Below are 126,903 nucleotides of genomic sequence, written 5' to 3'. Positions count from 1 at the left end.
CCTGCTTAAAAACATCTATTATAGTCTGTCCACTATAAGAATTGCTTTTTGACAGCTCGACGGGTGATACCAGAAGTGATGTTCACAAGATTATCGATTGTGATGCCATTTCAATTATAAATTCAAAATATTATCAAAAATCGAATCAGGTACGTAAATAATAATTACAACGTAAACGTACTAATAAGATATGTAATAATAAGACCACATATCTATGCATTGTATGTTAAAACTAAACTAAACTAATATTTTATTATTTATTGGTTTCTATCTTACAATTTGGTTGTCTTTACGTTTAAATTATATAACATAATAGAAGAGTTTTTCTGTATCGGATATATTTTACAGAGTATATCTATCGATTATTTTAATCTATCGACCCATCATTGAATAATTCTGTGTAGGCATCACTAAGTGGGCGGGACCTGTCCATGAAGTACGATAATTATTTGTATGACATTTTAACATAGACAATACAATCCTACATAGGCGTGAAGCTGTCAAAAAGCAAATAATATAATGGACAGAGTATAAAGTGAATTAATCGATACGGATTTGAAACATTTGTCAATCGAATTTATTAATTTATGATAATTTTTATTCACAAGTAATCAATGCATTCGATTCTAGATGTCATATTTCGATTTTTAGAGTAACGTCTCTAGTATTTAAAAAGAAAAAAGGTTTATTGACACAAAATTGTAGTGACGTCAGTTCTTCAATTCAGAAATTGTTTATTATGTTTAAAATGGTTTATCAGTAAAATGAAATCTTAAAATTACTTGTATCGGTCATTGTTATTATAAATATGTAGTTGTAATTGAAAAAAGTCAAGCAAATGTGCAGTTCTAACAAAACGAAATATCATGTTATTCTATGTCGTCGTTACTAGGTTACGTTCTTGAATTTTGTTGAACTGTCAAATGTTGCCTATTAAAATGGCTCTACTATAAAAAATACGCTAGTGCAACCTATATCGCAATCACTGTAAAAGTCACCGTTACTGTTACTGTTAAATTTGACATTAATCTTAACTGCTATAACTAAAATACAGCAATCGTACCTGCGTCTATCGTAATCATCGTAATCGTATCTGCAATATCAATTCGACTACTGAACAAAATAAAGTAAACAAGAATTTCCTTATTGATGATAAAGATTTAGAACTAGGTATGGAATAGAATTGAAAATTTAAAAAAAAGGTTTGGAAATAATGGAAAAACGATCTTAGAGATACTTAGTTATAATATTTTTATTGATAAAAATATTTTTTACAAGTTTTTAAAAGAAACATAATGTAAAGTACAAAACTAAAGATACTGTATAGTGAACTCATTTATTTAAGAATTTTTTAAAAAAGACAATGATCGCGAGCGGTTGTTTGCATACACCGCTAACCGCCTGCACCGTTCGCTAGATTTAGGGTATGTTCAAAATTTCGCGGACACGACGTCACGATGATGAATGATCGTGTACAAGTACACGGCAAACTAGCTGTATTTTGATTGGACAGTGTGGGACATTCGATTTACTGAATATCATTGATAATAATTACATAGCTTTATGCTGGTAAAAGTGGTATATAAGAAACAAACTATGCTACCGATCAGTGATCGTAGATCCATATAACATCGTTTATCAGAGTCATTATTTACTAGAGGTCGTGGTACATGTTTACGTTTTCTCTCTTTAAAAACCATCCTCGTTCTTCAAGGAATATTATAAAAATAATTAACGAAATTGATTTAGCCGTTCTCCAGTTTTACGCTTACCAGCACATTTGCTGATTCATTTTTATTATTTAGATTTCAGATTACTTATAAAACATAGCTTGTTATATGTCGATGCAATTGTGTCTCATATCTGAATCACGATAAACGTAGTTCCAATCGAAAAACGATTTCAATTGCAGTAGTAAACCTGTGTACAGTGTGCTTTGAGTTTTTCGCTTTATGTGACGCCCAACTAGTTATATAGGGCCAGAAAAAAAAATACTAAGCTAATTTGTAAAGGTTTTTGGTGAAATACTTTAAATACTATAATATTTTGTCCTAGCCAGAGTCAGTGAGTTGACTAAATATGATTTAGGGGCAATTTTTCAATCTTGGTTTAAAACTTATCCTTCCAATAAAGTATGTCCACGAGCAAACGATAAAATCTCACTCGTAAAATTTCAAGTCGGGCAAATACGATACATATTTGAAATGTTTGTGTGATATTATGTTAATCGACGAATAAGTTTTATTATTCACGGATTGAATAATCGGCCCACTATTGAATAAAAATATATTTCTTAAATTAGCCACAAGAGGGCGTTTCAGTTCAATCTTTGCCACATAAATTCACAACGGCGGATAAATAAAACACCACATTCTTTCAAATATTTTATTCATATATTTACATTAAGTATTGAGTAGTAGTAGTAGTATTTTATTCATATATTTAATTGCAATTTAAATAGTCAATAATTTAGTTACATACAAATTATCGAGCAGTATACAGTATACATGGAGATTCGCTATTCCGCAAACGATTTCTATTCTATGGGTTAAAGCACAAACTTGATCGTGATTAATATCTCTATATATTAGTTAAGCACGCTAACTTGATAGCATAGAATACCTTCAAAACCGCCTCGTTACTTTTACTTATAATTCATTCAAAAGTATAGAAAAAGCTAAAAAAAAAATCAAATTGACACATGTCACATCTGACAGATAATTTTTTTTAATGAAATCATGAAAATCGTTAGAAATTCATCAAAATTTATACTGTAAAAGTAACGACGCATTTACACGTTTCGTACGAATAAATAAAAACATTACAATATTGTCCATACATATTATAAACATTTTATGTCATCTTAGTGCAAACTTTGAAAATACCAATTTAAAAAATGTCCAAAAACCGTCGCCGATCTATGAACAACCTTATTTACGAATATGAAACTTTTAACAATTGTTACTTCAACAAGTTTTAACTTTTATAAATTACAACCGTAATTTTTTAATTTTTGTGCAGAAAAAATTTTTAACGTGTGAAAAAGATTTGCTTCACTTCAACTAAAGGTTTATTCGCGTTTATTTAATTTTCGATTTAATATTATGCTTTTAAACGGGAATGTATATATTTGTGTGAATATCATATTTGCTTTCATTTCATGCAGACTACACAATACATAGGACATAAATTCAGTTCTTTTCAATACAATTTTAATCATATAAAACTAATTTCACTAATTATTCATACAATTTAATCATAATCATTACACGACAGATCTTTGGATACAATAATGTTTTCAATTAACGAGTAAAAATTATTACAAAAAACGTAAAAAAAATCAAGCTTCTCTAGCGCCATCTTGTTTTCCGTGCGAGCACAAAATGGCTCGTAAATAAAAAAAAATATTAGACTAAAAATCTCATTCACTAAACTTACCTAACTTAAACGAAATAAGGACAAAAATACAATAAAATGTTATTCTCAACGCGCTTACATTACAAAAATAAACAAAAGGACTAGATTGTTAAAAAATAATTATTAAACATTACCGCTTATAGTAATAATTATTACACAAATCACATACATTAATGAGATATTTCCTTTGTGAAATCAAAATTTACTAAGATAAAATTATAATTATAAATTTAAATAAAAATACACAAAACGTGTAATATATGCATTTAGTACATAATAATTTTAAACATCTACTATTTTTATTATAAGAAGAATCATATAAATAAATTAATCATTATTCTCATTTCGTCCGAATTAAAAGCATACGTACACAAAAAAAGAAAACGAAGTTTTAATTTTATCATTTTATAAAAGACAATTATTTTATTTCCTTATACATTGAATATGAGAAAACCTTTCATTTGTACTTAAAAGCATATAATTATATATATTTTTACAAAATTCCATTGCATTCACACTATTACAATAAAAAAAATTAAAAAGCGTCCATTCAAACTAACCTTTGTAATAAATATAAAAACGTACTGTGGCAGTGACTTTTAAACATTATTATTATTTAAAAAGGGTAAAATACCCCATTTTACGTAATGTGTAGTTATTTTTATGGATTCATTATTATTTTATTTGGTTACATACAAAACAACGGATTATATTATTACGTAGTAGGTACGTCTTATTCAAAAGTTAGGTATATTTAAATATACATTAGTTAACATGTATTAATTTGGTAATTTCATAATGGAACAATGTTTTAAAACAAATTTGCTGGTAACTTTTGTAAAAAAATATTAAACTTCTTTGTATTCAGAACACTTAAAAAAATATAAAAATCATTTTTCAAAATGGCGTCATTTACATATTTTGGCGCGAATTTAAACATAATTGTCTATTGATAACGTAATTTATTTCGGTAAAAAAAGCAATGATAAGTATCAAAATATTTATTATTAAGTACAGCAAATTTGTTTTAAAAACGTTCTTTTTAGTTTTTAAATATGTATATCTCAATGCGAGACATTTCTTAACATAGTCAAGCGAATAATACTTAATACAAATTTGTAAGTATACTAGCGATTTATTAATTGAATATATTTTTATACAATTTACTTTATTGTGCTGTAATCTATACATGGTGCAGAAAATTTTATGAAAAAATATTACTGACGTTAAAATTAAAAAAGGAAATCGCTTTCAATCCACCAAAAACACTACAATTGACACCATTTCATACAAATAATCAAATATTATATCCTTAACTTTCACCATCAAAAAAATTACAGCACAATCCAGTTGTTTCAATGGACAAACAGACAAACTTTACAATATATCGATTATACATAGAGAATATACGAGTCTAATTGACCTACAAGCCACATTCGATCATATTTTATTCTAGAAAATTCTATTAAATATTATTATCATGTCATTGGAAGGTTTTCGCGGATGGGTTTTTTGGTAATATTTTATATATTTTCAATCGAAAGCAGAATTTTATTCTTGACAACTATTTATCGTATAAAAAAGTATTTAATTTTAAAAAATACATTATTATTTTTGCACAAATAGCTTAGCAGTTCAAGTTTAAAAGTATCCCCTTAATAGCGCGCATTAAGTTTGAAATAAATAATAGTTTTTTACTATAAATTATTTAAATTTATTACACAAAAAGCTAATAAATATAGACTAAAATACCAATAATTTAACAAAACATCACAAAAAACCCATCCATACTGTTTTCTACAATATAACTCTGTGAAACAAACATCATTTAGTATACTTAGGAACCAAATATATTGCATAGATAAATTAATATAATACCATTTAAAATTAAATTTTATAAAAACAATCATACACAATGTATAAATTTCATATTTAAATTTTACTGCCAATTTTAAGTTTAGATAATCATTATTTTATTTTCGTAAATTTTATAAAAAAAAACCTTATTATAATAAAAAATACATCTAATAAATGCATATTTATACCGGGGATGAAAAAGTTACCTAGTTTTCAATTTAATTAATAATTTTGAAATGCGAAAACTTCATCCATTCCCGTTCAGCCAAATACGAGTAACACACATACATGTTTAAACTCATTTTTAATTTCAATTTAAAATTAATAGAAACTAATTTTTATTTAGATAAAGATTATCTAAACTTTAAATACTTTGCAGTGTACATTTTGATAGACACGTAAAACCACACAAATAAATAAAAACTATTTAATATACAAATTTTATTAAAACATCATAATTCATCAATTCAATGTCCTTCAAAATCTAAACGTACCTACCGTAAGATGTCTTTATATCTTGAAATAGTATCGTAATTATTTCATTAACTTTTTATTTTATCGATAGATTTTTTTAACGAACATGTCTCGGTCTGTATGCAATTTATATTTAAAAAGAAAAAACATCATGTGCACCAATTAAACAAAAATCATTATTCAAACATGAATTTCCTTCAAAATTAACAGAAATAATCAATTTCATTCCATAAAAAGACACCTTACAGTACGCGATCACAAATTCAAGTCTCAACTGGCGCACAATACAACGCATTACGGCCAAAATAGCACGTGACACGACACTCGTACGTGTCATGCCAACATACGTGCCGCTAGAGCGTGACACGTCACATATTACACGCAACTTGCACGTAACACGACACGGCACACTTTACACGCAACTTGCAAGTAACACGACACGGCACACTTTACACGCAACTTGCACGTAACACGACACTCGTACGTGTCATGTCATCATACGTGCCACGTCACACGTTACACGAAACTTGCATGTGGCACGACACTCTTACGTGTCATGTTAACTTGACGCCGTCGTGTGACACGTTCCAACTCCTCTGACGTTCGGCCGTGTCACGACACGCGTCACGTGACGCGTCAGCAGAAACACGCGTACAGCTTCGACAGGTCGACGCTCCAGTACGCGTCTAGCTGACCCCTGTGCGTGCGAGTCATTGGTCAATTTACAAATTTACAAAAATAAATCATTAAATTAAATAATAGCTATAGATGTGTAAATGTAGTGAGTTATAGATAACTGTAGTGTAGTATACTATGTGTTGTAGTTTAAAATTGTGTAGTATATTCTAGTATAGTGCATCTAGTGCAAGTGTAAGTACAGACTAGTCTCATCTATACTAATATTATAAAGAGGAAAGGTTTGTAATTATGTATGTATGTATGAATGCGGAATCTATTCCTTGAAGTACGAGGATGGTTCTTATGAAAAAAACCGTAAACGTAAAAAAATTTAGTGTAGTGCAGTACAGTGAATTCTAGTGCATTGCAGTGCTAGTGTACTGTACTCTAGTGTACTGTACTCTAGTGTACTGTACTCTAGTGTACTGTACTCTAGTGTACTGTACTCTACTGTACTGTACTCTAGTGTACTGTACTCTAGTGTATTATGCTCTAGTGTAGTGTACTCTAGTGTTACATAGTGTAGTGTACTCTAGTGTAACATAGTGTAGTGTACTCTAGTGTAACGCAGCGCATACATACGATCATGTGTCGTGCGCGCGCGTGGGCGAGGCGGCGGCGCTGCTGTCGGAGTGCGCGCCCTCCACGCCCTCCGTGCCCACCTGGAATATGCCCTTTAATTTACAGGAAAAAACGCTGTGAAAACTGTATTTTTTTGTTTATTTTTTCTTGTGGTCAGTTTTTGTTTTATTCAAAGTCAAAGTAGGAAAAATTATTATTCACTAAGGGCTGATTTTTCAATCCTTGGTTAAAACTTATTCGTCGAATAATGCATAAAACTACCATTTTAAAAACGTATTCTAATTGCCCGTATTTGACAGTTTACGTGACACTTCAATATTATCGTGTAATACTTTATTGGGCGGATAAGTTTTATCCAAGCATTGAAAAATCGACCCTAATAGGAAAAAACATTATGAAAACGGTTTTTTATATTTTTTTTTTTTGCAATTCTTTTTGGACGGTTTATGTAGGTTATAACCGTAAGTATAGTTTTGAATTGGTAGAGATATTTTTATGGGTGGGCAAAAAAGGGGAAATCAAAAAAATCTACTGTCTTTGTATTGGATCTAGATATTTATTTCCGCCGTTACTCTACAGAATAGCTTATAGCGCTCACTAAACAAAACCTATGAATGTTAAATAGCTTGAATTTAACTACTAATTTTAACTATATTCCACACATGAAATAGCCATAATTCAACAGTATCCATTTCAAATAAATTTATTATGTGATATTTTAAACAACAGTTTTTATACGTAGTCATTCTAAATATTATAAAACACGTGTTTCGTCTCTTCCCTCCCATATAATTTTACCTAAGTTAGAAAGGGACAAACTAAAATAAGTTTTAGTGTATGAAAGCGATATTCAAACAATAATTTTATATAAATATTTACTTAAACACTCTATGAAGAATACGTCTGCCATTCGTATGAATGGTCAACTCCAGATTTCGCACAGTTCCCTTATAAGGTCGGCGGCAGGGCTTCAAACGGTACAAAAATATACTTATTATCTACATACATACGAAATAATTAATTATTTTAATAATATATAGTCTGGTAGGTAGCGTAAAATAGAAGAATATAATAGAAAAACAATTATACCCAAAAAATATAGAAAATTGGTAAAATTAATATGAAAACGTATTTCACAATTTATTGTTTTTCTAACGTATCTTTGTACATTTCTTTAAGGTGATTGCAACGATCTGTTCCCAGCCAATATCCCGCTAGATGGCGCTGAATTCTACATTTCTAGTTTATTTGAGTTTTTGCGTAATTGGAATAGTCATCAAACCTAGGAATAGTCATGGCGGTTACTGAATATTATATTTTATTGAAATATGTTATATCATTGCCTTAAAATCCACCCAATTCGGTAAAATTATGCGTTTTAACATCTGTCATTGCATACAGGGTCGTTTACACACACAGACGTATACAAAAATGATAAAGATTTAACTCTAGATGGCGTGAATGTAAAGCGCGTCACACACGGTGAAGATACTACCTATAATATTTTATCTAATCTAGTAATATTTTATATTACAGTATCTTAAGGTATCCGGTATCAGCGTTCTGACCATCATTTTTCTTTTTTCGCTGTAGAACCGCCATCCTGTTACAAATGACCCACAAAGGAGAATGACCACGGGTGGTATCGGTAAAATTTTAGTTGTGCCACGTATTCGTTATATTGTTAATTCCTATTTGTATTTATAATGATCATATGTATCAATATTAAGTCTTAATTAAACCGGATAAATTGAAATAATAGTAAAAGTAAAAGTTTTTCTTTTGAAACATGTATGAACTTTCGCATTAGTAGGAAGTAGGATTGTTATAAAAATAAAAGTTATATTTGTTGGCGTAAACTATTTTATTGTAATTTTGGGAAATAAATAATGTCAAAATTGATTACCTACAATAAAACGCAGTTTTATTTTATTACCTACATTACACTATTGTTTTTTTTTAATCAAAACATGTATTTGAAGTAGCAAATATGATATTATGCTGATCCAAGCATTTTCACTCAAAACTAATATCAGTAATGATTTGTAAAAGTAAATTATTTCAAAATACATTTCATAACCAACAAGTAAGAATAATTATTCATACAACAACAAATCAAAAACACTATTTACTATGGAAAAAAAACCAGGAAGGTGAAAAACATATTTACGATTTCGATGCACTCGACTTTTAGTAAAATAATAGGTAAAAATATTATTATGGTTTTGATCACAGACATATCTGTGGTTTTGATTTTAGCTACTAGTATCAGAAAGCTGCGTGTTCAATGCACGTCGGGGTCCCACAACTGTGGAGGAAGGAAGGTAGAATACCTCCATCGAATAAGTGAAGTTTCTCGACATACTCGATTTGCCGGCCGGCCTCAATGAAGATTGTCCGAAAGTTGTATATGTGCTCTGTAACGAAAAAATTTCGCTAGCGCGATTCAGAGTGAGGTGTCGTACAATATACCTAATTAAGTTTTTCATCTTTTTATTTTACTGCAAATACAAAATAAAAATTAAACAATGGTAATGTAAATTCTAAACAAACTACTACCAAAATACAATTAGAACAAAAATCATTTGACTTGTTTATTTCACCCAGAGGCCAGAGGCGGCTCGTGACAAAATTGTATACCTAGGTGTTCACTTGAAATAAAACAACGAAAATACAATAGCGTTCGGGATGATTTATTACAAAAAAATGAGCACCACATTTTATAAATGTCTATAACACTAAAAATTACAAAGTACAGGCTATTTCAAAACGAATTCAATGACTAGGTATCAATAATTAGTAAATCACCGAATTTGCATTCGCGAGCGTAGGTATCCATAGTGTTTGTCACTGACGGTCACTGACCTCTATAACTTATAGTTATAGAGGTCAGTGGTGTTTGTTGTGTAAACATGTATGTATTTGAGTAGTTAGTAGCATATTATATTCTGAATTTCTGATCCATGCCTATTCACTCAAAACTAATAACACTAATGATTTGTAACAGTAAATTATTTCAATAGGTAGGTATTTGAACATTTCCCAACAAGACGTAAGAATAATTATTCGTAGGTATACAAGATACAATAACAAATCTAATACACTATTTATTATTTTATTATTTACTAGCGGTCCGCCCCGGCTTCGCCCGTGGTACATGTTTACGTTTTCTCTCCATAAGAAGTAATAGCTAGAGAGCTAGCGCAAAGCTACCTGTATGTATTTGACCAGACCTGGATTTTTGTGTGTTGATTCCCCTATACCTACTATACATGAGATGAGGAGTCACTAAGCCCAGAGTGGTGGACGGGGCGCGCGCTTAGGTAAGACAGGTGGAAATTTTTGGCGAACTTTGAAACCATTTGACCACGTCTGCCATTTTGATATTTGAAAATAGATTATTATTACTATCGGAAAATAACAATGGCAGACCATTATCACGCGGATAACATTCTGGCAGACACTTATGAAAGTGCTGAAAAAAATACAATTTTGAAAGTATTTGACCAGATCTGCCATTATATATACATATATTTTATTTATTAGGGTCTTAAAAACTTATTTTCGAAACGGCAGACATTTTCATTGCGTACAGACTTCAGCAGACAACAAAACTTTACAGACTTCAGCAGTCAACAAGACTTAGCTTCTACATGGTCAGATGTATATATGTATTACGTTCCCTGACCTTACATCAATGATTTACTTTATTAATGTTTTTATGGTCATTTACATTTAATTTTGAAAACTATGGAATAAAATTTATAAATTTGATGATACAAAACTAAATATACATTTGTAAAGAATCTCAAATATAAAGTTGTGTTGCAAATAACAAATCATCATTTAAATATTTAGTTTATTTCTTTATTTAAGAAACAATTAACAATTACAAAACAACATAAAAAAACACGCATGCATTTATTGAAATGTTCATTCATCATCACTATCGTATGGCGTTGTGTGACTCGTCTTCATAATCCATTGAATCGGATTCTGTAAAAGTAAAACGTAAATTATATAATAAAAGAAATGAGTCATTATAAACTTACCTAGTAAGGCAATGCCTTTGATGTCGCACGATGCCGCCGCGCCGCCAGTGTAGGTACTTCTGCTGCTACATGAAGATATGCTAGGGTTGCAACAAATGGGAAATAAAACAATTGTAATTATTACTATTATGATGTAATCATTTATTCATATTATGTACATTCAAAACAATTGCTATTATTAAATCTGATGTAATTATTTTTTCATAAATATATAATTATTATTAATTATATAATATATTGCACTGTGAAATATTTACGTATCACTTTATTTTTGATGTTCTTAATTGTCTTTTATAAAATTTAAGTGACGCATTCGCATTGGGATCAACAATCCGATAAGAAAAGAATGGAGACAACATATACATAGCTTTGATTTCAATTCTACAGATACAAAATATACAATCTATCTAAAATGATACAACGGATGTTTCCTGCGTTTTCTCGTCAAAATACCGAAACAACGTAATTATTGTATAGTAGTTGGGCGTGAAAGTAAAAAAACAAATGAAAAGTGTTTTCCATATGATTATTTATTAAATTTACGCGATTAAGAATAATTTCAACGATACTATTTAGTAACCGAGAATTCAGAGGATTAAAGAAAATACCTGCCTGATCATTTTATCAAACTCTAAAAGAATTATGGTTATTTCGCATCACTCGGTTTATTAGTTTGGTAATAATTATTAAAGGTAGTTACAACCCTAGCCATTGAGTCGAACGGTAGGCAACACAATATCGACTTTGTGCGGGTACATATGGTACATTTCTTCTTGCTGTGAAGCGTAATTATTATTATTAAGATTTTTTAGGCTATTTTGAATCAGCTGTTCTAATTTAATTCTAGAAATTTATTAAAACGTGATTTTTTTAAAAGTATATTATGAGTTTATAAATACCTCAACCAATAGTTATTGTGTCCTATCCTCATTTCTTTATATCTTGGTAGTTAACTAAAGTGTTAAATTTACATAACCTCAACAACAACATTTACACTGCCACTGCACTAAAACTAAACTAACTAGCTCTCTAGCTATAAGAACCATCCTCGTACTTCAAGGGATATAATAAAAAAAGAATTATCGAAATCGGTTCAGCCGTTCTCGAGTTATGCGCTTACCAACACATTTTGCGATTCATTTTTATATATAAGAAGACTAGCGGTCCGCCCCGGCTTCGCCCGTGGTACATGTTTACGTTTTCTCTACATAAGAACCATCCTCGTACTTCAAGGAATATAATAAAAAAAGAATTATCGAAATCGGTTCAGCCGTTCTCGAGTTATGCGCTTACCAACACATTTTGCGATTCATTTATATATATATATACTAGCGGTCCGCCCCGGCTTCGCCCGTGGTACATAATATTTACGTTTTCTCTACATAAAAACCATCCTCGTACTTCAAGGAATATAATAAAAAAAGAATGATCGAAATCGGTTCAGCCGTTCTCGAGTTATGCGCTTACCAACACATTTTGCGATTCATTTTTATATATAAAGAAGACTAGCGGTCCGCCCCGGCTTCGCCCGTGGTACATAATATTTACGTTTTCTCTACATAAAAACCATCCTCGTACTTCAAGGAATATAATAAAAAAAGAATGATCGAAATCGGTTCAGCCGTTCTCGAGTTATGCGCTTACCAACACATTTTGCGATTCATTTTTATATATAAGATAAGATTATGTGAAAATAACCAGGAAGGTGAAAAACATATTTACGAAAACATAGTAACATAATATGGCTGTCGCTACAATAATTATATTTCAATTTTATCTTTTTATACCTAGTAGAACTGGCCGACGAATAAAAAAAATCGTATTAGAATAAATACAATAAATTACGGAACAAAAAAAGGATTGTAACTGAATTAGGTATGTTTGTTTCTGGGCGCACCGTTTTCGACGACGCGACGCGCGACGTAAGCGTATAGGTATAGGTACCTACTTTGCTAAAACAAACTAATAAAATTGTGTGTCTGTCTGAAAATTCGGAAAAGCATATTTTGCAAGTTTGTAATTACTTTGGTAGTTTACCGATTTATAATAATTGTAATTGTAATTTTATAATATATAATTTGCAATGTGGTGAAATTTCATAAAAATCACGGGCCAATTTTTTGTTTTGAATCCCACCGAAAATATAATTGCGTTATTAGAATAATTAATTACTATACCTACCCACGATCAATTATTACAATATAGTCTCAAATGCATACTAGAGAAATATTGCAATTTGATTCAATTAAAATGCATAGCATACAAAAATAAATTCACAACACAAGAAATTCCGCGCGCAAATCATAGCGCGTGTCAATGAAATCAAGAATGTTTTATATCAAGCCGACGCGGACGACGACGCGACGCCGAACAAAAGTACCTACGACGGACGACCACGCTTCGAGTTGCCAAACAACATGAGTAATAAATTGTTTACAAAAAAAACAAGTTTTCCATTTTTCTGTATGAGTAGACAGAACTTCAAAACGCCACCTGCTACGGTTTATATTATGAACGATTGTTATAAAAATAAAAGTTATATTTGTTGGTGTAAACTATTTTATTGATCAATAATTTTGGAATTTAAAATTGTCAACATTGATTACAATAAAACGCAGTTTTATTTTATTACACTATTGTTTTTTTTATCAAAACATGTATTTGAAGTACCATATAATATTATGCTGATCCAAGCATTTTCACTCAAAACTTATATCACTAATGATTTGTAAAAGTAAATTATTTCAATATACATTTCATAACCAACATGTAAGAATAATTATTATTATTCCTACCTACAACAACAAACCTAAAACACTATTTACTATGGGAAAATAACCAGGAAGGTGAAAAACATATTATTATTTACGATTTCGACGCACTCGACTTTTAGTAAAATATAGTAGGGAAACATAATATTATGGTTTTGATTTTTGCTACTAGTATAAGAAAACTGCGTGTTCAAACTACTTGTTTGTCTGTCTGAAAATTCGGAAGTACTTTGGTAGTTTACCGATTTATAATAATATTGTATACCTATATCGTTGTTTAAAAAATATTCAAACACAATAAAATATGATATATGTACTGATTTATCACTGGTTTCAGTGATGAACTGATGAGTCAATTATAGCCACTATACTTTCGTCATACGTGTGTATGATTGATGTGATTTGCAACGTGGTGATATTTCAGAAAAATCACGGGTCAAATTGTCCCACCGAAAATATAACTGCGTTATAAGAATAACTATACCTACGATAAATTATACATAATACAATATAGTCTCAAATGCATACTAGTGAAATATTTTATTTGAATCAATAAAATAAAAAAATAAATAAAAAATAATAATAATACAAAAATAAATTCACAACACAAGAAAATCCGCGCGCAAATCATAGCGCGTGACAATGAAATCAAGAACTTTCGAGCCGACGCGGACGACGAAGGAGCCTAACAAAAGTACCTACAATCATAGGCGGCTCGTGACAAAATTGTATGGCCGTGTTCACTTGAAATAAAACAACGAAAATAGGTACCTACAATAGCGTTAGCAGTACAAAAAAAATGAGCACCACATTATAAATGTCTATTTATACACTAAAAATTATAGAGTATTTCAAAACGAATTCAATTATTATTTAGCAATAATTAGAAAATCCCCGAATTTGCATTAGTGATCGTATTCATAGTGTTTGTCTACACTAATATTATAAAGAGGAAAACTTTGTTTGTTTGTTTGATTGTAAATTGTAATGAATAGGCTCATAAACTACTGGACATTTTACCAATGTTTGCAAGTTTGTGATTACTTTGATAGTTTACCGATTTATAATAATTGTATACTTATATCATTGTTTAAAAATATTCAAACACAATATGATATAGGTACTGATTTATCACTGGTTTCAGTGATGAACTGATGAGTCAATGTTAGCCACAATACTAATCACTTTCGTCATACATGTGTATGAACTATGATTGATGTGATTTGCAATGTGGTGAAATTTCATAAAAATCACGGGCCAATTTTTTGTTTTGAATCCCACCGAAAATACATATATTACTAATTGCGTTATTAGAATAATTAATTACTATACCCACGATCAATTATTACAATTTACAATATAGTCTCAAATGCATACTAGAGAAACATTGCAATTTGAATCAATTAAAATGCATAGCATACAAAAATAAATTCACAACACAAGAAATTCCGCGCGCAAATCATAGCGCGTGTCAATGAAATCAAGAATGTAATTTTATATCAAGCCGACGAGCGACGACGCCGAACTAAAGTACCTACAGTACCATTTACCTTCAGTGTACAATACAGTTTACAGACCTACGACGGACGAACAATAATGAGTAATAAATAAAAAAAACATAGTTTCTAAGGTCATTAGTTTTATTTTATTTTATTGTTATTTTCTTTGAACGATTGGAAATGAAATTACTCAATTTTTACACAGAACTTTGATTTATTAGAATTATGCTCATTATGCATAAGATAACGAACGCGAATGCACGACATCTAGCGCGTCAATGTCTAAACATCGCCTTTCGTTTAGACATTGACGCGCTAGATCTGTAATAAGTATATAGTCTATGCGCTAGATGTCGTGCTTTATGTCGTGTTTCGCTTGGCAAAAGTCACGCACACTACTGTAGAAGTGTCAAATTTTTCCGGTATTTTACTGTTGTTTTTCTAAGTAAATATTGTAAATTATTGATTAAAAAGGTCGAACGCGCACACATTTCATTATAGAGAAGTGATAAAATGATTAGTTTTAAAGAAATAGTGTCTGTGTTAAGTGTTTAGAGGTAATCAAAAATGTATGGAGGGACGGTCGGAACATCAACCTTAAATCAAATTATCAAATTCTCTAAAATACAACGTCATATTCTATATACATAAAAAAATAATATATAAAAGTAAAAAATCCCTACCGTAAGCTCAAAAAATATTCATCTTATTAACTGTCGATAAGATAAAGTAGACCTGTGGAATATATACATAAAATGTTATGATATTTACACTGAAAATACATATTTATTAAATAAATAGCATATATACATAATTTAAACATTTATAAAAGGAAAGCGTGAGGTAGTTTTATAAGCCATGCGCTATACAATGTACAGAAATAACTATATTAGCATAAACACATATTACGTACATTTAAAATAATATTTTTAAAGCGATAAATTCAAAAATAAATGACTAAATATATAAGTAGTATAACTTACATTCATATAACCAGCGTGTTTGTGCTTAGATATACATTTTATTTATTAATGTTACCATTATAATTAATTAATTTACCAAAATACATAATATATTCTATGTCAATAAATATTCTCAACGAAAACCTGGCCTTATAGTACTTATATTTTCTTTTATCTATCTACTAGCTTTCCGCCCGCGGCTTCGTCCGCTTTGTCAAAAACCTAATAAATTATATACTAAAACCAAGGTTTTAAGATAATAAAGATCCAAGAATCATTCTATCTATTAAAATAAACTGCATCAAAATCCGTTATGCAATTTTAAAGATATGCATACATACATAAAGACGAAGCGACTTTGCTTTATACTGTGTAGTGATAATAGCATATATATATATATATAATAGAAAAAAACAAATAAACTATAATACATAATATTACCTTGAGAACATCGTGCAGTGAACTCATACTGCCCAAACTGAGAGGCGTTATAGATCTCTCTAATAACGAACCGCTACCGGCCGACCCTCCCCCCACCGATCTGTGAATAAAACATTAATTTGCATATTTTTATAGGAAATAAATATTTATTTACGTACGAATACTTGGTATATATTAGCAAAAGAGAAAGCATACACTAGTAATAATATACACAATTATTTATCAGAAACACAAAAGAAGGGATAATATAACCTAGTGTCAAAATTTGGTTTTAATTAACTACCTTTGTAATAATATTTAAAATCTCTTTACTTGAGATAAAAAAGTACTTATCGAATAATGTAGGTTAAAGAAGTAATTTTCTAGTGGTGAAATGATTTTAGAAATCGTTCCAGTATAAAAATATTGCAATCATACATACAAAAACACAAATATTTCCCCTTTAATATTAGTAAAATAGTGCTATAGTCGAGCCAATTGAATAGGCTGCATTTGACGTCTATCAATTTTATCTTCATAGGGTTACCTGCTTAAAAAAATCGATTAAAGTGAATTAATCGATACGGACTTAAAACATTTGTCAATAGAACTTGAAACACAATATGTCAATAATTTATGGTGATTTTTATTCCCAAGTAATCAATGTATTCGATTCTAGATGTCAGATTTCGATTTTTAGAGTAACGTCTCTGGTATTTAAAAAGAAAAAAGGTTTATTGACACAAAATTGTTGCGACGTCAGTTCTTTAAATCAAAAATTGTTTATTATGTTTAGAATGGTTTATCCGTAAAATCGAATCCTAAAATTACTTGTATCGGTCATTATTATTATAAATATGTAATCGTCATTGAAAAAAGTTAGTTGAATTTTCTATTAAAATGGCTCTACTATAATAATAAACATATAATTATATATTACCTGTCCATAGGCCTGTGCGATAGCGGCGGGGAAGGTGGAGCTTCTGTGGGTGGCTCGCGAGATCTGCCTGATCGCCATGAACCTGCCAAATTCAAATCAAATCAAATCCATTCAAATCAATATTCACAAAAAAATATTGCCCAATTATGGTACAGTGGATGTTGATACAAAGAGTCGTTCTCTTATTCATGATAAACATGTTTTAAACAACAATATTCAAACTCAAACAAACTAAAACATTTATTTATTCATTTAGATAGGAATGTTGTTACAATTTTATGATGAATATAACTACATATTTATAGAATTTCATATAAAAATACCAATTAAATGGTCGCTTGGTATTTTCAACATTAAATGCCAAAGAATCAGTTTTCCTTCATTATTTATTAAAAAAAGTGTAATATACATGTTTTTTTTAGCCTAGTTTAATAATTTCAATTTATTATTACCGTTATAAGATCCGGTGGGGTGCGACACGGTGAGCGGCGACGTTCGCTTGCTGCTATCTCTACTGCTGTACATCTATAATATTATAATATAATTTAATGAGTAAACATATATTAATAGTGAGATTATACAAGCGAGCCGAGCGTTTGTTAACGGCGAAATAATACAATTTGCCTGTGACAGATATACCAGATGTTAGTGTAGACATAGTAGTTCTCGAAACCAGTCCTTTAGTTTCAGAATTTACTTTCTATAAGTGAAATCAAATCACTGGTGTGTAACGATGTTTTTTTTTATGTCAGAGTAAGCAAAGGGGCGGGTGGGCACCACCGCCCATCTTTGCCGGTCTTTTATAGACAAAAAAGCTGTTAGTTAAAAAAAAATATATGTTAACGGAAATGTATGTAATCCGTCATTGTATAAAATTCCTAGGAAATGTATGTAATTCCTAAAATCGCACGGCAATGTGTGAAATAAATTATTTTATACACATTTCCTAGGAAATCTATACATTTCCTAAATAGCAATCGGAAATGTAAAATATCTAAGATATTCGAAGGTACGCGGGACGAGGGGTATGTATGTCGCAGTCGGATTGTATAATCCGCCGTATTACAAACTGCCGGCATTTTGTAATATGCCGAAAATTCGTAATCAGAAATTTTTGGTTTGGATAAGGGGGTGGGTTAGGTTAGGTTCGTGTTTTTTAAAAATACACAGAAATAGGAGCCCCACGAAGTGGGGATCCGTCGGCTCGCGACCGTCTTTTTGTAGAATTTTGGAAAAAGACTAATCTCGGCATCTATGCCGGATGGTCTATGGTATCGGAATTGTACACATTTCCTAGGATTTGTATTTTGTATACAATTCCTTGATTTCACACATTTCCGGTAACATATATAATTATTACTATCCCACCTGATGGGCATCATGGTCGGTATCGTCGGCAGTCTCCACAGTGGTGGGCAGGTCGAGCAGCCGCTGCGAGCGGATCCCGTCGCCCGGCCCCATGTGCGTGTGTGTATGTACCTGATGGGCATCATGGTCGGTATCGTCGGCAGTCTCCACAGTGGTGGGCAGGTCGAGCAGCCGCTGCGAGCGGATCCCGTCGCCCGGCCCCATGTGCGTGTGTGTATGTACCTGATGGGCATCATGGTCGGTATCGTCGGCAGTCTCCACAGTGGTGGGCAGGTCGAGCAGCCGCTGCGAGCGGATCCCGTCGCCCGGCCCCATGTGCGTGTGTGTATGTACCTGATGGGCATCATGGTCGGTATCGTCGGCAGTCTCCACAGTGGTGGGCAGGTCGAGCAGCCGCTGCGAGCGGATCCCGTCGCCCGGCCCCATGTGCGTGTGTGTATGTACCTGATGGGCATCATGGTCGGTATCGTCGGCAGTCTCCACAGTGGTGGGCAGGTCGAGCAGCCGCTGCGAGCGGATCCCGTCGCCCGGCCCCATGTGCGTGTGTGTATGTACCTGATGGGCATCATGGTCGGTATCGTCGGCAGTCTCCACAGTGGTGGGCAGGTCGAGCAGCCGCTGCGAGCGGATCCCGTCGCCCGGCCCCATGTGCGTGTGTGTATGTACCTGATGGGCATCATGGTCGGTATCGTCGGCAGTCTCCACAGTGGTGGGCAGGTCGAGCAGCCGCTGCGAGCGGATCCCGTCGCCCGGCCCCATGTGCGTGTGTGTATGTACCTGATGGGCATCATGGTCGGTATCGTCGGCAGTCTCCACAGTGGTGGGCAGGTCGAGCAGCCGCTGCGAGCGGATCCCGTCGCCCGGCCCCATGTGCGTGTGTGTATGTACCTGATGGGCATCATGGTCGGTATCGTCGGCAGTCTCCACAGTGGTGGGCAGGTCGAGCAGCCGCTGCGAGCGGATCCCGTCGCCCGGCCCCATGTGCGTGTGTGTATGTACCTGATGGGCATCATGGTCGGTATCGTCGGCAGTCTCCACAGTGGTGGGCAGGTCGAGCAGCCGCTGCGAGCGGATCCCGTCGCCCGGCCCCATGTGCGTGTGTGTATGTACCTGATGGGCATCATGGTCGGTATCGTCGGCAGTCTCCACAGTGGTGGGCAGGTCGAGCAGCCGCTGCGAGCGGATCCCGTCGCCCGGCCCCATGTGCGTGTGTGTATGTACCTGATGGGCATCATGGTCGGTATCGTCGGCAGTCTCCACAGTGGTGGGCAGGTCGAGCAGCCGCTGCGAGCGGATCCCGTCGCCCGGCCCCATGTGCGTGTGTGTATGTACCTGATGGGCATCATGGTCGGTATCGTCGGCAGTCTCCACAGTGGTGGGCAGGTCGAGCAGCCGCTGCGAGCGGATCCCGTCGCCCGGCCCCATGTGCGTGTGTGTATGTACCTGATGGGCATCATGGTCGGTATCGTCGGCAGTCTCCACAGTGGTGGGCAGGTCGAGCAGCCGCTGCGAGCGGATCCCGTCGCCCGGCCCCATGTGCGACACGTGCGCGAAGTTCGTCGGCGCTGATATTAGGCGGGAACGACGCTCCGATCTGATGGTAAGGGATTGGTCACATAGTAAGCTATCGTGAGCTATACGATAATATATATTTAATCTTAATATATATAAATCTCGTGTCACAATGTTTGGCTTTGGCCTCAATGGACTCACTTAACCACTGAACCGATTATAATAAAAATTCGCACACCATGTGCAATTCAATCCAACTTGAGAGATAAGATAGTTTAAACATGTTGGTACCACGGGCGAAGCCGGGGCGGACCGCTAGTTTATTATATAAATTAATACAGTTAGATTTAAACTTAATGGCGGTTCGGAAGTTAGCTGCGCAGGTATCCGACCCTTAACGTACCGATAATATCTAAAATTGTTATCTGCGCATCAGATTGTTCGATGTTCCGAGCCGCCATTAAGCTTAAATCGTACTGTACCGTCATAACGGGCAACAATTGTGGCTTTGTCAGATAGTGCGCTATGTAATTTAAATATAATACTGTATTGCAATACCTGCATAAGGTTTCTAATGTGTAAAATATATTAGTATGCAATAAATTATTTGAATTTGAATTTACGTTGACCTATGCGCTAACGGACGGCATAATAAGACATCAATATGTAAAGTGCGATCAAACAGAGCACCGGCGCTAAAAACAGGACAGAGCGTGTATCGATGCAAAGCCTGTCGCATAAAAATTGTAAAAGATAAACATTATGTTCTATCAATCGTAAATAGGGTGTCCTACCTTCGGTATATTATCCTCAATGGAAGAAATAGCTTTGCATAAAAGACGAAATAGTACACAAAATCTACTCACAATCTATTATGAGCCTCGATAGCTTGTTGCGACTGTTCTCTAACAGAAAACCGTCGCTTGTTCGTTCCGTACGTCGCTGTTTCCACGTTCAACGGGCCCTCTGAAATTATCCAACAGTTAATTTAAAAACATGTTATGCGTATTAATTTTTTCTTGACACCAATGTTTATATTTGTTGTAAAAATTCGTTAATAATCGCAGTATATACGTGTTTAATTTTCTAGCTAAACAAAATAGAATCACGGGTTACCCAGGGTAGGAATCACGGGTTACCCAGGGTAGAATTGTTTCTTAGACATAAGTAAATTTTGGCAAATTTTAAAATGCAATTCTAATTCTTTTAGAAAATTAATGAATATTTTCCTTGGGCAAAATTTTATCTCCATTATTTTAAGTACTTCTCCTTCAAAAAAAATGTCCAGCCAGTACATTTAAACACTCATTTCCATAGGGTGTCCCCCAAGGCACCACACTGGGTCCGTCACTATTCCCAACATACAAAAGTGACTCACGTGTCAACAAGGGCCTCAGATACACCAAGTAGGGCGAAGCCTCGTTGGAAAAGGGAAAAGCGGCGCCTCCGCCCCCGCCCACCGCACACACCCACCCGCCCTCGTCCAGGGGACGGGCGTTCGCTGAAAACGATAATAATATTACAAAATAAATATAGAAATTAAATAATTTTTGATATATTGAAAAAATTGGTTGTCTGTAAAGTCGGTTTACTGACGATAGTTGAACGTGACAACGTCCGATTGTGCTTCTTTGTCGCTCGTTCCGCGCTCTCGCTTGCACTTCAAGCCTTACATGGAACGCCTCAGAGCGAGGTAACGCCACATGAGCATGGACTAATAGAATCTAAAGAGGACTGATGATTGTCATACTAGAGATCGTACCCCGTAATTTCAGCTTATTGCTAGATGGCGCTCTCATTTGAGCTTATTATTTAATTTGCAGTTTTAAAAGCGCCACCTAGTGACCAATTTTAGAACTAAGGAAACAGCAAACTATCGATTTTCAATTATTACATCTAGAGGGCGTTGTTTTAAAAACTCCGGTGTTTTTGAATTATTATTTTAGTTTTTAGGGAGCATCTAAGGAAGTGAGTACCTCTATTACGATTTCGACACCCACTACAAACATTCGACATAGTGATCACAGTAGTGTATATAATATAATTATATTATATATATTCTTTATTTTCTGTTAAAAAAATGTCTATATCTTTTTTCTTCTTAAGTATTCCCTTGTAAACAGTATTATTTATATGACCATAAAATACGGGAAAAGAAAAAAAAAAATGTGGATGTACAGCGATGATGTTAGTACTTTTAGAAACGATTAAAGTTTTTATGTAAATAAGCCGCAGTTCACGACAATAAAAATAAAACAATAGTTTTATTCAACGCTTCAAAAAAAATACTTTATCGAGTTTATACTAACGATGAACGTTAAGTTTTACATTTATTACATAGGTAATATTTTAATTTACAAGACAAATGTGAAAAGTAAATCGTAATAAACATTATAATTCAAAATAAATAACGTCGAACAATGCGTCGAACACATTCATTCAACTATGACATATGACGCAGGACGCTTGCAAGAGAGATAGATATATGTGTCAAAACAGAAACTTTTACTTTTATTTCTATTTATTCGGTATAATTACGACTTAATAGTGATAAATATGATCATTATAAATACAAATAGGAATTAACAATCACGAACACGTGACACAACTAGTATTTAACCGATTCCATACGTGGTCATACATGTTTCAAAAGAATAACTTTTACTATTATTTCAATTTATCCGGTATAATTAAGACTTAATATTGATACATATGATCATTATAAATACAAATAGGAATTAACAATATCACGAATACGTGGCACAACTAAAATTTTACCGATACCACCCGTGGTCATTCTCCTTTATGCTCTAATTGTTCGAGTATTTCTTTGATAAATACGGTTCATAGCAACGCGGTGGTGGAGCATCATAGAGTAACTTCGATAGGATTGTGGAGCATCTTAAGGAAGAGAGTACCTTTAATAAGATTTCGACACCCACTACAAACATTCGACATAGTGATCAGAGTAGTGTATATCTTTCTTTATAATATAAAAATGAATCCCAAAATGTGTTGGTAAGCGCATAACTTGAGAACGGATTAACCGATTTCGTTAATTCTTTTTTTATAATATTCCTTGAAGTTCGAGGATGGTTCTTATGTAGAGAAAACGTAAATATGTACCACGGGCGAAGCCGGGGCGGACTGCTAGTCTTATATATAAAAATGAATCGCAAAATGTGTTGGTAAGCGCATAACTCAAGAACGGCTGAACCGATTTCGATAATTCTTTTTTTATTATATTCCTTGAAGTACGAGGATGGTTTTTATGTAGAGAAAACGTAAATATCTACCACGGGCGAAGCCGGGGCGGACCGCTAGTAATATATATTATTTAAATTCTTTATTTTCTGTTAAAAAAATGTCTATATCTTTTTTCTTCTTAATTATTCCCTTGTAAAAAGTATTATTTATAAGACCATAAAATACGGGAAAAGAAAAAAAAAATGTACGGCAATGATTTGAACCAGCATCTATCGGTTTTTAAGTACGAGACTCATCAATACAGCTACGGGCACCTATACATCTTACGTTGAAATTTATGTTCTGATTGTTCGAGTAATTCTTTGACAAAAACAGTTCATAGCAACGTGGTCCATGGTCTTAGATCATTAAGTAATGGATGGAGTACGCTGGCAAATGTTCTAACTAAACTTTCTGCTGATTTTGGTGCGGGGAAGGTAACTCACACTATTGAAACACAATCACACATTCACAAAAATAATTTGTGTCACGAAAGTCGTAAAAATTTATGACCTTTTAAGCGACGAGTTTTTAAATTCAACTCTATCCCTAAGTTCATAAAGATTAAATTTGTATTTCATTCCAAGTTGTCCCGTGGGGAGTGCGGTTCAATATCGCGTTCTAAATTCAACTTTATAACTTAGATCATAAAGATTAAATTTGTATTTCTTTAATGCCTCAGCCCCCGGAATCACAGACACAATAGAAAATCTATTGTGTCGTGGGCCGTGGTCCGATCGGGCCGCTCGGTGGTCAAGGGGCTAAAAGATAGACTCGTAAGGAATGCGGTTCATTATCGCGTTTTAAATTCAACTTTATCTCTTAGTTCATAAAGATTAAATTTGTATATTTTCTTTCCATGATGACGCATCAAATACATCGACGATTATTAGAAATTGCATTTAATTAGAAATGTACGTTAAAAAAATATATACACAAATGAAAGGTTATTCCATCTTTTTTAATATTCGACATGTTTGAATTGCTTCTGCAAGGCTTGACAGTGCAATCGGCATTTTTAGCGGAGCACTCGCAGACGTCCTTTCGATGTTTTAGCCTAGGAAAACGCAGAGTGTTTGTAATCGATTACGCAAGTAGTTTTTATGAAAGCATAAGATTTTTCGATTCGAATAATCTTATACCTCGACAAAAGGGGAAACACCTGCGAGTGTTATCGATTACTTAATGATCTAAGTCCATGGTGGTCACGAAGTCACTCTCGAACAGCGATGAACGAAGTGACAAAAATAGGCGGTCCATCCTAAGGAGCGCTGGTGCAGTGAACTCCCATAAATAATTATAATAAAGTTGTGCTCATTCATTTAACAATTAATATATCTTTAATTTTAAATTAAATTTATCGTATACCTAAACTCCAATACGAATATCAAATGCCTAAATACGGAATCCAATAAGAGGTTAAGAGAAATTTTCAGTCCTTCGCGAAACAAAAGATCACGTAAACATAGGGCAATCCATTTAATAGATCATCTTCATACTTGATAGTATTATTTTTTTTATATTTTTATTGAAATTGATTCCAGAAGATAACTTTAAAAATTCATTTTGTTACTTTTATTAGTAGGTACGATCCTTATAAGTATTTTAGTGTATTCAACCAACTTAAAAAAGTGTGACTATTTTACAACAATTTGAATATGAATTGTATACAATATCGAAGCTTTTTAAGAAATGTATAAAATACTTTTTTTAAGAATTATTATCATACATAATATTATGATACCGGCAATATATTATTAAACCCGGCATTTTATGCAATTCTTAGTAAATGTATGTTATTCCGAGAAACAGTCGGAAAGAAATAAATTAAATTAATTAAATAAAAATAAAAAAAATAAAAAAAATTCAAGGTAATTTTTAAAACATAATTTTATATCTTCTTCTTATATATAAAAATGAATCGCAAAATGTGTTGGTAAGCGCATAACTCGAGAACGGCTGAACCGATTTCGATAATTCTTTTTTTATTATAACGTAAAAATTATTTTATTATAACGTTTTATTATAACGTAAAAATTGTTTTATTATAACGTAAACATGTACCACGGGCGAAGCCGGGGCGGACCGCTAGTTACAAATAATTGGAATATAAAACTTATACAGTTTACTCTTATAAAGTATCAAATATTTCAAATCACGAAAACGACAGTGCACGCACAATAATCTTTTTTTAATTCGTTTTGTTTTTGGGACGAGGAGCGATACACCCGTCCTTCCAAGAGCGCTTCAGCGCGGTCTGACGACCCGCGACTCGCGAGAGCAAAATGTATGAAGAAATCGACAAGTATTTTTAATTTAGCTAATAATTGAAATAAAATTTTGATTTAGATACAAAAAAATTATCAGAATCTATAAAGGACTATATATCCCTCAATCATTTATAGGAAGATAGATTAGGCTTTTAATTTTCTTAAAATTGTACCGTTTTAGACCCCATTTTTTTGCATTTTATGCGATCATTGTGCTGGGAAAATCGTATTTCAGCGACAATTTTGTATGACGTCGTACAATTTTTATAAGATGATCGTAGAACTGAATATATTATTATCTTTAACTAGCGGTCCGCCCCGGCTTCGCCCGTGGTACATATTTACGTTTTCTCTACATAAAAACCATGCTCGTACTTCAAGGAATATAATAAAAAAAGAATTATCGAAATCGGTTCAGCCGTTCTCGAGTTATGCGCTTACCAACACATTTTGCGATTCATTTTTATATATGTACTAGCGGTCCGCCCCGGCTTCGCCCGTGGTACATGTTTACGTTTTCTCTACATAAGAACCATCCTCGTACTTCAAGGAATATAATAAAAAAAGAATTATCGAAATCGGTTCAGCCGTTCTCGAGTTATGCGCTTACCAACACATTTTGCGATTCATTTTTATATATATGTATAAAGAAAATTTAAGATATTACTTTGTTCTCATGCTTTGAGTTAAAATTGTACCGTAAAATAGCGTTTTTTGTTAAAAATCTGTAATAGCACCCTTATTGTGGTGCTTTTTTTTTGTAATGAATTTACTACGCTACTGTATTTTCTTTGTTTTAGACTTTAGTTCAATACTTAATTAAACACCCATACAATTTTGTCACGAGTCGCCTCTGGTCAAACTAACCGTTATTAGTGTTACGTTTACTCAAAATACAAAAATGAAGAAAGTATTATTTTACGCTTATTAAATCTTTAAAACTAAAACAAAATGATGTGGAGGTAGGGAGGTGGATTTCCTCAATCGAAAAAGGGAGAGACTAGTCTACTCGACCGGCCGGCCGTAAAGGCCCCGATTATTGATGGCGGAAAGTTGTATATATGCTCTGTAGCGAAAACATTTCGCTTGCGCGATTCAGAGCAAAAAATAACATTTAAATAAAAATATTTTTTTGCGTATTATATTTTACGTATTATATTTTACGTTATAGTTTACGTTTTTTGCGTATTATATTTTACGTCAAGATACTATTTGGCACATTGATTTTTTTTGTAGCGACATCTCTTAGCTTCATTAAACCGACTTAATGCTCTAAGGCGACATCTAGTTCTTAAACGTATAAAAAAGCTTATAAAAATGCCAAATGCTACTGTGAGTGACATCTATCGACAAAATTGGGAACTGAGAAACGAGTTACGTTTTTTACTATGGCGATTGTAAGTCTTCTTGAGTAATTAGTCTATGACATGAGTCATGTTTTTTCGTGCGTGTAGCCGGCTCTATCGAATTATAGGACGTTGTCACGTCAAAAATAAATATAGAAATCAAAATAATTTTTGATTGATTGCAAAAATGGTAAAAATAAACTGTTTTATGTCGTTATTGGAGAATTAAGTCGGCTGCTAAATAATTAAATTGACAACAGAAAACGGAAAACAAGAATGTTTAAAATTTGGTGTGAGCTTGAAAAAAACATACAAAATTCAGTTCGTAAAACAAGTAAAATAGTAATCGAGATTTGTAATATGCAGAAATTGTTATGTACCGTAATTGGACTATTTACCAAAAGACACAAATAAACATGTTTTTTAGGCAATTCCTAGTCTAAATAATTATAAAAGATATAATTATATATTTTATTATATTAAAAAAAACTTACGTATATTAATAGTCTGCACCCATTCCCCAGTTTCGATGTCGTACACGTCTATATGTGACGCGGTAAATATCAACAGGTGAGTGTCGTTCACCGCTGAAAGATTTAAAGTTAATAATAATGAATTTGTGATTTGTAATTCTTGCGTTCTATCGGAAATTTTTCTATAATTTTTTTTTGTGTTAATGTGTTAATTTTATTTATTTTTAAATTAAACAAATAATTGTAGTAGATAACAATGATAAAATTGTATGTTTCGATAGCATCGTCTTTGTAACCGTGTTCCAGAAGCATGGTCTGTGTGACCGTGTTCCAGAAACATGTACCTACTATTCTTTTTCTTTGTGTATGTGTGTGTGTGTGTGTTAAATAAAGGATTGTATTGTATCTATACTAATATTATAAAGCTGAAGAGTTTGTTTGAACGCGCTAATCTCAGGAACTACTGGTCCGATTTGAAAAATTCTTTCAGTGTTAGATAGCCTATTTATTGGGGCTATAGGCTATATTATATCTTTACGCTAAGACCAACAGGAGCGGAGTCACGCGGGTGAAATCGAGGGGAGTAGCTAGTGGGTGTGTGCGTGCTGGGTGTGTGTGTGCGGGCCGCGGGGTGTGTGCGGAGTGTATGTGTGCGGGGTGTATGTGTGCGGGGTGTGTGTGCGGGGTGTGTGTGCGGGGTGTGTGTGCGGGGTGTGTGTGTACTGGGTGTGTGTGTGTGCGGGGTGTGTGTGCGGGGTGTGTGTGTGTGTGTGTGTGTGTGGGCACGCACCGTGGTGCAGCGGGTGCGCCGTGTACATGAGCTCCGCGTCGCGCGCCCGCAGGCCGGCGCGGTCCACGTACAGCGCGAGCGCCGCGAACACGAGCAGCCAGTCCGCGCCCGCGGGCCGCGCGCACAGCGGCCGCGCGCCCGAGTGCGACAGGAACACGCTCACCTGGTTCTCGGGGTGCACCAGCGCTGCGCACAACAACAACACGTCAATGTACACAAACAAACAAAACAATATGCGTACTGCACGCACGCAAGCACGTACGTATACACGTACGTGCGTGCGTGCGTATATAACTGCTAAGTGCGCATTACAAGTGAATTACATGTTATTTTTTTTTATGTTATATTTCGCAGTTATATTTTCTTTTATGGCGCATCTACATATATAACCGGCAGCCGCCGGTAAACCGGCGGCTGCCACTTCGTATCGAAGCCGCAAGCAAACTGCCGCCAGCAACCAAAAGCCGCACGTGCCGCAGATAAAAGATGCAAATGCCGGCGGCAGAGCCGCCGGCCATGCCACCGGCCGTGCCGCCGGGCATATGTAGATGCACCATAAACAAGCAGCACGCATGTGTGCATAAAAACATACGTGTGCATAACTCGATGCCCATCACAGATAATGCGGCGAATCAAAACGTGTGCACGGCATATGCACGTCACACTGCCTCTACTTTCTCACGACTTACGTATATGTGCGTGTATGTGTATGTATGTGTATATGTATACGTGCACGTACACGTGTATATGCACGTATTTACGTACGTCTGTGTTTCAATGACTTTTTCTAAAGTTACACAAGTTATCCTAAGTTACCAGTATAGGATTATTTAATAGTACAAAAGTTGACATCAACTTCCTTAGTTTGTTTGCATATAAAAACGTTTTGCATAAAAATTATACTGATAAGAATAATGTTTTCTGATTAGAATTTACACTACGATTATCTTGCTATGCATGCTAATTATGTCACATACTCAAAATATATTATAAATATAAGATGTACATCTGTTGGCAAATCAAATAAATTAAATAAATAAATAAAGTGTGTGTGTACTCACAAACAGCCGGTCTATCCAAGTCAGCACGCAGTGTGTGTGCAACCAGCCCCCCACGATAACCGAGTATAAGTCTTCCGCGGCACAGTTGCACACTTAGTACGGGCGCGGCGGCTCGTAGTTCGGCCACGCGGTACCGTCGCGCAGCGGTGCGTGTAATCTCATATACAAGCACCACCCATGAGTTCTGTATAATACAGGTTGACACGTGTTAGGAAATAACATAACGTACAGTTATTATTGCACACAAGTACAATACAGTTTAATAAAAAATAAAGTATAAGTAAGATGACACGCTAACCGCATATTCCGACGACACAAACAAAAGTTACAACAAAAATGAATGCCAAAAGTCTTGCAATTTATTAAAGTTCGTCAAGAGATATGTACGAATATTTGTAAATAAATCCACACACTGCTGAACCAATTTTATTGAAACATGTCACAATAACAAGTCTTAACCTTCTACTCATAAAACATATGCCAACAGTTTCATTTTACAACAATTTAGCAATTTTTTTTACATTAATCTTTCACAATTAGCTATGTATCCGTCTACCCACCTGCCGTTTACACACGACCGCGAACCCGTAAGCAGACCCGCTCAGTTCCCCCACCGCTACATCGACGGCTCCTTTCGCTTCTGCGAGTTTCACACTTTCCGCTTCAGGACATTCCAACGCTCGTATCGGTACGAGCCGCACGTGTCTCCCGCGACCTGCTATCACCACTGTGGAAAATAACAAAAAAAAAACATTATAAATTATGTTTCTATCGTGAGTGATATGCGCATTATTTCGTACCGTGACCGCGGCAGATCGGTAGTATTGCACGCCTCATAAGCGAAGCGTTGAGGTGGGTACTACTGTCACTTCGCGCAAAACATCTGATTTTTCAAACTTAAAATGTCTTTATGTATCATACATTGCACTTGTAAGATAATACATACACACACATATTAAGAAAAAACACTATTTTTAACGTTCATGATATTTTTGATGTCATTTTTGTTATTTAAACTAGTTAAAAAACAGTTTAAAAAAGTTCTGTCTTGGACGTCCGTGTGTCTGTATGTGCGGATCCTTTTTCTTGTTAACACGATAGCGACCGAAATACTTTACTAATCGAGTCTTTTTTTTTCTCTTACGCTTGAGTATGCTCAGGAATAGAACCCTTTCATTTTTCAGGGTCTGATTCGATGTGGTTTAATTGTTATTAAATAAACAAAAATAATAATTAATAAATATTTATTAAAAAAAAATTATGAGGCGTGCACTTTTGGATTTTCCAAATTATTTTTCAACTTGTATTGTGTGCAAGTATCTATTCCAGAAGCATGTTCGTTAGAGTAACCGGGTTTTAGAAGCAATTTTAATCTGTGTGATTGTATTCAATAAAAACAATATGTGACCGTGTTCCAGATTCACGACCTATGTAACCATGTTTCAGATTCACGACCAATGTGACCACGTTCCATAATCACGACATTATGTGTGACCACGTTCCATAATCACGATATTATGTGTGACCACGTTCCATAATGTGTGACCATGTTCCATAACCACGACATTATGTGTAACCACGTTCCATAATCACGACATTATGTGTGACCACGTTCCATAATCACGACATTATGTGTGACCACGTTCCATAATCACGATATTATGTGTGACCACGTTCCATAATGTGTGACCATGTTCCATAACCACGACATTATGTGTAACCACGTTCCATAATCACGATATTATGTGTGACCACGTTCCATAACCACGACATAATGTGTGACCACGTTCCATAATCACGACATTATGTGTGACCACGTTCCATAACCACGACATTATGTGTGACCACGTTTCATAATCACGACATTGTGTGACCACGTTCCATAATCACGATATAATGTGCGACCAAGTTCCATAACCACGACATTATGTGTGACCACGTTCCATAATCACGACATTATGTGTGACCACGTTCCATAATCACGATATAATGTGCGACCACGTTCTATAAATGCAATCCATGTGACCGCTGCAGGTCGAGCAGCGTGCTCGCTTTTGCACTTGCACGTTGCACTTGCTCACCGAGCAGGTGCTCGCTGGGCACGTAGAGCGCGCGCGCGACGGGCGCGTGGCTGCGGCGCGGCAGCAGCTCGCGGCGCTCCAGGTCGAGCAGCGCGAGCCCGAAGTCCCCGCCCAGGCACAGCCGGCCGCGCTCCACCACGCACGCGCACTGCACGCCGCGCACGCCGGCCCACGAGGACGCGTCCAGAAGTGCCGCCGCGCTGTACACCTGCAAAAAGCAGCACGACCCACATTAAACACAATTATGGCAATGGCAGAACACGACCAGCAGGCAAAAGAAAACGCACACACGTCAGATACAACAACAGTGCGACCGCGATGTAAACTTGAGCATGAGCAACACATCCCAAAAACAATTCGATGTGTCAATGACCATATGAAACTTTCATTTTTTCCATCCAAATTAAATATTCGTAAAATTAAAATAAAATCAATTAAAAACTGTATGCTTCCCCACTAATTGAAAGCAAATTTAACTTAAACTAAATCTAAATCACTAAAAATACATAACTTACACATTTATCCGGCAAGTTGTTCCTTTTCAATATCCTATGCAGTTCACTTAACGCGACCACCCACTTCGTCTTTTCCGACTCCGATTCCGCCAACATGAGTGTATGGTAACGTTTGCCGCCTTCTAATTGCGACGTTGATATCTGTAAAAATCACTTGTTTTACAATAATGAAGATTAGAAATAGCAACGGGCCTAGTATAGATCCTTGTGGCACCCCAATCATTATCCCATCCGAAAATATCTATGACACATAACTAAATGTCTGTAAATGCCTAAGAAATGTTAAATTAACAGTATAAAGCTATGTTTAAATTTATTTTAATGATAATTAAGATTTTATAATACCTTTACAAGATGAACATCTTTTCAAACGCTTACCTTATGACAATACTTTAAATAAAATTTTTTTATCAAAATACTTGGAAACTTTATTTAGTAAAACAAATACTTCTCTTCTACTACAATTAAGAAAACTATTGCCTTAAAACATTGTCAAAGTATATTTTTACCACCAAAAACGATTTAACTACGTATCAATAAAGATACAAACTAACCCTAAATATACACGGTATGTCGCGTTTGCTCGCGTGTATCACGTCAGAGTCCTTCACCGACGTGACACTGAACTCCGGGTCGCGCATGTCCAGCACTTGACTGACGCACACTGATGGTAACGCGTTTCTGAAAGTTAAAAAAAAAATATTTTTTTTTTTAGAAATAGAAAAACATTCGACCACGAGGTGGAATTCGAAACCGCTAAAATAATCGAAATTGTAAAAAATGCTATGATGAAACCTGAAAATTATAAATTCACATCAGAAAAAAAAACTTTATTCTTATAATGTAAAGGCCTTACCTGTGTGTACCTTGTGTAACACAAATATGACTAATTATGTAATTGTAGGTACTTCTAGAAAAATAACTATATGATTTGAAATAAAACTTACCTATCTTGCGATATGTCGTAAAGGAACAGTTTGAAATCACAGACGACAACAAATTGCCGCATCCATCCCTTTTTGACACCGCCTGGTTTTGGCACCTATAAAAATATTATTGAATTTTATTAAAATTGCAATATTAAAGTTTTACTTTGATAATTGTTTTAAGAAAGGGAGCAATATAAAGGCCAATATTACAGGGTAGCTTTTCAATAATAAATATTTGTTACGTATGTAAGCGTAATAGTCAGCGCCTGCTTACACTTTGAACGTTGTTGAAACAAAATACTTGATGTATTTTGATAAATAATAAAACAATTTATTTTAACTTTACCTTATCGTGCCTTTTCGATGTCAATTTGTGAATCATGTGTCTGATTGTCTGATATGGCTGTTATGTACCACCAGCAATGTAGTACACACTAGCCAGAGTCGGAAATAAAATACACAAAAACGCTCTGACCGTATATTTGCGGAGGATGCGGAACTACAGTACCATTTTGCTTATATCTAATTACAAAAGAATAACATAAGCGCGATTTAAAAACACGGCTTCTACAACTAGCGTCATCTATTATCGAATGATGGAACTAAACAATACTAAAACTTATACTATTAAACCAACGGTTTAGACATACCGCCCGCCAAGGACGAATAGTCCTTCACAATATATAAAAAAAATACAACTTTGCAAAAAGATACAGCAATACATAGAAGCAAATACATTTCTTTAAACTAATACTTATTCTTTACTTACGTCTAACATAATACATATATATTTTCTTTTTTACATTTATGTTTCTCTAACGGGCAACACACATAGTTTCGAAGTCGGTCTTTGTATGTGAGAACCCCTATATCTCAACGTGACAACACGTGTCACCTTATCCTTACCCGGAGGTAAGTCCACCACCACTCCGTACATCCATTTCGCAGGAGGCAAATTGTCTTCCCTAAGACCACGTCTCCTACCCTGATGCCGGGGACCTTACCTTCGGAAAAAATTGGGTAAGACACTCCTGGGACCAATGCTTCCAAAAATGCTGGATCATCCTTTGTGTTAACCGCCAAAGACTTAGAAGCACCTACAAAATTGGTGCCGTTGTCACTCCACAACTGAATACAACGGCCTCGTCTAGCAACAAAACGTTTGAAAGCTGCCAAAAAACCTTCTGAAGTAAGATCGGAAACTGCTTCTATATGAACGGCTCTTGTGGCCATGCGAACAAAGAGACAAATATATCCTTTATAGGATTTATGGCCACGACCCTTATAATTCCTAATTCATCTATTAATGGATTTAAATTGTCAATTTTACTCTTTTTAATGATGTTTTTATGCTTCAGATTCTTCATTTCTTCAGGGTACCAAGTAAGCTGATGCTGACGGATACAACACATGGTGGCATCTCGGAGCTCTTCAGCTGAAAGGTAAGGTAGAAATTTCGTACGAGTTTCAACGGGATCCTTCAATTTCAGGTATCTTCTGCAGTATGCGACTACTCTCACCAGCTTCGTAAAAGATGAAAATTCTAAAAATATATCTATATCTTCACAGTTCTCCTTAGTTGCAGCATGTACTTTAATCTTTCTTTCTTCCAGGTCAGTTTTAGTGCATATGGAAAGCGGTTTACCATACTGAATATCAATCTTACTTAACCAATCCGGACCATACTTCCACAAATTATTCTCAACTAGCTCAGAAGGTAGTATTCCACGAGACGCGCAGTCAGCGGGATTTTCTTTGGACTGTATATACGACCACTTACAAGGTTCTAAATGCTTTAGAATTTCAGAAGTCCGGTTGGCTATGAATGTTTTCCACCGACTGGGATGGTCACTAAGCCACGCTAGGACGATGGTGGAATCCGTCCAAGCATGCAACTGTGAAATTGGTATGTTCAAAACTTCAGCTACTTCAACTAACAATTTAGTTACCAACACCACACCGCAGAGTTCCAGTCGAGGTATGGAGATTTGCTTGATCGGGGCAACTTTAGTTTTTGCAGCTACCAGGTGAGTTTTAATTTGTTTATCTTCAGAAACGCAACAAATATAAACCACAGCAGCATAGGCGGCATGTGAAGCGTCACTAAACCCATGTAACTCCACAACTGTATCTTTGCTTCGTGTTTGCACCCATCGCGGTATTTGGAAATTTGTTAGCTGAAATAATTCCTCACGGTAAGTTATCCATTCACTAATAAGTTCAGACGGTAATCTATCATCCCATCCAAATCCAGTCATCCATAATTTTTGTATAAATATTTTTGCAGTGATGATGCATGGAGCGATCCAACCAAGCGGATCGTACAGTCGACAAATTTCTGCTATAATTTCTCTTTTGGTTGCAGGAAGCGACGCTGATAAAAACTGAACTCTATAACTAAAGTCATCGGTACGGCGGTTCCAAAAGAGACCTACTACTTTAGTCACGTCATCCTCCTTAAGTTCCCTGTCCTGTTCTATATTTCCTTCAAAACCTTCCATCACCTCCATGCTATTACTACTCCATTTCTGTAGCCTAAAACCTCCTTTACTTAACAATTCAGTCATTTCTTCATACAATCGTAATGCTTCTTTTTCAGAATCACACCCGGTTAACAGATCATCCATGTAAAAGTCCGTTTTTAGTCTTGCAGCAGCTAGTGGATAGCTCCCACCCTCATCGACTGCAAGCTGTTGGAGAGCTTTGACCGCTAAATAAGGTGCACTGGAAGTGCCAAAGGTAACGGTAAGTAGACGATAATCTTGGATTTCGTTATTGTCGTCTCTCCACACGATTCGGTGATAATCTGTATGTTCGCTTTTCAGCTTTACTTGCCTATACATCTTTATGATGTCGGCTATTAGGCATATCGGGTGGAGACGCCATCTCATGATTATATGACGTAATTCTGGTTGTAGTCTTGGGCCAACCATCAGGGTATCATTTAACGACATACCATTAGCACTTCTATCTGACGCATTGAATACTACTCGCGTCTTAGTAGTGCCTTTGTCTGGTCTGACTACTGCATGATGCGGTAACCATACCGAACGTCTCCGCGTCTCTTCCGAGTCTTCCTGTACTTTTTCCATATGACCCAGCAATAAATATTCCTTCAACACTTGCGAATAATTATTCTTGAGTTCGGTGTTCTTAAATCTTTTCTCTAAACTCAGCCTTTGCAACGCTACACTTCGTGTATCTCCAAATTCATGCTTTACTTCGGGGCGGAAAGGTAAGTTAACAATATATCTTCCCTCCTTGTCTCTCTTAGTTGTCCTCTCAAAAATATCTTCACACGCCTTTTCTTCGATTGTCATTATTTTATTGCTTGCCAAACATGGCTCTGATTCTATTTCCCAAAACTTTTTTAGTAATTCATCTTCATTGCATCCAGCGTGCATGATGACGATCACTCTCGGTTGTTGGTGCGTTCCCGAATCTAACATTTCTGATTGAATGTGCCCAGATAATATCCACCCTAAATGCGTTTTCTGTGCTAACGGACATCCAGGGGGACCCTTTATCATGCCGTCCTCCAGTACCTGGGCATACACCTCCGCACCAAGCAACAAATCAATTTTGTTTGGGACTTCATATTTTGGATCAGCCAATTGCAAGTGTGAAAGCTCTGGCCACAACCGCAGATTGACTCTCCTTGGTGGAAGAAAAGATGTAAACTTACCGAGAACGTGCGCTTTAACGACCATGGTAAGCTTGGGATTATAAATTGATCTGATTTTTACTTCTACCATAAATCTTGACGCTAAAGAATCTTCCTGACCTCCAACTCCAGAAATACAAACCTTATTTGGAATTTTCTTTAGCCCAAGCGCCTGGACCGTGGATTCTGTGATGAGAGAAACCATTGAGCCTTGATCCAATAAACATCGCAAATTAAAATTAGCCTTACCTGTATTTGACTCCGCTTCCACAACTGCAGTAGCTAAAAGAACTTGACTACGGACATTCGAGAAACACGTAACAACATCGCGTTCAGATGTGGTGGCTGAAGAGGCAACCACATTCTTTTGATGGGACTCAACATTTTTAGATTCTTCGGGATGAAGCAATGGATGATGTTTACGCTTACAAACCTTGCATCTGGTGGATTGGCGACAGGAAAATACGGAGTGGCTGCTACTAAAACAATTCAAACATAAGCGACTATTTTGTACAAATTTATGTCTCACATCATAGTCCGACTTCGCAAACTCCTTACAATTATATAATTTATGAATTGCCTCCTTACAATACGGACACTTCGCTACATAAGACTGACCAGACTCAATACTATCCGTCAAAGTATAATTGTTTACAGGTAATTTTATGACAGATTTTTCTTGATACTCTCTTGACTCACTTGACTTACTTGACTTTACCACGGACCGGCTATTTCCATTTAATTCAATCAAAGCATCTTTCAATTCAGTTTTGTAATCTATATATAGTTCTTCGGTCTCAATATATATAGAATTTTTAATATAACTAGAAGAGTCTAACTCCCTCTTAGAAATCTCGCTGATTATTTGGCGATGAGTATCGCGAAATGATTGCCACTGATTTTCTAAATATTCTAAACGAGTTTCAACATACGAAACAGTAATTCTTTCCTTAGGGAATTTTTTAAAATTTACTTTATTTTTAGAGATAAGCTCTTTACTATTTTCTTGAATTCTATTAAATACTTCCATTATAATATTTTAGAGACTTCACAACAATAAGAATATACTTTATACTCTAAAACTTAAGTAAATAAATTTAACTTAATGTTTAAATTGCATAAAACAAAGCTAACTCAAATGTGTAAACTGTCTCCCCAACTCTAAAATATTACAAGTGGTAAATACTTATACAAGTGTCTATTCAATACAACGAACAAAAACTAAGTCAATATAAACATTGAAAATATTCTAAGTCCATAAATCTTCGTTAAAAAACTAAGTCAATGTAAATATTGAAAATATTCTAAGTTCATGTAAACAATGCAAATTTCTCTAAGTGTTTAAAGTAACTTCAGTTCAATTTGGGCATGGATTCCCCGTTGCTTCACTTTATTTTCTTGGACTTAATGTCCAATATTGATTAATTAAACTTCAAAGTACTCACTGTTTCACTTCACTCACTACTTGGTAGTCCTTCTCCCTTGCACCTGTACTCCGTAGTCGGTTGACGTCACGGATGTTCTCCCTCTCGCTCGCTCCACTGGCCGCTGACGTCCCGGATGTTCTCCCTCTCGCTCGCTCCGCTCGCCGCTGACGTCACGGTTCTTCTCCCTCTCGCTCGCTCCGCTGGCCGCTGACGTCACGGTTGTCGCCCTCTCGCTCACTCCGCAGGCCGCTGACGTCACGGATGTCGCCCTCTCGCTCACTCCGCAGGCCGCTGACGTCACGGTTCTTCTCCCTCTCGCTCGCTCCGCTGGCCGCTGACGTCACGGTTGTCGCCCTCTCGCTCACTCCGCAGGCCGCTGACGTCACGGATCTTCTCCCTCTCGCTCGCTCCGCTGGCCGCTGACGTCACGGTTGTCGCCCTCTCGCTCACTCCGCAGGCCGCTGACGTCACGGATCTTCTCCCTCTCGCTCGCTCCGCTGGCCGCTGACGTCACGGTTGTCGCCTTCTCGCTCACTCCGCAGGCCGCTGACGTCACGGATCTTCTCCCTCTCGCTCGCTCCGCTGGCCGCTGACGTCACGGTTGTCTCCCTCTCGCTCGCTCCGCAGGCCGCTGACGTCACGGATCTTCTCCCTCTCGCTCGCTCCGCTGGCCGCTGACGTCCCGGTTGTCTCCCTCTCGCTCGCTCCGCTGGCCGATGACGTCACGGTTGTCTCCCTCTCGCTCGCTCCGCAGGCCGCTGACGTCACGGTTCTTCTCCCTCTCGCTCGCTCCGCTGGCCGATGACGTCACGGTTGTTGTACCTCTCGCTCGCTCCGCAGGCCGCTGACGTCACGGTTCTTCTCCCTCTCGCTCGCTCCGCTGGCCGATGACGTCCCGGTTGCTTCTCTCTCGCTCCCTCCGATGGCTGCTGGCGTCCCGGCTGCTCTTCCTCTCGCTCCCTCCAATGGCCGCTGACGTCACCACCTGGTCTCCAATATTCGGCTCGCAGGACCAAATGTTATGTACCACCAGCAATGTAGTACACACTAGCCAGAGTCGGAAATAAAATACACAAAAACGCTCTGACCGTATATTTGCGGAGGATGCGGAACTACAGTACCATTTTGCTTATATCTAATTACAAAAGAATAACATAAGCGCGATTTAAAAACACGGCTTCTACAACTAGCGTCATCTATTATCGAATGATGGAACTAAACAATACTAAAACTTATACTATTAAACCAACGGTTTAGACAATGGCACTTTAACGTGTCTGATTGTTAGATTTGGAGCTTTACTTTAACGTGTCTAATTGTATATGGTAGTATATTAAGATTTGTAGTAGTGATGTGTTGTGATGATGTGATATAGTGGTGATCATTCTTTGTTGTTATACGTATAGTATAACGCATACTGAACTGAAATGTCACTTGAATGCGGTGCTCTGCCACGTCCCACCGGTTTAACGCACGCGGCAACCTAAATACTATTACTACTGGTACCTTGACGTATCCCTCGTACGCGATGTCCTGCCGTATCACGCTGGTCACGCCAGTTAAACGCACGCGGCAACCTAAACACTATTACTACTGGCACCTTGACGTATCCCTCGTACGCGATGTCCTGCCGTATCACGCTGGTCACGCCAGTTAAACGCACGCGGCAACCTAAACACTATTACTAGTGGTACCTTGACGTAGCCCTCGTAGGCGGTGCCCTGGCCGCGCGCCGGGTCGATGCCGAGCGGGCGGCGGCAGCGCTCGGCGGGCAGCGGGCAGCGCGGCGCCACGCGCGCGCAGCACGCCGTGTGCACGGCCACGCCGCAGCGCTCGCACACCACGCACTACTGGTACCTTGACGTAGCCCTCGTAGGCGGTGCCCTGGCCGCGCGCCGGGTCGATGCCGAGCGGGCGGCGGCAGCGCTCGGCGGGCAGCGGGCAGCGCGGCGCCACGCGCGCGCAGCACGCCGTGTGCACGGCCACGCCGCAGCGCTCGCACACCACGCACTACTGGTACCTTGACGTAGCCCTCGTAGGCGGTGCCCTGGCCGCGCGCCGGGTCGATGCCGAGCGGGCGGCGGCAGCGCTCGGCGGGCAGCGGGCAGCGCGGCGCCACGCGCGCGCAGCACGCCGTGTGCACGGCCACGCCGCAGCGCTCGCACACCACGCACTACTGGTACCTTGACGTAGCCCTCGTAGGCGGTGCCCTGGCCGCGCGCCGGGTCGATGCCGAGCGGGCGGCGGCAGCGCTCGGCGGGCAGCGGGCAGCGCGGCGCCACGCGCGCGCAGCACGCCGTGTGCACGGCCACGCCGCAGCGCTCGCACACCACGCACTACTGGTACCTTGACGTAGCCCTCGTAGGCGGTGCCCTGGCCGCGCGCCGGGTCGATGCCGAGCGGGCGGCGGCAGCGCTCGGCGGGCAGCGGGCAGCGCGGCGCCACGCGCGCGCAGCACGCCGTGTGCACGGCCACGCCGCAGCGCTCGCACACCACGCCCTGACGCGTCACGCCGATCTGACGCACACCGAAACACACGTACATTATAGTTATTACGAGTTCAAAGATATCACGCCGATCTGACGCACACCGGTTTACACGTCAATTATAGTTATTGACATAAAAGTTAAAACCATAAAGTACGAGTTCAAAGATAAGATATCACGCCGATCTGACGCACACCGATTTTGTCATGTTACAAATCGTAAATAAAGCGTGAGCGACCCGAACACAAATGTCAGAAGTGGAAAATCTTTAAAAAGAATTAAAGATACCAAAATCGTCGCCTCACTACATGATGTGACGGTATTGCCGTTTCCAAAGAAATTTCACTTCAATTTGTTGACTTAAAAATGCAGTTACGTAATATAGTATAATAGGTTTTTGGACATTGTATGATATAGTTTCACTGTAACCTGTCGGATTGTATGATATTGTTTCACTTTAACCTGTCGGAATGTATAATATAGTTTCCCTTTAACCTGTCTGATTATATGATATTGTTTAACTTTAACGTGTCTAATTATACACAACTAGTTTTTAATCAGTACAAAAACTTTAAGGACATATTAGCGAATACATTATTATCATATGTATGATGTAAGAATTACATAATATCGATAAATAGCAAAGATATAACCATTTGTTTATTTAAGAAAGTCTCACTAAAATCATAGACACATTGCATTGCAGTTCATTGACTTATTCGTTGATAGTATTACCTAACCTTGGACAATAAAATGAAACAAGACATGTAGGTAGTTACTAACTTTATTTAGTTTAATTCCTAAATTCAAATCTCCCCTTCATAGGTACTTCATCCAGGCTTAGGACCGGCATAATTACTTTTTACAATAAATTAAATAGGTACGTAGGTATGTAATTACAAAACAAACAATATCAAAATAAAATAAGCTATTCTGTATTGAAAGAAAAAACGATTTTGGCGTATTTAAGAAGTTAGAATCAGCTCTATTTACAATACCTAATCTGTATTGAAAGAAAAAACGATTTTGGCGTATTTAAGAAGTTAGAATCAGCTGTTTTTACAATACCTAATCTGTAATGAAAGAAAAAACGATTTTGGCGTATTTAAGAAGTTAGAATCAGCTGGTATTTACAATAATCTTAACTAACCTTACAAGTATTTCAATTGTCCTTCAAAATGTCCACCACCATTGTCAATACACAGACGTGAACGTTTTATTAAATTGTTTTTTAACGAGAGAAGTACCTACGTTTTTTTGTCTTTTCACTTCATCCAATATGCGCTGTTTTAATTGTTCGACACTAACCGGCTCACTTTTGTTCACTTAATTTCACTCCACAAAAAGAGGTCCAAGGGTGTGAGATCAGGTGAGCGAGGAGCCCAAGCTGCAGGCCCGCCTCGACCGATCCACTGACTTCCAAACTCCGCTGTGAGAAATTCATGAACCGCAGCGTTATTCGACATTCGTACTACGTCGAGGATCCTCTTCAAAATACGCTAGTACATTACACGAAAACATTTTGTGACAACGCCTGCTGGTAAGCATTTACCACGGTTCGTACATTTGGCGATCGAGCGGGAACTCGGGTACTTCTTATCTGTACATACGTACTGCTGCACTCGCATTTTCTTCACTCAAAAAGAACGCACGAAGCATAAGTACATAATCCCGTGATGTGAATTGATATGACATCGTACCGGGAAGAACGTAAACAAACGCGACGAAAAAAAACAAGTTTTCACTTCCGCTAACAATTTGGCACTGTTTGTCGCGTCGGGGCGGGGGGCCGTTGGGGTGCGACGCGGGCGCAGGCCGCAGAGGGAAAGGGGGTGGCGGGGTGAGGAATGGGCGAATGGCGAGCTTGGACGCGAGTTTGCCGGAATTTATCAATGGATCTGTGCGGCGGACCTACTCGAAATCGTACGCTAGAAAATTACAACACAATACTTAGTGTGGGTCATTGATTAAATTTAGGTTTAACAATTTTTACATATTTATGTGGACAATTTTGGGACATTTCTGTTTGTTAGTGTTTTTAATTATTTCTTACACAAGTATGATTGGTTAAAGATACTTAACACCCTGTAAAATTTTTTGTACTGATTAAAAACTAGTGGTGTATATTTGATATTGTTTCACTTTAACGTGTCTGATTGTATGATAGTTTCACTTTAACATGACTGATTATATGATATAACTTCACTTTAACATATCTAATTGTATGATATAGTTTATCTTACATTAATTACGTTGATATAAAGATCTACTATCTAAGCGAAATTTAGTATGTAGACATATTATATTATTTATACCTTTACTAATCTATACTTATAATAAATCTGTAGAGAGGCCAATTCTGTACATGAAATATATTTAAAAAAAAACTATGAAGGGGTGATAAGGGATCGCTACTGATGCCAAAAATGCAATCAGTAAAATTTTTGTCTGTCTGTCTGTCTGTCTGTCTGTCTGTCTGTATATTCGTTATAGAAACAAAAACTACACGACGGATTTTAACCAAATTTGGCACAATTATTCTTCATACTCCTGGGCAGGTTATAGTAAAAGAATCATGTAAATCGGTGTAGAAACACCAAAGTTATACATGAAATACGCTATAAGTCATCGCGCGTGAATACAGAATCATGCAGCCATAAGGATTATTTTTGTGTATCAGTTGCCGCGTTCGACGCGCTTCGCGGCGGGAGCTATAAAAAGGCGGCGGGTCTGCACCCGTTTCGCGTTGTCATGGCATCACGTGTGAACGGCTGAACCGATTTCGATAATTCTTTTCTATTATATTCCTTGAAGTACGAGGATGGTTTATGTAGAGAAAACGTAAATATGTACCACGGGCGAAGCCGGGGCGGACCGCTAGTCTCTAATAAATTTAATATTTGAAACACTCACCATAAGAGAAGTGCAGTGGTTACACTTTGTTGGACTGCTGAATGTTCTGACTAAAAATTGGTGCAGCTTTTGCTTGCCCGCCACAGGCGGCGCGGTGGACGTGTCCTGTAGGGAATACTGCTAGAGGTTAGTGGCTATCTGATCGATATGGGTTTAGGATTTTAGAGGGTATATGAATAAGTTGTAATCTAAGCGATTTAGGTTTAGAAAACTGCTGGCGGTTAGTGGAAATCTTATCGATTCTGGAGATTATATTGTTGCGGTTGTTCGGAAAAATTTTCTGCTACGGTTTTTTTGGAAATCTGTTCATTTTTGGTAAAGGATTAAAGATATTAATGGATTCTTGAATGATAAAGAGAAGTTGTTTGAGACGAGCAAAATTTGTTTGTCATGCTAGCTATGCATGAAATGATTTTTAGTAAAGATTTTTTATATGTATAAACAATATAGTATTCTTTACACTGTCTACTTGAAATTATGTTGCAGACCTGTAATTTGTATGTTAAGATACTGTGCTTCGAATAGATCAAATTTTTCATAATTCCTTAAAAATGTGTCAATGTAAGCACAGTTGCAAAATAAGGATGTAATATGGCACATAACCTAAATATTACTGGTTAATTTAAATTAGGAATAAAATTATAGTTGAGCCAATTTATTAGGCAACATTTGACGTCTATCAATTTTATCTTCATAGGGTGGTAACCTGCTTAAAAACATCGATTAAAGCGAATTAATCGATACGGACTTCAAACATTTGTCAATCGAACTTGAAACACATGTCAATAATTAATGATGCTTTTTATTCCCAAGTAATCTATGCATTCGATTCTAGATGTCAGATTTCGATTTTTAGAGTAACGTCTCTGGTATTTAAAAAGAAAAAAGGTTTATTGACACAAAATTGTAGCGACGTCAGTTCTTTAAATAAGAAAATGTTTATTATGTTTAGAATGGTTTATCAGTAAAATCAAATCCTAAAATTAGTTGCATCGGTCATTATTATTATAAATATGTAATCGTAATTGAAAAAAGTTAAGCAAATGTGCAGTTACAACAAAACGAAATATCATGTTATTCTATGTCGTCGTTACTAGGTTACGTTGTTGAATTTTGTTGAACTGTCAAATGTTGCCTATTAAAATGGCTCTACTATAGGATAAGGCTACTTTTAATAACATATACATACATAAATATCAAATACACCAATAATACTTACAGTGGACATTTCGCTCGGTGAACTTTTGCACGAAATGGGCGATGCTGCGCGTTGTTCCATCTCATCTTGCGATTCGGCTGAACCGCTTAGCGCTGTTGATTGTTGCGAGCCGTACATTCTCTGTGTTGTGAATATTTTATCATTTAATTTTACTATTTTTTTAAGTGAAAACTTCTTTAGCCGCGTTGGGTATAAAATCTTAAACTCGCGTCAGGACACGTGGCCTGATCGAAAAAGCGTAAGACGGATTTTTTTTTAGCCCTTATATTCCATGCGTAAGACGGATACCATTCCAAAATATCAAACATGCTGAACGTTAATAATCAAGTTTTCACTTCTGCCGGCACTCCCAGAGTGCAACCCGTCTTTTTTTGTTTTTGTATAGTTAACTATTTTATATATATCAAATAAGGGATCGATTGATTTTGGTCGAGCATAGTTAATGTATAATGTCTCAATTTTGACAGTTTAGTTTAATGATATACATAATATTAAATTTTTGTATAGAGAATATTTGTTAGCTCATGAAATTTGGTATGATATCTGAAATAAACGTTAACATAATTCAAATTTGGTCGTTCTAGAATTCAAAAAATCCTAGTGAAAATGTAAAAATGGAGAAGACAAAGCACGCTTCACATTTTTCATGTTCATTGATACACACACATCTTCAAAATTTCACAAGTTGTTAATTTTTCATTATCTTAGTTTAAACGGTCACATTTTTTATTTTAACCACGATCAAAATCTAAAATCAGTAATATAACAACAAAAAATAGGATGAACATTAGTACTGATTAGACAATACTTATGAAAACTTTTAATGGATTGAAAATAAACATTACTTCTAACTCTTTAGAGTCGAATTTAGTTTGACCATGAACATAGCACAAAAATACATGTTATTCACTATTTAAAAAGCGCAGAAACATGCAATTAAACATAAAATATAAATAAATAAAAAACAAACAAACCTTCGAGTTACAACAATGCTGCACATTTCTATAACGATACTGCGGCGACATCTGTGCGTAAAAGCGGTAAAACAAAATTATAGCAAAATAATAAGCGGTTAATTTAATAAAATTACTTATTAGTCACAAAAGTATGTGTGTCGAGCACACGTGTCAGAAGTGAAATTTCTTTGGCAAGATTCAAACATACCAAAATCGTCGCCTTACTCCATGACGAGACCTTAAAATTTAACTCACAACGCGCCTTAAGAAGTTTCACTTCGATAACATGATTATGAGCACAATTAATATGTGATTTAGTTTATTATAGCCTGAACCTTAAGTGATGGTGGACAATTGATTAATATTAATGAATATAAAAAGTATAGGTTCCGACTTTCTTGACTTTTCTATACGGGCTTGATTCATATTAGTCAATATGAAAAATGTACTGGTTCCAATGCTCGTCATTTCTGTATGGACTTCATTATTAAAATAAAAAAAAATGCTTAACACATAAGTATCTGTGTTAACTAGTGTTATATTTTTTATTCACTTTTTTAACACGCTATCATTAGCTTCACCTGTATGTTTGTGTGTAACCAACTCCTTAAGACTCGGTTTTGACTCACTAAAATCATTATAAAACATCAGGTCACAAAAATTCGTAATTTATCTCAGAACATCTTCACTTCTATTCTTAATTCTATACTTCTAATAAAACAAAAAAAATCTATATGTGAGTTCACTACTCTAAAACTACCAAACTTATATACACGTTCTAATATATTTAAATATATACGTAATGACAAACAAACATACCTTCTGCTCGCTGTTAATCGTACTGACATTATCGTAATGCCTCTCAGCCGGCGCGTCTTTCAGAAACTGTTCTAAGTAGCTCATTTGTGACGGTGGTCGGTCCAAAACTGAAACACATAATATGAACTTATAACATTACATTGCTAAGCAAAAATGAACTTTATAAGTATAAACATTAAGGGTGAAAACACATAAACCAATCCCAACCGGTAACCATATTTAAAAACTATACTAATTGATTGTGTACAGTCGAGTGCTAAAGTGTTTTACTACAAATAATATATACATATTTACTACTATATACTGTGCGATAAAGCCCTAACATACACAAAAAATAGTCCATTAATTAATAGGATATTATATTATGTGTTAAAAATATTTTTAGGAGAAACACACTTAAGTACCCGACTATACATGACATGTTTTAGTGAACAATTTGGGGCATGACATGCAAGTTGGACGATTACAATAGACGCTGTACAAACTACTATCCCTTGTATACGAATCAATATTTACATACAATACCTTTCGAGTTAAATTTTGAAAAAACAAGCAGTTCTAGAAATTTCTACAAATGTGTTTGTGGAAGTTTCTAGACGTTTATATTGTTATTAACATATCAAATACTACATAGTATGAATAAACAGTGTATAAAAAATATTTGTTACTTAAATCCAATCCACCCAATATAGATATATTTTTACAAATCAAAATATAATTTAGTAATATTAAATAATGACTCGCATCCCAGGAATGTTTACAAAAAGAACGAGGGTAGTTTACAATAAAACAGATTAGTCAATACCTATGTGCGTATACAAACAAGTGTTAAAGAAAATAAAACCATGTCGCTTAATGCGTTATGTGGTGTTATGAATGGACAACTTTATATTTGTAATCTGTGGTGTAATTCCGTTATTTGTGGTACGGATATAGTCTGTGGTCTGTCACATCCATGCCACCGCAGGAAGCTCAAGCAAAAGCGAAGCATTTCATGTTTGGGGGTATATAATCGTTTCCACTATACAATTTAAAATGGCCGAAAAGTTAGGTGTCATTGTTTTGGAGTCAATTTTACGTTGAATCTTTTACGTATAATTTTTGTTAAATCCAATGCAGATTTTCAATTTATTACATTATACCTATACATAGCTATTTAGATGATGAATTAATCTTCTTATATTAAAATATTAACTAGTTCATTTATTATTTTCCTTTAAATCTTTAACACTCACTATACTCAGTAGTGACTCTCTATATACTAGAATTACTAACAATCCTCAAAAAATGAAAGTATACGGACACCACACAAAAATCCCATCCCAAAACGGACCTCCAAAACAATGACGACACATACAAACATAATTTTATTCTTTACACTTGCTCGTACTTACAATGGAACGATAGGAAATATGACAACTATGTTATTATCTAAGAACGCAGCACAAAGACATGAATCCATTAAATAAAAAACCTTTTAAATACGAACAATATCTGTTGTGAAACATACAAAAAATATAATCTTATATAGGATACCTTAAGTACACTTTTTACTATGTTATTTAGTACTCAATAAGATAGAATATTTTTTTATCTAATTACTTAATAATAATATTAAAATAACCAACAGATATTGTACAGAGGACAAAACAAAATAAACAATCACAATTTCTAATCTAAAGGACATTATAAGTTATTTAGCCAAAAGCACGAACCATTCTCTTCTTTGCCGCTCCAATATGTCGATTTCGTTGATCCCTGCCTGGCTGCTTGCGAAATTACAACTTTATTTTAAAGGCAATAAAGTTCAAATTTCAATATCGTATCCATTTATAGTAAAGTCAACCAAAACTAACTTTAATATCAAGGGAATAAAGTCGACATTCCCATGTCAGTTACTTGATAGAACTTTAGGGTAAACTTAATAAAAAACAAAATAACAGGACAGTACAACAGGTTTAATATCATATAGGTTATGTACATATTGCACATTTGTACACCTTGTTTATACAAAATCGCCAACGTCACACATATGACGGTACCAAAGCTTACGAGTAATAACAAAAAAAAAATTAAATGCGTAAATAATGCTCTTAAAATAACAGACTAACCAAAGATTAGAGACGTTAACAGTCGACTTACTGAAGCTGGCAATTATTTGCATGTACAACGATTATTTAGAAATATAAACTTTATGCATATATAATTTAAGTACAAAATTCCTTGAATTCGAACTTAAAAGACGTTCATATAATATGTTTAGGCACCAGTTTCTCCGTAGATTATGATAACCGAGCAATTGCCAACTTTAGTATCCGACTTATATCGTAAAATAAAGTATTAAATAATAAAAAAATGCCTTTAAACAGTAACAGCACAAGTTAGTGTCATCTTAGTAATAATTAGTTTAAAATTATTAATTTAATTGTTAAAATGCTATAAAATTTATGCACTGGTAAATAAAAAAGATGACACCAACTAAAGAAATAAATAATATACAAGAACTGAGATTCTAAAATTGATCTAAAAAAGTATCTAAACTATGGCAATTCTGCACTGTGTTGTCATGTTGCATAAAATAAAGTTCTTGTTTTAAACACAACCTTAAAATCTATACAGTAGGGTCTATTTTTATTTAATAATTAATGAAATGGATGAATAAAAACAGATTTATTTTCGGTGGGTGGATTTCAAAATTCGTAAATCGTGGAAAAACTACACTAAAATACTGGCAACCTTTATAAAAACCTACGCACGTGTTGTGTTTAAATTAAGAACATTTAAAAATAATTGACACGAATAAATAAATAGTAAAATAAACAAAAAAATGACTAGTTCGAGTGGTAAAGGTTATTTAAATAAGATCTTTGGTAATAGCGTTCTTTGGGACTAGATTAAAATATGAAGACTAGATATTGAGTCGTGTTTTTGTGAAAACGGCCATTTCTTACGAAATAAAATAATTTTATTCAGCCGTATGTTAATCATTTGAGCATAATACAATTTGATTCAAAATAAAACATCAATATGATTAAAATATAAATATCAGTGATTGCTAAAATTCGAACTTTAAAATCATGGACGTATAAAAAAAGACGGACGCCGTATTACGAACAAACAACGTGAAGCCACCATAGTAAGCTAGCGATCGTGTAAAGACAATAAACACGCACACACTCTCACCATAGTAAGCTAGTCGGCCGCCATTACGTCGTGAACTACCGACTGATTAACTGCGTCACTGTTTCACAAAAAATATTTAAAATGCCGTCTTGCGTGGTTAAATGGTGTCGCAACAATACAATTTTAAATAACAAAACACAAGGGATTACATTCCACAGGGAAGCAAGTTATTTCTTTTATGTTTTAATGACAAAATTATTACGGCAAAATTTATAGAAAAAAATACAGCCGCCATTGTCATCAGGACAGCTGTTGCCATGGCAACATGGCATACACACATGGATCTTTCGCCGCCATTACTAGGCTTCACTCAATGTTTAGGCGATATACCGTCCGTCTTTTTTTATACGTCCATGTTTAAAATATACACCGATTCGAATTGCACACTTCATGTATTAGCCGTAAATCTGATGATAGACTAAAATAGCAACACCCCATATACAAGACGTCACGCCAAAAAACAAGTACGGTAGAGGTATGTTCGATCTGTACCACGCGCGAACTGTCATCACGAACAACACAATGCAGATAAAAAAAAACACAATTAAATAGCACGGGTTGAAAACAAAAAAAGTAAAATACAAGAATTAAAATTAAGAAAAAACCACGCGTCCAACGCGTTAAATGCAATACAAAATGCGTTTTGGCCCCAATAACAATTTGAATTTTTTAAATCACAAACGACGTTCGTATTTCGAAAATCACAGTTCCAATTTGGAATTCACAGACAACGCGTCGCATGTACCATAGAGTCCATAAAGGCAGAGACAAGTTTATTTTCGTTTTTTTCGTCGCGGACGACGTTTGACTTTGTGGATCCCAACATTCCATTTTGACATTAGGTGGGATGGTTTCCCGGTTAGTTTCACGTTTCGTGTGTGTATTGGGTGAGATTGTGCGGTAACATGTAACGAGAACAAAAAGAAAAGGTGCACTAAATAAACGTCTTATCTATACACACTGTGCTGTAAAATAAATACTTATAATAATAGAACACATAAAACTAAAAAATATACCCATTACAATATACCAAAAATAGACAAAAAAATTGTGCATTGTATAGCTAGGCATAATAATCAAATAGGACAGAAATAAAATAAAATTGTTTCTTAAATACGTTTATTAATCGAAGCTTCATTTGAAATTAACTGATTTTCAACTCTAACTACTATGCAATAAGGAGCATTTCAAAATATGTTATTTAAAAACTATAGAATCATAAAATTAAAAATAAAATTAATTCAAATGTCTATTTCTATATCGAGATCTCTTAATACGTAATTTATCCGGTAGTGATATAGGAAAACATGTCGGTGTCCCACCTGAAAGTAACTCTATTAAAAAACCCATTCTACCCCAAGAAATAAAAAAGCTACTTATAAAATAAAGACCAACTAAGCTAGTACTAAAAAATACCTAGAAAAAATGTGAAAAATATACTAGAACCAAAAATATAAAGCAAGTAGGAGTCTAAAACTAGACACCTAGAGTAAACTGTCTGTATGTGAATTATGTTTTTTTTGAGAAGAATGTTCTGAAGTATATGAAGTATATTATGTAGCATGTATGAAGTATACGTACTTCATAATAGGTACTTTTTTATATTATATGTATTGTGTGTACCTAGCATTAAGATCGTAATGTAATGTTCGTAGCACTGCAGTCACGAATACAAGCTATAATCAAACGGTTGTGTTTCATTTAACTACAAGCATCTACCGTTCAGTTTAAAAAGTAAACTAATCAAAATTCTTATAGCAAGAATGAATCCGTGTATTTGAGCTTCGAGCACTGTCATAATGTGTTTTCTGTTACGCATTTGTTGGTTAAAATCGAACCTTTAAAAAATAGTTCATAGACATAGCATATGATTAGGATTGGACCTAAGACCCTACCTTGAAGTACCCCATACTAATAATGAGTTTTATATCTATAAATGTCACTATTTCAGTATGCGTATTAGTTCCCTGTGAGAAAATACTAATTTATAAAATTCACTCGAGATAATTTTAGACCAATTGATAATATTTTTTTAACTAATTAAAATTTACACTCGATGAAAAGCTTATAACAAATCACTTATTATGCTTTCAATGCAAAGCTAATAACTAAAGCAATTTTGATGAAATTTGGAAAAGAGTTCGAGAAGACAAAAATGTATTTTTGTCACATAAAATAAATTTCACACTGTTGTACAGTGTTTATTTAATGTTTCATACTTGTTTACAACATGTTAATATACATTTTATCCTTCAGTAGGTCTCATTGTTATTAATAATATGTAAAAAAAAAACTTTTCTGAGAACAAAGAAGAAAGAAGGCTACTCTAACAAAAATTCGCACGAAATAAAAATGTCTATCCGCGTACGTGTATACGTTTGTGTGCTATATTTTCAATGTGTAGATGTAGATATGACTTTCTACGCGATTGTGCGTATATGTTGGTATGAAATTTCGTGTTTTTTCTGTGTGTATGTCTGTGTGTCCGCGTATATATACTCACAGGAGTTGTGGCCGTGCTGCGGCTGGTCGAGCTTGGCCTGCATGTCGCGGATGTGCTGCTCTTTGCGTTTCATGTCGTGCGCTAACGTGTCTAGGCGTTGTCGAGTTTCTAGTAGCTCCCTGAAAAATAAATAAAAATGTGTAATTTTTGTTAGGAATTGTGGAAAAATACATTTAATAGTAACTCCCTGGAAATTTAGATGCTTTTGGTTAGGAAAAGTGCAGAAATAGATATTATTATACATGTTTGCTTTTGCTATGTTCGAAGGAGAAGACATTTCATTACTACTTTTTTTTATCTCATCGTAGCTATATATTTGGATGTATATTATACGTATTTAACACAAGCATACGTTTACACACGTATGAGAACACGTGCAAGTACGTAAACATGTGCGTGCACGTAACAAACTCATGTGTGTTTGTATATATATATATATATGTATGAGTATGTGTGTGCATGCATTTATGTCTGAACATGCTTAGCTGTCGAATACTATAAAAAGCCACTTTCCTTTGACTCGTGGTGCATTCGTACGAATCGTGCCTAGGGGCTCAGACGTTGTTTATACGACGTTTGACCCAACTACCCTCACTTTATTACTAGTCGTTGACTTGCTGCATTTTGTTATCAACTACCTACATCAATTAGGTAGCTGTGTAGAATCACAGTACATTCTTATTACATTCAAACTAATATTTAACTCGGTCTCGCGTGTAATTTCTTATAATATCAATATTTAATAACTCTAACATGTATATATGTACACGCTCACCTCTGACTGGCCAACAGTTCCGCCCGAGTACGACTCAACTCTTCGCCGACCGCCTGTTTCGCCTGTATCTCCGAGTGCAGCGACGACTGCAGCGTCAGTATCTCCATCTTGTCGACCTTCTGCGAGCGGCGGTTGCGCCAGCCGCCGGGCCCCGGGGGGCCTTGGCCGGGCCCCAGGGGCCCTCCACCGGGCCCTAGGGCCGGGGGCCCCACGCCGGGCCCTGCGCCTGGTGATGCCGGCGCGGAAGTACGGGACGCGGTTGCTATGACAACGAATAATAACCATAACAATACAAACACTTTTTCGCAGACACAAATGTAATACATATGTATAAGTTTTTAAAGAAATCACTACATAGTATAAAACAAAGTCGCTTTCTCTGTCCCTATGTCCCTTTGTATGCTTAAATCTTTAAAACTACGCAACGGATTTTGATGCGGTTTTTTTTAATAGATAACGTGATTCAAGAGGAAGATTTTAGTATATAATTTATTAGGTTTTAGACAAAGCGGGCGAAGCCGCGGGCGGAAAGCTTGTTATATTTATAAAAAGCATTTAAATGGGATAAAACTAAAATATCAATATCAATGTAGTACATTTTCACAGACTACACCAAAACCATGTCAAGTTTATATGTGGCAGCAAACTACAGTAATATAACAAACGTGACAGTTCATAAAGTGAATGATGTGTCCGTCAAATGTGCACATTGTTAGATCATACAAAATTTTCTTCGGCAAAATATAGAAACACAAAAGGTTAGAATAACCTAGATATTAAAACAAATGGACATGAATATAATAATAAAAGATATTGTAAAGTATCATACAGAAATAATTGATACGTATACAACTTGCATAGAACACCATTTAACAAATTGTTTAACAGTTGCTATCTTAAATTAAACCTTGTTTCATTGACATAAGGTTTATAATCGTTTGAAAATGAATCGTGTCTTTACGCAGTAAATGATTTAGATGCTGTAAAAATAAAATTATTACAAAATCTCACCGTGTTTCAAATAATCCAATTCCTCTGTCATCTTAGTGGCCAACGCTTGCAAGTATCCCCGAGCCTCTTTCTCGTCCGCCACCCATCTTATTATGTCTGCGATCTGTTACAAATATAAATACTTTAACCGACTGCACAAAAAAGAGAATATTTTTTTCTGTATAATATAATATTATTAGAAACAAATCCCCAACTGGCAACCCGAACCGAGGGGGTGGTTATAAAAATGAGTTGAACAGCGGATTTGACACTTTGCATTTGGCTCGGACGTAACGGTCGTTTTGGTTGTGTTTAGTCGTGTTAATTATTTTTTTTTAGTCAATAATATTTTATTGTTGAAGGTAGACATATAAAATCATTTTGTAAGGAATAAAACCTTTCTAGGTTGAATTTAAAATCCCTAAGAATATATATTTTTGTACACTTCGAAGTGTATGTTTTTTTTTTATTGACGATGTATTAATAAACTTATATATATGTATGTGATGTAATATAAACTTTCAAGTAGTTAAAATTGTAAGAAAATTTTAAAATTTGATTTGGCTAATTCAAAATTTTACATTTCATATTTTGAAGTAAAACTTCTTTAGCGGCGTTGGGTATAAAATCTTACCCCTCGTTTTCACCAAAGTATAATACATGTATTTTACAAATTTGATGCAATATTTTCGTTTCTCATAGACATGTGTAAAACATGTTGTATACAAAATTTGATGCATGTAGGATAACTTATATGAAACTTGTTGGTTGAAAACTTCTAGTTGCCTACATGTTTATGATCTCTTGTTTTTGTTGTAGCAATACTTGTAGAATTTGAGACAAATTCAGTCGTACCTACTTTTATAATTTCTATTAATAAAAAAAAACTTTGTAAGATGTATGTATGTTGAAAACTTTATCCAACAAACATGGATAAAGTTTAAAACTTGTTTGTTACTAGTATTATACAGAAATTGCAATAAAATAAACAATACTTATCTAAACCACGACTGTATTTTGTAGGTGAGAACGCTATCAATGGATCAGACAAGTTCCACACATGTCACCACGGACATGTATCAAGATAGACTAAGCGAGTGTATGTACTTCCCGTGTCCAAACTACGTTATTGAAACTTACTTGACGCTGGCCTACACTCAGTCCGCGCTTGCAGTTCGCCAAGGAAAGACGTGAAGCTGAATAAAGTAAAATGCCGAATTGCGCCGTTATAAACTGTAGAAACTCCACAGCTGTGAGTGGCCAAGTTAGCAGAGATGTTTCCTTCCACCGGTAAGTAATTTTCTAATCAGAATATGCACTATTTATTTTAAAATCAAATAAAGAATATTTGTGGAAAACGATCGTGACAAACACGGATACCAAATCATACGAAATGATTCGGAATACATTGCGGCTTTTACTTGGCACGGTAAAGATCGCGTCGTATGATAACAAGCAATGAATAGCGTCTTCTCATTTTTCTGTTCTCATTTTTCTGTCCAATTTTGTGGTTAGTGATGTTCATTTGATGCAACAGTTCTCGATTCTAATCGATTTTATAATCGAACAGAAAAATGATAATTTGTAGGAGCAATTTTTCAGAAAAAAAGGCATAGATTTTTTTTGTCATTTAATACGACTTGACCTAGAACTTTTAAGTATTTTAATACAAAGGTACTAAAAATAAATATTACGACATGGACGCCATTAGTTAAAGTGTCATCTTGGGAGTTTTTTAAGAAAACTCCTTATTGCTTAGACTATGTTTGTTTTTTCAGTTTTCCAAGTAACCCGAACATAAAAGGAAAATGGATCGATGCAACGGGACATAAAGATTGATTGATTGACAGTTTCATTACTTTCTTTCGATGGCCTCTCTAGTACGTAGTACATGGTAACTCAATGGGCATATGTAAGAAAAAGCTAAAACACATTAGTTTACTTGTTAGAATATTAAAAGGTTTATAACTTTATTTTATCATCCCTCTGTCTATGGTAATTATCATTTTTCTGTCTTGAATCGATTTAGTAATCGATTACGATTCATTTATTTGACTACCTCTTAGACATAGATCTAGTTTGATCTGATTTCTTTCGATTTACTTCGATGGGATAGGACGATACTAGAATCGCCGCGCGAGTGGCGGCCTAATCGATTTAGCGTAAAATGAAATTAACATCACTAAAAAGCGCTCGTGACGTCATAACGCGTCAAGGTCAGTACAAAAAATATGACACGCTTGGTTTTCATACAGATCGCGGTACTTGCGTTGTCTACTTAAATATACATGTCTGTGCATGTCACAGACTTCAAATGTGTTTTATACTTGTAAACGCAAATGTGTTTTATACTTGTATAAATACTTGTTGGCTACAAAGTGTGAACGAAAGAATGTTGAGACAGTCTCAATACATGTATAAAACAAATAATTATGTTTTGAAAAGTATTCTACAAGTTATGTATCAAACTAGTATTTAACTTGTTTCTTGGTGAAAACGGGGGGTTAAACTCGCGTCAGGACACGTGACCTGATCGAAAAAGCGTAAGACGGATACCATTCCAAAATATCAAACATGCTCAACGTTAATAATCTAGTTTTCACTTCTGCCGGCACTCCCCCAGTGCAACCCGTCTTTTTGCACGCCTCATAAGCGAAGCGTTGAGGTGGGTACTACTGTCACTTCGCGCAAAACATCTGATTTTTCCAACTTAAAATGTCTTTATGTATCATAGATTGCACTTGTAAGATAATACATACACACACATATTAAGAAAAAACACTATTTTTAACATTCATGATATTTTTGATGTCATTTTTGTTATTTAAACTAGTTAAAAAACAGTTTAAAAAAGTTCTGTCTTGGACGTCCGTGTGTCTGTATGTGCGGAGGATTTTCTTGTTAACACGATAGCGACCGAAATACTTTACTAATCGAGTCTTTTTTTTTTCTCTTACGCTTGAGTATGCTCAGGAATTCATTTTTCAGGGTCTGATTCGATGTGGTTTAATTGTTATTAAATAAACAAAAAAAATAATAATTAATAAATAATTATTAAAAAAAAATTATGAGGCGTGCACTTTTGGATTTTCCAAATTATTTTAATCTATTTCCTATTGCTAACAAGAGAAAGAGTAGATAAGAGAACTCACCTGCGTCTCCCAGTGCTGCATCGTGTCTCTCTTCGCGCGCAACTCTTCTAACTCCATCTCTAGCTGTCTCCTCTCGGCTTGCCAACGGCGGCCATTTTCCGCCATCTTTGTATAGAAAATCATAATTAATTTGATTTTGTAGTTTAAAAATTTTCTTATAATTTATGACTGAATCTCTCATGAATTTTTTTAACATACAAAACTACGATTTTTTAGCTACCTATTTAGCCTAAGCTCTGAATGTAATTATTATTTAATTTTCTGACTTATAGTTTCGTTTTAAAAGACAAAAATAACCATTGAAATTATCAAAAACATTCTGATATAACTTTAAAGTTGAAATATTACAAAAATAAAAATTGACTTAAAATAATAAAAAACTCACAGCATCCAAATCCTTAGCGAGCTTTCTATTTTCATTGATGAGCATTTGTTTATCTTCGCTATCTGTAAGCTGTTCTAACCGTCGATTCTCCAATTTTTCCTTTGACGTTTGTAACTGTGAAGTAATTTATTTTGGTGTTAGGAATATACATTAAAATATAGAAAACCATTTTGTTTAAAACAGTTAATAACTGAAATCGGAAACCTCATTTTTTTCTCTATCTGCTTCGTGTGAAATATCCCAAAAACATACTATGTTGAAACGTTAAAATTTGCATGTGAATATTTTGAAACAATCTACAATTTCGATAGACAGCTAAAAATAATAAGATTTATTTAAAGAATATTTTTATTTCAACGATCGATTCTTTAAAAATGATATTTAAAAAATGTTATAAAACTAAAATACTTCTTCTTCATTAAAATTTGCACGTTCAATAATCTAAAATATAATTTCCAACAAAATGCGGGTAGTCACACATTACCTCTCTATTGAGCATGGACCGCAGAGCGTCAGTCTCGTGCAGTTGCTCGCGCAGAGCGGACACCTCGCTCGAATAACGCGCTTGTTGTTGAGCTAACGATTCCGCGTATTGAGCCTAAATGAATAAAATGGACGTTTAATTTTAAAAAATCACTAAATTTTCACCCGACTGACGTAATCCTGTCTTCGCGCAAACTGTTAAACGTGAGGTTTAATGGTCGTTAAGATTTTTTAATTTAACTAATTTTATATGGCGCAAATTACTTAACTTTCTCTTGACAAAAATGATAACAATAAAAGAGTTGTTGAAATCGGTCCAGCCGCTCACTTGATGCCGTGCCCAAGAGAAATAGGGATTCATTTTTATATTATTTGAAAATAGGTATTTTGTAACAAAAAAAATGTGTGCGTGTACTAGTGTAGGTACACACGTAAGAAGTGAAACTTCTTTATGACCTTATTTTTCAAAAAATAATTTACTATATGCAACTTTACAGAAATACGTCGAATCACGCGTGGTAGGGATAAGAAAAAGATGGCGCGTAACGGAAAAATGTCACGCGTAACGAAAAAATGTTACACTAAATTTTTCTCCAACTCCGATAAAGAAGTTTCTAAAAATCTAAGCCACATTCAAATGATCAGTAGTGAAAATCGGTTCAAATTGATAACATTTCCTGCACCTTACCATAACATAATTAACTATACACATAATATCACACGGGTTTACCTCAAGCGCTTCGATATCAGCTTGCAATTTGGCCACATCTGCTACAGCGCTGGGCGGTTCGACGCGTTGTAAACGGAGCGATTCTTCGCGTAACTTTCTTTCCTGTAAATAATTATATTTTTATGTTTATTTTATTATGTTAGGAGTTTTTTGTTTAATTGTGTAAAAAGTGACATTTAGTGGGCATGCATTTTTTAAGATATGGACAAAATTATGTATGTACTAAGATATAGTCCATAAAACTATTTTATCATACAAGTTTGTAGGTAAATAATTGGAAAATCTCTGAGCTATTTTTAATAATCAGGTAACATTTTTTTCTCTCAAAACAAGTTGTATCGTACTTTAGAAAACCCACGGTACAAAAAATATAATAAAAACATCCCTACTATAAATTCCCCTCATATTATAAATTCGATAGTAACTTTAACTGTCTCTTTTTCTGCCTTAACTACTGAACCGAAATGAAATTTGGTACAAAGATAGTTTGAGACATGAAAAAGAAAATAAACTTACCTTAGTAGCCTCCGCGACAGCAGTTTCAAGTCTCGCCTCCATCTCCCTCCGTCCCTTATCGGCTCTCCTTATGTCTTGTCGTAACGCGTCTATCTTTTGCATTGCCACTTCTAACTCTTCCTCTTTGTCACGAACCTGTTTAAAATAAATACATGTGTAAAATTCTGTCGAAATGTATGAATAGACAAAATTTTAATATTTATATATTGCATAAAATCCAAAAATAAATACTGATAATAGTAATAATTAGTCTGAATTTTATTCGATTTGTATATCATATACGTAAATACGCAGTCTCTTTACAAATCATAACAACATAGTTGTATGCAGTTAATGTGTGTTTGTTTGTTTGTCTCGCGTTCTCATCGCAACGAAACAATTTTATGGTAAGACTTTTATATTTGGAAATAGTCATTTTTTTCGCAGTGAAATATCGATTTTGCAATATTAAATATTTGATCAATTTCCTTACATATCTATTTTGTTAATTTTCTTTGACCACACGAGCAAAGCCACGGGAAACAGATAGTTTAATATAAATTTAAAACCCCCATTTGTTAACCACACGCACCTGTCGGCTAAGCTTGTGTTTCTGCTGTCGCAATTCGGCCAATTTGTCGGCAACTTCACTGTATTCGGTCATAGCTAGCTTGCGTTGTGTGACCGCGTCCGCTAGTTCCTTATCCTAAAAAAATACAAAAAAAAACATTATTTACATATCTTAATATATATATATATAAATCTCGTGTCACAATGTTTGTCCTCAATGGACTCCTAAACCACTTAACCGATTATAATAAAATTCGCACACGATGTGCAGTTCGATCCAACTTGTGAGATAGGATAGTTTAAACATGTAGGTACCACGGGCGAAGCCGGGGCGGACCGCTAGTATTTTATAAGTATTTAACCATGATAATATAAGGAACACAAAATGAATTAACATTTATTTCAAGATAATAATAATGTAGGGTACAAATCAACATACAATCGGTTTTTATTTTTACAAAGTCTTTGACTTTATTTATTATCTGTGTGTACATACAAAACGATGCTAATTAAATAAAACGATTACAATTTTACTTTTAAAATTAATTAGTAAATAAAACTTTCTTTATCCAGCATCTAATAAAAGTTCCATACGAATTGAGAAGCATTTAGTCCTTGCGAATAATTTAAACATCTATTGTAAAAATTCACTTCAAAAAAACTAACAACTATTAATTAACTAACTTAATAAAAGGGTCTTGCTCTCCATTTTGTCTGGAAGAGATTGCTTTAAGCAATAAGGTCGCCAATTGTGCACTTACCATATTCATGTTCTCCATGTTAAATTATATATATTTTTTATTACTGGTATTGTAGAATAAAGAGTAAAAATAAATAAATAAACAAACAAACAGACCTGCAATCGCAACTTCTCAACGGAATCCATTTTATCCTTCAAAAGTTCCTCTTTCTCAGCTGTGAGCGTCTCTATAACTAATTCCAATTCACGAAGTTTCGACACTAACTCTTGTGGCGATAGTGATGATGCATCCTGAAATAAATAATAATTATTATAAATCTATAATTATAGTATAAAACAAAGTCGATGTCGCTTTCCGTCCGTCTATGTATGATTAAATCTTTAAATTACGCAACGGATTTTGAGGCGGTTTTTTTTAATAAATAAAGTGATTCAAGAGGAATGCTTATGTTTACGTATAACTTGAAAAGCTGTAGACAAAGGGAGTGAAACTGTACGCGTATAAGCTAAAAAGTTATTATTATAACTCAAGAGATCATAACTGAACGGATTTTAACAAATATTGCTTCGTTGGATTTATCTCCGACTGGTAAGTTATTTAATCTTTCTTATATATAAAAATGAATCGCAAAATGTGTTGGTAAGCGCATAACTCGAGAGGATGGTTCTTATGTAGAGAAAACGTAAACATGTACCACAGGCGAAGCCGGGGCGGACCGCTAGTTAATAATAGAATTAATACAAAGACTATGAAACATACGCGGATAATACTTTTATATTGAAAAGACGACCAATGCCTATTTTACCTCCGTCTCCTTACCTTGAGAACGACTTTACTGATTTCACGTATCTTTTTCAAAACTTTCAATTCTTCATAGATGATTTTTTACCAAATGAAAATCTTAGTAAATACAATATCACATACCTGTGCGGTATTATTGGACGTGATTTGCTCGAACCGTTTCGCCTGCGTCTCCAATTCGGAATTCCTCTTTTTAACTGTTTGTAATTCTTCCCTTAATTGTGTCATATCTTCTGCAAAAAGTAAATATGTATATATTTTAACACCAAGAATATCTGTAAAAATACTATGAATTATGTATCGAAATATATTGAAATACCATTTATTTATTTTCTTTATTGGAAAACATACAGAGACAAAGACAGAGATATATAAAACAAAAAAAAAATCTTATTAACTAAAGATACATGAAAATGCCTCCATAATATAGTGTTTTCACTGGGAACATATGTTATTATTTTTGCCAAAACTCAGCAGTAAGAGAGACAAGAAAAAATAATCGATAAGTAATATTTATCATGCGTACATAAAGGCGGAGGTAAACAAGTATTTGCAGAATCTTTACACATTAACATTCTTACATGTTCAATAGCAATTTTTTCACATTCATTTTGTAAGACGAAGAGGAACAAGAAAACATATCAAGATCATTCATATAGGTATTATAAAAACTGGACATTCTGTGAAGAGGCACACGAAGACCCGTATTGGTTCTGGCGGTCGGTATATGAAATAAGTCTTTTGAGCGTGTTGATCTGGATGGGATGCGATAATTTATTAAGCTAAGAAGTTCTGAACTGGCTATTTCTCCTACGCAGATTTTTCTTATTGAGATATTATTACTACGTACGTGTACGTGTGTACTACGTACGTGTACGTGTACTACGTACGTATACGTGTGTACTACGTACGTGTACGTGTACTACGTACGTGTACGTGTATACTACGTACGTGTACGTGTGTACTAAGTACGTGTACGTGTGTACTAAGTACGTGTACGTGTACGTGTGTACTACGTACGTGTTCGTGTACAACGTACGTGTACGTGTGTACTACGTACGTGTACGTGTACTACGTACGTGTACGTGTGTACTACGTAGTGTACGTGTACAACGTACGTGTACGTGAGTACTACGTACGTGTACGTGTGTACTACGTACGTGTACGTGTGTACTACGTACGTGTACGTGTTCTACGTACGTGTACGTGTGTACTACGTACGTGTACGTGTGTACTCCGTACGTGTACTACGTACGTGTACGTAGTACGTGTACGTGTGTACTACGTACGTGTACGTGTGTACTCCGTACGTGTACTACGTACGTGTACGTGTACTACGTACGTGTACGTGTGTACTACGTACGTGTACTACGTACGTGTACTACGTACGTGTATGTGTGTACTACGTACGTGTACGTGTACTGCGTACGTGTGTAGAACGTACGTGTACGTGTACTACGTACGTGTACGTGTGTACAACGTACGTGTACATGTACTACGTGCGTGTACGTGTACTACGTACGTGTACGTGTGTACTACGTACGTGTACGTGTACTACGTACGTGTAGGTGTGTACAACGTACGTGTACGTGTGTACTACGTACGTGTACGTGTACGTGTATACAACGTACGTGTACGTGTGTATTACGTACGTGTACGTGGGTACTACGTACGTGTACGTGTACTACGTACGTGTACGTGTGTACAACGTACGTGTACGTGTGTACTACGTACGTGTACGTGTACAACGTTCGTGTACGTGTGTACTACGTACGTGTACGTGTACTACGTACGTGTACGTGTACGTGTGTACAACGTACGAGTACGTGTACTACGTACGTGTACGTGTACTACGTACGTGTACGTGTACTACGTACGTGTACGTGTGTACTACGTACGTGTACGTGTACTACGTACGTGTACGTGTGTACTACGTACGTGTACGTGTACGTGTACTACGTACGTGTACTACGTACGTGTACGTGTACTACGTACGTGTACGTGTGTACTACGTACGTGTACGTGTATACTACGTACGTGTACGTGTTCGTCGAATATCGTTTTAAAAATGTGTTCAATTTCCCGTCTATTCCAACTTTAAAAGTGACATTTTTACATTTGTTCATATTTTATATTATTGTGTAATATTGGAAGTTCTAACTAAATATTGTAAAATCTTCCCTGAATGAATGAATAAATGAATCAAATGAATGAATAAATATCCTTAGTCCTTACCTCCTTCCCCTAATCCAGCCCGTAACTCAGCTATAGTATGAGCGAGTAAAGCATTCTCTCGCTCTAGAGCTTTTAAAGCTGCTCTCTCACCCGCGTTTGATGGTGCCTGAAATTAATCACAAAATAGTGTAAAATCATTATAGTTTCTACATTTGTATTTGGAATTATATTATTTATGTCCCTGTAGGTATAGATTAAAATATGTGTAGTATTTATTACATAATATACTTGCTACATTTACCATTATTTCGTAATAAATAAACAAATTCAAAATAATTTTTCGATAGATTTGAAATTCAAATCATACTTCTAACATATAATAGGCTGACTAAAAAAAAATTTAGCAAATTTAGCTAGCTCATTTTGCAATATTTTTGATCACTTCATTTACTTTATACAGGTGTCCCACTGTTGGTATACTAAGCTCAAAGGAGGTTATAGTTTTGCATACGCTGAGTATGTAAAAAATACTTATAAAATTCCAGACACATTTTTTTTTCAAATAGATGAATTCTTAAAACTCTATGTGTAGACCCATAACAAGCAACCCGCCCAACTTTGCCACCAGCACGTGAGCTATCGTTTAAGATTATGTTTTCATAGACAAAATGCTCACATTAGAGAAGCGGTATATACCGGCTGCGCGAAGCTAGAGAAGAAACTTACACAACCTTTATACCATATTACTCTATCACTATTTATTTCATACCAAAACTTAAAACTATATTAACTTTTAAATGTATTTCTTAATTCTTTCTATATATTTACCTGACTCGGTGCATTCTTAGCCGGACTCAACGGTGTAGGTGCACCTAAATCGCTCAATCTCGAGCCCGCCGTGAATGTAAACCCTATGAACGGTAAGTGCAGTCCGGAGAAAGCTGACGAGGCAGATGGTGGGGGTACTGCTTCGGATAACCTGTGAAATAAATATGAAATATAAATAAATAATAAGAATAATATACTATAAGAAATTATATACTATAGTTTGAACGTAATAAGAATGTACTGCGATTCTACACAGCCACCTAATTGATGTAGGTAGTTGATAACAAAACGCAGCAAGTCAACGACTATTAGCAAAGTGAGGGTAGTTGAGTCGAACGTCGTATAAACTATAAACAGCGTCCGAGCCCCTAGGCACGATTCGTACGATTGCGCCACGAGTCAAAAGAACGCGGCAATTTATAGTATTCGACAGGTAAACATGTTCGAACAGGAAACAGTGACAACTATATTGACAACTACTCATCCACAAAAATATTATATCAAAAGTTACGTCTTACAATACAGTATCTCGTGATTAAATGTTGCTTTGGAATGTACGGGTTAAGTTAAACGTCACCATTCAACAGAGGCCAGGCAACATATTAACTGGCTGATTTATTTAGTCAGCATTGCAGATGGCAACATTTAAATATGAATACATAATAGATTTAAATTGATTTGTCAATTTTGTATTTTCACTAAAGAAAGTAATTAGATAACTTTTGGTACATTGCAATTAAATGAAACACAAATTTAATTTTCGTTCAGGTAACATTTTTCATGATTCAGCATAAAGAAGAATTTAATTTTCCAGTATTTCCCAACAACAGAAAAAAAATCTGAATATTTGGTAACTTTTTTTATCGACAACTAGCTGTGCCGCGCGGTTTCACCCGCGTGGCTCCGCGCCTGTTAGTCTTAGCGTGATAATATATATCCTATAATACTCGTGGATAATGTAGCTTTCGAATGGTGAAAGAATTTTTTAAATCGGTCCAGTAGTTTATGAGCCTATTCATTACAAACAAACAAAGTTTTCCTCTTTATAATATTAGTGCAGACTAAACCGTTTTTGATGCGATTTCCACTCACCGTATATCAGTATCATCCACATCAAAATTGGAAGTGTCTGTTGGACTCGCCACATCGGGAACGAACGGCGCACTCGCCTCTCTGATCGCGTCCCACTCTACACCACTGAACCATGGGTGTGTCTGGAAATTGAAGTTGGAGTTTTCGAGTTATTAGAAAAAATGAATTGATTTTATATGAGAAAATAATAAATTTTCAGTAAGGGCCGATTTTCCAATGCTTGGATAAAACTTATTCGTCGAATAATGTATAAAACTACCATTTCAAAAACGTATTCTAATTGCCTGTATTTGACAGTTTACGTGACATTTTAGAGCTAGCGCGCACGAGCAACTTTGTCTCCGCAACTATTTTGTCTCTCCCATCAATTGTATGGGGAGTTGCGTCGCTACGTGCGCGCACTTTCATACTAGCCCATGGGTGGAGAGACAAAATAGTTGCGGAGACAAAGTTGCTCGTGCGCACTAGCTCTTAATATTATCGTGTAATATTTTATTGGACGGATAAGTTTTATCCAAGCATTGAAAAATCAGCCCTAAATTTTGTAAGACAAGAAAATACACAGAATTTCATTACTATCCTTTCCAAACCGTAGTAAATACGTATTATAAATTATAATATATTTACCGATTCAAAACCGCATCTATAAAAAGTATAGTTGAATAAATAAATGTTATCAATTTGAAATAAAGGCAAAGTTAGTTCCAATTTTATCTTTCAAATATTTAGGAAAAAATGGTTGCCTGTAAAGTCGGTTTTACGGGCGAAGATTTTACGTGACAACGTCTTTTTCTCGATCATAGTTGAGTGGGAGAGAGACGCAAGGCATTCGGCGGGCCTCTCTCTCGTTCGGTGACTCATCGTAACGTTACCGAGCGTTACACTTTTTCATAAGTGACTCCCAGTCGCAACCTAATTTAAGACGTTGTCACGTCAAAAATATATACAATTCTAAATAAACACTATTTAGAAAGAAAGATCTTTTTTTTTTTTCAAGAAGCATATTATTACCTTAAAATCTTGAATCCCGTTCTTGCCTAATCTCGTCTCGGACGCACAAATCAGTCTACGGATCAAATCCTTTGCTTCCTCCGATACCTATTGATGGAAAAACAATCTTATTAATTATTATACATTCATATAATTTTGAGTTTGAATGTTAGTGTAAATGTTAATGTTAGTGTTAATGTTAGTGTCTTGCTGAGCGTTTCCACTAAATATTCCGCGGAAGATGCCTTGTAATTTTTAATTTTAGTGTTAATGTGTACAGTTCAAATCGATGTGAAGTGTGAACGCAAGTTTTAGTGTAAATGTTGATGACAGTTCTAGATAGTGAGTGTCAATGAAGCGTGAGTGCATAAAGTGTGTGTGTTAGTGTTAATTTTATTTATTTATTTTATTTATTTGATACTTTATTGTACATATACACCAAGCATGGAAAAACAAAATACAATAATTAAAAAAAAAAGACACATAAAGACACATACATACAAAAAGGCGGCCTTATTGCTTAAAAGCAATCTCTTCCAGGCTTAATTCCACCGTTAATGTTGGTGGGATTCAAGTTTATGCCAGTGTAAGTGTAAATGCGATTGTTATTGTGTCAGTTATAGTGTTAGTGTTATTGTTGGTAGCACTTCAAGTTAATGTCTAAGTGTGTTAAGTTCACATCACACTTACTTGTGCCGCGTGTTCATCTGGCGGCGGGCAGTGGAAACAACGAGCGTGGTTCATTATCTTTCCATATGTTTCCACCAAAGATTCCGCGTAAAATGGCGTCTCGCCGAATAGCATTTCGTACATGCACACACCTTTAAAAATAATATTAACTGAATTAAAAGCACAAATTAATTTAATATGCAAGTTATCTATAAATAGCTTCAAATAATATAAACCTATTATTTTAACAAGTGGAAATCGAAATAATGTCGATTGAATTATAACTATGTATAAACAATTTAATATTGACTTGAACGCAAGTAATTTCCTAGCTATAGCCCATGACTAACGTATTAAAGAGATACTACTAAAGTAATACGTCTTTTCACATCATAATAAACTTCCCTAAATAAATAAATAATAGTTAAAAACAATTCAAATATTTTATATCAAACTTCTCGTTCATCAAAAAAATAATTATAAATGTCTTTAAATATTTATCGAAGTCAATTTAGATAAAATCATGGATCTATAAAAAATATATATACTAAAAATAGCTTACCAAGTGACCACCAATCGCACTCCGGGCCGTATCGACCTTGGCCATCCTCCATCGCCTTAAAATTTCAATAAAAATATTTTTACATTTGTATAAAAACCAAAAGGTGAGTTTATTTATTAAAAAAAAAGACGTGTGGCACTCGGGGACTGCCGCGGTAAAGCTATTGCATGCTATGCCTTCAAGCCACACCTCCGCGCCCGTCCCCGTGGGGGGCGTGAGGATTTTTCGTTACGGAATTTCTCGATTCGGTCCCCGCGCTCAAGGCCCGCGATAGAAGCTATGCAATAGCTTAACAACAATAGTTTTTCAATCTTTAGAGTATTTGACAGAATAACACAAATGTAATAAAGAATAGATTTCAAACGAAAATATATTCACTACATTATCATAAAATGAATAATTTCAATATAGTCTGGTAAAAGAACGTGCCTTCTGTTTCTTGGTTTAATTGCGACTAACTTATCAACATTATGATTATAATATAAACAATCAACGTTGACATACGATTGATAATAATATTTACAAAATTCTCATATTATTGAAGCAAGCCATAGCGTAGTTTTAAAATATTTAAATTGCTCGGTATCAGCTCTATCATAAATATACTGATGTATTGTCATCAATCATATATTTTACTAGCTACTCCCCGCGGTTTCACCCGCGTGGCTCTACTCCTGTTGGTCGTAGCGTGATGATATATTAGCCTATAGCCTTCCTCGATAAATGGGCTATCAAACACCGAAAGAATTTTTCAAATCGGACCAGTAGTTCCTGAGATTAGCGCGTCCAAACAAACAAACAGCTCTCAGCAACTCTTCAGCTTTATAATATTAGTATAGATTATAGTATAGATTGTATTATATTATACTACTAGCGGTCCGCCCCGGCTTCGCCCGTGGTACATATTTACGTTTTCTCTACATAAGAACCATCCTCGTACTTCAAGGAATATAATAGAAAAGAATTATCAAAATCGGTTCAGCCGTTCACACGTGATGCCGTGACAACGCGAAACGGGTGCGGACCCGCCGCCTTTTTATAGCTACCGCCGCGCAGCGCGTCGAACGCGGCAAGATACACAAAAATAATCCTTATGGCATGATTCTGTAATTCACGCGCGATGACTTATAGCGTATTTTATGTATAACTTTGGTGTTTCTACACCGATTTACATGATTCTTTTACTATAACCTGCCCAGGAGTATGAAGAATAATTGTGCCAAATTTGGTTAAAATCCGTCGTGTAGTTTTTGTTTCTATAACGAATATACAGACAGACAGACAGACAGACAGACAGACAGACAAAAATTTTACTGATTGCATTTTTGGCATCAGTAGCGATCCCTTATCACCCCTTCATAGTTTTTTTTTAAATATATTTCATGTACAGAATTGGCCTCTCTACAGATTTATTATAAGTATAGATGATTTAAATACAAAAGTTAATTTTAAAACAAAAACAAAATAATACGAAAGTATTTATTTTATTAAAAAATGTACATACCCTCAATATTTCTGGCGAAATATAATCCGGTGTGCCCACAGCTACATTACTTTGTACCTAGAAACATATACAAATATAAATAAATAAATTTAATTGAAACATTAATAATGTTAACAAAAGGATAAAAACAAGTCACACATTAAAATGAAAACAATTAAAAGTCAACTATATTTATTATATAGTTAAAAAAAACTAATAAAATACACTTTAACACGAATTAAATGAAGTTATTGTGCTATCACCGATTTTTAATTTTCAAAATTTGGTCTTAAGAAGTTGGTTACATACAAATATGCAGGTACATACTACATACTAACAAAATCAATTTAAAATGGAATATAACGTTCTAAATTCAAATTCTCTCACCTTCCCATCATCGCCCAATCGCAGGCAAGAACCGAAATCGGCCAATCGTATGTGCCCGCTCGCGTCCAATAGCACGTTGTCGGGTTTTATGTCTCTGAAATATTGTAAATACAAATAAATAAACAACAAATTTTTTAATTCCTTTCTTATTATATTTTTCGCAATTGGGTATTTTTTTAATGACATATTTGGGTTTGGTATCGATCCAGTAACATCCCCTGCTATTTATTTTTTCAATATTTTCAATGTACAGAATTGACCCTTCTACAGCGTCACTATCTGTCTCGCTCACACTTTATGGAATGTCTCTCTCCATCTTATTTAAACCACGCGGTCATTAGGAACCTTTTAGGTACACTAGAATCGTATTTTGTTATTTCAAAGAAATTGTTAAAATCAGACTTTAACAAAAAAAAATTATGGCCGATCTAAGATATAATGGAGTAAGTGTTATACCACATTAGAATCATTATTAAATGCGCTAACTTTTAAAGCTAAACTGGAGTAGTACATTTTTTTTTCAGGACGATCGGTTGAAGTAGTGCGAAAAACTAATTTTGAAAACTTGGTACGGTATAATATGACATTTTTGATTGATTGATTGATTGATTGATTGATTGATTGATTGATTGATTGATGGATTGACTGACTCACCGGTGCACATATCTCAGCTCGTGCACGCTCTGCACGGCTAGAACCATCTCTGTGATGTAGAAACGCGCCATGTCTTCCGGAAGACGATCTTCGAACTTCGACAGAAGGGTTAATAGATCGCCTCCACAGTAGTAGTCCATTACCAGGTACTGGAAAAATTACTTATTTATTAGTTAAATGAATATACATTTACACACGCACACACACACACACACACACACATAAGACTTTTTTTGTGAGTATAAAAAAATCGAAGCGGAGAAAAGTCAAACAAATGATTAAAATTTATTTTATTAATTTACCATCCTTTCTTGATGTTTGTTAACTCATCAGAAATGGTTTCACCTATTTCCATGAAACTTATTGTCTCTTTTCGATAGATCTCAAAAAATATTTTTAACATGTTTGTGTAAACGTGATTTTTACACCCCTATAATATGATAATATTGGTGTCCTGGCATAACAAAGTTTTCCGGATCAATTAGCACTCAATATCTTCTATATATAAAAAAATGAAACCCGTTTCGCGTTGTCACGGCATCACGCGTGAACGGGTGGACGGATTTCGATAATTCTTTTTTTATTATATTCCTTGAAGTACTAGGATGGTTCTTATGTAGATAAAACGTAAATATGTACCACGGGCGATGCCGGGGCGGACCGCTAGTAGTAGATAATAATCAAACTTTCTTTTTATTCAAATAAACCTACTCTACAGGGTGACTGGTAAGACGTCAGACGCATTTTGACAGGAGCTTCTACTCATGAAACTGAACAACTTTTGTTCTACAACTTTGCTGAATTTGGACTTTGTATGGAAATCGGTCAGCTGATTAGCGAAGTTTCCTTACAAAGTCCAATTTTTTTTTACGAATTCAGCAAAGGTGTAGAACAAAAGTTGTTCAGTTTCATGTGTAGAAGCTCCTGTCTAAATTCGTCTGACGTCTTACCTTTCACCTGGTATAGGTAGTACTCACTAAATTATGGTCATCCTGGAAAGCATAATGCAAATTGGTTATCCACCGTCGATCGCCAAACACGAGCACATCTCTCTCCTCTTGAAAACACGCTGTATCAGCACGCTGTTGGGGAAAAAACATAAAAAAAATTATCAATTTTCACTTAGGGACTGCGTCAAAGCTTAGGCGGCCGTACACGGACCGCTTCAAGCAGTTGAGACCGACGGCTTGAAGCCGCGACCGAGCGGTGAACTATGGACATTCATTCACTGCCGCACACGGACTGCTCGAGCAGTCGCGACCGCTTCAAGCAGTCAACTGCGCGGTTTGCAGCGACAGCTCGAGCAGTCAACGACCGACTGCTCGAGCAGTCCTTTTACGTCGCTCAGCCGTTAACTGCTCGAGTTGCCCGGCCGCTCTTACTGATAATATTCCAGATAATTGACACTTTATTCATACAATATTTGTCTTTTTAATGGGCAGATAAGAAATATCTTCAAATAAGTTCTCTACTTTCTTAAACAGTAAGTCTAATCAACTCTATTGCATATTTTATTATTTACTTTATTTATTAGAATAATTGCTTGCATTATGATTATTTTTCCTTCATTACGATTTTCAAAATTTTAATTCTAAATTCTATCGCAAATCTATTGTATTTGATATGAAAATAATAAAAATCTCCATACCTTCAACATCTCCCACTTATTCAATATCTTCATAGCATACACTCGCTCGCTGGTCGCCGCGCTAGGCGCTGTGCCGTTGCCTTCACCATTCTGAAATTATACAATATACATATATTTTAAAAAAAATGTATGCGTGTACTAGAGTACACACGTAAGAAGTGAAACTTCTTTATGACCTTAGAATTCTCACGAGTATGGCGTAACGCAAAAATGTCACGCGTACGGCGTAACGCAAAAATGTCACGCGTACGGCGTAACGCAAAAATGTTAGGTACACTAAATTTTTGTCCAACCCCGATAAAGAAGTTTCACTTCAAAAATATACAAAATATATTTAAAAACACATACATTATAGTCTTACAGTGTCATTCTGAAAATAAATCATATAGTTCTGAAATTAGACAATATAGTTTAAAAACACATAAGTTATAGTCTAAGAGTCGAAAATTTTATTTACAAGTAAATTTATTTATGAATTTTATTAATTAACCTACTACCACAGTATTACAATATTATTTCCTACAGTAAGGAATCGCCTTTGATGTCGCGCGCCAGACGAAAATACGCTAGGGTTGCAACAAATGGGAAATAAAACAATTGTGATTATTAATATTATGATGAAATCTTTATTCATATGTACATTCAAAATAATTGCGATTATTAAATCTGATGTAATTATTTGTTCATAAATATATAATTACCGATATTGCACTGCTAAATATTATTTACGTGGACACTTTATTTTTGGATGTTCTTAATTGTATATTATAACATTTAACTAAGTAATGCATTCGCATTGGGATGTACAATCTGATTAGAAAATAATGAGGACAACATATACATAGCTTTGATTTTAATTCAACAGATACAATTAATACAATCTTTCTGAAATATTGTTTCCTTCTGGGATTTCAATGTAGATTTACATCCGTAAACCGAACAGTTTGTGCGCGCCATAATAGAATATATGTAAGTACCTATGTATAATAAAATTATTACACAAAAAATACGACTGCGTCATCCTTTCGCGCTAGGTAAAGCAAACTAAGCGTGTTTGCTTTACGCGGCCCGCGTCGCCCGACCCCCGCCAGTTCCCCTCCGTTTCTCTGCACAAGTACATTCGTCGCACTACTGTAGGAAATAATGGTAATACTGTGCTACTACTATAACATATTAACAATCAAGTAGAATAAATTTATAATTTAAAGGGAAAATATTATTTCTTTTAGTTAAGTAATTCTACAACCAAGAAACATAAGATACTGGCTCATTGATATATTTTTTTATAAATATCATAGAGTAACACAAACTATATTACATATTTTCAATTTTCATCAAAACGAATGAGAACATTTACAATTTACATATATGTTTCTATATACCATGAAAACAATAGTTACCTGTATAAAAGAAGCTCTAACAACACACACTTCGCCGAACGCCCCGCGCCCGATCACTTTGACTAGTTCGAAGTCGTCCCGCGACAGTCGGAGCCTTTTCAACGCGGTGGCCACTGGTTTCACTGGAATTTTATACAAATAAATTATCACTTACGTATTTATCATAATAAACAGCATATTATTAAGGAAATCAATATCTATAGCATAATGGAAAACAGAAACTAGCAAAATATTGCATATAACACAAATATCATATTTTGTAAAAAAACCACGTAAAAATATTTTTTACGAAACCTAAATCTGAAAATCTATAATTTCCATTAAGTGTCAGTATACAGGGTGTCAAGCGACCCACATATTTTAATGTTCACGGTTGTATCACATGCACATTTGCACGTGTTGTATCAGTATACAACACGAGCAACACGTCGAGCAGCGTCACCACGCTGAGCGTGTTGGTGTTCAGTGTTTGTGTATGTGTGTACTGTACACTGACCGTAACTAATGAAGTCTGCCACCGCCTTTTCACGCCGCAAGCTACTGTTACAACACTCGTCGTACAACACGAGCAACACGTCGAGCAGCGTCTCCACGCTGAGCGTGTTGGCTCGAGGGCCCTGCAGCCGCCGCGAGACGAACATCGTCTCGATTTGTTTGAGACGCTTTATGCCGAGCGCTGAAATGAAACAAACAATAAATAATAATGTTAATTATTATAAACACTATCTTGTTATGTACTGTATATACACGCCTTAACCATTAGAGGATGCATGGGGCCACCCAAGAAGGACTTGCACCTGTTAGCAATTGCGACATCGCGCACACCTGCGATTCCTGAGAGTGTTGCGGCAATCATCGCCACCGCGACGCTGTAGTTGCTCCGCCGTGGACGACGAGCACTCTTTGTTCCAACATCGAACGGGAGGGACATAGTTTAAGTTAGGAATAATTTATCATGTAATTTTTTTTACAATAAATTATTAATAAGTAAATTTCGGTTTTTTTTGCGCCTTCGCGGGCCGGTCGATATAATTGGCGCAGTCGGTAGGATAATCCTCGAGAGCCGTCTCTCGGAACGCGAAACTACAAGCATCGAGTACCGCTATTCCATCGGAGGGACGACGACGGGGATCCAGAACCTACACCATTGGCCGCCGCAACGCGAAGGGTATCCAAACATTGATACTGCAGGAAAGGCCGAAATGAAAATCCTGTAAGTACACTAATTCTCTTAGTGTCTTGCCACTCCTAGATTGTAAGTTTTCCTAGATTACCCATTCACGGGAACCGAGGAACTGTAGTGCGTAGGCTTGAAATATATTAATTCATCGAGAATTAATTGTAGAATTTTACAAAATCAATTTGTAAAATTCAAATATATAGATATTAGGTTGATAAAAGATTAATAAATTTAAATATCAATTAATCACGAATTGATTAATTTTCGAATTTTACTAATTAATTCATTTTATAATTCAAATATATTAGGTAAAGATTATTAATTTTTTTATATTAGTTTAACGAAGTAAATAAATTTAATTAAATTTAATACATTTTATATAGGTAATACAGATATTTAAAATGTCAGATTTGGATAAAATTTTTAATGCGCTTAGACTTTTGCCAGAATTCGATGGTAATGTTAACGTTTTAACAAGATTTATACATTTAAGTGACCAATTAGCTGAGGAATTTATAGATAAAGATCCCGGAAATACTTTAAAAACTGCCGCGTTATGTAATGGTATTTTAAATAAAGTTACTGGGCCCGCAGCCCGAGTTATTAATGCAAATGGTATACCTACTACTTGGCACGGTATTAGAAGCGTATTAGTTAATAACTTTTCTGACCATAGAGATGAGACCGCCCTTTATAACGATTTAGCCTTATTAACGCAAGGTCGTAGCTCTCCTCAAGAGTTCTATGAAAGATGTCAGCATCTTTTTAGTACCATAATGACGTATATAGCATTACATGAAACAGTCGTTACTACTCGTGAGGCAAAAAGGGACCTGTATCAAAAATTAACACTACAGGCTTTCCTACGTGGTTTAAGAGATCCGTTAGGCTCACGCATACGTTGCATGCGCCCCGCAACCATTGAAAAGGCATTAGAATACGTTAATGAAGAACAAAGCACTTTATACCTTCAACAACGTAATGAAACTTTTGATAGGAAACCCCACGTACCTTTTAGAATGCCGTACTCGCATGAACCGTTTTATAGACATAATGATTTTAGTGAACCTATATCTTCTAAACTACAGCCTATACATTCGTTTAGACCGCAATTTAAGCCACCAAATTTTAATCGAAATTTTAATCATACGCAAGGACCAGCACGTCCAACTCGTACTATGCAAATTTTCCGCGCTGCACCCCCTAACTATAACCCGCAGAGCAATACGTTCAGATTACAGCCTAAACATCCCGCGCAACCGAAACCGCATCCTATGAGTGGCGTTAGCCATTACGTGACAAAGACTTTACCACCGACACCTTTTGCACGCGCTCATGATTGGTCAAAATTTGGTAATCCACCCCCGAGTAATTATTTTAAGACTAGGGAGATGAATCATAATGAATATCTAGATGAAGATTATTATTGTACCGATTTATATCCTTATGAAGATGACTATTATAATAATGAATATTACTGTACGGAATATGAACCTTATGTACATTACGAACAGACAGACGCACCTGAAAATTCTGATGAAACGTGTGACGTACGTTCAGAACACGATCAGGATTTTCCGAATCCACCAAAATTAGAAAAACCAAAATAGAATTAAATCTACACACGCAACGTCAACTTCCTTATATTCAAATTCGTAATCCTCCACTTAAATTGTTAATTGATACTGGAGCTAACCAATCTTTTCTTAGCCCCGATGCAGTACAGAGATATTTTCCTGACGTTACTCTTAATTATGATCCCTTTGAAGTAAGTAATGTTCATGCTGTAACACGTAATAAGTATTCTATAACATTACCTAGTTTTCCTGAATTTAATGACCCTGACGATATCACATTTTTCGTTTATAAATTTCACAATTATTTCGACGGCTTAATAGGTTCAGATTTGTTAGATAAATGGGAAGCATCAATAAATTATAAAACTAAAACTTTAAATACTTGCAATGCTACGAATCGGTTATTAGTATATGACTCACGGAACGCTAATCTTTATGAGGACGTCATACCCGCAGGAAGTAGTAAATTAGTTAGATTACCCGTAGATGTTGAGAATGGAGACGCTATTATACCGGAACAAATTATATGTAATTGTCATATTTCTGAATGTTTAACGAAGGCGAGGAGCAATCGCGCTATCGTGGAAATTTCTAATCCAACCCGTAATGATGTAATTTTTTCAATGGATCGACCAGTATGTGCCGAGGTTTATAATAACGAGTACACGCGCACCAAACGTTCGTCCGACCGTGTGAAACAGGTATTATCTCGGTTGCGTACTGATCACTTAAATAATGAGGAACGTTTAAATTTAGAGTCATTATGTTCAGAATATGCGGATGTATTTTATATAGAAGGCGAAAACTTAACATTTACGAATAAAATTAAGCATTCTATTAGAACTAAGGATGAAATACCGGTTTATACGAAAAGTTATCGCTATCCATTTATTCATAGGCAGGAAGTACAGAATCAGATAAGTAAGATGTTAGAACAGGGTATTATTAGACCATCAGATTCAGCATGGAGCTCTCCTATTTGGGTGGTACCTAAAAAGGCAGATGCATCCGGCAAAGTTAAATGGCGTTTAGTTGTTGATTTTAGAAAGTTAAATGAGAAAACTTTGGATGACAAATATCCGATTCCTAATATCACAGATGTCTTACATAAATTGGGTAACTGTCAATACTTCACAACGCTAGATTTAGCAAGTGGGTTTTATCAAGTGGAAATGAACCCGGCTGATATTCCAAAAACTGCTTTTAGTGTAGAACATGGTCATTTTGAATTCTTAAGAATGCCCATGGGTCTAAAGAATAGTCCATCTACTTTTCAAAGAGTAATGGATAATGTACTGAGAGATTTGCAAAATTCTATTTGTCTAGTTTACCTAGATGATATAATAGTGTTTAGCACTTCTTTACAGGAGCATATCGTTAATCTTAGAAAAGTGTTTCAGAGATTGCGTGAATCCAACTTTAAAATACAGATGGATAAATCGGAATTTCTTAAACTCGAAACCGCGTATCTAGGTCACATTATTAGCAAAGATGGGATAAAGCCTAACCCAGATAAGATATCTGCCATCCAAAAGTATCTTCTTCCGAAAACTCCAACCGACATTAAACGATTTCTAGGTCTATTAGGTTATTATAGGAAATTCATACCAGATTTCGCTAAAATCACGAAACCCATGACACAATGCTTAAAAAAAGGTTCAAAGATAACATTTTCCAAAGATTACATTGAATGTTTCAATAGGTGTAAAACATTATTAATGAATGATCCAATTCTTCAGTATCCTGATTTCAATAAAGAATTTATTCTTACAACTGACGCGTCGAATTTAGCTATCGGTGCTGTACTCTCTCAAGGCCCCGTTGGTTCCGATAAACCAATTGCGTACGCTTCACGTACACTTAATAGTAGCGAAATTAATTATAGTACGATTGAAAAGGAGCTACTAGCAATTGTCTGGGCAACGAAATATTTCCGCCCTTATCTTTTTGGTCGAAAGTTTAAAATTATGACTGATCATAGGCCCCTTCAATGGGTCATGAATTTAAAGGAACCTAATTCCCGTCTCACACGTTGGAGGCTCAAACTTAGCGAATACGATTACACTGTAATTTATAAGCAGGGAAAGCAAAATTGTAACGCCGATGCTTTATCGCGTATTCAAATTAACAATGAGGAAACAGATTCTTTAGCGGTTAATCCAACAGAAACAACACCTTCATTAATAAGAAGAAGTTCAGATACAATTACTGTTAATTCAAATTCAAGTACGATTACTGCACATTCGAAATCAGGTACTCTTACAGCAAGTTCCGACACCGTCACAGTTCATACTGACGCGGAGAACCCAATTTTAGATGTACCTATAACAGATCACCCGTTGAATAAATTTAAGAGACAGATAGTTATTACTTTAATAGATAGAGTACCGAGTAAGCCTATAATTTCAAAACCTTTTGAAAATCATACTAAGATAGATATTAATGTTAACAAAGCGAATATTGATAGTGAAATAGTTTCACTTATTAAAAAATATGTAGATCCTAAGATAAAAACTGCAATTCTAGTTCATCCCCCTGATGCTATGTGTGCTATAGTTCCAATAATACAGGCTAATTTTAAAAGTTCATGTATGGATTTAGTTCTTACAAAATTAGAATTGCAAAATGTCAAAGATTACTTTAAGCAACAGGAAATAATACGAAATTATCATGAAGGCAAAACTAACCATCGCGGAATTAACGAAACTCATTTATCTTTATCTAGGAAATACTTTTGGCCTAAAATGAAGGAAGCTGTAACTAAATATATTAATGAGTGTAGCATATGTGGTCAAGGAAAATATGATAGAATTCCAGTAAATCCAAAATTTCGAATCGTAGTTCCTCCTACAAAGCCTTTTGAAATAGTACATCTCGATTTACTTAGTATTGATTCTCAGAAATATCTCACTATAATAGATGCATTCTCTAAGTATGCTCAAGCATATTGTTTAAAAGACGCAACCGCGATAAGCGTAGTTCAGGCTCTTTTGACGTTTAGTACACATCATGGCTTACCTATGACTGTCGTAACGGATCGAGGTCCTGAATTCACGAACCAAATATTCAGTGAATTTGTAAGACTTCATAGAATAAATCACCATAAGTTATTAGCTCATGCACCTAACGAAAATGGTATGGTAGAACGGCTTCACTCAACTTTATTAGAACATATACGTTTACTAAAACTTGAACGACGTGGTGAATTAATCATTAACTTAATGCCGTACGCTGTTCTTGCCTATAATAGTTCGATCCACAGTTTCACGAAGTGCAGGCCTCTTGACATTATAACCGGTCATTTAGATCCCCGCGATCCTGTAGATATAGATCTATCAGAAAATGTCTTACAGCAATATATGCAAGAACATCGCGATAGTATGCACAAAGTATACAAAATTATTAATGAATCGTCTTTGGAACGCCGTACTCAAATTACAGAAAACATTAATAGGAACCGCGAACCCGAAATACAGTATTATCCAGATCAACAAATTTTTGTAAGAAATCCTAGGGCTAGACGGCAAAAGACCGCACCGCGTTTTACGCACGATACCGTACTAGCTGATTTACCTATTCATATCTATACTAAGAAGAAATATGGCGCTGTTGCTAAATCTAGGCTTAAGAGGGTACCTAAATTGTTACAGAATCCTTCCTCTGATCCTGTGCCTGATTCAAGCGGAGGATCCCACCCTGAGTAGCTTGGATGATGGACCCGGTATACTACCATTTAATATTGGAACTGCAAGAATTGTCACTCATTATCATTCATTTTTGCAAATTATTAATTTAAAAGATATTCGCGATAGTATAACCATAGTAAAGGATCAATTAAATTCATTAACACCTAATTTGCACGATAGATTATTTTCGCTATATAATTCACATATCGAACACTTACATTATAAGATTATTAAATTATCAAATCAGTTAGAAACTTTTGAACCCAATCGCAAAAAGAGAGGTCTCATAGATGGTTTAGGTTCAGTAATAAAAAGTATTTCTGGTAACCTAGACTATACGGATGCAATTAAATATGATACCGCAATTAAATTATTACAAAATAATGAAAATAGATTGGTCACAGAAATGAATAATCATATAAGCCTCAGTAAAGATTGGATAAACCAACAATCTGACATTTTAAACAACTTAATTAAAAATCAGGAAAAAATTGAAATAGCTATAAATGATTTAAAGGAAAATAATTTAAACATTACTATATACATCGATTTAATTCAACGCGTAGCAATTTTATCAGATAACATTGATGATATATCTGAGGAATTACATAGATTAGAAAATTTATTAGGTTTTATTCGTGCGAAAAGTACGCATCATCTTATGTTCAATTCAAATTCACTAAAAGAAATGTTAAATAAGTTAAACAAATTTTATGGCAAAGATCAAATCCCTCAAGTTAATTATAGAGAATATTTTGATTTAGTTAAACTAGGCTATTATTATAGTAATAGAAATATAGTTATAGTTTTTATGTTCCCGGTTGTCCTTCCTGCTACCTTTGAATTATTTAAATTATCCATAGTTCCTAATAAAGATAGTAAAGTCCTAATTCCACCCTATCCTTTTGTGGCAATTCACGACGAGGATTTTATGTACATGGAGGCAGAATGCCCGAAGTCTGGCCTAGGGTATCTATGTGAGGACAAGCTGAACCATCATCGATCCAAAAATGACTGCGTGTATCACCTTATTACCACGCAACGAGTCGTCGCATCTTGTCTCTTCACGCCTGTGGAGCTCGGAGCACCCGCACTAGAAAAATTAGACGACGCCCACTACGTCATCAGTTTCCCCAAGCCAACAAAAATTCACCTATCATGCTCGCAAGATCAATATGACGTCATTAAAGGAAGCTACTTAGCCACAATACCCAAAAACTGCATTCTTCAAACGGAGGCTTTCAAGATAGTCAATAGAGAAGACCATATCAAAGGACAGATAATGAAAATTGCAAACCTGCCAGATTCCAGCCAATATAATACAGATGAAGAAGTTCTGAAGTTGAATTCGATAAATTTGGATAAATTACACGCTAGTAACAGAGCTATATCAATGGAAATGCCTATCAGTACTAACAACGGATACGAGATTCTCTATATGCAGCCTTCCATCATACCGATATATGTTATATTAATAACGAGTGCAGTTGCCCTAGTGACATGGTACGTCGTACGGAGAGTGCGTACATCAAAACCAAAAACTACGAGTGTTCATGGTAATCAAAAAGAAGAAATAGAACATCAATCGGCGGAGTGTGAAATTTCAGCGATATTAACGAGCCTTGCCCGCCAATAATCGCTGAACTTCAGGAGGGAGGTGTTATGTACTGTATATACACGCCTTAACCATTAGAGGATGCATGGGGCCACCCAAGAAGGACTTGCACCTGTTAGCAATTGCGACATCGCGCACACCTGCGATTCCTGAGAGTGTTGCGGCAATCATCGCCACCGCGACGCTGTAGTTGCTCCGCCGTGGACGACGAGCACTCTTTGTTCCAACATCGAACGGGAGGGACATAGTTTAAGTTAGGAATAATTTATCATGTAATTTTTTTTACAATAAATTATTAATAAGTAAATTTCGGTTTTTTTTGCGCCTTCGCGGGCCGGTCGATATAATTATCTCTTAAACTACAACTCTGTATACAAAAAAAAATTGTTATTATAAAAATAAAAATAAATATAAAAATTAAAAATAATCCAACAACCGCACCGAGTTTTAGTAATCAATTGGTTAAAAATGTATTAAATCTTTAACGAAGACTGCAACATAATATTATAATGTACTATTTCTTGCAAAAATTAAGTGAAACTATGCTACAGATGTAATATAATTTACTACACGAGTGAAGCCACTCTCTGAAATTAACTGTAAGAACTAAACGTATTTATTTATACCAAACTATGTAGTATAAATAATTTCTATACTTTCTTATTTTTATTTAAATTAATTAATTCACACCATAAAAACGTTAGTATTTCGCGTTGTGATATAAAAGGCTGAATGTACAATGCATATATGTATTTCTTCACCTTACTGATCGACTTACTTTAAAATGGTGACATGCTGATTGCTGCCTTCTAAAGCTAAATATTCTACATAATGGACTCTTTATAGATGTTTTGTTATAATTATAAATATAGCACACACAAGCTGTGTCACGCGAATTTATTAGAATCAAGAGTAACAAACATACCTATATACAATACATACATCCATCCTCACAAACTTTCGCATTTATAATATTAGTAATTAATTAGTAAAACATGATAACATAACATAATAAAATGTAAATAAAACGTTCAACAAAAAAAAGGATACCTACACAGCAACTGAATCTATATGTCGCAGTCAAATTGTATTATTTCGCCGTTTACAAACGCTCGGCATTTTATAAAGTGCTGAGGATTTACTTTTTCCAAAATTCTACAAAAAGACGGTCGCGAGCCAACGGCGAAATAATACAATTTGCCTGCGACATATAAAGTGTTGAAGAGACAAAGATCACGAAATCAAAACGTAAAACATATAATCATAGAAATAAAACACGGGTAAAAATTAGCTTTTATAAATATGTATTAAATATCTAAACCCATATATTATATAGTGACGCAATTTATTGTATAAAACATCGACGCGAGATTATTTTCTATAAATATTATTTTTTATATGCGTAATGGCAAGTGTCCAACACGGCATACTACAGTCTACAAGATCCCTTTATGTTCTGGTGACACATCGTAAAGGGATACACACATATAAAGATGCGTTTTAACTTTCAACATAGGTATATCTACGATAGATTAAAGACTTCTTAATTATTTATCTACTAGCGGTCCGCCCCGGCTTCGGCCGTGGTACATGTTTACGTTTTCTCTACATAAAAACCATCCTCGTACTTCAAGGAATATAATAAAAAAAGAATTATCGAAATCGGTTCAGCCGTTCTCGAGTTATGCGCTTACCAACACATTTTGCGATTCATTTTTATATACAGGGTGTCCCACTATTGGTATACTAAGCGCGAAGGAACTTGTAGTTTTGCATACACTGATCACGTAAAAAATACTTTAAAAAAAATTACGTCCAAAATTTTTTGCTAAATTTTTCCTGAAAATCCGTGTTTTCTTCTCTAGCTTCGCGCAGCCGGCATATACCGCTTCTCTAATATGAGCATTTTATCTATGAAAACATAATCTTAAGGCTGCAGTCTAGCAAAATTGCGTTTTCAACAAGTTATTTGACAATTTTTTCCCGGCTAATGAAATGATAAACTGAATTTTTTTTTCTTGTTTATCAATTAGTGTTATATACGCAATGCGCGTGAATTTTTTCACATTTATAAAGTTACTTTATGTTACCTTAATCAGGCCTTAAAGATAAGTCTCTTTCCCCCAAAGACATTTCGAGCTAAGTTTGTGCACTCACTACGTTGCAACCGATTACAATTTACACAATCTGATCAGCGCATTATTATCCTTATATAGTCGTTATTAAAAACTGCTGAATACAATTGCCGAAAAACTTATGATTTTCTTAATTAGGACGTTATAAATTCATTAAATTTCCCATTTTTTACCTTACAAAATCGATTGATAAATACTGCTAAAAGTTATTTTTTCCATTAATTTATTCGAGTTGGTTGAAGACCAATGAGTATTAATCCTTTAAAAAAATTTTTTTTTTAATTTTGATAATTCTTTAAATATTAAAAAAATATTTAAAATAATAAGTAAATATCCTAGCGAATTTCTTTAGTCGCGCTCCTTGGGCCGGAGCGTTCTGACGTGTGCTCTACGCTCGATTTTCCTTCATACCGAAGTGAAAGTTGCTCTACTTCATTAAATTTAATATTTTTGTTAATTGATTATTTTTATCTTAGTTTTGTGCAAATATTCGTATTTTTAAACATTTGATTTCGATATGGAAAATAAACGAAAAAAATACGCGTGTAACTACTAGAAAAAAAATTATCTTCGAACATAAAGTTAATGAAACCAAATAGATTGCAAAGGTGATTGGCAACAATTTCTTTATTTTACGGGGTGTCAGTAAAGGGATGTATATTTCTTTAAAACTAAAGTAAGCTCATAAATTTTCTTATAATATAATTTTTTTGAAGTTCCAAAAATGTTTATTTTTCGTTTGAGAAATACGAAATATAATATAAACTTGTATTGAGAACTTGAACTTCCCAAGTTCATCCGGGGAAATCCCCATACGGGGAAAATGATTTGTTTACTCCAAAATTGATCCGAGGTGTTTTAATTTTTTCTTCTAGTCATTTTCAACGTAGCGGCATGTTGTTTGATTATTAATTTTGTAACTTAAATACAGGATGTTGGTTTTATATTCTGATCTTACAGACGCGCTGACAAATTTAGTCCACCATTTCTAGTTTAGTCTACCAACTCTAAGTACCAATATTAAAACGAATGGATTATCATCACATCATCAAAACTCAGATGTAATGGAAGATCACAATAACATAGAAAATTCAGTGGGGTTGAGAACTAAACAAACAGAAGTAACAGAGACGCGAAGAATAAAAAAAGAGGACGAAAACGATAATTCGTTGATGCTTTCCCTTTTCGACGTATTGTTAGGGTACATCACCAATCTGCAAAAAACAAAACTGATAATTCCCAATTGCTGATTAAAAATGAAAAACAAATAATCGACAACAGTGGTGAAAATTTGCTGATCACATTGAAACATCCTTCAGTGGTAGCAGATTTACTCATTTAAAATGTATCGGTGAACAGCGTAAAGGAGAGGAGGACAGGAAAACATTATGAATGTGGATGGTGGATTGTATACAGGGTGTAATCGATAAGTATGTGCAGGCGATTATGACGTTATTATTGCAGGTATCAAAAAACTTAAAACTGATATCGAAATTACTTTACCTAATGAGCAAAATGACAATAATAACTTTTTAAAAGTATAACGAGAAACATCGAAAAAATTTACTTTATACACTCCCATATCAAAAAGGGAAAATGGGACTAGTAGAAGTTAAATGTCTAATTCCGGCAAAAGACATGAATGCGGAAAATGCGGTTAAAAAAAATTTAATATTTGAAATACAATGCAAAAAATAACACTTTTGTCATAGATAAGAATCATGACTATTTTTTCAAATTCAGGGACAACTAAACGTTGCAGAAGCAGAAGTCTGCTTATTTGCTGTTTGGACTGGAGTGAATCATTCGTTATAAATAGAATATATAAAAAAGTATGTAACGTTTAGGCAAAATAAAATGATGGACCATTATCAAGATTTTACATAAATTGCCTACTGTCAGAATTGATTGATTCGAGACTTCAGCATTCGATGCCCATCAAGGACCCATCCTATATCATTCAAGCGAATGAAAAAAAAGAGATTAATCCAGTGCAACCGATAAAGCATCAGAATGCTAGCAAAAGATTTATTAGGTTTATCAATATTAATCTATATATTATACATAATATAATAAATCTGTAGAAGACGCGAAGACTGACATCCGCGCGGACGGAGTCGCGGGCGGAAGCTAGTCAGTAATAAATATCTTTTGTTTTCATTTGCGTATTTTTCTGTTTTATAATTTTTTAACACAAACATTACATTTTTTTTTATTAAATACAAAATGTGTTTATCCGTTTTATTAGTTAAACTGAATAACTTTCACTAAGAAACTTAGGTCGAAAAAAATGTATAGAGTTATGCATTTTGTATGGAAAGCTTATTTTTTTTATATTTCGTCCAAATTTCTTTGTAAAAGTTGATCAGTTATATAAACATGAAGTTGAAGATATCAATAGAAAGTATTCGCAAATTTTGTGTACTGATAAAAAAAAAATCACCCGGTGTAATTTTCACGAAAATTGTTTCAAATTGTCATTTTTGGTACTTATTACGAATATTAAATTATACGAATGATTTAATTTTTAAAAATTAAGTGGAGCAACTTTCCCTTAGTACATTTGTATTATTTACATATAGGATGACAGGATGCATTTGTTTGCACTACTAGACCAAGCCCTTAAGCGATAGCTCACGTGCTGGTGGCAAAGTTGGGCGGCTTGCTTGTTATGGGTGTACACATAGAGTTTTAAGAATTCATCTATATGAAAAAAAAATGCGTCTGGAATTTTTTAATTATTTTTTACGTACTCAGCGTATGCAAAACTATAACCTCCTTTGAGCTTAGTATACCAACAGCGGGACACCCTGTATAAGAGAAGATACGTCATATATCTACGTAATAAAATTTAATAACCAACATGTTTTTGCTAGATATAGGTATAAAAGAAAAAAAGAAAACTATTTTAAATATTTCAGTGACTTACACTTACGGCTTGTTGGCTTTCGACGCCGGGCTAGATGAAAATTGGTCATGATTCGAGATCTATTTTTCTTTCAGACATTAAAAACTATTGCAAGGCGATAAATCAGTTTTAAAACTTAACTTCCAACATGGCCACAGACAGATTAAAATGTTACAGATTTTGACGGTAGTCCAAACATTAATAAGTGAAAATACCTCCAATTTTTTCTGTTTGTGTGTTACGTTTTACGGTTGTGGTCGTTTTGTATAGTATTGAAGTTTAAATAAATGTTTATAGAAAAAGAGAGACAAAAAAGACTCCGGCAAGAAACACAAAATAGACTACACTACGAAAAATATGCAAAATTTACAGAGCAACCAAACCGTTCATATAATTTGCCATTTCCTTTCAATATTTTTATTTCAAACGCATATTCATTAACATACGTACAAAATGTTCACAACCATAACATAATACAGTGCCCAAATAAAACATATTCGCATTAACGAGTGTAAATCTAACGGTTCGCTTAGAACAATTAAAATATTCGCGCATACGTGCCACAGCGGAAACGGCCATAAGGCAACAAACAATGAAGGATATCCCATGACCATATTATGGGAACAATAATATACCTACCTACGTTGCTCGTATGTACGTCGCCGTCATCTGGTTGAATCTGCTGTTTGATTGAATGACTAGCGCGTACAACTAATTAGCGGATTGTACAGTACGATTCAAATTAATGGCGGCTCGGAAAATCGCACGATCCGATGCGCAGAAAATAATTTTAGGTATTAGCGGGACGTTAAGGGAGTCGCACTCGCACCTGCTCCTAACTTCCGAACTTCCGAACCACCATTAAGTTTGTAACATAGTTTGAATAGAGCGGATATTATGCTCGGCAAATTATTGTTGAATGACTAGCGCGTTCATTGAATGACGACTGTTGCTGAGAATTTACTTTTTCCAAACGTCCACAAGAAGACGCGACGGTAAGACAGAGATAACGACTATGTGCTATCTGACATTCAGTGTGGTTCATGTCAGCATTGAATGATCGCGCTAGTCATTCAATCAAACAGCAGATTCAACCAGATGACTGCAACATATACATTTCGAATGCACATAACACACCGTGACTCAGTGATATGTTAATTAACTGGAGTCACTAATTGAGCGGCACAGCCTTGATTGGCCAACTAATAGGCGATATGAAATATTAGCTATAATTTTTAATTTACGATACGGTAAAGTTATTAGGCATGAATTTTATTTGCGATACCGCGTTAAAAGCTGTTTTGGCGGTTTTTCTTTATACACATGTTATGTAAAATAATGTAAAAAAATCTTTACCGTTAATTTAATAAATAATAAATCCTATAAACTTATTTCACACCTTTTTTATGAAAGAGCGGGCAACTGCTCGCCTGACGTGAAAACAATTTAAATATTCGCAATGGTTAGGCCTATATATATATAAATGAGAAAGGATTATGAACACATACAAAACACTCAGAGCAAAATATTTTTATCAAAATATATTTTACCCACCTTCAAACTGTCTATAAAAAAGAATTAATCCAATCCCATTCAATGGTTTAATGTGTGACAATAATATTTTTTTTTTATATATTTATTACTTACATAGAATAGATAACTACGAAACTGTTTTTTTTTTTATCTAAATTTTAATATGAATAAAACACATTATATTAATTTCTACATTTGGCTGGTAAGTAATTTATTTATTTTCTTATAAATACAAATATATTCACTACTTTCTACCCAATTCTTTTCGGTAGAAGCAACATTTGGGACACTTCAGCTTGTTATTTACATACACTTATTAAATCAAAAGTTCTCATACATGTTTGTACTGTTAATATTTATAACGTTTTTGCTCCAGAACTGCTGAACCGATCTGGATAAAATTTGAAGCAAAAATTGAATATCATTTAAAATAGGCTTTTTTTGTCCAGGTAGATAAGCGAAGTAGGAAGCTAAAAGTAATTAAGAAATACCATAAACTAAAATTGGTTATTATTACGATAAACAACTTTAAACTTTAATTTGGTCCTTCGAGGCATGACCTATATATATAATTTATTAATTATACGACATTCCAAAAAAATATAGAGGCTCTAAATTATTAATTCGTATTTATGTGTTCAATAGTCTAATATTTGCACGCAATTCGTTTACTTCGTATTATAATCAGTCAAGTACATCATAGAGATAGTATTTACTATTTAATATTTATCAATGTTTTTACAACACAAGGTCGTCTGTACTTTTAGTGTTTTTACTTTTTAGAATACACTATAATTAATTAAAACGATAAGTGCTCTAATATTGTGAGGTCAAATTTGTTTGTTTGTTTTGTTCTTGTTTCTGAAAGTACTGAACCATTTTTAATGCTACTGAATGAATTTAATAGTTTGTATATTTTATGATATGTTCATCGTCAATCCAGAGATATCTTGAAGAACGGATTGAATTGTAACATTTTCATGTTTTCAAATCATTACGGGATTCGAACCCGGGACATGTCGATCACAAACCAAATACGCAAATAGATCAACAAGCATTCAAAGTCTACATATAAATATGTACTAGGCATATAATATAATAAAATTTGTAACATCAATAATTATTACATAGGTTCTGCAAATAAATAAATTATTTATTTAACAACTTCACATAAGCAGTAAAAAATAAAACCTTCGATCGATATATCTCTTTATCTGGTTAGAAATAAAGAAAAAAATATTCTGTGTCGAGATTCATAAGAAAAATCGCGCGCGACCCACTGACCTAAAATGAAAATGAAAAGTGTAAAAAAACAAAGTCACAGTGGATATTTTCTTGTGTACGAACTAAATGGTAGAGTTGAATGTGCACTTCGTTTCGTTTAAAAAAACGATAAACGCTTGAAAATGCAGCGGGGAACGGAGCATCTTACTTCGGAAATGTTATTCAGAGAAAAGTCGAAGTCATTACATCTGTTTACGGACAGAATGTACTCTTTTCATTGTCAATAGCTGAATGTTCAAGTACTTCTAGAAAAATCAAACTATATCTTTTGAAAACCTATCGATAGAACAGTCAGGTATTTATGTTGGACTAGCTGTGCTCCACGGTTTCACCCACATTGCTCCGCTCCTGTTGGTCTTAGCGTAATGATATATGGCCTATAGCCTTCCTCGATAAATGGACTATCTAACACCAAAAGAATTTTTCAAATCGGAACAGTAGTTCCTGAGATTATAGCATTCAAAAAACAAACTTCAGCTTTATAATATTAGTATAGATTTGTCTTGGCCTGTATTGAGATAAGGCAATTTCCATTCTATTTTCACTGCAGGTTTCAGTACATATATAATTTGTTAAGTTTTAGGCAACACATGCAAATTTGAGGGTGGAGAGTTAGAAATTCATCTTAATTTGTTAAAAGCTTACAAAAAACGAACTGAAATTTTCAATAAATGAGAGCTATATATATATTAATTATTGACCCTTGCTAGAGAAGAGCATTTTTTTTTTCAAGTCAATAAGAATAGTTATGTACCAAAGCCTATTTAGCACTTATTTAGCAGACATTTCAAATAATAGATAACAATTAAAATTGTATACCAGTATATCTATTTCAAGTCTGTTATTTTTTATTTAATAATTATCTCTCTTTCTTAGCAATGAGGATAATGAATATAGTTTTCCAGTGCAAATATAGTGCAACTGACATAAACATTTCCTGATCTCGAAAAGTTTATTATAAAATTATATATGTCTACCATTCTAAGAGTAAGATAACATAGGAGTCTTGATGTAAGTTTAAGAATTTATGATCGAACATGCCAACCACACAAAAATTGTTAAAAAAATATTTTCATACCTTTCACAAATACACAAAAACTTTCATAGAGCCATTTCATAGTAGTTTTGTTACAAACACTTTGAATTGTGTTACAAACAACGAATACATATTTAGATTTAAAGAAATCAGGGGAGTTTTATATATATACTAGCTTTCCGCCCGCGGCTTCGCCCGCTTTATCTAAAACATAATAAATTATATACTAAAACCTTCCTCTTGAATCACTCTATCTATTAAAAAACCGCATCAAAATCCGTTGTGTAGTTTTAAAGATTTAAGCATACATAGGGACATAGGGACAGAGAAAGCGACTTTGTTTTATACTATGTAGTGATATGTAGATACTTATTAATATATTTAGGTACATAGATGTAAGTTTTCAAGTGTAGTATGTAATATAACATAACAAAAAACGATAAGAAATATTAATCTAGGTTTAAATCACAATAACTGCATCAAAGCTTCAGAGCACCTGTATCTATACTTAAAGATAACAAATCTATCTTTTGAATTGAGTTACTTTTAAGATAAGAGATCTTTTACATCACACTTCAACCTGATAACATGATAGTATTTTCTTGTGTGATGCTACTATAAAGCTATATACTTTATGGTATTATTATGTACATTATATGTATAATGCAAAGCACGGTTAAACAGTATACAGTGGAAAAATCAATGTAATTTCATGAAAAAAATTGCTTGTAGAATTGTTAAATGAAACAAGTAACAAAACATCATGTAGCTTATATATCTCTGGAGACTATGACATCCTTATTTAAGTATTGAGTAGTAGTATTGATACCATACCTGGTACATTATTAGTGGGAGCCAGCGCCCAGTCAGGGGAGGAGTCCTCTTCATCAGACATTTTTGTTAATTCACACCGCACAACCACTAGTTATCACTTTTTACACATGTCCATAACACATCCACTTAAATCCTAAGAGATTCACATTAACTAAGCATGTCTGGCCTTATCTGTGGTATGCTCCATTTTTGTTTATCTGTAATTAAAAATGATTATTGAAGCTAATTAAACTGTGTGTTATTTTTAATATCTATTCAGTTTTATGTACGAAGAACCAACAATATTTAGTACAAGAAATAAGTAAAAATACATTTTAACATTATATTTGTATTTAGTCTCAAAACTGTGTGGGTGTTGTCATATTTAGGGCACTCAAAAAGGCGATAGAGCGTTATTGCTAGTTGATAATGACAAAATTAGTAATGATTTATTTATATACAGCGTTTAAATGCCACCACAGCACAAGGAAGGAAATATAATCCGCTGCTCTATTGATTAAACTAAACAGGAAACATCAGTAAATTTTCACCATTGTCTAACGATTCGTAGTCGACAAATGCTTTCTATCCGTTTATTACAAGGTTGCGGGCGTCAAACGATACTAGAGCGCTTTCGCAATTCACAGATTTGAACTTTATTTAGACGGCATTGCATTTTAATCACAAAAAAAACTAAAGTTGCAAGCCGATGACATATTTATTCTGTTCCGATTCGTTACTATAAATAAACAAAAATTTTATACTTGCATTTAAAGAGTGGTTTGTATCGACGTCTTTTTACTCTTTATTCTATAAAAATTCTTATTGTTCAATCTCGTATACAATAGCAAAGATCTTAACCTAAATTTATTCTATCGATTGTTATGCAAAAACACACAGATGACTCATCATAACCACAACAACTGCACAATTGTATTTTCACTTATCAATATTCACCTGATTTAAAATGGTAATATCATGAATTATCGCTATCGATATATTTAAAAATCACAGAAAATATTTAGAGTCCTTCCAAGCAGACATTTTTCTCGGGGAGTAGGGGATTGGGGAAGTGGGGAGCCGAGGCGAGAGAGACACACAATGTTTCCATATATCGTTATGAGTTTCCCCTATTAAACAATAAATCTTTAAATATTATTACTATTCAAACTTCAAAGACTTCGAAATTAAAGCTTTCAGTAGCGATAGCGATTTATTTTCAATAGCGACGTTCATTATTCTATAATTACAAAATTTTAAACCTTAATATACTATCTTTTATACAAAAATGAAGACGACAACGTGTTTGTTAAAGCTTTAAGAAAAAAATATAAACTGTCCCCTAAATATTATTGCATATTTAGTTTATTTAAATTTATGAATAAATTATATTTTAAACAAAAATATATAGGTAAACATTGTGATTTTAAATCGTTTGCGTAAAAACCTCTGAATAACGATCATATGGAACTGCCATATGCATGTACTTTTCCTGCATACCTAAGTAAACAAATCGGGGAACAAACATGGCGGGCTAGGGACGTTCACTTGTTCGTCTAGTCGATAATATTGTATCGATTGATGATAGAGTTAAGAATGGGTAATTCAGGTAATAAGAATTTTGTCTTTTTGAATGATAAGTATGCAGTAGGTGCTTACCTAGTAAGAGGTACTTCTTTCAACAAAATAAAAAAAGATAACTACTTCTATCGGGCAATCGTTACTCGGTAATTCGTGATTCGGATTAACCATTTTGCAATTGTACCTACCTACTAGGGATAGCTGTAGTGTGTAATCAATACATTTTGATATTTTCGTTCTGCAGTTTTATATGAAACAGCTGATTTTTTTCGCGATTGACAGGGTTTTCTTTATATACCTATGTATCCACACTAATCCTATCCTATCATACTTCCTACTAATATTATAAATGCGAAAGTTTGTGAAGATGGATGTGTAAGTTTGTTACTCTTTCACGCAAATACTACTGAACCGATCACAATGAAATTTAGCACACATATTGAGGGTAACTTGAATTAACACATAAGATAGGTTTTATAATATTATAAATGCGAAAGTGTGTATGTATGTATATTCCGTTTTCACGCTAAAACGGATAAGCCAATTTTGATGAAATTTAACATCGGGTTTTATTTGACTATGGAGCCATCCATGGGGTACTTTATTTATTTATTTATAAGCTTTATTGCACACAAACAGAAAATACAAATTTTACTTAATAGGACATATTTAGTCAAAAGGCGGCTTTATTGCTCCAAGCAATTTCTTCCAAGCAACCCATTCGATCATAAGAGCATTCTTTACCCGCGACTTCGTTCGCATGTACGAAAATAAAAAAGAGCAGAGCCGCTGGCTAAAATACATGTGAGTGACTCAAGCAGATGTTCAAGCCTCAAGGGCAAGTATAGTTAAATAACAAACACAATTTTTTCATAAAATAATTTATTTAAGTTATAGTGGTTACTATATAATATGTTTAGGTACATGCGACAGTAGTCTCAGATGCGGCAAATGAGCTTGGCCATATACAGTGTGGAAATTTGTTGACGGACCACTTCATTTAAACATTTAATTTTCTTTTTCTGTTTCTCCACTTTTTCTTCTATTTTTTTTTAATTCTTCGAGTGCTGAAGCCTAAAACATTAAATAAATTTTAATAATTGATAACAGTTCTCATAATTATATACATGAATCTCAGCATGTATGACTAAGACTATGAAAAAGTTACGTATTGAAGTTCCCTTTTTTTAAACAAGAATTATTTCATATAGGTTTTCTATTCAAGAACTGCTCTTACCAATTCAAGATCCTTGGCATCTTGTGGATGTGGATAACAGCATGATGGTTGATCAGTAGTATTTCATATGTCAATTAAAGCAAATTGAGATGGATGGTCTGCCTGAAAGAGATAAAAATGTTACATTAGATATGGTCCCAAGTAATAATAAATAGATTGCTACAGAAACATGGACTCAATGTTTGGTAAATTGTAAAACTTTTAGTATTTTTTTTTATTAAAATAATTTATTGAACAAACATAGTGTATTATATACTTATGGAAAGTGTAGCTTTCCAACAACGAAAGAATTAAAAAAATTGGACCAGTAGTTTTGAGGTCTTTTTGTGCATACACAATCAAATCTTTCCTTTTTACAATATTAAGTATAGAAAAAGTTTGAGACCATGTAATAAAAGTTTCACTTTAAAAGATTTTAATAATGTAGGTAATATCTTAAAAACTAAAAAATAACTCAGTAGGTTTTAAGTACCAGTCATCACACCACTTGTCTCATGACACTCTAGGTCTCTAGAGCATATAAGTCAAAAAAGATATTGTGAAGCATATAGCAATTAGATTAATCGGTCAACAGTAAGGGGGTACAATTTCAATTACTACCTTGTACCTAAAAAAAACAAACAGGATGAGCTAAATAAAATCTATACTATAATATTATAAAGCTGAAGAGTTTGTTTGTTTGTTTGAACGCGCTAGTCTAGGGAACTACTGGTCCGATTTGAAAAATTCTTTCGGTGTTAGATAGCTCATTCATCGAGGAAGGCTATAGGGTATATAATATATATCACCACGCTTCGACCAACAGTATTGGAGCCACGGGGGTGAAACCGCGCGGAGCAGCTAGTTGTTTAATAAAAAGATTGATGAATTATTTACCTTTGCAAATACTGTTGGGATAGCATCATCTCTCAATCAAACAATGTTTAAAGTCTTATTAAATGCGCTCTCTTCAAAGTGCAATGAGCACACATTAATGTTTTTAGTTCCTGGCCGGATATTTTCTATGCCAATCTTTTCCAACCATGCCTTTCGCCGGGATTCGTTACTTGGTAAACTAAAACGAGAAAATATACAACAACATATAACTTCGCACGTAATTAATAAACAAATTTATCGATAAGGTGTTTATGCGATGATGTTCGACACTAGCACTCATGTTTATGTTTTCGATGCAAATGAAATAAGGAGAATATTGCGGGTTTCTACAGCTCATAATAACTAAGATGATTAAATGTAAAATGATTAAAAGATTTCTATACACTTGATAATAAATACACTTTAATATAAGCAACAATTTAACAAAATGTTAGCCACTTACCCTTGAAAGGTTAGATTCGGCCTGTTTTTGCTTTGGCATAGGCCACAACCTACTATAGAACACTTCATGGTACCTATTATTAATTTCAATTATACTTATTACACTAGATTATGGTCGAAAAACACTGGAAAATCATAAAAATTTCACAATGACATCTTCTCACATGTAAACAAAACCGGATACTAAGATGGCGTCCGTGGCAGCAAAGGTACATCGATGCCAATGAAGAGGGCGCTAATAAAAAGAGTGTTGATGCTTTTTCTAAGGTAAAACCACTGTTGTGAGAAAGAGATGGGTATATCATTATTATTTCCGCGTCAAATTGAACAATTACGGCAGTTCCATAGGATTCTTTGTTCTGAGGTAAAAACAAGCGTAAAAATTACAAATATTGGCAACACTTAAGGCTGACAGCTTATTGTTGCCATTCTTCCCTATTTCCAATATTTTCGGCAATTCTTCAGCATATACTCAGATAACTACCAACTTGTTCCCAAAGCAGTAATTACACAAAATATATTTCAAAATAAATAGTAAGTACCTTTTAGAAATATTGCTTTAATATTATGACTTTTTCTTTGTCAAATGCAATTAATTTTTATTTTATTATTGCTATTGAGAGGTATTTATTAGGTTTATATCTAATATGTTTTTCTACTTAATAACAAAACACTAAGAATCACTATTCAAATACATTTTTAATGAAAAAGAAACATAAATGGAAATAGTCAATACATTTGCCACTGGATGTTTTATTTTTTCAATGCCAGCCGTTGCTAGTTGCTACTGCACAAGGAATCTGTGATTGCTAAATTCAGAAGTCGTCAAACTGGCAACGTCCATACCGGATATGATACAGGAAATACGTAAAATTTTAGACTTATCTTTTAAAAACCTTTAAAGTATTTTAGTTGTAAACCAATATTTTTACGTAAATTTATTCATTTAAAAATAAATAATAATTTATAATGATGATATACTATGAAATTGTGTGTATATTTATATAAATGTATATAAATTCCTTCAATAAAAGTTGTTGCATTGACAGAGCGTCATCGTACGTAATGGAGTCGATGTTCACTTTGACGAAGTTATGATCATGAAAATTGAAGTTTTTTCAATGAAATATTACGTAAAAGTGTTGTGCTATTAAGTATTTCGTTGCAAGAAGTTATTAAAAGTAACTTATGGATCTTATAATTGGAAAAAAGTGTATATACAACCTCATTTTATGTACAATGGTATGTGTGCCATCAAAATATTTTGGAAAGTTCATTGTAATTACTTTTATATTACAGGTTATAGATTTCTATGGTTTAAAATAAAAGTGTAAAGCATGTATAAGTTACAAAGCAACGTTTTTCGTTCCGTAATTACCCTTGAATTAGTGAAATATTACATGGCTTTGTAGTTCGCGTAACTGGGTAGCAGTTGGAAAGGTCATGCATTATATTGCGTTTTTGTTTTCAGAATGAGAACTACGATTACGCTGCCAAGGCACAAATTAAAGCACGCTGATTGTGCGCGGATACATTTGGAAGTGTAGTTGCGACGCATTTTCATGGTTTTACGAGGGCACGTCGTTGCAAAGACTGATGAAGGAATGGCTTCGGATCAGCCAGTAAAGAAGAAACAGAGGATAGATGGTCCTGATATAGATGAAGGAAGTGATAAATCGGGAGAGGATATTCTCACGGATATATACGATTCTGAAACGCCAGCTGAACATTCAGGCGATTTCATTACGAGAAATGGAGAATCGCCTGACAGTGGTACAGTGAGTGAAGATGCGGTCGACTGTTCGTCAATCTTACGGCTGCCAAGTGACACTAATGTGGAAATAATACCCTCGTCCAGCAACACACCTCACTGGACTGTAGCTGATGATAAATTACTTACTGAACTACGGACTCTTCAAAACTCTTTAGTTGGCCAGTGCTTGTGTGGTTTAGACGAAAATGTTATCCTACAGCTATTTGATAGACGATTGCATATTGCAACCTGGCCGTTGACATGCTCTCTCACATACTTATCAACAATGCAATTGCTATTTGACATTTATTTGAAACAAAACAATTCTGGCACAATATGTTCACGGCTGATGCACGCTTGTGATATATTCGTTAGAAACAGGCATGACTGGATAACAGAAGTGGTCGAATTGTCAGAACACAAAAGCAAATTCATTACATTTGTGGCGAGTAGAGTCTTAGCAAGCTTTCTGATAGTATCAAAGGATACAGTGGATGAGAATTGGCTACAACAGATTGCAGAAAATATTTATTTATTTGATAGAATAAACAGGATCACAGTACAAAAGATTAACTTCAGTTTAGATATAATAAAGAGGATAGTTGAATGGAAGGATGTAGAACAGCATCCACTAGAGGACAGTAATTACATAAATACAGCAGCAAATGTTCAAGTACAGGAAGACAATCCCTTCCGGAGTAGTTCCAGCTATGGAAGCATGCCTTCAAACTCACGAAATGATAACTTACATAGTGCCTTTTCTAATTTACAAACCCATAGTTCTCCTTCCACATCAAGTAGAGATAGCTCCACTGAAAACAAGCCAGTGACATTTAAACTTCACGAACCAGTGTTAAAATTACCTCCTGAACAGCCTATGGGCAGGATAGAGAGAAGCGAGTCGCCTGAACCTCAGCCTTCAAGAATAGAGAGGGTCAATGAACATGGTTGTGTTACTGTTATCTTAACCGATTCAGAATCATTTGATACATCTCATATTAAATGCTTAACGATAAAAACTCTAGAACACCACTGGCCAGTGCTTGTTAAGAATATGAAACTACTGCTACTCAGGTACCTGAATTTAAGTAATGCTGAAAATTGCGTGCTTACGTTTTTCTCCCTGTGGGAGAACATTATTAGTGTTAAGGCTAATCTGTCAGTGATAGATACGAAGCCATTCTATGCAGACTTACAGAGCTTCATTGATTTACTAAGAAATACACTACTACCACCCTTAATATATAGTCATCTGTTAAGTTTATTCAATGAGGTTTTATGCTATGGCTCCACATTAGCCTTACAGGATATCTTGCCAGAAGAAATATGTACGTTAGCACACTCTATTGTAAGGTATGTTAAAGATTTTCGTCTACTGAGTGATGTAAGAGTCCAAAGCAGTAGGAGTGGATTTGGCTTTTTAGGACATGAATGTACTGTATTGAAAGATTACTCGTTAGGCACTGAGGTAGCTCCCATATCAACGTCAATACAATTAGTCGACCAAAGCTATGGAGATGATGACAATGATGACAACAATCAATTGCATGAAGTCGATAAGACTATGTTACAGCGGATGTCATTATTAGTACTGAAATCAGTCGCTGTAACAGTGAAAGAAATGCGATGTGACTCATCCGATAGCTCTATAGATTCATCTGATTATAATGCTATACAAGACATGCAGATTGTCGAAAGATCGATACGGGATGTGTTAAAGAAGCTGGACTCGTTCATACGTAATCGATTAGAATTCCACCCAGAAACACCATTCACGAAAATGTTGATACACTTATTCAGTGAGCAAGACGATTACTTGATTGAATCTATGGTTTGCACGTTGGATATAACGGTTGGTATAGTTTACAGGAATTCAATGTACCCTGACTTAATACCGATGCTAAATCCTATAATGTCATTTATGGAATTCCTCAAAGTCGTATCGCACGACAGCGATGTACTCCTAGATTACTTGGTGAGTAACGAAACATGCTTTCTGTTGTATTTGTTGAGATTTTTAAAGTATGTACGAAGGAATTGGCCGAAATTTCTCGAGACGTGTCAGCAAATGGATGATACTCGAGGGTTGGACGAAACAATGAGGGTTCTTATTAGGTTACGTTTACAGATCAGTAGGCTTGTCTCAAAGTCCCTGTTCCCTTATAATATTAGCCCTGTTCTGAGGTTGTTGGAGGTCTGCGAAAGCCTGTATGAAGGCAATGAATTCAGTTAAATGTGTCTGAACGGTTTTAGGAATTTTAACGGAGCAATCTGTCATACAGGCTTTTAATGCTGGGCATTTACAAATAACAAAAATAAATTTTCTTTCCATTCTCATCTCTAGTAGTTGACTTACGAAATATTGTATTTCGTGATTTTATTTTCTAAATGGTCAAAATTCTTCATATAATTTGCTCTAATTAAAATTCCTGAAACTTAATTTCTATAAACAATCCCACAAAGACTGCAAATTATATTAACATTCCAAATTTTTAATTGGCAATTTAGTTAATTAGTAAGTAGATTAAATTAATTTATACTAACTATAGATGTATATGTGTAACAATTATTGTTGTATAATGTCTTCCAAATACAGATGGTAATAATACATGGTATAATAAAAAAATATATAATATTTAAACTGCAATTTGTGACTTAATTTCTTACTTTACATACAAAATAAAAGCTAAAGACTTCTTCTTTAACTTTAAAATGATAATAATCATGATATAACAAAAATCCAACTGGAAATCTCTGGAAACATGGATTGCAAACTAAAAAAAAATACCCGCTATTTGATATTATTTATATACCATGTAATTATTACCAACGAAAAGTGCCTTATCAATAAAACAAAGGTGCTCAATAATAACTAGCATTTCCCACACAAAAGTTATGCTTCCTTTAAGTAGCCTAGTTTTAATTTATTTTAAATGTGTATATTGTTTAGTTGTAATGCATATAAATGCGGGTTTTTTATCTAAATTATATTCTAATGCCACTTTGTAAATATGCCATCAATTACCATAAGTAAATGTAATCAGTATTAAAACAATTTTAACTTATGAACATACCTTTGTATTAATAATAATGGAATGCCACAAGGGATTTTATTGCAAATATTTTTGTTATGTTTATAAATTAATTATTATTACTTACGAAGATAAAATTTCCGCAAAAGAAAATTTCTCTTTGTGGGATGATAGATTTCTTTTAAACAAGTAAGGAATTATTTAAGAATTTTTATAAAGAAATAGAAAATAATTTGTATTTTGCACGCCTCATAAGCGAAGCGTTGAGGTGGGTACTACTGTCACTTCGCGCAAAACATCTGATTTTTCAAACTTAAAATGTCTTTATGTATCATACATTGCACTTGTAAGATAATACATACACACACATATTAAGAAAAAACATTATTTTTAACGTTCATGATATTTTTGATGTCATTTTTGTTATTTAAACTAGTTAAAAAACAGTTTAAAAAAGTTCTGTCTTGGACGTCCGTGTGTCTGTATGTGCGGATCCTTTTTCTTGTTAACACGATAGCGACCGAAATACTTTACTAATCGAGTCTTTTTTTTTCTCTTACGCTTGAGTATGCTCAGGAATAGAACCCTTTCATTTTTCAGGGTCTGATTCGATGTGGTTTAATTGTTATTAAATAAACAAAAATAATAATTAATAAAAAATTATTAAAAAAATTATGAGGCGTGCACTTTTGGATTTTCCAAATTATTTTAGTTTCGACAAAAATATCATTTATTATCTATGGAATATTCTAATTGCATGCGATTTTCATTGATTAAAAGTTTTTATGTCATGAAATATAAAAACTTACTATTTTGTTAATAAACATACAGAAAGCTTAGAAATTGTTATTTTTAAGTTAAATATATCAAGAACATTTGCATTATCTTCCTTTGTGGTATGAATGAACTCATAAAATGTTTATGAAAAAAATCTTGTATAATTAATAATTATGTACCACACAATAAAAGTAACACAGACCGAGCATTTCTTGAGTTCTCTGTATCATAATATATTTTTGTTAATTTAAATTTAAGTCTTTAGGTAACCTCAATATTAGCGAACTATTTATGTTTAAAATAAAAATAATGACGTGAAAACAATGCAATCCGTAAAGGTAAACAATTTATTTGAATCTCAGCCATTTATTGTTTTTAATTGTACTTGTAATCAAGCAAAATATTTTCTGAATTGTTGAAATTAGAAATGAAAATATCTCTCATATGTGATTGTTGCAGAAAAAAAATCTTTTATATCAGACCAAATATTAATAGTGGCCTTATAATCATTTACTTAATTGAAAAATAATAATCATCCACCATCATGGAATCATTTATAATTACATAATTCTTTATGTTATTTTTATTTATGATACTTTATTGTACCTACATCAGGAATTGGAAATTCTTCAACAATTCAGATACTACATAATTATTAAAAATATTAAACCATGTGTAATTATTATTTGTTTATTATCTAAAATCCTACAAAATGTACTGGCTTTGTAATTCCAGCTTCAATTTAAAATTGTATTTGAAAATTCGGATCATTTAAAATTATATTTCGAAGGCACATTTACTGTTTTTGTAAGCCTAAACATTTATGTATTTAGGATAATTCTAAGTATATACTTGTTATTCGTAGATAATAATTTAACAGCAATAAATGAAATATTTTTGTACATGATTAAATCTCTTTGTTTTATTCTTCTACAACTACATTTTTTTTTTTAATTTTAGTTCAAGGACCACAGAACAGTAAAGTAGATAGAAGTGTGATGTGGGCGTGGCCCACGTGTCAATGATAAGTTTAGATCACCTAACTTGCTCTCAGTTGTGCGCAGAAAAATATTCGAGTCGGTTGTCAGCTGTCAAACCTTTTTTCCATATTTATTTATTAATTAGGACGTGTTGTTCGGTATAAAGAGTGCAAAAATGATAGCAGACGAAATAATATCAGCAATGAAGGCATTTCATACCGTCGGTAAGTCTTATTTTAATTTATTTTAATTATATTTTATGTTATAACTTCGCTTGTCGTAATTTGTCAAAATTGTATACAAATATCTAGTCAAAATGAACCTTAATCCATAAGAAATTAGTACTATTATAGATTGAACAGCAAACAAGACTTTCTGGAATATTATTGCAATAAACAAACGAATTTCGCTTTAGTGATGCTTGTGGTGCATATCGACAGTATCGATACTTTAGAAAAGACAAACATTATAAATATTAAATTTTATTTTATTAGGGTTCCGTAGCCAAAATGGCAAAAACGGAACCCTTATAGTTTCGTCATGTCCGTCTGTCCGTCTGTCCGTCTGTCCGTCTGTCACAGCCGATTTACTCGGAAACTATAAGTACTACAGTGATGAAATTTGATGGGAATATGTGTTGTATGAACCGCTACAAAAATATGACACTAAATAGTAAAAAAAAGAATTGGGGGTGGGGCCCCCCATACATGTAACTGAGGGATGAAATTTTTTTTTTCGATGTACATACCCGTGTGGGGTATCAATGGAAAGGTCTTTTAAAATGATATAAAGTTTTCTAAAAAACATTTTTCTTAAAGTGAACGGTTTTTGAGATATCAGCTCTCAAAGTCGTAAAAAGTATGTCCCCCCCCCTCTATTTTTATAACTACGGGGTATAAAATTCTAAAAAAAATAGAGGTGATGCATGCTAATTAACTCTTTCAACGATTTTTGGTTTGATCAAAGTATCTCTTATAGTTTTTGAGATAGGTTGATTTAACTGTAATTTATTATATTTGCTGCTACGGAACCCTTTGTGCGCGAGCCCGACTCGCACTTGGCCGGTTTTTTTTCCTTAGCTTTCATTTGTCTAATTTATTTATAGATTTCCCAAAGAGGCTAATTGAAAAGAGAAATGGATAAATGCAACGTGACGAGTTAACTGGATGCCGAACAGTACTAAGCGGTCTAACAAAGGCCACCGATACATCAAACCTACAGCAGTTCCAAGATTTAAAATAATGCATATTTTCTATTTGTATTTTGTAAATATAGATTTATACTATTCTATTCCGTTTTTTATTTAATAATAATAATATAAAAAGACGTACTTAGTAGTAATAAACATACTCCAAAATCTGACGCATTATACTATACTCATATAAAAGAAAGAAAAAAAAATACACAAAAAATATTTATTTGTGAATTATCGATAACAAGGCTGACATCCCTCAGAGCATAGCATCAGATAAATATCAAGTTAATGTCATTAATGTTGAGTGACACAAATTTCAACCTTATCTCTATGTGTTGCGTTTCAAATTTATATCTATCGAAAACTAACGCCCTCTGTTGTGGAGTAGCTGAATGTTTTCGAATTTGGAATATCTGTGCAATGAGAAACAAAACAGCTAATATACCTAGGGATGTTATACTAAAATAAACCGTAACATGGTGCGTTAGGGTACATATTGAAATGCTGAATTTATAACCTAAGTCAGTTTTTACTCAAATTAAGCTGTCCAATCAAAGGCATAGTTTACTTGTAGTGTATAACTGTATAACTATCGGTTTAAATGTGTGGGTTTGGCGACACTGGTTTTCATACTAATTAGACATTACAGCACTTCTATATGGTTTTACTGTTCTGTGTCAAGGACGCACCCATGACTAAAAAAAATATTTTGAAAAGTAAACTAATGAAAATCACTTAATACTGTAGGTACTTTTTACTAGTACATACAGGTGAGAACCCTAAATCCTACCCACATCTAATAATAGTTTAAAACCACTTTAATACGAGTTAACGAGAGTAGATTTTGAGTGGGTATATAATGCCAAAAGGTATTAAATTAATTATTTTACTATCATAGTGTAATCATGAGTAAGTATTAAAAAAAGGACACATTATTTTAATTTTAGGAAACGCATTATTTTTATGTAGGATCGACAGAAATAAGTTAAATGTAGTTACTATGTCGATGATGTACAAAATTATTCGTAATTCATGTCCGGGCTACTTTAGCGAACAGCATTGCCACTAGCTGCCTACCGCTGAAGCTTGAATGCGCTCGCACCCGCGATCTAATTAATTATTATCGACATCCTCCTTACTGGAGAATAATACTAAAGGGATGTTTATAAATATCTTCGAACGGTTATTCGTTGTAGGACAAAGTGGCGCCATCTTATCTCACACACAAAACATGGTACGCTTTCTCCTACATGAGCTTATGATTGTGTGCGTAGTAGGTTATTAGAACGCGTTTGATTCAAGTTTCATGTACATCTTGCCGCAATCGATAGAGATGTGACATAAGTATTTCGACAAGGGGGTATTAAATAAAATAAAAACATTGTTAAATATTTTATTTTTCTAGTCAGACTTCTCAAAACTTTCCCATGTAATATCCAATCATGCCATCCATTTGTACATTTACAAGTTACTATACATAATTCTGTACATACACGAAAATAACAGCAGAGAATCACAAAACAATAATGTTAAAATTACAAAGTTTGGTAAATAATTTTATTAGTAATTTTCCAAAACTGCTACATAGTTCAACTATAAATTTATTATTATTTTTTAAATTGACATGAAAAAAATCTCATGAAAAGTTACTACATAATTTCTTTAATTTTTAATCAATGACTGAGTAGTAGACATGGGGCGGGTACCCGGCATGGATCCGGTACCCGGCGGATCCGGCACTTTTCGGATCCGGCCGGATACCGGGTAATGGGGCCGGGTACCCGGCAGTGCCGGATAATTTTACAGGAGCAGAAAAAAAATTAAAGTTCTATAATCATTTATTGGGACACAATTTTTAATATTCATATTTGAGTATTGGCAGATTATGATGCAGAAAAGTTAACTTTTCTGCGCGAGCAGCATTTAAGCGGCTTCTTTTTTTTTTCGTAAACTAGCCCTGCTTCTGAAAATAGCCGCTCACTGTATATGGAGCTTGCTGGTGTGGAGAGATACTTTGCCGACACCTTACTTAGTATGGGGTAATGCCCTCTGTTAAATCCCCACCATTTGTACGGATCGGTATTTCTTGCAGCCCTAGCCGTGCTTAAGTAATGATTCAATTCGTTATCAGCAGCTTCTTCGAAACAAGACCAAAATAAATCATGAGCCTCGGAAGCCACGTCGTTTGTTTTAGGTCTAGACCTTTTGTTTTGAGAAGGCCCTGCGTCATCTGGCTGATCATCATCTTCATATTCCAAAGATATTATTAATGCCTCTCTTAGAACCGCCTGTCGTGCTTGTTCGACTTGGAATGCATTATAAAACACAGACTTATAACGCGGGTCTAAAAAGGTTGAAAGGAAATAGTCAAACGACCCATAAGCGCTGCCGGGTACCCGGCAAAAATGTGCCGGGTACCCGGCAAAACCACTACCCGCCCCATGTCTACTGAGTAGTAGTGCTCTGAATAACCCATCGAAAACACAAACAATTTTGATAACAATCCGTGTTAATATAAAACAAATGGGTTATTAAGCCAGTGGCTTTTACGAAAGAAAACCTCTTAAACACAATAAGTATTTATATTATACGATACTTTGGATAACTATCGCGTATAACTGTGGTGTATAACAACGTTTTGATTATGATTTTTGCGGGGTGAGGTATGAACCGCGGGGGACATTTATCCGCGGGAACCAATTACAAAGCTCCAAATAATGTCAAGCATTACAAAATAATCAAAGTCCGTTAACCAGTTCCACAACTTCTGAATATCTTCTATTTTACTTATTTGTCCATTAAAATAACAATATTTGAAAATGTACATCAAAGTGAAAAATAGGTTATCAGCTCTTTTATCAACAAGTGGTGAAACTGTCCCATTCTTTAAAACTGACAGCTGATTTTTAATCTTCTATTATCTTAAAAATACAGCCGCCATTCCCCCTTTGTTTTGAATATATAAGACGCCCGTGTTTATCTTTTAATTAATTCTTTACGTATGTATGTAATTTAAATAATAACAAATAACGTTTATACAGTACTCCGCAATTTTTTAAAGTCTCATGACATGACTCTACATTTCAAACACACAAATCAGAATATTTTAAATCTCACACAAGTCCATACATGCACGTTTATATATCTATACTTTATTATACAATGTCTGACAACTTAACATAATATACCTATATGGTAAACAATTTATACTCACGATATATGTTATTTAAACTTTTATTAATTATATTTCACAGATAATAAAACAAGGAATACATGAAATAAGTTAGGCTGACTGAAAAAATAAAACTTATGTATTTCTCCATCAATTATCTTGTAAATATGTATGTTTTAACCTATGCCTTTGAAGATAATAGAAATGTTTCTACTGAAATTTGTTTGTTAACAAGTTCTTTTTCAATATGGAAGTTAAATTAAGTCATGTAAAAATACATTGCATTACAGTATGTTCTCACGTTAGAAAGCAAATAAGACGGTTTGGAAAATTCTCAGTTTAATCCCTAAGAGACAACTATTCTGTGTTTAAATAACATATACCGGGAGCACATCACAAAACATAGCACAAAAAACAACAAAAACACATCAGGTATCGTAATCCTCGTCAATCTGTAAATCAGAGTTAATGTTGTCCAAACTGACGGGTTTTGGTATTGGTATTTCCACTTTTTTCACTTTCGGTTTGGAATTTTGCCGTTGCACTTTCTTCACTGATTTCGCACTGATCACATTAGCCATTGCCGTATCTAACACTTTGATTTCTGGCTTCGTTACGTTCTTGGAGAAATCTATATTTAGCAGCGGAGTGACAGGTGTCACGGGTGTTTTGGGGGGAGTAGGTTGCCTTACATCTACAAAGAACGTTGGATCTTGCTTTGGCACAGAAGCTTCTAGTGGTTTATCCACAGGAGTCAGAGTCGCGTAGCTTGACGTCGACGGCTGAGGGCTTGCATACGTCGGGTTGACTTTTATCACACTCCTATGTTGTACTTCCTCAGTGACTAGCGTTTCTTGGTAAAAGTTTGCCGTCACTATTGGTTTCACGTCGTTCTTCTTTGTTAAATCTATGGCCTCTGTCGGTTGGTCTACGGTTTTGTCGAGTTGCACTGCTATAGCTAGCGGGGCGGTGTCTATGGGCGGTATGATTTGCTGCACTTTTATGTCCGAACTACTCGAACTGTTCGAGTCTTCTCTGACTACCCTCCTTGGCATTGATGCGTCAGAATATCTGAAATGGTCAAATAAAATTTTCATCATAATCAGTATAAGCAAGAATGAATTCTTGTTTGTTTTGTTAATAGTCATCTATGTAATTAATGTGATAATGTTCCTAAAAATAAAAATGCAATTGCAATTGACGTCAAAGCTCCTGTTTTCTACCTTTTTTTTCTTTAAATACCTAGTTTAAATGTATGACAAATAAACAAGCAGTGGCAATATTACCTTGAGGAATTTGGTGAGCTCTCCCCACTCTGTAACTCCTTCTCTTCTGCTGCAGTAACATCTGGTACATTTTTTACCTGAAATTTATTAATAAAAGTATTAAAACATTATTACAAACACATAACATAATAACATAATAATAACTTTATTGACATAAATAAATAGGTACAGCTTATATATGAATCCATAGGCTCCTGAATTAGTTAAATACTGTGTCTCAGGAGCCAGTGGCTATTTAAAGTAATTACCTATCCTATTTAAATTATTTATTGCCAAAACATATAAAAATTAAGACAAATAGAATTTTCTACATGAAAGAACGAAAATTTTGCGCCTGCGCATGAAAAGAGCGCGGGAGATTAATTGTTACTAGCATTGCTATGGTAATTGGTATCGCTGCACTCTTCGTCAAACATCTTCCAAAAAAGGCTTTTCAGCTATGATATATAAAAAAGCTAGATACGTTACCCGCTCTCTATTTTGGCAAGAAAAAACTCAGCTAAGTGCCCGAGTTTCACTTAGTCACGCACCATTCAGCGTCGTGGCTGGACGTTCTTTTGGCAGTTATTATTACGAAGTACATGAGTGAGACATGTATTATGTCTCGTGCGTGAGAGTGAAAGAGAGAACAACTGTATTTGTGATAATGCGTTAGTAAGTAGGTATGTATTAATTACGCTGTTTTTTAGTGCAATGATGTTGGCGTATGCCGCGTCTACTAGTATAATAGAGTCATTGCTTTTCAGTAGAAAAACATAAAAGAATTAGGTATGTCAATTTCTGAATATTTTTCTGGAAAGTTATATTTTTAATAAATATTTTTTTAATACTTTCACCAATAGAAAGTAAGTAACATTATGCATGATATATTTTTTTTCACGCACAACGCGTTGTTTGTTTATTGCCTACTTCCTTTAATGATATATTTGCATATCAATATGAATAAAATTTTGAGGTCGCGTGATATTGGTCGATTTTAATTTATGCGCCTATATTAAAATTTATATATTTTATTATTAAAATTATGCTTTGTTTTAATGATAATAATGTAAGGTTCGGGGCATTTCTGAATTATTCATTGTACAAAATTGTGAAAAAGATTTGAAATGAGCTTATTTTAAAGATAAATTAATAGTTACATATATTATTTTTTATCTTAATATCTTAATCTTAATACTTACTATTATAAAGGCGAAAGTTTGTAAGGATGTATGGATGTATGGATGTTTGTTACTCTTTCACGTAAAAACTACTGAACCGATTACAATGAAATTTAGTACACATATAGAGGGTAACTTGGATTAACACATAGGATAGGTTTTATCCCGGAAATCCCACGGGAACGGGAACTATGCGGGTTTTCCTTTGAAAACGCGGGCGAAGCCGCGGGCGGAAATCTAGTTTTTTATAAAGACCAGTACAATATTAATTAACAGTTATTATATGTGGATGAACCAGTTTCGTGTCCAAATTTAAAAAAAAACTATGTTTTAATAATAATTAGTAAAGCATTTTATTATTAGTTAGGTAGAAGTTTAGTCAAGTAGTCTTGTTTTAGAATTTCAGAAAAGGTCCATGTCCGTTTTGGCACATTATCTACTATAAGCGAAGTTGCAAGCACGAAACATCTTATCAGCGTACTCAGCCTGCTTTTACTTACTATGTAGCTGCGCTGGTACAAAATATAAGGGCAAATACAAATGGCAAATACAAAATATAAGGGCTTTCCAGAAATTTTTAGTCAAGAGACTGGGCTACTTTTATTTAAATATGTACTTTCATAAAAAAAATATAGAATAACTATTTGAATTACAAGAAATAAAATTATGCTACCTTTCCGTAACAAAAAAAAGAAGTAATAGTTGAAATTCACTCCGTATAGGTATTAGTTATAACATTAATTTGTTATGCTTATTTATGGTTTAGATTTTTTTTTTAAGTTGGTATACGCCTATACGCCTATAGGCCTTAATTCCAGTTATTTTTATTTTTTCCTAACCGCAAAGAAAAAAGCAGGGGAATGATAACGTTATATGGAATAGGTACATGTTAAATTCGGGTTTACAAGGCCTGGTTGCTAACCCCTATCGCTGAAGATGAACGCCACTAATCCCAACGGTGGCCCGTTGGGCTTAGTGGGTATGGCTTCCTGCGAACCCCCCCTCGTGCAGTAAAACTGTAAGGGGGATGCGTAAAGGCATTTCTCAAAGTTAAAAAAGGTACATCGCTACATAGTATAAAACAAAGTCGCTTTCCCTGTCCCTATGTCCTTTTGTACGCTTAAATCTTTAAAACTACGCAACGGATTTTGATGTGGTTTTTTTTAATAGATAGAGTGATTCAAGAGGAAGGTTTTAGTATACAATTTATTAGGTTTTAGACAAAACGGGCGAAGCCGCGGGCGGTAAGCTAGTCTTAAATACATGAAAACTCACCAGATCCCTCAAAAAGTCGAACCTCGACTCGGCCAGTATACACTGCTTGACGTGAGACGGGCTGAGCGTCTTCGCGTTCCTTTGCATCGTCACCTGCATGGCCTTGCTTAGGAGCGACTCGACGAATAGCTCTAATGTACGAGGTGTTGGTTTGAATTACTGAGTTAAGGATTTAGTGCAGATTTAAAGCTGTAAATCAATGCTTATACTGTTGTAAACCAACACAATATTTGTACATGGTTAAAAACTACATAAGACGTTTGAAAATGCTTTAACAATGTTATTTCTGAATGATTAAGGGCAATCTGTGGCCGTTAACATGTTATTTTTATTTATTTTTTGTTTCTAACTTGCACTTTGCTGTAAGTTGTATACAATGCAATTAAAGTACTTCGAAATAATAAATGAACATCACGGGTGGACCGATTTTGATAATTTTTTTATTATTATATTCCTTTAAGTACGAGGATGGTTCTTATGTAAAGAAAACATAAATTCTTCATTCATTCATTCAAAAACTTTTTCTTTACATAATATTTATTCTTGTTTAAATCCAAAAGTTATGTTTCGGCGAGCATTCTACTACAATTATGTTGTTATCTTCTGACTCATGGTAAACCGTTGACACTTTGTACTTATATTTTGAATATGAATAAAAATTATCTGCATTTTTAACATTTTATTCAACTTCAATGTTTGCATTGTTCATAAAAATTTAAGAGAAACCATGTAAATGTAAAATTGACTGGATAAGCATTTCTTTCTAATAAGAAATGAAATAATTTTTCTATAATCAACAAATTGTGTTCTTAGCTATCTTCTAAGTTAAATTTCAGCAAATATGTTTTAGTTTAAAAATACATTTAGGGTGCACTCACACACATCAGTCACCGTCAAGTCACCGATGACTGATCGGTGACGGTTTGTGTACGTATCCACAAACACCAGTCACCGTCATGTTGTCCGTCAGTCACGTCGCCGGTTTGACTGAATCATTGAACACATACATCAGGTTAGTGAGTGATTAGACGTGTGTCACGCTAGAGAACATGTAGCAATTGACGGTAGCACGACGCTGACTGAACTGAGACGTGACGGCACCGGGTGAGTGGGGATAAAAGTATGATACATGTATGGAAAGATTATTTGACGTGCCTGACCGGGGACGTCACTGATAGATTTCGTGCCGGCGACTGTCGTGTGGGAACAGAGTCATACTAGAACTATTGATACATATTTTTTTTTAATCCTGTCCGGTGACGTGCCGTGACGGTGACTGATGTGTGTGAGTGCACCCTTAACATGCAAGCTTTTTTATTATATTGTAAAAGCCTTGATTTTGAAGTAACACAGGTACTTATTATGAATATTATTTAAATTAAAATTTTAAATATACACAATATATTTATTTCAAAATAAATAACAATATAGATTTAATGAAAATAACAAAATACAGTGTTCTCAATTTCAGGTTTGATTAAATATTAAATTGTGGCAGCAAAAGAGTTATAATAAATGTGATAAGCACTATGCTTAATATCAGTTAATTAAACCAATATAAATTGGGTCAGTATACACTTATTGGTATCTCAGTATGTTATTATATAAAACACAGGTCAGAATTATTGTGTATTTTTAAATCTTTGACTGTGTTTAAGATAAAAATGACATCTTAATTACAATGTAAATATAGCATAGAATATAGGAATAGCACAAACGTTTTCAAAATTGATCATGTTATAAAAATAACATCAACTGTCTATTGCAAAACCAAAATATGTTGTTATTGTAAATTATAAAAATATGTGTTTTAGGTAAAAAGGATATAGATTATGATAGGCACAGCCTGGGCAACCTTCCCCACTTCTTCATCAGTCTGCATAATCTTCTTTATTCGCCCCTACAAGCAAACAATGTCATGATATCACCAATCTCACGAAAATATCGACAAAAACAATCGACTATTTTGACCATTTGGGGCGGTTTTTAGACGTTTTTCGACTTACTGCTGGGAATCTGGCATTGTATTTTCTCTTCTTTGAAGGCATGGTGGTAATCCGTTCACTTTTGCACTATTTAAACTTATATTAAAGCTCTCTTCGCCATTCCACTGTGATACATCTCGCGCATTTTTAAGGTTATAAAAGAGAGACGTTCGCAGCCTACTTCATTTATATACCAATCTGACAGATTTTCCACCTCTATCATGGACAACAGCGCAAATTTCAATACACGCATAATTTCTTATGTAATCAACTTAAGAATTTAATAAAAATGTGTGCACATAATCACGTTAATACAACATATTATTCTTAAAAATTATAGCTATAAATTTTAAAAAATAAGAAAGTCAAATTTATGATAGATGACCGAAAAAGTTCACTGATATTAAAAATTTGGACACAACGTGTTGTATTCATAGTAAAAGGAGCACAACGTGAAATTTTTGTTGTGGGTTTGATGAAGACGCTCCTAATGCGTTGTGGCAATGAAGAACTGGTCAAACTGTGGGTCAAACTATGTTGGCTACATCATGAAATGCAAACATTTCATGAAATAATTGATGTTGCTGTGATTCGTTTTGCTAATAATATGTTTATTTGTATAAATTTGTAATTGTTTGTTCAAGCAGAACATTCTTACAGTTAATAGTTCATAGGCAGCTTTAGATTTTATGTTGGTATTTGAAGCTGTGGTTCTAATATATGTACTGCTATTTTTAGTCTGTATTTAATATTTATGACATATATCCGTTGTCGTTCTGTGATCTGTCAATCAATTTCTCAAACATTAAAATGGCGTCGCTGTCGAGGTGTGTGTCGTTTTTATTTTATCGCAGAAGTTTTAGTATTAAATTTACAAAAGTTATAGAATATAGACAGTATTGTAACACATTTAATTCTTTGCTTACTACAGTTGAATATACAAAAAATTAAAGTGTTTTATTTTGTAAAGTTTATAACCTTCCTCAATACTTGTCATTATTCATACAACAGTAAATAAATAATCTTTATTCGTATTTTCGTAATCAATGCTTCCTCGTGACCCGTCAATGCGTCTATATATTGAATATTAATTAAATGCACTGGAATTTGCATTTTTAATATATATTATTATTGTTTCTGTGAATTTTCAGCTTATTACCTGCTCCCGTACAGCAGGTATGGGACAGGGACGACGAACAAAAAGCGAAGCGAGTAGGAAGTGCCTTAGTAGTTTCCCAAACCAGTGTACCACCATATGGCCAGAGGAAAGGATGGATTCCACGAGCAGAAGAAGATTTTGGAGGTATGGAATTTTACTATCAAACACCACTCTTTATGCTTTAAATATACGATATTGGCAGATAAATCAAGAAAAACACTGTTTTTCAATGTTTAAATAGTAAATATATTAATAAAGCCACTATCTTCCTACCAATGATTTAACCCATTAATTGCAAATATTTATTTTTATGTGATTTAACCTACTTTTTAGATGGTGGAGCATTCCCGGAGATCCATGTAGCTCAATATCCCTTGGGTATGGGGGCTCGCGGCAAGGAAAGCACCTCAAATGCATTAGCTGTACAATTGGATGAGTCTGGTCGGGTTAAATACTCGGCTATAGCTAGACAAGGCCATGGTGCTGATAAGGTACTTTCAATATGTTTTAAATACAATATTATTAGTGTAGTGTACTTAGTAATCTTTGTTACTACATTTTTGTTAATTTTTATAAATTATTTTTTGGATAATATTAAGTTAATTTATTAATCTATTATTTTAGCTTATGTAATTTTAGCGCACAATTTTACTTGTTAATGTTTATCATTATTTTTAGATATCAGTATTAATAATGGAACCTATAAAAACATTTTACATGTGATTTCTATATTTTCAAACAGTTATCAATACAATATAAGCCCTAAATAGTACTACTACATTCTTTTCAGATTATATACTCAAAATTGACAGACCTCCTACCAGCAGAAGTGTTAGCAGAAGACGATCCAACATTACAAAAACCAACAGAAGATGATATTCAAGATATTACGGAAAAAACTAAATTGGCTCTTGAAAAATTGACAAACGCTAAAATATCAGCGGCTATGCCTGTTAAAGCTGCACCCAAAGCTGTAAGTTGACTTTTATTTTCACTTATTATACTACTAGCGGTCCGCCCCGGCTTCGCCCGTGGTACCTACATGTTTAAACTATCCTATCTCTCAAGTTGGATCGAACTGCACATGGTGTGCGAATTTTATTATAATCGGTTAAGTGGTTTAGGAGTCCATTGAGGACAAACATTGTGACACGAGATTTATATTATATTAAGATTAAGATGTCAATATTTATTCTGCAATATTGACATACTTTTTTATTTGAAGCTTTAAAATATGTATTTATTTATATATTATACTTTATTGTACAAACTCGATAGAACAAAGCCGATATAAAAAGTGACTATTAGGAAAAAAATTTCACATTAAATTTCAGAAGTAATGTCCCATTTTTGTAATGTAACTAATTACAATGTGCTACTATTATATTTGTGTTTAATTTTAATTTAAAGCAATGGTACCAACTTAGAATGTAATATTTAGTTTATTATTATTTTATAGCACTTATTTATCCTGTTTTATAGTTCACTAGCTGTGCTGCGCGGTTTCACCCGCGTGGCTCCGCTCCTGTTGGTCTTAGCGTGATAATATATAGCCTATATGACTCGTGGATAATGTAGCTTTCGAATGGTGAAAGAATTTTTAAAATCGGTGTAGTAGTTAATGAGCCTATTCATTACAATCAAACAAAGTTTTCCTCTTTATAATATTAGTGTAGAAGTGTAGATCAGTAAGTATTTTATCAACATTATCTTCTGTACATACAGAAGAGAACTCATATCTATAAAGGTGTGATAGTGTGGTACATTTTCAGGCACCGGCGCAATACATAAGGTATACACCGGCGCAACAAGGTGGAGCATTCAATTCTGGCGCGAAACAGAGAGTTATTAGGTAAATTGGATCATTTATTTTACAAGATTAGTCAATTCATTTGGAGTGATATCTTATACTAGCTGTGCTCCGTAGTTTCACCCGCATTGCTCCGCTCCTGTTGGTCTTAGCGTGATGATATATAATATATAGCCTTCCTCGATAATAGGGCTAAATCGGACCAGTAGTTCCTGAGATTAGCACGTTCAAACTCACAAACTCTTCAGATTTATAATATTAGTATAGATTATAGCAAGACTAAGACTTTATAATTCTAGCTTACTAGCTGGAATGATGTTAAAAGCAGATCTTGGTAATTAATAATTTGTGTGTTGACTTTTCTTAGTAAGCTATTTGTAAAAAATTAAATGTAAACAGACCAGTTATCTTCAAAGTATGGCTTTCTAAGTTTCGAAGTTGATAGGAACAACACTGTATTCTACAAAATTTTGATAATCGTTTATTTTTATCAAGATAGCATAGATGCTCACTATATCTTCACAGTTATTTATCACTTCCAGGATTGTAGGGATGCCATTTGATCCCTCTACCTTCAAAATATCGATAATAAGCAACTATATTTATAAAAAAATTGATAAGAAGTAATAATTTCCAGGATGGTAGAAGCGCAATCGGACCCAATGGAGCCCCCCCGCTTCCAGATCAACCGCAAGATCCCCCGCGCGGCGCCCTCGCCCCCCGCGCCCGTGCTGCACTCGCCCCCGCGCCGCGTGTCCGTGCGCCAGCAGCGCGACTGGAAGGTGCCGCCCTGCGTCAGCCACTGGAAGAACGCTAAGGGTGCGGACAGTGCTTTGTGATTAGAGAGCCGGAATATGGGATTTGAGAGATGGAATACTTGATTTATTAATGTGTGCGTGCAGTGACAAAGTGTGTTTTAGTGAGTAGTAGCGTGACTGGAAGGTGCTGCCCTGCGTCAGCCAGTTTGTGCTGCAACCAAATGCTATTTAGTGCCGTGCGAATAAGGGTGCGGGATTGTGATTTGTGATTAGAGGGCCAGAATATATGATAAGGGAGGCTGTGATTAAGCAGTAAACTGTATTAAGCGATCGGCACGACATTATGATTTATGACTTGAAGGACCTGCCACAGGATGAACGTGGACATGCATTTTATGGAAGAAATTCAAATATGTGAACAATATAAAGTTATCGTGTGAAAAATAATTTTTAAACGGAGTTTGAAGAAAATAATAAGATTATTCAAATGAAAAGAGTTCTACGCAATAACTTTTAAAGACTAAAATATCATTAAATCAAAGAAAATGTAGGAAAAACATATTATATAATATTTATACCTATAGAAAAAATACTTTATTGTTTCCCACAAATTCGAGCTTCACTATGGGAGCGAAAACTCGCTTAAATCAAGCCGATGACACTGCGCATTTAATAAAAGTTTCATGCACACAGTAAAATATAATATATTATATACAGTGGTGGTCACATAATTAAAGACACTAAGAGCACTTTATACTACCCAAGACACTTCTCTCAACATTTTTTTCTACACTGCCATTGGAACTTGTAAAATAATTTTAAAATATTCAGGTATGTGTTGTCTAATGCTAAACTAAATTTTATCTACATAACTTGTTGGTTTGTTAGATTTTAATCGGTTCATCCTTACTACTAGCAGTTTTAACCTAGCAAAGGTCTGGTCATATAATTAAAGACATTAGGCTCCCTTATGAGAAATATAAAAAATTATTATTTTAATGAGATTATTTTTCCAACACAAAATGCCTGACGTATTTACAAAACATTTTTACACTTTTCAATATTTGGTTGCATGTCCTTTGGCAGTAATGAGGGTTTACATCTCTTGGGCATTGAAGCAACTAATTTTGTACAAGATGCATCACTAATTTGGTTCCATTCTTCGAAAATGCTTTGCAAAGTTAGTCGATGTTTGATGACCGCTTTGCCGCGACTTCTTTCTTTCTTGATTCCATAAGTTTTCGGTCGGATTTAAATCCGGACTGTAGGGGGGCCAATCCAAAACAGTTACAGATTGGTTCCTTAACAAGCATTTCACTACTTTTGCTGTGTGCTTAGGATCATTATCGTGTTGAAAAGTCCAAACAAAATGTAAATTTTCCTCTGCATAGGGCAGCATGGATTGCTCAAAAATATGCTTGTACTGGAATTTATCCATGTTGCCTTCTGTCTTTTCGACAGGTCTAACACCAAGTCCAGAAAAACAGCGCCACACATTGATATTTCCACCCCCATGTATGACTACTTATTAGTGTATCTTGGATCCATTTCCTTGTTGAGATGGCGTCTTACATATTGTTTTCTGACAGAATTAATCATATTAATCTTAGTTTTGTGCAAAAACAGCACATGTTTCCATTCTCGTTCAGTCCAGTGTTCGTATTTTGTAGCAAAGTCAAATCTTGCCTTCACATTTTGTTTTTTCAAAAGTGGTACTTTCCGAGATACTCTTCAGTGCAAGTTTTCCTCACACAATCTCCGTCTAATTGTCGTTGCAGACACTTCCTTCAAGCCTGCTGCACCATACAACTCTGAACTGTATCAGTTTCGACCCTTTAAATGGATCGTTTTTAGCCAACAACACCATTTTTGAATCTTTCGGCCGAGTAGTTTCACTTGGTTTTGCTTTTCTGAGTACGTTTTCGGTCGTGTGGAACATCTTGCCATGTTTAAAGCATTTATAACCATATTATTGGAACATTTTAACTATCATGGAAGTTAAAAATAATTTTTCTTGTGGACGAGTCGCAACTCTTGTTTTTAACCATAATAATTGATATTAAAACAATTAAACGTATGAATTTTAATTTTAAAAGTTAAAAATACTCAAAAAATTATGGAGTGTCAACGATTTATGAAATTACGCGGCGAAACGAAGAAAAGCACAATGTTGTTTCTTTTTATTTATGAAAAATTATAACTCATTTCTTGTTGTCTTTAATTAAGTGGCCAGCTACACGTACGTAAACAAAGTTTGTGTTACATTCCCACAGAGAGCAAGTGTCGAAACTAAAAAGGAATATAACTATTTTTTGTCCCTCATTTTAAAGAACATATTGTCTTGTATGGTTTAATAAAAATAATACTAGATTAAATACATTTTTCAGATAATTGTAGTTCCTAATGTAAATCTTTTGTGGTCAATTAGGGGGTGTCTTTAATTATGTGACCACCACTGTATATGAAATTTTAATTGGTGTGTTGTGAAATTATAATTTTCTTTGAACTTACAACTCGAGAATTACTGAACGGTTTTTAATGATTTATGGCTTGTTTGAATCCAATTGGATAAGCATAACAAATGTTTAATGTACAAAATTAGAAAAATCAACAAAATCTTCCACCCGTTCATAGTTGGAATCATGTTACGATTTTTTGTTATTACAGATATAAAGTAATAACTAATTTAAACATTTCTATTCAGGTTACACAATACCTCTGGACAAGCGATTAGCAGCGGACGGCCGAGGGTTACAACAAGTGCACATTAATGAGAATTTCTCAAAACTAGCCGAAGCTTTGTATATAGCCGATAGGTGAGTGTTTTAATGTACAAGCAGTTAAAATAAAACGACTAAAATATGTGCTCTAATAATATTTACATTAATAAAGGCACACAATCAGCTATTTAAAGGTTGTCAAGTAAAGCTCATCGTTCTAATTTATGCCTTATTTTGTGGCAGTAATGTTCCAAATCATTAGTAAACTCTGCCTTATACACAGGGTCAAATCATTAGTAAACTCTGCCTTATACACAGGGTCAAATCATTAGTAAACTCTGCCTTATACACAGGGTCAAATCATTAGTAAACTCTGCCTTATACACAGGGTCAAATCATTAGTAAACTCTGCCTTATACATACAACATTTTGGGTCTAATTGTTTATTATTGCCTTTTAATGATTTCCGTATATTCATCTAATTAATTATCCTTTGATTTAGCATCCTTACATAGTTGAATTTTTCCACAATTTACATTATCTATGACAATTTCACTTATTCTTGCATCATTTATATTCTCGATAAGTAATTTTCCTATATTTGCCTCACAATTTTCTTATTGATTTTCACAGGAAAGCAAGAGAAGCGGTAGAAGCGCGTGCCCAGCTTGAAAGAAGATTAGCGCAACGAGAGAAGGAAAAGAAAGAAGAACACTTGAGAATGTTAGCGCAGAGGGCCAGGGACCATAGGGCTGGTTAGTTGATTAAATATATGGTAGATATATAATTTATTAGTGTAGACATAGATAGATAGTTAAATAAGCTAAATATTTTCGAGAAGTTTTTAAAATACTTCTTTTTTATTTATTTAGGGATGTTGATGATGTGGGAATGACATCATCGTTTTTTAAGGAAACATCCTTAAATAAATAATAAATAAATATTTTAAAAACTTCTCAAATATGTATCTTACCATAAACAATGATTGTACATTTTGCAAACTAGAACCATTTTCTGAATTTTAAAATTAAATATTAGAAAACATACTAGATGCATCAGTGTGGTATGAAATGAGCCAACATTGAATGAGTTTCCAAATTTTGTTAGCAAGTCATATTTATAGTAGAATGCACAATTATTATTTATCTTTCTTATGTTAATGTTAGAAAATATTATAGATGTAGCGTACAACAATATATAATTAATCTATTTCATAATTCAATTCAATTAATTAACCTTAAAATTAACAGGTATAAGAGCACCGGAAGAGGAAACGGAAGCGCCAGCGGCGGAAGTCGAAGGAGAATCGGCGGAGAGAGACAAGTTACGTGCGGAGAGACATAAAGAAAGACAGAGAGATCGTAATCTGGCTCGTGCGGCGCCTGATAAGCGGTAATTTGGTTTAAATATTTTAAATATTATATATTGTAACCACAAGTATACAAGTCGAAGGAGAGTTGGCAGAGAGAGACAAGGAGAGACAGAGAGATCGTAATCTTGCTCGTGCGGCGCCTGATAAGCGGTAATTTAATATAAATATTAATATATTGTAAGCTCAAGTATACAAGTCGAAGGAGAGTTGGCGGAGAGAGACAAGGAGAGACAGAGAGATCGTAATCTTGCTCGTGCGGCGCCTGATAAGCGGTAATTTAATATAAATAATAATATACTAGCGGTCCACCCGGCTTCGCCCGTGGTACATATTTCGCAATAAAAGGTAGCCTATGTTCTTTCTCAGGGTCTAATGATTATCTGTGTCAAATTTCATCAAAATCGGTCCAGTAGTTTATGCGTGAAAACCATACATACATAATTACATAATTACAAACCTTTCCTCTTTATAATATTAGTATAGATTTATTTGAAGAAAGTAGATGACATAGATCCATTTATGTTAAAGTACCTACATCTTCTTATATATAAAAATGAATCGCAAAATGTGTTGGTAAGCGCATAACTCGAGAACGGCTGAACTGATTTCGATAATTCTTTTTTTATTATATTCCTTGAAGTACGAGGATGGTTCTTATGTAGAGAAAACGTAAACATGTACCACGGGCGAAGCCGGGGCGGACCGCTAGTATTATATGAAAATATCGGTATTATTTTTTATGAATTATTTTTTCTTTTAGTGGGAAATTGGTCAAGGAGCGAGAGAGAGATATATCAGAGCAGATAGCTCTCGGTCTACCAGCAAAGACAAACCAGGGTGGGGAAGCCATGTTTGATCAGCGGTTGTTCAACAATTCCAAAGGAATGGATAGCGGTGAGTTATTGAAACTTCTTTACTCCTAAATTTTGACCCATGAGGGTATTTTTTAAGAAGAGAGAGTGATTAAATTAGAGTGAGAAAGAACGAACGTAGCCTGGCATAGAAGTTTCACTTCTGACATGTGTACTTTGTTCGCACGCACTATTTATTGAAATTAAGGAGCCATCGACTCGCTACCGTCTTTTTGTGGATGTTTGGAAACAATTCATTCCTCAGTATATTGTGTAGTATTTTATTTGATTTTGAATATACATGCGCGCGAGCAAAACTAGTTTTATTATAAAATCACTACATTCTATAAAACAAAGTCGCTTTCCCTGTCCCTATGTCCCTTTGTATGCTTAAATCTTTAAAACTACTCAATGGGTTTTGATGCGGTTTTTTTTAATAGAGTGATTCTGCAGAAAGGTTTTAGTGTATAATTTATTTGGTTTTAGACAAAGCGGGCGAAGCTGCGGGCGGACAGCTAATAATGTATATTATGTCTAATGTATATTATTCTCACATTTCCTTTCCTACCAGGTTGCCTGGCAGAGATTGCTGTGTTGCAATAAGGCCGCCTATTGTGCAAAATTCACTATTTCAAATTCAATATCTCATTAATTTGTACCACATTTCCTACATTGTTTTGTACAATGAAGTGTTATAAATAAATAAAAATAAATAAATATGTTTGCAGGTTACGGCGACGACGAAGCTTACAACGTGTACGACAAGGCGTGGCGCTCGGATGCGGTCGCGTCGCACATCTACCGACCCACTCGGAACGCGGACACCGAGAACTATGGCGGCGATTTAGATGCGCTCGCTAATACCAGACGGTTTGAATTTGGAATTTAGAATTACTGACTGACTTAAGACTGACTGGCTTGGTTGGTAGTCGCTAATACCAGACGGTGGGTTTGAATTTGGAATTTAGAATTACTGACTGACTTAAGACTGACTGGCTTGGTTGGTAGTCGCTTATACCAGACGGTGGGTTTGAATTTGGAATTTAGAATTACTGACTGACTTAAAACTGACTGGTTTGGTTGGTAGTCGCTAATACTAGACGGTGGGTTTGAATTATTTGGAACTAGCTTTCCGCCCGCGGCTTCGCCCGCGTTTCCAAAGAAAAACCCGTTCGTTATAAATTTTGTATCTTGTATCTTGGCAACTGTCTGCGCAACTAAGTCTTAACGCACTCACTTAAATAATAATCAGAAATGAAATGAATATTACACGCTTTATATTAGCTTCACCTGTATGTTTGTTTGTTTGTAACCGACTTATTTGGGCGCGATTTTGACCCACTTTAAACGGCCAGATTTCGTTCAAACTTTGTAGATTTATTGAGGAACGATGACAATACACTAATTTGATAAAATTTTCTATTTTTTAGTTCGGTTTTCTATAAAAAGCGAGTTTTTAAACTATTATTATTATTTTTGTTCAGTTTCGTGGCTGACAAAGAGTTTGCGGGCACAAGCAGTACGAACACGCGTTCGGGACCTGTTCAATTCGAGAAAAATCCACGCACTGAGCCTGTGAGTATATTAATATATTAGTTTTTTTATTAGTAACTTTTCACTGTCTCGTGGTTAAAGAAAAGCCCGCATAGTTTTCGGTCCCGTTTGCCGATATAAAACCTGTCCTTTCTCAGGGCTAAAAATACCTTTCTACCAAATTTTTTTCCAAATTAGTTATTAATTTTCGCATTTTATATAAGTAAGGATTTTTTATTATAAGTTTTGTACAGAGGATTTTAAGCTGTGCCAAAAATTTACGCCTTACTTAAGGCGCGGGACATATACAAGCGGCGCGGCGCTCACACGCGTGCATCGGGTGCGCTATTGGCATTTTGTATGAAATAATTTTGGAAAGCCGCTTGTGTTTGACCCGCGCCTAAGATAAATATTTGATTGTTGAATGAATTATAATGAATTTTTGTTCATTGCTTATTCCCTCAGCCCCCGGAATCACAGACCCAATAGAAAATCTATTGTGTCGTGGACCGATCGGGCCGTTCGGGGCTCAATGGGTTAATATGTGTATATCATTATGTATATTTTTTTTAAAAGGCACCTGTCGTCACGGTGTTCGCGCCACCTCTGGATTATAGTCCAGACATTTTTTGCTTTTATTTTTATTTTTATGCACAAATAATTTTAAAATACAATATAAAATACTGGTAAAATACAAAATAATAAAATAATACTGGTATAAATTAAAATAATATGACTAAATAAGTATAATAATTGCTTAAAAATACTATAAAATTTAAATCTAATTATTATAACAAATTCAACAAAAGACAGCACAAGAACACTCAACTTAATCCTATATCACAGTAATTATGTATATTGGTAATTATTACAAAATACGTTTTAATAGACATTTTCTAACTTTCTAAATGTCAAGTTTATAGTACTTTAAATTCGAGGCTGAAACACAAATTTACGAGAAGTCTTAGGTGCACTTAATTCTAAGTAGACATCTTTTCACTGTAAATTAACTTCCTACCAAATTTCACTATTTTGTACATGTTATTTGTTTTTTTTTTGTTTGTCATTTGAAATTAGTTGCTTTGTTGATTTATTTTAAATATGTATATTAAATATTTATCATCTTAAAACAATTAAAGTACTTACCAAGTATTATAAATGCAAGCAGCACCGATTTATGATGAATAAAATAATTACCAACTAATATATAAATGTATTTAGTCATTCACAAACTATTTATTATGTCAATAATTGGCGTATCTTAGTATTTATTCATTTCAAAAATTGTATCACTAGCTGTAAGGTACCTTATTATTGATAAATAAAGTGTTATTTATTTTATTACCTCCACCCAGAGTCAAACCCGCAACCCCCGGCAACCAGAAGCAGATTTCGACCCGTTCGGTTTGGATCGGTTCTTGAGCGAAGCGAAGCGAGCGGACAAAAGCGCGCGCAAACACGAACCGCAGGCGAAGCGAAGGCGGGACTGACCACTAGTATGTATGATTAATCTAAACTTCTTTACTAAATAAATAATCACTACATAGTATAAAACAAAGTCGCTTTCCCTGTCCCTATGTCCCTTTGTACGCTTAAATCTTTGAAACTACGCAACGGATTTTGATGCGGTTTTTTTTAATAGATAGAGTGATTCAAGAGGAAGGTTTATACGTATAATAACATCCATTAAATAGTGGAGAAGTACTGTTATTTTTGAGGTTTCTAATGTGATGTCGTAAAAAATTACATTTTTTCCGCTTACATTGCAAACGCAGGCTGAACCCTACGAGTTTTATCAAAATAATGTACTAAGTATTATACACATTGAAAAGGTCTACAGAAAAGTCCGCGATGGTATATGTCTATCTCTTATGGATAACCCACAATAACTTTTTTTTGTCATTTTCTTTTTAAGACAAATAATGGCTAATTTTCGATGCGATTTTAACCAATACAGCATTAATCCTTAACCAATTAAATACCTTGAATACATTGTTCATTTAATATAGATTTATTTGGCCCTTTACACCGTATGATTTAAATGAATATTTTCAAAGATATTACAGATTTAAAAATTGCGGGACGTAGCGTTTGCGGCCGCCCGGCTATCTATTTTATACCCGTGCGAAGCCGGAGCGGGCCGCTATGTTTTTATACACAACGTTCACAGTTTTTCTGTAGTGTATTTAGTATCAGCATTGCACCCGTGCGAAGCCGGGGCGGGTCGCTAGTAATATTATAAAGCTGAAGAGTTTGTTTGAACGCGTTAATCTCGGGAATCTACTGGTCCGATTTGAAAAATTATTATGGTGTTGGATAGCCCATTTTATCGAGGAAGGTTAGCTAAAATATTTTTTTGATGTAGAATAGGGCTATAATATTATGTGTTATTATGTATTGTTTCTCACGAAAAACGAGTTTAAATGGTGTATTTATAGGTATTTTTTATATATTATTATGTTTACAACGAAATAAGTGCTTTAAAATAACATATACATAAACATATTATACAGTTAAATTATAAGTGCCGAAAAATTGTGTTCATTTGCTTTCAATTTAGCGCATTATTTATCATTACAATTTTACGATGACATCATTATAAAATAATTAAACTTATATGTATACGTAATGGCCATATCTTAGATTTGCTCACTTCATGAAATTCTCGACAATTTCATGGAACAGTCGCATTTCATGTTTTAATGTCTATTGGCCACATTATGATGTGGTTCTTCACTTAATTTTTCAGTCCCATATAAAAAGATAAAATACGAAAATCATAATATGAATACCTTTCAAATTTTGGTTAAATAACTCCTATACTACTACTCTTATATTTATTTTATGAATAAACCAAATAACTTTATTAACAGTGTTTCTCTTGTTTCAGATTGCTGTATTCCACTGTTGTCTATATTTTATAGATATTATTGTTTCGAGACCGGTCATATTCTATCGATATTTTTCGCTTATAGAGTTTCTTAGCAAATGTTTCAATAAAATTGCTGTTTAACTACAAGAGAAAATTTAGATCGATTTAATATAGAAACCGGGGTTTAGTTGTAAAAATAATAGATGTAAGTTAATTTTTTATGAAATAAACATTTTGACACCAATATCTTATTTTTATTTTACAAACCTGTATCTAACGTGATCCTTACATTACAAAAATAAATAAATAATACATGAAACTGATATTACTACAACGTTACATTGTAAAGAATCTCACATAAGTTAATATTCGTTCATATTATGTGTATCGGATAAAATTTAAACTATTAAACTACGTACTTGTATTCTGTATTAAAGCATAGAATGTGTTTTCTGGGTTTCATGCAAAAGCTACAAGACGGATTTTGATGACACTTTTTGTTATATTATAGTTAATACTCAAAAGTGAATACGTAAATCGAAAGCACGAACACGAACACATAAGCCTGTATTTTGTTGGTAGCGCACTGCGCAATGATAAAAAAATCGTTCGAGTCGCGAGGCGGCGTCTTTCCAAACTATACAAGGCCAGTACGCAACGGTGTGAAACTAATCACGTATAGTTTGGAAATAACTTTTTCACAAAGTTCTTCCAATCTATACAACAGCAGTACGCAAGTACTCGAGTATACTTTGTAGTGAAGTAAGTAAGAATAGCGCTCCAAAATATACAGCGCCAGTACGCATGCGGACTAATCGTGTATGTTTCGGAGTAAGCGCGGCGTCTTTCTATTGCTCGCGCTTATATTATTGTATTGCTGTTTTGAAATCTATTATTAAAATGCATGTGTATTGTGTATGTAATGTTGCGTACTGATCGTATTTTTTTTGTATCGAGGATGCTTATTGCTTGTGTCTTCGTTCCCGACTATACTGCACGACTTACAATTGACAATAGTGCTAAAATGTAAGAATCTAATAAGTCCAGAAGAAGACGGTTGCGAGGCGACGGCAATTTTTGTGTAGTTAAAAAAAAACACGAACCTAACCTAACCCATAGGTAACCCTTATATACATATCTGTTACCTATTTATTTTTCTAAGCTCACCTAATAATATTTTTATTCCATATTTTACTGAATCAATCAAGAAGAATAAAAGTAGATAGATATAGCTTTACAAGTCTTTGATTGCCTGCGCCTATTTATTATTTCGCTCAAGCGTAAGTGGTGTAGTAGGTATATTTAGGCATATTTTGCGTACTGATCGTGTATAGTTTGGAACGAAGAAGCAAGCATCCGTGTTACAAAGTATACACGATCAGTACGCAAACTTCGTGTATATTTTGTAATAACAAACTTAAAAACAGCATTACAAAGTATACACGAGCAGTTTCCTATGGTTGCGTTCTGGCTATGTATAGTTTGTAAATACGCCGCGAGGCGTGTAACAAACTTTATAATATTGTATATTAAAAAAATATATTATAGTCGAGCCAATTTAATAGGCCACATTTGCATCTGCATTAAAAATCGTGTTCGTCATTTGCTTTGCTATTTACACGAATGTGTAAAAGCTCACACCTAGCTAAGACCAAAAAGTAGAATAAATATCTACCAATACTACAGATATGTGACGCTCGACGGCTATTATTACGGCTACATGTTCATGTGCGAATGACAAAATTATGAATGTGTGAACGTAGGTATGTATGTATCGTGACGCACCCATATACAAATATTCCTTGAGTCGTCAGGCGAAGAGTCGTTTGGTCATTGCCTATTGGTTATGTGACCCGGTGGAAACGCGGCTCGGTAAAGAAAGGAAACCGAGCGCGATGTATAATTTCAAGCATTAGCAATCAAGATAA

At 34.6% G+C, this 126,903-nt stretch overlaps 6 protein-coding genes and 1 long non-coding RNA gene across 8 annotated transcripts; 3 read left to right on the top strand and 4 right to left on the bottom strand.

Annotated features, from left to right (window-relative positions):
• Nucleotides 1-6,356: 6,356 nt before the first annotated feature.
• Nucleotides 6,357-92,235, bottom strand: gek (serine/threonine-protein kinase gek). Its single transcript, XM_090117224.1, has 47 exons — nt 92,108-92,235; nt 91,172-91,368; nt 73,880-74,059; nt 73,384-73,505; nt 71,984-72,073; nt 71,313-71,417; nt 70,336-70,484; nt 69,682-69,775; nt 69,316-69,372; nt 67,812-67,866; nt 67,271-67,401; nt 66,602-66,688; nt 65,591-65,712; nt 64,499-64,649; nt 63,731-63,836; nt 61,619-61,728; nt 60,850-60,984; nt 60,016-60,129; nt 59,445-59,579; nt 58,929-59,030; nt 58,200-58,313; nt 57,716-57,829; nt 57,331-57,435; nt 54,200-54,302; nt 53,189-53,450; nt 52,414-52,532; nt 46,728-46,834; nt 45,927-45,977; nt 44,953-45,072; nt 43,734-43,850; nt 40,681-40,851; nt 33,262-33,356; nt 32,869-32,995; nt 32,315-32,455; nt 31,800-32,007; nt 30,279-30,445; nt 29,719-29,902; nt 28,658-28,843; nt 27,889-27,981; nt 21,911-22,033; nt 21,399-21,498; nt 19,021-20,614; nt 18,105-18,177; nt 17,653-17,734; nt 16,734-16,833; nt 7,009-7,088; nt 6,357-6,445 (listed from the first exon to the last, which is right to left on the bottom strand). The coding sequence occupies exons 2-46, from the start codon at nt 91,230-91,232 to the stop codon at nt 7,011-7,013; spliced, it is 6,840 nt and encodes a 2,279-aa protein (XP_089973350.1). The 5' UTR covers nt 91,233-91,368; nt 92,108-92,235; the 3' UTR covers nt 6,357-6,445; nt 7,009-7,010.
• Nucleotides 34,452-39,587, bottom strand: LOC149896790 (uncharacterized). Its single transcript, XM_090117047.1, has 2 exons — nt 39,157-39,587; nt 34,452-39,070 (listed from the first exon to the last, which is right to left on the bottom strand). Exon 2 carries the CDS (start codon nt 37,935-37,937, stop codon nt 34,452-34,454), a length of 3,486 nt encoding a protein of 1,161 aa, XP_089973173.1. The 5' UTR covers nt 37,938-39,070; nt 39,157-39,587.
• LOC149896789 (uncharacterized) lies at nt 74,119-81,784 on the top strand. Its single transcript, XM_090117141.1, has 2 exons — nt 74,119-74,596; nt 79,791-81,784. Exons 1-2 carry the CDS (start codon nt 74,586-74,588, stop codon nt 81,460-81,462), a joined length of 1,683 nt encoding a protein of 560 aa, XP_089973267.1. The 5' UTR covers nt 74,119-74,585; the 3' UTR covers nt 81,463-81,784.
• A 406-nt stretch (nt 92,236-92,641) lies between the features above and the next one.
• LOC149896787 (uncharacterized) lies at nt 92,642-95,651 on the bottom strand. The gene is made up of 4 exons (XR_016458274.1): nt 95,287-95,651; nt 94,845-95,022; nt 93,969-94,070; nt 92,642-93,805 (listed from the first exon to the last, which is right to left on the bottom strand). It is a non-coding gene; the product is annotated as an uncharacterized LOC149896787 (long non-coding RNA).
• Nucleotides 95,652-96,341: 690 nt separating this feature from the next.
• On the top strand, nt 96,342-100,306 carry lin (protein lines homolog). The gene is made up of 2 exons (XM_090117192.1): nt 96,342-96,527; nt 96,757-100,306. Exon 2 carries the CDS (start codon nt 96,848-96,850, stop codon nt 99,269-99,271), a length of 2,424 nt encoding a protein of 807 aa, XP_089973318.1. The 5' UTR covers nt 96,342-96,527; nt 96,757-96,847; the 3' UTR covers nt 99,272-100,306.
• A 5,169-nt stretch (nt 100,307-105,475) lies between these two features.
• On the bottom strand, nt 105,476-112,089 carry NC2alpha (negative cofactor 2 alpha). The gene is made up of 5 exons (XM_090117287.1): nt 111,922-112,089; nt 111,743-111,815; nt 109,916-110,058; nt 107,481-107,557; nt 105,476-107,265 (listed from the first exon to the last, which is right to left on the bottom strand). The coding sequence occupies exons 1-5, from the start codon at nt 111,961-111,963 to the stop codon at nt 106,623-106,625; spliced, it is 978 nt and encodes a 325-aa protein (XP_089973413.1). The 5' UTR covers nt 111,964-112,089; the 3' UTR covers nt 105,476-106,622.
• A 592-nt stretch (nt 112,090-112,681) lies between these two features.
• Nucleotides 112,682-125,097, top strand: Bx42 (Puff-specific protein Bx42). Of its 2 annotated transcripts, none has more exons than XM_090117242.1 (14): nt 112,682-112,727; nt 113,052-113,203; nt 113,393-113,550; nt 113,850-114,032; nt 114,832-114,911; nt 115,507-115,688; nt 118,332-118,443; nt 118,981-119,102; nt 119,598-119,739; nt 120,480-120,613; nt 121,299-121,440; nt 122,055-122,145; nt 123,459-123,599; nt 124,994-125,097. In XM_090117242.1, the coding sequence occupies exons 1-13, from the start codon at nt 112,711-112,713 to the stop codon at nt 123,591-123,593; spliced, it is 1,650 nt and encodes a 549-aa protein (XP_089973368.1). In that variant the 5' UTR covers nt 112,682-112,710; the 3' UTR covers nt 123,594-123,599; nt 124,994-125,097. The 2 variants fall into 2 exon arrangements, with proteins under 2 accessions (XP_089973368.1, XP_089973370.1); XM_090117244.1 differs by having other exon boundaries at nt 123,459-123,603.
• The last annotated feature ends 1,806 nt before the right edge of the window (nt 125,098-126,903 follow it).

Source organism: Colias eurytheme, chromosome 27, assembly GCF_061535395.1.
Source record: "Colias eurytheme isolate Ceu_HAF_F1 chromosome 27, ilColEury1 Martin Lab GWU primary, whole genome shotgun sequence".
In the NCBI taxonomy this organism is placed as follows: Eukaryota; Metazoa; Arthropoda; class Insecta; order Lepidoptera; family Pieridae; genus Colias; species Colias eurytheme.
The sequence above is the reverse complement of the archived record's forward strand: the minus strand, read 5'-3'. Positions and strand labels throughout refer to the sequence as shown.

Bases quoted from the DNA above. Each gene is read 5' to 3' on its own strand.
- LOC149896790 (XM_090117047.1), bottom strand. From the start codon at position 37,937: ATGGAAGTATTTAATAGAATTCAAGAAAATAGTAAAGAGCTTATCTCT.
- gek (XM_090117224.1), bottom strand. From the start codon at position 91,232: ATGTCTGATGAAGAGGACTCCTCCCCTGACTGGGCGCTGGCTCCCACT. The intron at 65,713-66,601 runs GTAATAATATGC...TTCAATTTCCAG, and splicing joins ACGGGATTCAAGATTTTAAG to ACACACCCATGGTTCAGTGG. The intron at 28,844-29,718 runs GTGAGTACACAC...TGTTGTGCGCAG, and splicing joins CTTGGATAGACCGGCTGTTT to CGCTGGTGCACCCCGAGAAC.
- lin (XM_090117192.1), top strand. From the start codon at position 96,848: ATGGTTTTACGAGGGCACGTCGTTGCAAAGACTGATGAAGGAATGGCT.
- NC2alpha (XM_090117287.1), bottom strand. From the start codon at position 111,963: ATGCCTTCAAAGAAGAGAAAATACAATGCCAGATTCCCAGCA. The intron at 111,816-111,921 runs GTAAGTCGAAAA...GTTTGCTTGTAG, and splicing joins ACAATGCCAGATTCCCAGCA to GGGCGAATAAAGAAGATTAT. The intron at 107,558-109,915 runs GTGAGTTTTCAT...AATAAATTTCAG, and splicing joins TCGACTTTTTGAGGGATCTG to GTAAAAAATGTACCAGATGT.
- Bx42 (XM_090117242.1), top strand. The intron at 113,551-113,849 runs GTACTTTCAATA...CATTCTTTTCAG, and splicing joins AAGGCCATGGTGCTGATAAG to ATTATATACTCAAAATTGAC. The intron at 121,441-122,054 runs GTTTGAATTTGG...ATTTTTGTTCAG, and splicing joins GCGCTCGCTAATACCAGACG to TTTCGTGGCTGACAAAGAGT.